The sequence below is a fragment of the Myxocyprinus asiaticus genome, chromosome 5, assembly GCF_019703515.2.
Source record: "Myxocyprinus asiaticus isolate MX2 ecotype Aquarium Trade chromosome 5, UBuf_Myxa_2, whole genome shotgun sequence".
NCBI lineage: Eukaryota > Metazoa > Chordata > Actinopteri > Cypriniformes > Catostomidae > Myxocyprinus > Myxocyprinus asiaticus.
The window spans coordinates 3,107,034-3,238,681 of record NC_059348.1 but is presented as its reverse complement, the minus strand read 5'-3'; the positions used below and the strand labels follow the sequence as shown (position 1 = coordinate 3,238,681).

Genomic DNA, 131,648 nt, shown 5'->3' with positions numbered 1-131,648 from the left:
ATCGGTATCAGTATCAGAATGTATACAGTATATATTTACAGTGTGTGTATATATATATATATGGCGGCCAAATGTTTGGAATAATGTACAGATTTTGCTCTTATGTAAAATTGGTACTTTTATTCACCAAAGTGGCATTCAACTGATCACAATGCATAGTCAGGACATTAATAATGTGAAATTTTTCTTGAACTACTTCAAAGAGTTATCATCAAAAAATCCTCCAAGTGCAGCAATGACAGCTTTGCAGATCCTTGGCATTCTAGCTATCAGTTTGTCCTGGTACTCAGGTGACATTTCACCCCACGATTCCTGTAGCACTTGCCGTAGATGTGGCTGTCTTGTCGGGCACTCCTCACGCATCTTAGAGTCTAACTGATCCCACAAAAGCTCAATGTGGTTAAGATCCATAACACTCTTTTCCAAATATCTGTTGTCCAGTGTCTGTGTTTCTTTGCCCACTCTAACCTTTTATTTTTGTTTTTCTGTTTCAACAGTGGCTTTTTCTTTGTAATTCTTCCCATAAGGCCTGCACCCCTGAGTCTTCTCTTTACTGTTGTACATGCAGGGTTGGGAGAGTTATTTTTGAAATGTATTCCACTAAAGATTACAGAATACATGCTGTAAAATTTAATTTGTAACGTATTCCGTTAGATTACTCAAAGTCAGTAACATATTCTAAATACTTTGGATTACTTCTTCAGTACTGGTAGATTTTTTTCACTTGTTTTGACTATAAAAATTCTGCCAGTACAGTAAGACAAAATACACATGTTAAAAATATATTCTCTGAAAAACCTAAATATCTTATGCAGTGTTGTTTCTAAAACAAGATAAATCAAACTGATCCTGTTTTAAGGATTTTTAGATAAATTTACAGGAAAAAAATAAAAAAAATTATATCTACAATAAGATTTTGTGCATTAATATCAAAGATCTTACTAGAAAAAAAAAAAAGAAATTATGATCCAACGTGAATTTTCTTGATAAAAAAAAATATGATAGTGCCTGGTAACATGTGCATGTAAAATGGCTAGAAATAGCATTTTAACTTAGTATAAAGCTGACAATTTACACAAGGTTTATTTCTATTTCTTCTGCTCCAAACTTACTTCAAATGTACTTCTCTGTCTGCTCGTATACATCATAAGAAAGTGTTTCACTGCTGTTCAAATGCACTTTGGATTGCATCATTTATATGTATAAATGTTTTCCATCTGAAAGGACAAAATATTAAATGAAACAAATGACAATAAAATGCAAAGTAATCTCTTCAGTAATAAAAATACTTTTTGAATGTAACTGTATTCTAATTACCAATGATTTAAATTGTAACTGTAGTGGAATACAGTTACTTCTATTTTGTATTTTAAATATGTAATCCCATTAAATGTATTCCATTACTCCCCAACCCTGTGTACATGAACCTGGTGTTGAGCGGGTAGAATTCAATGAAGCTGTCAGCTAAGGACATGTGAGGTGTCTGTTTCTCAAACTAGAGACTCTGATGTACTTATCCTCTTGTTTAGTTGTTGTGACGAGGAGGAGGGTGCCCCAAATGGGCTAATCAGCCGAGGAGAGGGATAAGTGCATTGGAACGTGGAAGTTGGGGAAAGAGAGAGCCACATGCAGCTGCCATGTGTGTGTTTGTGTTGTGTGTCTTTTTGTCTCATTAAATATTACTTTGACTGTTCAGCCAGTTCCTGCCTCCTCCTTTCCCATTGTAACCATGTTACATTGGTGCCGAAACCCAGGAAGGAGGAGGGATGCGCTGACATGGAGTCCTCGCCACTGCCATCCACCCAAAGGAGCAGCCGCAGCCATCCACCGGGGGATGGAGGAGTTGCTCCCAGCCGCCTGGACGCGGAGGAACGTCCGCCATCCACGAGTGGAGGAGAGGCTTGCTGCCAGCCGCCTGGAGCGGTGGAGCCACTGCCAGGGGCGGAGGAGTTCCCTACCGGCCGCCAAAACGCGGAGGGGTGTTCCATCCGCCAGGGGTCGGAGATCTGGCTCCGGTCCGCCCGGGGAGGAGCAGCTGTCATCCGCCAGAGGGTGGAGGAGTGGTCGAGGACCAGGCAACGGCATGTCTGGGAACCAGCAATTACGTTTTTTTCTCTCTCTCCTCTCTCTCTCTCTCACTGTCAATCCGCCTTGCCCTTTCCCTCTCCTCTTTTTTGTTTTGTTTTGTGTTTCCCTCCCCTCGTCCCCCTCCCCAGCCCTAGAGAGGTGGGGAAAAGCCTGCCGGCTGGCGGGGCCAGGGAGAAGTGTGACGAGGAGGAGGGCAGGGCCGGGCTGTGACTATGCATGCTCTTCCCCCAATTGGGCTAGTCAGCCGAGGAGAGGGATAAGTGCAGCGGAACGTGGCAGTTCGGGAGAGAGAGAGAGCCACATGCAGCTGCCATGTGTCTGTTTGTGTTGTGTATCTTTTTGTTTCATTAAATATTACTTTGTTCAGCCGGTTCCCGCCTCCTCTTTTCCCATTGTAACCTTGTTACAGTTGTATATCTGGTCTTCCCATCTCTTTCTGTCCTTGTTAGAGCCAGTTGTCCTTTGTCTTTGAAGACTGTAGTGTACACCTTTGTAAGACATCTTCAGTTTTCTGGCAATATCAAGCACTGTATAGCCTTCATTCCTCAAAACAATGATTGACTGAGAAGTTTCTAGAGAAAGCTGTTTCTTTTTGCCATTTTTTTCTGATTAACATTTTTTTAATTGATTCATATATAAATGAATCCCAAATCCCCAGCCATCTACAAGACACCTCCTCGAAAGCTGCCACCCTCCCCATCTCCACGCACCACTCCCGCAATGATTACACTCCAGCCGACTTCCATCCCCTTAAAACAATCTGTCTGCCTGTCATAACACTGGTCAGGACCCAATGTTTTATGTGTTTATCCCCTATATTGATGACCGCACCATCACCTAAAACACAGAGTCCGGGGAAAAACGAAACCTGAACCTTCAACCAAAATTCTTGAATCTTAACACACCACCAAAAAACATGGGTTGTGTCTCCATCTTCTGATTGGCATCACCAGCAGGTGGGTGTGTCGTTAAGACCAAGCATATACAATCTAGAGGGGGTCCAATAGAATCTATGTAAAATCTTGAATTGCATAAGATAACTGCATCTCTAGATACAGACTTAACGTTTTTTAGAATCCTAGTCCACACTCCCTCCTCCAATATCAAGTTTATATCTTTCTCCCATAATCTCTTGATAGAAGTTAAAGCTCCATCCCCCAGACTCTGAATTAGCAGGGAGTAAAACACTGATGCCTCATGACCTTTTCCAAAAGCAGTAATCACCACTCCCAGAGTGTCTGCCGCTTTAGGGGGGTGTATGCTACTCCCCAAAATAGTACAGAGCAGATGGCGCAGCTGTAAATACCTAAAGAACTAAGATCTGGGAATCCCAAAATGTTGAACCAAATTTTCAAAGGATCTCAACATTCTACTCTCATATAGGTCACCAAGGTCACCTTCCTCACAGTCTACTCTGACCAGCAGAAAGGGGACTTATTAATACATAATTTTGGGTTCAGCCATATGCTCGAGGCAAGATTGAAATAAATGTCAGAATTAAACACTATGGACACTTTTGTCCATACCGAGTGCAAATGCGAGATAACGGGGTGTAACTTAACTTCTCTGATTAGTTTGATAGAAAGGCTTTGCAATGGCGAAATAGGGGCAAGAACTTCCTGTTCAATACAAAGCCAGGGAGGGGCTCTCTCAGGTGGAAGTGACCAATGAGCCAAATGTCTGAGACCGAATGCATAATAATAAAACAAAATCTTGGGTAGGCCTAGCCCACCTTTGTCAATCAGCCTATGTAACTTATTGAAATGTAATCTGGGACGCTTACCATTCCAAATGAAGGACTTCGCTATGCTATCAAATTGCTTGAAATAAGAGGGGGGACATCTACCGGGAGAGATTGTAGCAGGTAGTTGAATTTTGGGATACAATTAATTTTAATAACATTAACCTTCCCAGTCATCGATAAATGTAATGAAGCCCACCTGCCCACATCACTCGAAAAACTTTTTGTTAAGTGGTCAAAATTAACTCTAACTAAATCACACAAATTTGCTGGGAATAAAATGGCCAAATACGTAATGCCCTGTTTGGGCCACTGGAAGATGCCTGGCTGAAAAGCTCCTGCCCGTACTGGGCAGTACGCTGTCAGAGACAAATCTTCGGATTTAGACCAACTGACTCTGTTTCTTGAGAATTTAGAAAAGGAATTAAAAATTCTGTGGAGGCAAGGCATAGATCTATTAGGGTCGGAGACGAATAATAAAATATCATCAGTGTAAAGCAAAAGCTTAATCGCCATACCTCCCGCCACCACCCCTGGAAATCATCTTCCTTTCTTATTGCGGCTGCTAATGGTTCCAGGGCAAGAAAGAACAATAATGTGGAAAGAGGGCAACCCTGCCAGGTGCCCCTTTCCAGAGTAAAATAATCTTAAATTAATCCATTTGTTTGTACCACCGCTACTGGGTGTCTATAAAGTAACTTAATCCATCCAATATAAATTTTCCCAAACCTGTATGTTTCAAAAATCTTAAAAAGATAATCCCATTCTACCATATCAAACGCCTTTTCGACATCAAGTGATATGGCATCGACCAGAGTCTGATCATTTGCCACTGACCACATGATATGAAACGTTTAATGTTATCAGAAGATATGCAGCCCCGAATAAACCCCACCTGATCTATATGTATAAGAGATGACATAACTTTACTTAATCAGTTAGCCTGAATTTTTGACAATATTTTAACGTCTAGCTGGATCAGGGAAATTGGATGGTAACTCTTACACTCACTTGGATCTTTGTCCTTTTTAAGAATCAGACTGATCCGGGTTTGTGTCATTGTTGGCAGAAACATTCCATTCTTTAATGATTCTGTGTAAACTTCTAACTAAAATGGAGCCAGTTCTGTAGCATAAGATCAAAAAAATTCAGCAGCAAAGCCGTCTGGCCCCGGAGACTTGCCTGTAAGCAAGGCCTTAATTACCTCACCAAGCTCCTCCAAGGTTATCTCAGAATCAAGAGAATTTTTTTGTTCAGTCGTCAGTTTAGGGAGTTCTAATGGTTCCACAAAGTTTCTAATATCTTCAGTAGACGAAGACGTGGAACTATAGAGATCAAGATAGAATTCTTTAAAAGCATTATTAATATCAATGGCCAAGGTAAATATTTTACCACCAGCAGATTTCACTGAGGGAATGGTAGAAAAAGACTCTCTCTGCTTTATATATCTAGCCAAAAGCTTCCCTGCTTTGTCCCCCATCTCAAAGTATGACTGTCTTGCCCTGAATAGCCAAAACTCCACCTTCCGTGACAAAATAGTATTATATCTGTATTTCAATTGGGTCAATTCTCTGAGGCCATTAGATGACATTTGGTGCTTCAGCTCTGCTTCGGCACTTTTAATATTTCCTTCCAACTCCACGAGTTCTCATGCTTTGGATTTTTTGGTGAATGAGGCATACTGTATGATCCAACCCCTAAGAACCGCCTTAAGTGCCTCCCAAGCCACGTCCACAGAGGATACTGAGGACCAGTTGGTCTCCATATAAACCAGGATTTTGCAAAAGGGATACATTAATACATTAAAGCGGCAACTATATGATTTCTTTTTCTCCGTATGGCAACATCTCTTAACTCACCAGGGCGTGATCTGAGACTAAGATGTTTCCAATTGAGCAATCAACAACAGATGAAATGAGGGACTTAAATATAAAAAAAACAAAATCTATTCTAGAATAAATCTTATGGACTGATGAAAAAAATTTATAGTCCCTCCCAGATGGGTTTAAAAGTCTCCAAATATCTGTAAGACCAAGATTTTACACATCCTGTGGAGCGTCAGTGTTGCTCTAGGAGGCTACACACTTTTGCTTCACTATGATCAAGGATTGAGTCCGTCAATAGATTAAAGTCTCCTCCCAATATTATATCATGAGGGGTGCCAGCAGCTTGTAACATCCCTTCAAGATCTATAAAAAAGCCCTGATCATCAGCGTTAGATGCATAAATATTAGCCAAAATCAACATTTGCCCCTGAATTTCTGCTAAAACAATAATGACTCTTCCTAATTTATCTTTAATCTGTTTGAGACATTTGAATTGTAGATGCTTATTTATCAATATAATGACTCCCCTGCTCTTACTTGAGCCAGCACTAAAGAAAACATGTCCACCCCATGTCTTCACAAATTTTTCAGCTTTTTGCGGAGAAAGATTCGTTTCTTGAAGAAACACGATATCATATTTTTTATGTATAAGAAAAGAAATAACCTTCCTTATTTTTATGGGGTGCCTCAACCCATTCACATTCCACGTGGAGAGAGACAATCCACTCATATTAACATTTGACATTTTGACATGTTAGAAAAAATAGATCAAAAATAAAGTTATAAAGACCACATTCCCCATTAGTGCAACAATCAAACCCCAAACTTCCCCCCGAACCAAACAAACAGAACAAAGAAAAACAGAGAATCTATGGGGTATTGTCAAGAGGAAAATGAGAAACAAGAGACCAAAAAATGCAGATGAGCTGAAGGCCACTGTCAAAGAAACCTGGGCTTCCATACCACCTCAGCAGTGCCACAAACTGATCACCTCCATGCCACGCCGAATTGAGGCAGTAATTAAAGCAAAAGGAGCCCCTACCAAGTATTGAGTACATATACAGTAAATGAACATACTTTCCAGAAGGCCAACAATTCACTAAAAATGTTTTTTTATTGGTCTTATGATGTATTCTAATTTTTTGAGATAGTGAATTGGTGGGTTTTTGTTAAATGTGAGCCAAAATCATCACAATTAAAAGAACCAAAGACTTAAACTACTTCAGTCTGTGTGCATTGAATTTATTTAATACACAAGTTTCACAATTTGAGTTGAATTACTGAAATAAATTAACTTTTCCACGACATTCTAATTTATTGAGATGCACCTGTATACACTTTAATGTGACTTATAAGTCATGGCCTGTGGCTAGTGTTATAACTCTGGGAGTGTAATGTCATGTATTGCGGAGTGATGGGATATCGTTCCCCATAGTGCTTACAGCAATGTCGAGTGAAATGAATCGAAAGGGACGTCTCCGGTTACACATGTAACCTCGGTTCCCTGAGATGAAGGGAATGAGACATTGTGAAATATGTCCGCTCTACTACTTCAGAGTTTCATAATGCTGCTTGTCTCTTAGTCAGAAAATTCTGAAGAAATGGTGACTGAGCGCCCGCTTATATATGCCAAATGCACGACCAAAGGAGCGGGGCTCAGACACCATTGCCAATCACAGGATTGGCATGATTGAATAAGGGTTTCAACAAGGTCATCTAAGAAGGACTCCCCATAGTGCTTACAGCAATGTCTCGTTCCCTTCATCTCAGGGAACCGAGGTTACATGTGTAACTGGAGACGTTAGCTCATACAAGCTCCTCAATACTTACCACTCATTTTATGAAACTCAGGATGATGGTCTTTCTCTTCTCTTGGCACTGATGTTTGTTCGTATTTTCGGACTTCAGCTCCACTCACACTCTCCACCCAGCACTTAAGAGCAATTATTTGCATGTCTTTTATTGAGCCAACATTTAATTCTCAACTTTCTCAATTTTCCAAAATCTAATTTTTTACAGTGTACTTATCTATGTGTACAAAGCTTTTTTTGGTCTTCCACCACAACATATTAGTGACCTTCTTTGCCCATACTCAGATCTTGCAATCAGTTTATTTTGTCTGTCCCCCATTGTTGTTGTATGTCTAAGGCTGATTGGGCCTTTTCTGTCATAGCCCCAAACTTTGGAAAATTGGATTGTACATCACTTTGGATCAACTTCTGTTGTTTTAAAATGTGCTTTATACATAAATGTGACTTCCCAATATTGTTTTCTTTTCTTTTTAAGAATGAACTAGTAAATACATTTTGACAGGAAAAGAAGTATTTATAGTCAAATTTCTGCTTTTGCAAAATCTGCGATTAATCGCTATTAACTATGAAAAATTGTGCTATTAAACGCAATTAAAACAGCTCATATGATATTTCGTTTGACATTCAAAGGTTGATGTTTTCTGAAAGTTAATCTCCTTTCACTGACCATTTGTTAAAAAAATAGTTTTAGGCCCTATTTTGAACCCTATTCATGGAAAGCTACACATACTCTGAAAGTACAGGAATTTATATGCAGATTTACTTGAATACAACTAGAAATGCCTAACTATGCAATACGTTAACACCAACAAAAATTATCCATGTAATCCTAAGGAAAATAGATTAAATAAACTTTTGTTTCACCGATTTAAATGGATTGCATGCAGTGAAATGAAGTTGTTACAAGATGTTTCGAAACAATTGTGTTGCATTACCTTATTCTAATGAATTAAATTGGTCAAGCAGCAAAAATAATTTAAGTGTCACCAGCAGTGGAGTCGCCAAGGGTGGGCCTTAATTTGACTTAATCAAATTAGACCCAAATTAGACACTACTACATCACTGCTGTTGAGTAAAGCTGAAAGGGTTGCAGAGTTAGCAACAGTTTGGCAACCATCTTTACAATAAAAAGGAACAAAAAGGGACCTCAACAATTTACAACTGTAATTTTGCTCACTTTCAATTAATATATTTAAATAAAACTAAATGTAACTAACTATAACTACCATGCGTTTATGAGAGAAATTTCAATTTGCTACCAACTTTTGAAGATGTTGTTGCTATGATCGTTGCAGACAGTGCCAGTACATTTCACAAGAAGTTTGCACCTTTCTGTACACGGCTTTTGAGCAGATTTTACTGTTAAATTTGTGGGATTGCGACCAGTAGCCTAGTTAAAAGTTTGGTTACACAAATTCTTTACAATTGTTCAAATTGTGAACTTGATATCTGTTCAGTGTAATTTTAAAGGTGCTTTTAGCGATTTTAGCATTCTGAAGCTTTCATGTGACTGAGCCGTTGAATTAGCCATGCCGACTCATTCCCAAACCCTGCCCTCCAAAGATAATATTGAGACCAAAACCGAGCAAAAGAGCAGCATTGTGTGTTCATGTGGCACAATAATGCCCTCAACTGACAAACATTATGAATCATAGCCTCAATGATCCGCTTCAAATACAGCACTATGAGAATGCGCTAAATGATTGACAGGTGAAAAGCGTCAATGTCCATGATCCGCAGACACATTTTTGTTTACTGTTTACATAGTCTACAGCTGTCACAGAGACCGTTGAGATATCTCAGGAGAGTTATTTCATTAATATCTTTAAGGGAGTAGGAACATTTTTTTGCATACTTTTCCATGAAAAAATCGCATACATCACCTTGAATGTTTTATGTTTTACATTTTAAAAATGTTCAAATAGCATTTATGTTTTTGTACTTTGTTATATATTTTTTGCTTGTGAGTTGTGTTAAAAATTGGCCACTGCATCGATGAGCCATTGTGTTATGGTGTGGTGTGTTGCGGTTAAAAATATCTTTTTGGAGGGTGTATGGTAAGTGAATAAAAAGGAACATTTAAAATGCCACTTCGTGTCAAAAAGGTTGCAGGGCCTGCTACGGTACATCATTTAATGATTGTTTTATTGGCTTTGCAATGCAAGCATCATAAAGTATCATGTAAACACATTGATATAGTATACGTATGTTTTTATAACATACAACACAACACTCAGTTGCACACAGTATGTAACAGGCCAGGGGTCCCTGCTCCCACCCTCCAAGGGTGCTTGGCCTGAAAAATGTTGTAGACCCCTACCCTAAAGGGTTGCTTTGCGTCACAATCTGTCAGCACCGGCCGAGAGCGGAGGGTCGAGACGCGTAAAAACTCAAACGTTCATGTTAATGATGCTGTCACTAAATCTACATTCCGTCGCGTCATCGGCCGCTTTCAAAATGATTGGGAGTGACTGTGAACTCCCTTTCCCGCAACGCGCGCATACCGCGCATTCTTCAGAGCAGCTAGAGCTCCGCCCGCCGCCGCGCGCTCTATCAAAGTCCCCCGATTAACGGCAGATGCAGCAGAAGTAGCGGATAATGGAGAAGATCCGGCTAATTGCTCTCTACATTGTGCTCATGACAGCGGTGAGTGAAAAGAAAGTCTATATTGTTTGTAAAAGTTGTTTTTATCCTGATTGTATCCTTTCCGACATATGATAGTCTATACACTCTCTATATCTCTCTGAACTCTCTTGCAGTAATGTTTGTTCCAGAATACATGATTATTTTACATACGACGTGAGTTATGTTTGTAAGGAGAGTTTTCAGTTGTCTTCACGAGTGCTGTGTTTGTATACTGTAAGGCCGTGTGTCCACCAAACCGTTTTTTCCTGAGGCCAGCGATTTTTTTCAATTGTTTGCAATGGGAGCGCCGCATATTTAAAAAAAAGCCAGGAGCGTGACGAGGCGCTGAGCGTCTATTCCACGCTCAGTGCTGCGCCTCCAAAGCGCTCTAAAGCGCTCACAGCTGGGCGTTTTCAGAAGAGCGCCTGGCATTTTCAGCTGGCAAAAAAACGCTTTGGTGGACACACGGCGTAGTGTGTGAGAGAGTTAAAGGCTGTGTGCTAGGTAGGACGCGTCCTTTGAAGGCTGCAGTATACCGAGTGTCCTCCTTTAAAGAAGTATGGTTTAAACAGACGTCCTTCGTAGGACAAACGGAAACAGAACGTAACATGGTTGCTATGACAGCACGCCACTCTTTAACTAGTGGAGCGCTTTGAGTGAGAAGGGAACAAAGTCCCTTTGGAAGGGAGTGTATGATGTACATTTTAGGAGAGTTATGATGTAGAGAGAAAAGAAAATAGATTTTACAGGTGTACTTTTAGTCTATAATACTTCATTTTAATCATATATTACTATAATTATACATATTATATACTCAGCACCTGTCTACTGAGGTACTTCAACTAGGGAATTAACATTACTTGCGTTTGAACATCATATTTCGAGCAAATTGGAGTAATTTTATTTAGACAAATGATGTCCATTTCCGTTTAAGCAAAGAATTGTGGGTTGTGAGTGCCCATGAAGGATACACGTCATTCATCCTCCGAATTCCCGTGAAAGAAGGTCGCATTCGAAGGCTGCATTCGAAGTGTCCTACTCGCTTTTCTGAAACGAGACAGCCTCGATGACGTGTGCGGCCGACAAATGCGACCTGCGGAGGAAGCAGCCTTCGAAATGAGACACAGCCTAAGTGGGTGCGGGGGTTTTCAGAGCTCCTTCGTATGGGTGGGTGTGCTCTGGTCATTTTTAACACAGATGTGTCATACTAAGGAGAGGCTCATCATGAATTTCTCTTATAGTCTATGACCTAGACGAACAAATGCATATTTTACCATTAAACATATACAGCATACTGTGTATTTTACTAAAAGATTTTGTGTCAAATGTTTTCGAACAGTATGTTGGTAAGACCTAGTTCAAAACCCACTGCTTATTGTTACCCTCCAAAGTAAAATTTCACTAGCAGCATATTTTTGTTAGCTAAACCTTGTGGTTTAAAAAGTGTAACCCCACTTAAAAGTGAAGTCACTATAGAGAAATATACACACACTTATATAAATACATATACATGTTCAGGTACATTTAAATAAATTCTGAGAATAATTCCCTTTTATTATTATTTGTATACAACTAAATACACAGTAAAGCGAGTGTTTCAATGAATACTATTTTCCTTAATGTTTTTATAACTATGTTTATGGGTTCAAAATCCATATAAGTGTAAGCGTTTGCATGAGTGTATGTTTCTTTAAGAAACCCCGTGCAGACATTTAAGTTCGGGTTTATTTCACTTGTGCAAAACTTGTTTTTTGCCATCAGGTTTGTTTCCTTTTATTTTATTGAATGTTTATTGCATAAGACCTCACACTATTATGCAGGTTGTTATTAGAATTAGGGTTCCAATAACAACCCAAATTAAGTCAATGATGCAATAACGCTCCGATAATAGAACAAGTGAATTAACTGCTTAAACAAGCAAGTTATAACGTTTTGTTTCATTATAAAAGTGTTTACATTTTGTTTATGTGTTAGAGTGAACGTTTGTAAGTGGCAGACTTCGTTATTTGTCTGAGTATTTCTCTTCATCGGTGTTCGAGTGACATCGCTGCTTAAAAGCTTAATCACAAACATTTACTGCTCTTTAACGGACAGTTTGTGAGCTGTGATAACGGATGGCTGTGCAAATCAGCGCGCATCTGTAGTTAACTACTTATTTTCGCTCCACGAGAGACGAGGAAGTAAGACGAAGAGTGACGCGACGCTCCGCATAGCGGCTTCTCTGGCGAGGGAGAGAGAGATCTGAGCGGACTGGTTTGTGGGTGCTTTACGGACCGCGAACTGTCTTGCCTTGTTTTATATTGCTCAGTTGAGTTTTTTTTTTTTTATTTTTTATTTTTTTTAAGGCCACAACGCACAAAAGCAACGGCACAGGCCTGCATTGGGGGTGTGAGTGAGTGTGTGGGCCCACATTTAAATCAGAGTATACTGTTATATTATCATACTTGAAGTTGTGAAAAAGGGTTGCCTTGTATTAATTCATATTCACTAGTTAAGTAATATACTTTGAATTCAGTGTTAATTGCACTAGAAGTGTTAAGTTTATACTGTGAATACACAATTTTCATACAAATGAGAAGAGTTTGCACTTTATACTGAGTATCCGGTGAAAGTGTATATATACATTGACACACATGAGTTTATTCAGTGTATTTTGCACTTAAGAATTCAGTGCAAATGTATGCTTTGATGCACATTTTAAATATATATTCTCTACGTAACATTTAATAACCTATAGTGAAAATATCCTTATTGTTTATATACTAAATATGATATTGTTTGTTAAATTATATCATGTTAGATATATCAATTAAATATGATATAATTTTATATCTTCCCTATTCTCTTATTCTAAATAAATCCTTTGGATTATTGTATTTTTCTAGTTCTGTCTTTGCTATTTTTTTTAAATATTTCTGTGGAAATGTAATAGTGGTATCAGAGTAGGATGTTATATATTGTATAGTCGTGAGACACAAATTGAACCTGGTGCTCCTCCCTTAAAGAGCTTAGGCAATACACACCTAAGAGGAGGGGGTGCAACACAAGCAAACATAATAAAACCACACTGGTATATATTAAAGTATTGGGAAGGAGGGTAAACTGTTATTAATAGGGATGGGCATTTTCAAATAATTTTGTAGCCTAGTCGAGTAACCAACAAAAAAAAAAAAAAAAAAAAAAAAGTATGACACAAACTTAATATATACTTTCTTTTATTCACAAACATTATCACGTTTTTAAAAATAAGATACTTAAACTATGCTTTTCTATGGGGAAAAATGAAATGAACAATATGCATTAATAAAACATTTTTATCATTATATACACTTAGTTATTAATTCTAGAGGCCCTATGCAAAAAATTTTGTAGCCCCCACACCCATCCCCCTTTTAAGGAACACCTTTAACCAGTGGTGAATTCTCAGGGCCAGCAAAGCCTTCTCTGCTGGCCTAACATGCCAAATATATAAATAATGTTCATCCTTTCATTCTCAATCACCTTTTTGCCTATGTATTTTTAATCGCTTTACACTCTTAATTAATCTACAAACAAATAGAGAAAAATTAAAATTTTATCCAGTCAGAATTTATTCCTTGATGATTACAAAATTTGTTTCACAAATCGCATGCATGAAGCAGTGCGTGAGTTTGAGCTTCACCCCATTAGGCCTTCAGAATTTCCACAGAATCCCTCAACAGTGCAAATGAATGCACATCTAATGTCAGATTGTCAGATTCATCAGCCAATCAGATTAATTTATTTGTTCTTGGTGGGTGTGATATTTAGGTTATGTCCCGGTCGAGGCCTTCTAGCTGCCTTGAGTGACGCAATCACACTTTAAGTGATGTACGTAATTTGAAAGCGAAGAGCGTGAGATCTTGCTGACGAGTTGGCTATCATCACTGCTGGTATTGCCGTTGAGAAAGAGATCCTTATGGATTTAAAAACATGAGACGTTCTGCATGACTGTGTGATTGCTTAATTTATTAAACAGGAAAGGAGGACTGATTTTCACTCAAGAAAATTGGTAAGTGCTTTTTGCATTGTTATAGCAACATCAGGAGTTTTCTAAGTGTAAATTAGGCTGCTTGAGCATTCAGTGTCGGATCAAGTTTTGAAAAGTAGTCCTGCATTCCATTCAACTCGGAAAGTCGGATTTTACAACTTCCTACTAGGAAAAGTGTAAAGGAATGCATCTTTAAGTCAGAATTACAACTTGTAGGCTCGTGCAGAAATTCTCAACTCCGATTTCGCTGAGATGCAGGGGCGTGATGTCACACAAACATGTCAACACTCGGAGATATTTATCACTTACTCACAAGTAAGTGATAAACATTCACTTATTCAGTAATATAGATAAATGAGTTCATTTTCACATTACATGATATTAAAGCTTATTTAACAAATGCCTGCAGAAACAGGTGTATAAAACATGGTACATTATAATCTCTTGATTATCGTACACCTGTAGCACAAATGCTAGTGCTGCTGCATCGTTTATCAGTTTGGTTGCTAGGAGATATCTCTAATGATCTCTGCTAAGCTAACGGGAGCGTTGCAGTTTTGTTGCCTTAAACGTCATCTTCCGAATATCGGGGAATGGAATGCATTTATGGTTAGTAATATATGGGTTCGGATTAAGTTACATTATAGACACCTGGTAGCGGCGGTACAAACAAATGGATTAATTTCAGATTATTTTACTCTGGATAGGGGCACCGAGCAGAGTTGTCCTCTTCCCCCTTATTGTTCTGTCTGGCCCTGGAACCATTAGCAGCCGCGATAAGAAAGGAGGATGATTTTCCAGGGGTGGTGGCGGGAGGTGTGGCGCATACGTTTTTGCTTTACACAGATGATATTTTATTATTTGGCTCCGACCCTACTAGATCTATGCCTTGCCTCCACAGAATTATTAATTCCTTTTCTAAATTCTCAGGATACAAAGTCAATTGGTCTAAATCCGAAGCTTTGGCTCTGACAGCATACTGCCCAGTAACAACTTTCCAGCCGGGCACCTTCAAGTGGCCCAAACAGGGCATTAAGGATTTGGGCATTTTATTCCCAGCAAATTTGTCTGATTGATTTAGTTAATTTTTAGCCCTTAATAAAAAGTTTTTTTTATGTGGAGAGGTGGGCTTCATTACATTTATCTATGATTGGGAAGGTTAATGTTATAAAAATGAATTGTATTCCAAAATTCAACTACTTGCTACAATCTCTCCCTGTAGATGTCCCCCTCTCATTTCAAGCAATTTGATAGCATAGCGAAGTCCTTCATTTGGAATGGTAAACGTCCCAGATTACATTTCAGTACATTACATAGGCTGATTGACAAAGGTGGACTAACCAAGATTTTATTTTATTATTATGCATTCAGTCTCAGGCATTTGGCTCATTGGTCACTTCCACCAGAGAGAGCCCCTCCCTGGTTTTGTATTGAACAGGAAGTTCTTACCTCTAGTTCGCCATTGCAAAGCCTTTCTATCAAACTAACCGGAGAGATTAAGTTATCTCGCATTTGCACTCGGTATGGACAAAAGTGTCCAGAGTGTTTAATTCGGACATTTATTTAAATGGTGACTCAAGCATATGGCTGAACCCTAAATTATGTATTAATAAGTCCCCTTTCTGCTGGTCAGACAGGATTGTGAGGTGGGTTACTACACTCGGTGACCTATATGAGAGTGGAGTATTGAGATCTTTTGAAAATTTGGTTCAACATTTTGAGATTCCCAGATCTCAATTCTATAGGTATTTACAGCTGCGCCACCTGCTCTGTATTGTTTTTGGGAGTAGCATACACCCCCCTAAAGTGGCAGATACTCTGGGAGAGGTGATTACTGCTTTTGGAAAAGGTCATGAGGCATCAGTGTATTACTCCCTGCTAATTCAGAGTCTGGGTGACGGTCTCTTCAACTTCTCTTAAGAGTTTATGGGAGAAATATTTAAACTTGGTATTGGGAGAGGGAGTGTTGGCTAGGATTCTAAAAAACATCAAGTCTGCATCTAGAGATGCAAGGGTTCGCCTTATGCAATTCAAGATTTTACATAGATTCTATTGGACCCCCTAGATTGTATAGGCTTGGTCTTAAAGACACACCCACCTGCTGGCGATGCCAATCAGAAGATGGAGACACAACCCATATTTCAAGAGTTTTGGTTGAAGGGTCAGAGTTTCATATGTGATGTTTTAGGCACTCGAATTTCGTTTGGCACCAGACTCTGTATTCTGGGGGACAAACACATAAAAAATTGGGTCCTGACTAGTACTATGATTGGCAGGCAGGGATTATAAGGGATTTATTTTATTATTTTAAGGGAATGGAAGTCAGATGGGGCTCCTTCATTTCAGGAGTGGTTGCGAAGATGGGGAGGATGGCGGCTTTTGAGGAGATGTCGAGCAGAGGGCCTGGGGTTTGAGATTTGTATGATAGGAAGTGGGGCAGATATTTGGTGTTTTTGGAGGGCTCTCAGGGAGGGGCTGTGGAGAGAGAGGTTTAGTTTTAATTATATATGGTTATTATATTTTCTTTTTTTTGGGGGGGGGGGCGGTAATAGTGGGGGTTAAATGTTGACTCAGTGTATATGCGTTTCTTTGTTTGAGTCAAAAAAACATTTAATTGAAAAAAAAGGAACACCTTTTATAGAATTTTTATTGTAAACACAATAAAAATACATTTGAAACAAAAGCGATTGGCAACATATTTATTTGCACTACATATAAAAATATCTGTATGTATATTTTCATGTATACACAATGAATAAGCTTTTACTTTTACTATACATATTGAAACACACTGTTGATGAGAGAGGTCAACGGTGAATGGCCAGACTGGTTTAAGCTGACAGAAAGGCTATGGTAATTCAGATAACCACTCTGTACAATTGTAGTGAGCAGAATAGCATCTCAGAATGCACAACACGTCGAACCTTGAGGTGGATGGGCTACAACAGCAGAAGACCACGTTGGGTTCCAATTCTGTCAGCCAAGAACAGAAAGCTGAGGCTGCAGTATATATAAAGGTCCAAGCCAAGGTCAGGTAGACCAAGAAAGATTTCAGCCGTAACTGCCAGAAGAATTGTTCAGGATACAAAGAAAAACCCACAGGTAACCTCAGGAGAAATACAGGCTGCTCTGGAAAAAATGGTGTGGTTGTTTCAAGGAGCACAATACTTGTTGACCGCTCTCCAAACATAGCGCTTATGGTTGTGACCATAAAGCTCTATTTTGGTCTCGTCACTCCAAATTACATTGTGCCAGAAGCTGTGAGGCATGTCAAGGTGTTGTCGGGCATATTGTAACCGGCTTTTTTGTGGCATTGGCTTCTTTCTGGCAATTCGACCATGCATCTCATTTTTGTTCAAGTATCGTCGTATCGTGCTCCTTGAAACAACCACACTGTCTTTTTCCAGAGCAGCCTGTATTTCTCCTGAGGTTACCTGTGGGTTTTTCTTTGTATCCCGAACAATTCTTCTGGCTGTTGTGGCTGAAATCTTTCTTGGTCTACCTGACCTTGGCTTGGTATCAAGAGATTCCCGAATTTTCCACTTCTTAATAAGTGATTGAACAGTACTGACTGACATTTTCAAGGCTTTGGATATCTTTTTATATCCTTTTCCAACTTTATAAAGTTCCATTACCTTGTTACGCAGGTCTTTTGACAGTTCTTTTCTGCTCCCCATGGCTCAGTATCTAGCCTGCTCAGTGCATCCACGTGAGAGCTAACAAACTCATTGACTATTTATACAAAAAAAAAGCCACAGGTGTGGGAAATTAACCTTTAATTGCCATTTAAACCTGTGTGTGTCACCTTGTGTGTCTGTAATAAGGCCAAACATTCAAGGGTATGTAAACTTTTGATCAGGGCAATTTGGGTGATTTCTGTTACTATTATGATTTAAAAAGGAGCCAAACAAATATGTGATAATAAATGGTTTCATATGATCACTATCCTTTAATATATATATTTTTAATATATTTTTTTTTATTTTTTTTTAATTTATTTATTTTTTGTAGAAAATGCTATAAAGGTTGCTCAAAAAATTATGAAACCAAATTGGACACAATGATTACATTTCTAAGAATCTGACAAGTGTTTTAAACTCGATTTTTAAAAGATATTCGCTATGCTAGGACTTGTTAAATGTACATTTGTAGACGTTTGCTTTTGTGTTTGTGTAGGCACTGGATGCTGAAGCATCAGCAGGACCACAGCACAAAGTCAGACAGAAGAGAGAATGGATTATTCCACCACGCAAACTGAAGGAAAATGTCAATTATATGGATCTGGAATACATCGCCAAAGTAAGATTTTCATCACTCTTTCTTTGCTTCCTTAACTCTTTAAAACATTTTGTCTGCTGTGTTTCTAGACGGCCAGATGTCAGGCGAGTCTACTAATACCTCAACACAGTTACAGAGCAACAGTCGACCTTCTGAGAATCATGATTTGTTACATGCTAGTCAGTTGCAGGTGGTATTAGTGGGAGAAACATTTTCATTCTACAGAGCACTTGATTGGACAAAAATGCACATTTCTTGGTTGCAGGCCCATGATGTACGAGCCACAAATCTCCAATTTTGATTTCATGCAGTCTTAAAAGGGTCATGACATACATATTTTACATATGTTATTTTATTTTATTTTCTTAGGTCCACTTACAGGTGAATCTCAATAAATTAGAATGTCGTGGAAAAGTTCATTTATTTCAGTAATTCAACTCAAATTGTGAAACTCGTGTATTAAATAAATTCAATGCACACAGACTGAAGAAGTTTAAGTCTTTGGTTCTTTTAATTGTGATGATTTTGGCTCACATTTAACAAAAACCCACCAATTCACTATCTCAACAAATTAGAATATGGTGACATGCCAATCAGCTAATCAACTCAAAACACCTGCAAAGGTTTCCTGGGCCTTCAAAATGGTCTCTCAGTTTGGTTCACTAGGCTACACAATCATGGGGAAGACTGCTGATCTGACAGTTGTCCAGAAGACAATCATTGACACCCTTCACAAGGAGGGTAAGCCACAAACATTCATTGCCAAAGAAGCTGGCTGTATCCAAGCATGTTAACAGAAAGTTGAGTGGAAGGAAAAAGTGTGGAAGAAAAAGATGCACGACCAACCGAGAGAACCGCAGCCTTATGACTGTCAAGCAAAATTGATTCAAGAATTTGGGTGAACTTCACAAGGAATGGACTGAGGCTGGGGTCAAGGCATCAAGAGCCACCACACACAGACATGTCAAGGAATTTGGCTACAGTTGTCGTATTCCTCTTGTTAAGCCACTCCTGAACCACAGACAACATCAGAGGTGTCTTACCTGGGCTAAGGAGAAGAAGAACTGGACTGTTGCCCAGTGGTCCAAAGTCCTCTTTTCAGATGAGAGCAAGTTTTGTATTTCATTTGGAAACCAAGGTCCTAGAGTCTGGAGGAAGGGTGGAGAAGCTCATAGCCCAAGTTGCTTGAAGTCCAGTGTTAAGTTTCCACAGTCTGTGATGATTTGGGGTGCAATGTCATCTGCTGGTTTTGGTCCATTGTGTTTTTTGAAAACCAAAGTCACTGCACCCGTTTACCAAGAAATTTTGGAGCACTTCATGCTTCCTTCTGCTGACCAGCTTTTGAAAGATGCTGATTTCATTTTCCAGCAGGATTTGGCACCTGCCCACACTGCCAAAAGCACCAAAAGTTGGTTAAATGACCATGGTGTTGGTGTGCTTGACTGGCCAGCAAACTCACCAGACCTGAACCCCATAGAGAATCTATGGGGTATTGTCAAGAGGAAAATGAGAAACAAGAGACCAAAAAATGCAGATGAGCTGAAGGCCACTGTCAAAGAAACCTGGGCTTCCATACCACCTCAGCAGTGCCACAAACTGATCACCTCCATGCCACGCCGAATTGAGGCAGTAATTAAAGCAAAAGGAGCCCCTACCAAGTACTGAGTACATATACAGTAAATGAACATACTTTCCAGAAGGCCAACAATTCACTAAAAATGTTTTTTTTTTATTGGTCTTATGATGTATTCTAATTTGTTGAGATAGTGAATTGGTGGGTTTTTGTTAAATGTGAGCCAAAATCATCACAATTAAAAGAACCAAAGACTTAAACTACTTCAGTCTGTGTGTATTGAATTTATTTAATACACGAGTTTCACAATTTGAGTTGAATTACTGAAATAAATGAACTTTTCCACGACATTCTAATTTATTGAGATGCACCTGTATAATGTTAGAAAAGATTTTCTTGCACCAAACCAGTCATAATTTTGTAATATATGACCATTTTCCACGCTGTCTTTGGCCCTCTGTCTGAAACGCTTGGTTTTCAGTTATCTAGGCCTTGAAGACTTCAATGTTAATGCCCAATGGCTTTCATTGTTCAGCCCCGCCAATACAGCCGAAATGCTGAAATAATGTCTGTATATTTTTTATTTTATTTTTTATGTTGAATTTAGCTTCATCAATATCAAATATTACTATTTATGTGGTCAAATGTGTATTTATGCAATAAACGCATATTGTTCGTCTTCTGGTTGCATTTTACTTTTCCACATGTATCCAAACAGACAAACAATTTATCAAAGATAAGTTATTGCAAGTTTCGAACCTATGAACCTATGAGGCGAGCGTGCAGCCCCAAGGCTATCAGCTCACATGTGTACTTAAAGAACTATTATGAACTAACGTCTACTCCACACCACCCTCTGTATCTTTAAAAGTATATCACATGCTGTATAATAACAACAATATAAACACATTTAAATTTAATTAAGCTTATGAGCCGGAATTTAGTTGAAACACTCTATGTAGTCTACCTGTCATGAATCAGTAGAGACAGGACCCAAACGCAGAGTAAAAAGCAAAAAGATTTATTAATACAAAAATAAAGACAGAAACTCAAACTACCCTGAAGGGGAAAAAACAAGGTAAAGGATGGGTAGGAGGAAAAATGGAAAAACACGCAGAACCGACTGGACGGGGTCAGGAACAACTCGAACAAGAGGAACTGGCACTGGACAGCACACACGAGGAGACTAAAATAGGGAGAGAAATCAAACAGGTTAACAAGCAGGGCAGGTGTGACTAATGAACTAATAATAAGCAAACAAGGAGGTGGGGTATGACGCAAGACAGAGAGAGACACTAGGCAAAACAAAAACAAAACAAAGGCACGTGCTCTCACAAAAATGCAGACACTTGAATGGCACGGGCACATATTGCCAAGACAATAGGCAACATGTGCTCATGCCAACCGACAGATAAAACGAGAGAATGCACGGCAACACTAACAAAGCAATGCCATGCATTCTCACACTAAACAAATCCTGAGCGTACATCGTGAGGCAAACACCATGCGATGCACGCAACAGGTAAAAAAACAAGACAGGACACCTGTGCGAGAGTTCGGCCACACACAAACCCGACACCTCAGACTGAAGTGACCGAACCTCAGCACAATATGAAGACAGCTCGCGACCCGGGCACACAGCACAAAGCGTGCGCAACGCGTCCGCGGTCATGAGAGACAGATACAGATTATTGACGTGAATGCATCCCGCCAAGGTGACATAAGTGCAATGCACTCACACCAAGACAAGACATGGAACATGAGTGTCAGAATCATGACACCAAAACGGAAATCAAACCAGACAGGGAAGACAGGATCCAGACACTATGCTCCGGACATGAGACATGAGACCGACCAAAAAGCACACGGCAGGGAAACCACAACCGAAGCCGTGCACTCGCACAAAGACAGAAGACAAAACACAGACAGAACAGAACAATGATGTCATGACCCTCTCACACAAAAAGCCAGACTGACCGAGTGACAGGACTGTGACACTACTGACTAGCCGGGTCAATTATAACACGGTTAACGCTGTTAATTAAATGCATTGTTGTCGTTTTTTCAGTAGGGCTAAAAAATAAAATAATGAATGTTCACAAAGTATTTTCGTTTTGATTTTCAGGAAGATAACCAATATCTATGAAGCAAAGTTTTCCATTTATTGAAAATCTAAAAATGCAGATATCTGTAAAAAAAATAAAATAAATGGCATGGAACAGCAAGCAACCACACAGATCCAGCTGCCAGACTCTATTTGTTCCGGATAGGGAGAAGAGGTCTGGGATATTTTGAGTGATAGCAAATATTAACAATGTTTATTACATTTTCATTACGTTTATTAAATACTTAATACAACTACTAATATTCTGTTAATACTACAACAGATAACGAATATCGAAGAACGGAACATATAGTATTAAACTAAGCTTATTGAACTAAGGGAGTCAGCGTATGTGTTTTCACTTAAAGGTGCAATATGTAACAATTTTCATGTAATATTCGTCTTGTCAATGTGTGAACGCTTGTAACACAACTTAAAAAATGAGCCCTTCCCGGACTTCTTAGGTTGCCTATTAAAGCCTGTAGACTGATTTTCATGCAAAGGGAACGGGTCGCTTTTGCTGGGAAAATCCAAAGGATATGACTCCTGAGAGCCTTACCTCAGTAATCGCTTCTCTTTCGCTATTCAACAGCGACAACAAACTGCAACACATGGTAACGTTATCTTAGAGATGGAATCTAGCAAACGTCCGGCTCCCAGCACAACACCGACTCCTACACAAACTTTTATCTACTGAATCCCGTCTGGCTAAGCAGGAACATGATCGTGGTCGAGAGAAAACTAGAGTGAACATCGGCAGGGCATTTGATTCCTGGAGGGACCTTCGTTCAGTTTTGGGGATCAAAACCGACCCTGAATTGGCGTTCTTCTTATTGGACAGGTAAGCTTACATAACTGCAAAGCATGTGAAACATAGTGTCATAAGGTTTGAGCTGTGTAATTTTAGCTCACTTGATCTTGCCTGCAAGTAACTGTCATAAACAATGTTAATCTGTAATTATTCAGCAAGGTAAACTACAATAACACATGAAATGAATGCTAGACAATGTTCAAGATAATGCAAAAAGACTCATTCATTAGTGTAACTTAACTTGGTTATACAGAAAATATATACAATCTATTATTATCAAACAATAGCGCATCGATATATCAAAATGACAGTTGTGATGGAATCACATCAATACTGAATTGTCAACATATTTATAATGTACAGTCTATTTATGTCATCATCCACCAAACTTAGCTAACAGTTATTGATAAAGCTGGCTAGCTAGCTAACGCCGACATAGGCTATCGTATAAATGCAGTCAATGTATCATGTAAAGAAAAGAAAACTACAGTCTCGCATAGTCAGACCTATATCCACACTTTGTTTTAGCCCTGTTCCAGCACTGGAGACTCAAATATAATATACAGTCTCAATGTTTGTAGTAAAACAATCATAACTGTGTAATTTTAATTATGCTACCAGCTACATCTGTCAGCATGATGCCGGTGAATCACGTTGTCTCTTTGTACGTTACGTCATTGTTTTGGCCAATGCTCACGTCCCTATGGAGTGTGTGCACGAGCGCGAGCATGAGCAACAGGTGTCATTGATAACAAGTGTTTCTGAATCTTAAATACTGAACCTTTAAGAAAATTCTCTTAAAACATGAAATTTGACTTTAAATGAAAAAAAAAAAACCTTTTCATTTTCATAGTAACTGGGTCCTGATGCACTCTACAGACTCATACACTTTTTGCTGGGTCTCTAGCCTACAGTATCTCATTTCTATAAGCAATAATAAAGAATGAGAAAACATTAGTGTTATCGAGCTTTGGGTCAACATCTGCTAAACTTTATAGCAAAAATTAACAATGTTTTTATTTGGTTTTCATTAAATTTATTAAATACTCACTACTACTAATAAAAGTACTCCAACAGATAACAAATAAAAATGCACGTAGCCTAACCCTTTAAAGTCTTATTCATGTAATAGAAAATCTACTCTTTATATATATATATATATTGCCCATTTAATTTTTTCTTTCGTTTTTTATTTTATTGCCAGGAATACAACATACACTGGAGGCCAAAAATTTGGAATAATGTACAGATTTTGCTCTCATGGAAAGAAATTGGTACTTTCACCAAAGTGGCATTCAGCTGATCACAATGTATAGTCAGGACATTAATAACATGAAAATGTACTATTACAATTTGAAAAAAATGTTCAGAACTTCTTGAACTACTAGTTATCATCAAAAAATCCTCCAAGTGCAGCAGTGACAGCCTTGCAGATCCTCGGCATTCTAGCTGTCAGTTTGTCCAGATACTCTGGTGACATTTCACCCCACGCTTCCTGTAGCACTTGCCATAGATGTGGCTGTCTTGTCGGGCACTTCTCATGCACCTTACAGTCTAGCTGATCCCACAAAATCTCAATGGGGTTAAGGTCCATAACACTTTTTTCCAATTATCTGTTGTCCATTGTCTGTTTCTTTGCCCACTCTAACCTTTTCTTTTTGTTTTTCTGTTTCAAAAGTGGCTTTTTATTTGCAATTCTTCCCATAAGGCCTGCACTCCTGAGTCTTCTCTTTACTGTTGTACATGAAACTGGTGTTGAGTGGGTAGAATTCAGTGAAGCTGTCAGCTGAGGACATGTGAGGCATCTATTTCTCAAACTAGAGACTCTGATGTATTTATCTTCTTGTTTAGTTGTACATCTGGCCTTCCACATCTCTTTCTGTCCTTGTTAGAGCCAGTTGTCCTTTTTCTTTGAAGACTGTAGTGCACCTTTGTATGAAATCTTCAGTTTTTTGGCAATTTCAAGCACTGTACAGCTTACATTCTTCAAAACAATGATTGACTGACGAGTCTCTAGAGAAAGCTGTTTCTTTTTTGCCATTTTTGACCTAATATTGACCTTAAGACATGCCAGTCTATTGCACACTGTGGCAACTCAAAAACAAACACAAAGACAATGTTAAGCTTCATTTAATGAACGGAATAGCTTTCAACTGTGTTTGATGTAACGGCAAGTAATTTTCTTGTACCAAATTAGCAATTTAGCATGATTACTCAAGGATAAGGTGTTGGAGTGATGGCTATTGGAAATGGGGTCTGTCTAGATTTGATCAAATGTAACTTTTTTCAAATAGTGATGTTGCTGTTTTTTACATTAGTAATGTCCTGACTATACTTTGTGATCAGCTGAATGCCACTCTGGTGAATTAAAGAACCAACTTCCTTCCGAAACAGCAAAATCTGTACATTATTCCAAACCTTTGGCCGCCAGTGTAGGACACAATGATATACATATAAATTAATTAATGAACATTTGAGAATACTGTTTAAAAAAAGAAAATATGGGCTAGCCTATCGGCACATGAAAAGAAATCACAGGTTTTTACTATTGACAGTTTTTGGAAGTTATAATTGTTTAAATATGCTGCCTAATTATGCTCCTCATAAGGATAATTCTCTCTTATGAAATGTGAATGAATAAATGGAAACAAATGAGCATCTGAAGCGTGGGCATCCTTGTGAATGCTAAATGTTGCAGGAATGTGTTTAACATATGTCTCCATTGTGCAACGTCCAACCAGCAAATCAATGTCGTGGTGGTGTTCTTGCATTTGTTCTTCTTGTTCTTCTTCTGGCGGTAACACGCTTAAAAGGGTCATGACATTAGGAATAAAATTGTCCTTAATTTTTTGACATATAAGAGGTCATTGTACCATAAAAATACACTAAATTTCAGAACTGAAAATATCCTCCTTAATAGAAAAAGGGCATTTATTTAAACCAGGCTGTTGAAACGGCCCGTTTGGAATTTGTGGAACATGTGACGTCACAAGGACCAAATACATCTGCATAAGACTGCCTCTTCAGCAAGACATCATTGCCTATTTTTCATCATTGCACCCTTGGCCCTGCCCATAGGTGCTCAATCACAGGTGAAGAGGAGAGACATGGGCCTGTCATGGGAGACTCATCTCCAGCAAAGGGGACTTACACAGGACACCTTCATGTGCCTATCTGGATTTAAAAGATTTTCTACATAAACATGCACTAGATGAATGGCTTTGACCATTATCATGCATCTTGCACCTCTTTTAAAAGATGCGATGTCAAGTTATAACTCTAAAAAGGAGACCCCCATTCTGTTTCATCATGCTGTTGTGCTGTTTTGAAGGCATCCTGGACCATTTTTGCACCAATCTGTGCTATTTTTAATTGGTGGTCTTTTGCAAACATGCACTAGATGGTTGTCTTTGATCGTTTCGAGGTGTTTCCGGCAATGTTCGCTGCCTTTTAAGAGCAGTAAAAGCGCAGAGTTTAAAGACGCATATCATTCTGCTGCTGCCCCTGACTTGAGTGAACAGTTTGATACATTCAGATAAAATTTGTTGGGTGTATGTTGTGTTAACCCTGAAATGTAGTTTTATAAATTATAATGTGAAGCTTGTTAATTTTTTTCTGATTGAGTTTCAAATATGGCTGAAATTGAGGGGCTGCACGAAGTTAGCCAATCAGAACAGTGGGTGTATACATTGAAGTCTTAGAGGGCCAGATAGCTTAAAACCAAGCTTTTAGACAGAGGGCCAGAGACAGGGTGGAAAATGATCATATATTATTTAATTATGACTGTTATTGTGCATAAAAAAACTTTACTGACATTATAAATGGACCTCAGGGAAGATAATACAATTATTTTAAAAAAAGGTTGTGAAAAAGATCTTTGTGGCACTCAACTCTGGCCTATTAATATTTTAATGTTATAGCACCCATTAGTGGTTTAGAGCTGCTAATGATTTTATGCATGCGGTGACTGTGGCGGTACTAGGCCTATTTTGGTATAGTACCATCTGTTGAAGAAAAGATGGACAGACAGACAAAACCCATGTCAGGACAACTGAAAAGGTAACATGGTGTCGACGCCAGACCTTTTATATCACTTATTTTTCTCTACTTTTTTTTTTCAACAACTGCAGTACCTTATTTTGTTGTGGATGTTCCAATGTGAATACTTGATTTGCACTTTTCAGAGAGCTCAATAAAATGTTCATATTATATTTTGGTTGCATCTGTAAGTTAATAGGAATTTAACTGATTGTGTAAAATAGCACAAACTGTAATATCATTTAATATCGATCGCAGGGCCCTGAACTGAATCAAAATCTCATGGCGGCCGACTTTTTATTCAGCATACATCAGATATAAGATCGAATCGTGATATTGTGGTTTACACCCCTTCTATTGAGAGCATTATGAGCACCGGTGCCTGGTGGAACACTGTAGTTTGACAATGCACAATATGACCTGTTTTATCCTGATTTTAAAGCAGCATATTGCATCTGACATTGTGTGACTTGAAGAGGACGGGGTTAATGTTATTTCCTCATCCCCAATAATAGGATACAGAGCAATATTTGTTCATTATCCTACTAATGCTTTGTCTAATGCTGCTGACTTTGACTGATCTTCGATATCAATCTGGTCTTACTGTGAATCAAGACAATCTTCCCTCTTGAAAGAAGAATAACACGAAACTCATCTAGAATGTAAAACACCGTTATTTTACTTGATAAGCTTGATAATATTGTGCAAAGAGTTTAGTTAGATAACATTGTGCAAACAGTATATGGTCATTCTGCAACTATCACTTAAGTCAAATCACATAAGTTATGACTGCTTACATAAACATCTGGACTTGTGTATAACGGAACATCTCCTTATACGCATCTACAAACAAAATAGAATGACAGTGACAACTAGCCAGCACACTCTCTTCCACTTTCATTCATGGTCTGGGCTTTTGTAGATCATTGATTAGATGGACCGATCAGATGTCTGCTTTTTTTTTTTTTTTACTTAGCGCAAAGGGCAAAATGGCATGTTAACTTATTTAAATGAATGTCAAGTGCTAAAACTACATAGAATTAAAGTCCTTACCAGGAATATACAGTAACGTCTGACGTTGTGTTTGCTTGGGGACTTGCTATTGGCTGTTGTCTTTTCATAATGTGCAGGTTTTGGTGACTCTTTGGGCATTTGAATGTAACTGGGGGTTATAGTTATATATATATATTCTGTTTAATGTTAATTATTTAGTTTTATGTTATGACGGGTTTATTTTTTAGTTCCCTATCTGTCACTCACTCGACGTTGTGTCAATGTAGTGACACTAGGGGTCACTCTTGGGAGCCCCAAACACCTTTTGAAAAAAGGCCAATGAGAATTGGCGAGTGGAATTTGCATGCCACTCCCCCAGACATATGGGTATAAAAGGAGCTGGTATGCAACCACTCATTCAGATTTTCTCTTCGGAGCCGAGCGGTTCTATTCATTGAAGCTGAATTCATCCGCGTGCAGTTCATTCACCTCATCTGCTGGATTCTACGGCACATTTCAGCAGCTTCTCCCCCTCTGCACCCGTGGAGTGCAGAGAACGCCCCTGGGCGCTTCGGCAGAACAACAAAAAGAGTATATTCTAAAAGAGTATATTTTCTTTCTTAAAGAGCGGCACACATGGAACGTCTTTTTAAAGATGCCTTTTCCGTTTGTGTGATATTCCTGGTTGTGGTCGTTATCTCTCCGCTTCTGACGGCCACGATTGCTGTCTTATGTGTCTGGGCGCTGCCCACGCGGAGACATCGTTCGTGGATAGGTCTTGTCCTCATTGCGAGAACATGACCATGGCAACGTTGTGGTCACGGCTTGCATTCGTAAGAAGGCAAGCCACCCCAGCGGCTCCCTGCCTCGGTCCTTCTACCTACGGGTATGAGGCCATGCTGGTTAGCACTGGGGGCGATTTGGGGACATCAATGGGGGATACCCACTTCCCACTGACCTCCCATTCCCCAGCACGTTCGCTTGCCCTGGTCGGGCGAGACCGCCTGCTTGTCTCAGGGCAAGTTCGACCTCTTGTTCGGAGCCCGGGAAGAAGACGAGTTATCGAGAAGCATCGGAGAGCGGGTTTGTCCAGTCGGATGCAGAGGCTTTGACTGGGCTTCCTCCTTTGGGAATGGTCGCCCAGTCCCAGACCAACGTGGAAATGACAGACATGCTTTCCCGGGCGGCCGTGAGTGTCGCGCTAGAGTGGAACCCTCCACTCTCCCCTGAACCCTCGTGGCTCGACGCCCACGCCCACACCCCGCCCCATTCCTTTCTTCCCGGAAGTGCATGAGGAGCTGACAAGATCGTGGGAGGCACCTTTTACAGCCCAGTCCCGGTCTTTTTAGCTCCCCCGCTCTCACTACCCTCGATGGTGGAGCAGCCAGGGGGTATTCGGTGATCCCCCAGGTGGATAAGATGCTCGTGGTGCACTTGTGTCCACAGAGCACCGCCACCTGGCGCAAGCACCCGAAGCTCCTGTCCAGGGCCTGTAGGTTTATGTCATCCCTGACGGCTAAGGCCTATGTTGCCGCTGTACATGCCACTACCGCCCTGCACGCCATGGCTCTCCTGCAAGTACACCAAGCCAAGGTGCTAAAAGAACTGCACGAGGGTAGTTCTGACCCGGAATTGATGCAGGAACAGCGCTCGGCGACCGACCTCACTCTCCGGGTGACAGAGGTCACAGCGCGGTCTCTCGGGCAGGCGATGTCCACCCTGGTGGTCCAGGAGCGCCACCTTTGGCTCAGCTTGGTTGAGATGCGAGAGGCTGACAAGGCACGGTTCCTTGACGCCCACATCTCCCAGATTGTCCTGTTTGGCGACACCGTCGGGGAATTTGCCCAGCCGTTCTCAGCAGATGGAGGCCATACAACACATCTTGCCCTGGCGCAGCTCAAGACCCCGCACCCCTTCTGCTCATCGCCAAGGGCGTTCTCCTGCAGCAACAACACCGGCTCCGCCGCAGCCCACCCCCGTGGCCCGGCCCCGGCGTGGAGCCCAACGCAGGAAGCAGACACCACCTGTCTCACGGCCGGCTGCTAAGCACCCGAGAAAGGCTTTGAAGTGCCCCTGAGATGCAGGGGCGAGGAGACCTGCTTCTCTGGAGCTGGTGAGCAGACCACTCCATCCCCTGGTGGAGGGCCGGGAGGAGAATCTTTTGTTTCATTTTCATTTAATTTCGCCGCATGTCCAAGAGGCTGCGGTACCCAAAAATTCAACAAAAGAGCGGTTTTCTTGTTCCCTGGGTCACATGTCTGGTGCACACGGCCGTTGTCACGACCACTGTCCACCATCCCATCTTTGCAGGTATGGCGCTCCAGCGGCAGACCCCCCGCCCCTGTGCGCCTAGCTGTGGCACAAACACGCACACACGGGATTGGTTCCGGTGGACTACGGGGACGAGACTCCTCCTCCCCCCTCCTCGGCCAATCTTATGGTGGGCGGCAGGAGCCAGGTAAGTGCTTCGATGTCCCTGGACTCAGCAAGGCCACGGGGCTCGAATCCCCTCGACGTGGCACCTCGAGCTCCACCCTGCCGTGAGGCCCCATCCGCCGGTACGTCCGACGTGATCATTCCCTTGGTCCCCCTCGCCCGGAGTTTGGGCACGTGGCTCACGCTTTCCAACCCATCGCGATGGCTGACCCGGACCGTCCGACTCGGCTACATGATTCAGTTTGCCAGGCGCCCGACCTCCAGCTGAGATGAAGAAAGGGTTCTACAGCTCTTACTTCATCGTACCATAGAAAGGTGCTGGTTTGAGACCAATCTTGGACCTGCGATTACTGAACCAGGCTTTGCACAGACTCCCGTTCAAGATGCTGACGCAAAAACGCATTCTAGCGAGCGTCCGGCATCAAGATTGGTTCACGGCGGTAGACCTGAAGGACGCATACTTCCACGTCTCGGTCTTACCTTGACACAGACCCTTCCTGCGGTTTGCCTTCGAAGGCCAGGTGTACCAGTACAAGGTCCTCCCCTTCGGCCTGTTCTTGTCCCCTCACATCTTCATTAAGGTCGCAGAGGCAGCCCTTGACCCGCTAAGGGAAGTGTGCATCTGCATCCTCAACCATCTCGATGACTGGCTAATCCTAGCTCACTCTCGAGAGTTGCTGTGCGCACACAAGGACCTCGTGCTCCGGTACCTCAGCCGACTGGGGCTTCGGGTCAACTGGGAAAAGAGCAAGCTCTCCCCGGTTCAGAGCATTTCTTTTCTCGGTTTGGAGTTGGACTCAGTCTCGATGACAGCACACCTCACGAATGAGCGCACGCAGTTGGTGCTGAACTGTCTTAAGGCGTTCAGACAGAGGACAGTGGTTCCACTGAAACTTTTTCAGAGGCTCCTGGGGCATATGGCATCCTCAGCAGCGGCCACACCGCTCGGGTTGATGCATATGAGACCACTGCAGCACTAGCTTCAGACTCGAGTCCCGAGATGGGCATGGCGCCGCGGGCCATCATGCCAATCTGTCGCCGCCTCTTCAGTCCTTGGACCGACCTTCCATTTCTATGGGCAGGGGTTCCCCTAGAGCAGGTCTCCAGGTGTGTCGTGGTTACAACAGATGCCTCCAAGACAGTGTAGGTTCTACTGGTTGTTTAGATCAGTGTTACTGGGAAACCCTAAAAGTTAGTTATTAATTAATATTTAAATTAAATAATAGAATCTAACTCATTAAAGCCTCATACGGGGCACCAGTAAATGTAGTGCTCTACGTTCAGGAGCGGGTTTGGTTATTAGCAATAATTAATAATTATCAAAGATAATTATCAATTATTAAAATCAATAGAACATTGATTTGAATCAATGTTAGCTCTTTTAATCCTTCACATCAACAATCAAAGATAACCATCAAATTCAACAGAATATTAATTATCATCAAAGATAGTCATTAATTATTAAAATCAATGGAACATTGATTAGAATTAACACTAGCTTACTGATCCTTCAAATTCAACAATCATCAAAGATAATTATCAATTAACAAAATCAATAGAATATTAATAAGGATTAATATCGCCGGGGCACCACCCTGGAATCAGGGACTAATAACCAGACAGTATAACAGTCTCAATATTAGATTGTTCTCTTAAAAAAATTTACATTCAAAAGGAAACAATGAAGGCTTGAATCCGAGCACTGACATCCCCTGCCAGCATATTTGACACAGGTGTATGCAAAACAAACCAAAACACTTCTCTTTGAAATATAACAAAGTTTATTTATGCAGTAATATAAATTAATAATCAATACAATGCAGTCAATAAACTTCTGACTTACAACTACAAACTAAACAGTGACATGATTAGATATGGTAACCAAAATAAGCCTATAACACATGAAAGGAAGGTAGGTGTGTGTGTGTGTGTGTGTGTGTGTGTGTGTGTGTGTGTGTGTGTGTGTGTGTGTAAGGTATGATGAGCACAAAATGGCAGACGTTACTCTCATGGAGAGTACGTCACGCGAGATTTCTGGCCAGAGAATATGGCCGCGAATGTGGGCGGAGAGAAGCCGGTTAATGGCGTCTGCCCGTTTACAGCATGTCTCCGCTTTTACGATAACTTAGGGAAAAAGCTGAGCTTTATCACAAAGTTATCTACTAGCCAAAAGTGTGTGCAAGAATGTTTGTGAGGGGTCGTGTGTGTGTGTGTGTGTGTGTGTGTGTGGTTAGTACGAGAGAGAGAGAGAGAGAGAGAATAAAGTGGCAGCACCAAAGCCGGTTTTGCGATCGTGGGAGAGAAAGCAGCTGTTAGTTTATCACTTAGAGACGTGGTGGATGGCTCATAAACCGTCCCGTGGTCTTTGGTTCTTTAATGGATAAACTCAGTGTGCCGGTCTCACCTGCGATTGCAGAAATACACAAAAGTCCAATGTGGTTTGATTTCAACACAGCAGATCTCATTCGTGATAACCGTACATTACAGTAATACCTTGAGTATTATTAGCAGCAATGAGCAGACTCGGCACTCCGTAAACTGTACAAGCAATAACCTTGATACACAATAATAACACACTATAATATTCTATCTCTGCCCAGACGTAAACCTCTTACTTGAATCGTATGAGGATGCAGGTAGAATGTGTGTTCATCCGTCTTTTAACTCCGACTCGGTTCCTCGAGGCTCGGGTGATGACGGGAGGCCGTTTCCTCGCTTTGTCGGTGGGCGGTACGGCTGCTGATTCTCGGCGGGCTGGCGGAGAAACAGCGACGTCAACTTGATTGAAGAGGGAAGAGAAATCTTTTTCTCTTCACTTCTGCAGGCAAACGGATGAAGATGCGGATTGCTCGGCGGTCTCTTTCGGATCCGTTAGAGTGTTCGGTGGAACACAGAGTAATCTCAACTCGTCCAGTGAGATGGAGATTGTATGGCCACAGTTTCAAGTCGGATGTTACTTCCTTGTGCCACGAGGCTACACCTGAGAGTAGCGATAAGCTGCGTCTACACACGGCGAGATAAGTTGCTGGAAGCAATGCCCGGAAGGATCATTGTTATTTCTACTCCCGATGACGTCATGGTTGAGGTGCGTTCTGTCGTGTGCCTCATCCAATAGGAGTTGAGAGTTCGATCCTTTAGTGAGCAAGGCTTCATGGGATTTGAAATCTGTTTTGGACTCCCTTTGTTTGATTTTGGCGTGGTTTTTATCAGTCAGATTTATGACTGTGTGTGGGCCTCAGTCAAGTTTTACGACTGTGTTAGACCTGCCTTTGTCTTCTATCTGAATACATGAGGCCCAACAACAGGCTGGGGTGCCGTATGCAACGGACACACAGCCGCCGGCTCCTGGACTGGCCCGTGGCTGCGTTGGCACATCAACTGCCTAGAGTTGTTGGCAGTACTGCTCGCCCTGCGGAGGTTCTGGCTGTTGATCCAGGGCAAGCACATGTTGGTCCGGATGGACAACACAGCGATGGTAGCGTACATCAACTGTCAAGGCGATCTATGCTCCCGGTGCATGTCACAACTCGCCCGCTGTCTCCTCCTCTGGAGTCAGCAGCGCCTCAAGTCGCTACTAGCCACTCACATCCCGGGTGACCTCAACACCACAGCGGATGCGCTGTCACATCAGGTTACCCTCAGGGGAGAGTGGAGACTCCACCCTCAGGTGGTCCAGCTGATTTGGAGTCGATTCGGTCGAGCACAGGTAGACCTGTTTGCTTCCCGGGAATGGCCCGCTTTGGTACGCCCTGACCGAGGCACCTCTCGGTATAGATGCGCTGCCACACAGCTGGTCCCCTGGACTACACAAATACGCGTTTCCCCCAGTGAGCCTACTTGCACAGATCCTGTGCAAGGTCAGGGAGGACGAGGAGCAGGTCATCCTAGTAGCACTCTACTGGCCCACCCAGACGTGGTTGTTGGATCTCATGCTCCTCACGACAGCCCTCCCCCCCTGGTGAATTCCCCTGAGGAAGGACCTTCTTTCTCAGGGACGGGGCACCATCTGGCACCCGCGACCAGACCTCTGGAATCTCCACGTCTGGCCCTTGGACGGGATGTGGAAGACCTGAGTGGCCTACCACTCAGGCTAGGGCGCCCTCTACGAGGTGCTTGCATGCCTTGAAGTGGCGTCTGTTCGCTAAGTGGTGTTCTTCCCGACGCGAAGACCCCCAGAGATGCGCAGTCGGATCGGTGCTTTTCGACCGCTATTTCGGCTCATCACGACGCAGTATATGGTAAGTACTTTGGGAAGCATGACTTGATCATCAGGTTCCTGAGAGGCGCTAGGAGGTTGAATCCCTCCAGACCACGCCTCATCCCCTCGTGGGACCCCGAAGGACTACAGGGAGCTCCCTTTGAGCCCTTGGAGTCAGCTGAGCTTAAGGCACTCTCTTTGAAGACTGCCCTCCTGACTGCGCTCACTTCCATCAAAAGGGTAGGGGACCTGCAGGTGTTTTCTGTTAGCGAATCATGCCTAGAGTTCGGTCCGGGTTACTCTCATGTGATCCTGAGACCCCGACCGGGCTATGTGCCCAAGGTTCCCACGACCCCTTTTAGGGATCAGGTGGTGAACCTGCAAGCGCTGCCCCAGGAGGAGGCAGACCCAGCCTTGGCGTTGCTGTGTCCGGTGCGAGCTTTACGCATCTATTTGGATCACACGTGGAGCCTTAGAAGCTCCAAGCAGCTCTTTGTCTGCTTTGGTGGACAGCGGAAAGTAAGCGCTGTCTCCAAACAGAGGATCACCCACTGGGTCATTGACGCCATCGCGATGGTATATCAGGCTCAGGACATGCCACCCCCTGCGGTGTTATGAGCCCACTCTACCAGGAGTGTTGCGGCCTCCTGGGCACTGGCCAGTGGGGCCTCTTTGGCAGACATCTGCAGAGCAGCGGGCTGGGCAGCACCCAACAGCTTTGCGAGGTTCTACAATCTCCAGGTTGAGCCAGTCTTGTCCCGTGTATTGGCAGGCACGAGCAGGTAAGTTCCGAGACAGCTGGCCGGGTGTACCGCTTGCGCATAGCGCCTTTCCCCTCCCTTGAGGTAAAGACATGCGCTCTTGACTCCCAGTCGTGTTCACAGACTGTGATCCCTGGATGACTTTCCTCCTTAGCCCTCTGGCAGTTGAGTTTGTGGAGAAACTCACTGCTGGCCCAGTACGTGCACTAATGAGCCCCTGTACTGAGGTAGGTGCTCCACATGTGCTGGTTCCCGAAGGCAACCCCATGTGATATCTTCCACAAAATTGTTTCCCTGTCGGCAAACTGCGTCTTCCTTGGGCAGAGGCCCCTCTGCCCCTGGTCGCTATGCTCTATAGAAACTCCTCCCCCTTCGGGTAGGACCTACCATGGGAACTCTCCACATGACATACTTTCGACAAGACTCGGTAAGACCATGTGACGTATTCCACTCAAAATCCCCCCCCCCCCGCCCCCTTTTGGGTGGGGTGTGGTCTCCGCAGTGTCTTCCCCTTGGGAGGGACACCCCCCGATGCAGACACTTATGGCTCCCAGTCGGTTAACAAATTCCACTCTTTTTGGGGAGAAAAGAGATTGAAAGAGGCCTCGGCTGGGCTAGCCTGTCCCTATCGTTGGGCAGTCGACTTGTTCCTGATGGACCGTTCGATGCTCATAAGAGCATTGGGGGAGGTTATGTGATGACCTGGTGTGCTGGCTACGAGGCACACAGCGGTCTGCCCGTCACACACCACCAGTTCACGTAACACAGTTCAGATAGTTGTGGCATTTTGTATAGGGACCCCTAGTGTCACTACATCGACACAACGTCGAGTGAGTGAAAGATAGGGAACGTCCTGGTTACTTTCTTAACCTCCGTTCCCTGATGGAGGGAACGAGACGTTGTGTCCCTCTTGCCACAACGCTGAACTACCCGCTGAAATGGCCGGGACCTGGTCTCGGCTCCTCAGCACAAAACCTGAATGAGTTGCATACCAGCTCCTTTTATACCCGTATGTCCGGGGGAGTGGCATGCAAATTCCACTCGCCAATTCTCATTGGCCTTTTTTCAAAGAAGCAGAGGTGTTTGGAGCTCCCAAGAGTGACCCCTAGTGTCACTACATCGACTCAATGTCTCATTCCCTCCATCAGGGAACGGAGGTTACGAAAGTAACCAGGACGTTACCCTGGGTGAGATAAGTGTTCCTTTGATTTAGGTGTGATCCTGTTTGATTAAGCTGAAGGCTGATACTTTTATTGCTAGTGCATTTCACCAGTGTGATCATGACTCACTAGGGCTAGTAATTTCTATCCAGTCAACTTCCACTGTATTTATTCAAAATGTGTGCACTAGAAGTGCGCATATTTTCATGTCAGCCAAATTCAGTTGAGGTGTGGGTTAAGAGTGGGGGTCGTGGCCCCACCCCCTCCCAGTTTCTGCACTCCTGATTAAGAGCCATTCAATATGTAGTAAGTGATCATTAGAGGATAAACCTAAAATAAGTGTTCCCTTGAAGTGGAGCCAATTGTGGAGTCAGATGTTCTTTTGTGTTTCAGATCCGATCAGATGAGGAGACCAGGACCACGATACGATATTCTTTGACTGGACCAGGGGCCGATCGGGACCCAGTCAACTTGTTTACTGTTGGACGTGAGGATGGCTTGGTCAAAATCCATGGAGTGTTAGACAGAGAGAAAACACCCACTTACCACGTGAGCACACCCTCTTTCATTTGTTCTGCCCGATTATAAACATTTATTACATGCGTGCCAGTCATGGCCTCACTAATCAGTGAAAGTATAAAGCAATAAAGATAGCGGCTCCCAGCTACATTTGACATGAGTGCAACACCCGGGCTATATTTAGAATGGAATACTTACTGAATGCTTTGCAGTATGCACAGTATGCTCCCTACTGTTTGTTTTTTTATTTTATTTTATTTTTTATAGTAGGTGAAACAGCAGGGATTATTCCAAAATAAACAATACATTGTTGTCATGTGAGTGGCATCCAGTTACTATATTACAAATAAAAATAGGCAGTTTGACTTTTTTTTTTTTATTAAATTAGAGATTGAATAAACCGTGGCAGTAATTACTTCTGGTTCTGCCATCACACTGGAAATGGAAGGTCAGCGTGAGCAAATTGCACTGTGGAATACAGTGTTCTGTGCAGTGTGCTCTGTTGTCTACTGCACATTTTTGCCATTTTAATAGGTCATCTGGGTAGTGTATGCATACAGAAAATGTGCATACTGTGCACAAAAACACACTTTACATTGTGCATTAAACAGCATAGGTGCTCTGTCAACGCACCTGACCAGGCAACCAACCTTTATTAATACAACATAATGCAACAAAGTGCACCCATGCTCTCAGCCAATTTACAAATGAGTTTATGCAAGAAAACACTTTTTTCACTAGAGTAAAGTGACGGAGCCTCTCCTCGCACAATGCACATATCCGTAAAATGTAAATTTGTTGTCACAGGATGTATTCATTATCGATTATATTGATTAGTTGTTGCAGCACTAAATTAAGTACATGCATAATATAAAAAATTACATCTTATTGTATTTCATCAAGACTGTCCTGTATTCCAGCTTCGAGGGGTGGCCAAGTTTCTGAATGGCAGTTACGCTGAGAAAGACATTGACTTAAGGATAGTGGTGCTGGATGAGAATGATTGTCCTCCTGTATTTAACATTCAGCTGAGTGGAGCCATTCATGAGCTCAGTGCACAAGGTACTAAGATCATTCATCATAATGTGCATTGAATTCAACATGAGAAGATTTAACTGAAGCTTTTTCCTACATATCAGATTAGTTTGAACATTTTCATGAAAATGAAATAATAATTTAAGCACATAAATGTCATGAAGCAAATAAAGACTAAAATAATCACAATATAATCAAGCAAGGCAATATACTGTACCAAACAAAGTTGAATTTCTGAAAACAATGGAATGTCACCCTACAAATGCTAGAATTAAGTGCTAAACAACAAACATCTCAGACCAATTCCAAAGTTCAATTAGCTTTATAAAGCATAAATGGCTACATACAGTGGCCCCAAAAAGTAATTGGTTACTTATACCTAAAAATATCTAAATGCCATTGCTGTCACAGAGCGAGAGTGAGACAGAGACCCAAGAGCAGAGGAACAGTTAAAAGGATTTATTAACAATAAATAGCAACTTAAACTGTGCTGGTACCGGCTGCAGTAGCAGGTGGAGAAGCTCGTGGATGCATGCGCGCCATGGCCGCGCAGTGGGCAGATCCATGAGGACTCCATGAATAGTGTATTTGTAGGCGAGTGTGTACGTCGTGGTATTCAGGAGCAGAATCGTGAGGAATCCTCCGCTGAAGCATAGTGAGGTGCAGAGAACCAGCGCACAGCAGACTGGAAGGCAATCACTCTCTCAACATGCAGGCAGGGATGGGCAACCAAACCGATACATGAGACAGGACCAACTAGGCAGAGAGAGTGAGGTAAGTTACTTCACACCAAACAATCTAGCAAAGATACTGACAACACAAAGAGATTAAGTAGGGAGTGAATCAGCGGAGAACCAGGTGCTGTTGGCACGCTAATTAGTGGCATGATCAGCGTTCCCCTGGGAACAGTCAGTGTTCCCTTGGAAACACTGATCATGCATGCTGGCAGCGCCAGCGTACATGAGGAAGAGAAATAACAAAACATGCAGAACAATCCAACAAACTTACCGGAGCCAGAGTTAGACCAGCATCGGGAGGTTGGTGGAGTCGTTGAACGACATGGATGAGCTCAGTGAGCTGCGACGGCATCATCTCCAGAGCCAGGTTAGATGCGGAGATTTGATCCTGCTGACGTCCCAGTAAAGCTCCCTGCTGAGACAGTGTGGAGCGAAGAGTAGATTCCACTGCTGGGTACATACTTGGCTAGATTGTTCTGTCACAGAGCGAGAGTGAGACAGAGAGAGACCCAAGAGCAGAGGAACAGTTCAAAGATTTATTAACAATAAGTAGCAACTTAAACTGTGCTGGTGAAGAATGGAGAGCACCGGCTGCAGTAGCAGGGGGCAGAAGCTTGTGGATGCATGCGTGCCATGGCCGCGCAGTGGGTAGATCCGTGAGGACTCCGTGAATATTGTGTTCTTAGGCGAGTGTGTGCATCGTGGTAGTCAGGAGTAGATTCGTGAGGAATCCTCAGTTGAAGCGTAGTGAGGTGAGAGAACCAGCGCACAGCAGACTGGAAGGCAATCACTCTGCCGACATGTGGGCAGAGACGGGCAACCAAACAGATACACAAGACAGGACCAACTAGGCAGAGAGAGTGAAGTAAGTTAATTCACATCAAACAACAATCTAGCAAAGATACTGACAACATGAAGAGATTAAGTAGGGAGTGAATCAGTGGAAAACCAGGTGCTGCTAGCATGCTAATTAGTGGCATGATCAGTGTTCCCATGGAAACACTGATCATGCATGCCGGCAGCGCCTGTGGGAGAGAAATAACAAAACAAACAGAACAAATCAACAAACTCACCTGTGAGCCGTGACAATTGCATTAGATAGAATATAAGTGGCAAGTGAAAAAAAAAAATTGCAATGACTTTTAAACAACTAGTGTCAATGTGATTTTTAATGGATGTAAGTCAGTTTCCCTCAAGTTCAAACAGGTGTCCAAACAGAGTAACCACAGGTGGAGTTCTTCATTTTTGTAGTTTCTTCATTTTCAATACTATATCATTTGAAATCTAACAAACTTATTATCAAACGTTTTGCTTGACAAGTGGTACTTTGATATTTTATTATCTAATGCAATTTATAAATCTTTAAGTGTCCAGTAATTTATGGGCCACTGTATTTAGGAGTCTACAAACCTTATAACAAAGGTTGCCGCTATTGATTAAACCTAATATTATGTCGATATCAGGGTCACGTTACAATAATATTGTGATTCTTTGTGTAGTGTATTGTGATTCAAAACTGTTATATTTATTTACTGTAATATTTTGCAATCTTCTACTCACTTGCTTATAATTAAAACAAGTTATAGACTTATATTCTTAGCTATATTCTAGAGTTAACATTTTGGTCAAATAGAACTAACTGAATGTCTAATAATTGAATGTACCTAATGTTGCAGTATGTTTAGTTTTCTCACACACATGCTCTGAATAGTGTCCAAAAATATTCATGTGAAAAATGTAACTGAATATATTGATTTTTGGTGTTCAATACAGTATCATGTGTAAAAATATTGTTATAATTTGAAATATTGATTTTTTTGTCCCCCACCTCTACTCTGCATGTTTTTCAGACACGTTTGTAATCACCATTACAGCAACAGATGCAGATGAGCCAGGAACACTGCATTCCAAAATTGCCTACAGTATCGTTGAACAGAGTCATGCTAACATGTTCTACATTAATAGAGAGACTGGTGGGATATATGTCAAGTACAACTCACTCGACAGAGAGGTTTGAAAACACTAACATAAGGTCACTGAATTTGATGGAATATTTTTTGGAAAAAAATGATGCAAATTCAAATAGTGCACATTTTGGAAAATGAAGCAGGGCATTTGGTTATTTCATGCAGGCAAATGATTTGCATACGTTCACAGAAATCTGCTGAAATGGAGTAGTATGTGACAAGCATAGCCTATTTCTCTGGCCTTCTGCTCCTTTACTGGATTTTTTTTTATATAGCCTTGCATGCACTGCTTTTTCCTCAAGGAATTACAAAACTAGTTTTAATTAAATTAAAACCAGACATTATATGTCAAAAACATATTTTAAAATCTATAAATATAGCTTGGTAGGGTAATTTAAATTTTTCATTGACTTGGTTTTATATGTGTATAATTATCAGAATTGTTAATAATAATGCTTGGTTAAAATAGTTAAAAATAATCAAAAGTTTGATTGTATATAGTGCCTTTCCTAAGGTTTCAGTTTTGAAAATTTCAAAGCATTGTTCTTCCTAAAAGTTACCAGAAAATGCTGAGATATATTATAAGTTGATAATAAATTGGTATCATTGTGTAAACCAACTGTATAACAAATGAGTAGTCAGAACAGGCAAATATTTGTCAGGACTCTGCATGGAAGGTAGTTTGTTTCACTTTCACATGAGAAAGATGTTTGTGTTTTTCTGATGACAGAAACAAGACACATACACGCTGACCATTAAAGGGACGGATATGCACGGAGCTCCAAACGGAAAGACAGGAATGGGGAAAGTTGTCATCAGTATACTTGACGTCAATGACAACATTCCTACTTTGGAGAAAAACTCTGTAAGATATTTTTTGTGTTTTGTACTAAAGTGAATTTATTAGTGGCTTACCAATATGGATTTTTTAATGGCCAATGCCAATATCTAGAGAGCAGGGTGGGCTATACAATGCTGACATACTGTAATACTGTACTGTACATGACATTTCACATTATAAGATGTCAGTAAATTACATGTACATTAAATTGTAAAAAATTAGGGCTATCAATCGAAAACATTTTTTAATCAAATTTATGATGAGATGCTGATTAATGAAGTATAACAATATTTGCTGAGAAAGTCCCCCAAATAAAGATAATTCATTATATAATAATCCAAATAATTATAAATATACTAATATATATATATATATATATATATATATATATATATATATATATATATATATATATATATACTGTATATATAATAATTCAAAGACATTACATTATTGTAGTAGATGAGTGATTAGACAATACAGAAAGTTGCTTAAGAAGTAAATATATTGTTTGGTTTATTTCCTTATCTTTGACCATCATTCTGTTACTGGCCTACAATCCACAGCAATCCAGTTTGTAATTGATTTAATAAATCTGTCTGCATGTTCTTGCATTTGTCTGCGCTGTTTTTGTTGTCTATGTACACGTGTCAGATGGACGCTTTTGGAGCATCTGTGGTTGCGCCACTTTTTACTGGTTTGCAGGTTCATTGACAAAAAAGGATTTTTGAGGTGATTATAATGAGAAGTCTTTTAAAGATCTACAGTTGTTAAAACAGATGTATTAAGTTTGTAGAAATGTAATCATGGGGTCCTATTTTAAGAGCACTAGCGCTAAGCGCAGCGCTATGCTTTAAGTCATATGTGCAAAGTCAATGGGCTTGGCCATGAAATTTTGGTATTTTCATGCAAGCATGCCCTAAGTCTAGGCACAAGTGAGTTAGGATAAATTGCGCATGTAAAGTGCTAATGGGCTGGGTCTAGTTAAATTTATTTCTGAGGTTCTTCTCCAGTTATTGCACTGTCTCTGTCCCATTATATTGTCCATTCCCTCTCAAGCACCAGCGATATAAACAAAGATTTGTGGAAAAAACATTTGTAGCATTTTCTAAAAATATTTTTATTAATGACTTAAAAAATGTCACGTGTTGTAACCATCAGGTAAAAGGTATAAAAGTACTTCCCTTGCAGCTTGAATACGTGAGAATGAATGCAACGTTTTAAGTTCCCTATCTGTCACTCACTTGACTTTGTGTCGATGTAGTGACACTAGGGGTCACTCTTGGGAGCCAGAAACACCTCTGGTCTTTGATAAAAGGCCAATGAAAATTGGCGAGTGGTATTTGCATGCCACTCCCCCGGACACACGGTTATAAAAGGAGCTGGTATGCAACCACTCATTCAGATTTTCTCTTCGGAGCCGAACGGTCATGCTCATTGAGCTGAATTCTCACGACTTTTCATTCACCTCTGCTGGATCTGACGGCACATTTCAGCGGCTTCTCCCTCCTCTGCACTGGTGCACTGCAGAGAACGCCCCTGGGTGCTTCGGCAGAAAAAAGAGAGTATATATTCCTGAAAGAGTATATTTCTCTAAAAGACGCGTCTTTTTAAAGATGCCTTTCCGATTGCGTGTTATTCCTGTTTGCGGTCGTTACCTCTCAACTTCAGATGGTCACGATCGCTGTCTTTCGTGTCTGGGCGCGACCCACACAGAGGCAGCGTTCGTGGATGGTTCATGTTCTCACTGCGAGAACATGACCATGGCAACGTTGCGGTTGCAGCTTGCGGACCGCCTCAGTCCTTCCACCTACGGGTTCGAGGCCAGCACGGCTAGCACTGGGGGCGATTTGGGGTCTCCAATGGGATCACCTCCGCCGGATATCCCCCCGCAGACCTCCCATTCCCCAGCAAGCTCGTCTGCCCCGATCGGGTTTCCGGATGAGTCCGCCGGCTTGTCTCACGGCGAGTTCGACCTCTTGTTCAGAGTCCGCGAAGCTGATGAGCTCTCGAGCGCAGCATCGGAAAATGGGCTTGTCCAGTCAGACGCAGAAGCCTCAGCTGGGCTCCCCCCTTCGATTGCCCAGTCACAGGCTGATGCAGAGATGATGGAGATGCTTTCCCGGGTGGCCGCGATTGTCGGGCTAGAGTGGAACCCTCCGCTCTCCCCTGAACCCTCACGGCTCAATGATTGGTTCCTGGGCTCGCGGCACAGCTCAAAGCAGCTATGCCCCGCTCCAGTGCCTTTCTTCTCGGAAGTGCATGAGGAGCTGACAAAATCATGGGAGGCACCTTTTACTGCCCGGTCCCGATGGCTGGTCCGGACCGTCCGACTTGGCTACGCGATTCAGTTTGCTAGGCGTCTGCCCAGGTTCAGCAGTATCCACTTCACCTTGGTGAAGGACGAAAACTTGTTCATACCTGTTGGGTAGAGCATGTGAAGTATTTTCCACTTAAATATCCCCCCCCTCTTTGGGTGAGGTGTGGTCTCCGTGGTGTCCTCCCCTTGGGAGGGACAGCCCCCCGACTAGACCTGGCGGCCCAGTCGGATAATCCCCCTTGTTTTTTAGGGAGTGGAAAAAAAGAAGGGGAAAAGAGGCCACGACTGGGTTAGCCTGTCTCTATCTTTTGGGTAGTCGACTTGTCCCCAAAGGGCCGTTCGACACTCATAACTATGTTGGGGGAGGTTACATGTCGGCCTGGTGCACTGGCTACGAGGCACACAGTCGTCTGCCCGTCACACACTGCCAGTTCACGTAACACAGTTCAGCCAGTTGCAGCGTTTTGTATAGGGACCCCTAGTGTCACTACATCGACACAACGTTGAGTGAGTGACAGATAGGGAACGTCCTGGTTACATGCGTAACCTCCGTTCCCTGATGGAGGGAACGAGACGCTGTGTCCCTCCTGCCACAACGCTGAACTACCTGCTGAAATGGCCGGACCTTGTCTCGGCTCCTCAGCATAAAACCTGAATGAGCGGTTGCCAGCTCCTTTTATACCCGTATGTCCGGGGGAGTGGCATGCAAATACCACTCGCCAATTTTCATTGGCCTTTTATCAAAGACCAGAGATGTTTCGGGCTCCAAAGAGTGACCCCTAGTGTCACTACATCGACACAACATCTCGTTCCCTCCATCAGGGAACGGAGGTTACGCAAGTAACCAGGACGTTTTCAAACATATTTTTTCAAGGTCATTTTTTTTTTTACAAATATCATGAACGTAAGAATATCAAATAATTTTTCTCAGGGTTACTCCATATGACTTGAACAAAATGTGCTTTTGGATGTTTAATGATATGACAAAATAATGTTGTTGTTTTTTTTGTTGTTTTTTTTTTGGTTTTGTTTTTTACTGCACACACAGTCATGAGGGTCTAAAGGGGTTATCTCTGTTATATATATATATATATATATATATATATATATATATATATATAATTATTTTATTTTTGTAACATGACAACAAAATGGCTACCTACTGTACATGTTGGTTACACCACATGACTTGGATTTGGTGGAGTAATATTTTCAATTATTAATCATAATCATTTCACTGCTACGTTTTAAAAGAAACAATAATAAAACATTATTCTACACTTCTTATGCAAGCATTTCCTTTTAATTAGACTTTTTAATGAGATTACACCACACAACATTTTTGACTTTAAGCCCCAGAAAAAAAAATATCAAAATGACTTTGAACCCATTAATTATTAATACATGTTCATCATAGAAGAATAACATTCAAGTAATTGTTTTATGTTTATGTTTTTTTGTGCCTTTTTATTTATTTTTGCCTCCGCCTCTTTAAACCTGTTGCACAACTTGCACATTTCCTCAGAGTGGCCCATTTGACTGTTCATTTCCAGGTTAAATTTCTCTCTGAGAAAAACAATTGTCTTTGATTGACATCCAAAGTTCCTTTAAATTTTGATTGACTCTCGTTTTGTTATTTTATAAACAGATCTTACAGAGCATAATCGTCTTCTCAAGATGAATCTCTTAAGAGCTAACAAGAGTTTTCAGTTGATTGATCAGTTACTTGCCAAAATTAAACATAGTTAACAAAATTTTAGTCCGAACGCGCCCAGGGCTTAAAATGAGTTTGACACAGCTCCTCCACTACCCAAATGATCAGTGTGTGCATTCAAAAGGCTTGACTTCAGATTTGTTCATACAGACAATATTCGAGCCGATCTTGAAAGCTTCTGTAAGAACAGGAACATTTTGAGAGTCACTGTTAGTAAACCTGTTACTAAATATGGTTGTCATGTCATTTTTACAATATTTGTTTAGTGCTTTTCACAACACACATAATTTCAAAGCAGCTTTACAGAAAATCATGCATTAACAGAAAATTAAACTGTAATATCTATGAAGTCTTAGAGTCATTCTTGTGTAGTTTGATTAAATATGATTATATAGTGTGTATAAAAATAAATAATTGTATTTAGCACCCCAGTGAACAAGCTGAAGGTGACTGTGGCAAGGAACAAAAAAAATCCATAAGATGATTGTTAATGGATAAAAATCACCTTGGGAGAAACCAGGCTCACTGTGGGGGCCAGTTCCTCTCTGGCTAAACAGTATATTTTAAAAATTGTTTAAAATTAGTAAAACTTTGTAAGTGTTAAGGGCCAGTGATTAAACAAAATTTTTGTATGCACTATAAGATTAATGTATAATGTCTTTGAAGTTCATCCTGGATTAACTGCAGAAGTTCACATAGATGCATTGTCCTTTGTTAGTTGGCTGATGAAGGCTTTTGTTGGCAATTAATTGATAGTCTGTGTATTTCATTTTAAGAATGTAGTCCATCATTAGACCAAGGTGATGCAGGCAGAGATCAGTGAGGTGCATTGCAGTTCAACCGGCAGGTCATTTCGGTGAGGTCTATACTAAGTCCAAGGTTCAGGCAGTGGCATATGAAGTATCCCATGCCTTATGGTTGGAGTTGGCATCAGTTCATCCTCCTGAAGTCCATCGTTATAGATTGAAGTGATGTCTAGCTGGCACCAGCTGCATTTAGTTGTCATCACTCAGAGACAAGTAGCAATGGAGTCCTACACTGAATAGTGGTGGATCTAGCCGGCTCTGGTAACCTCGGATATGAATCCAGAGGTTGAGACAGGGAAACAAATAGAAATATAGCTGCAAGCAGCGATACGGGGTTCAAGCCAATTATCGGCACCATGAGCAGCAAAAGAAGCTTTGTGATATGTTTTTGGTTAGAGTCCGATGAACAGTGTATGAGGAGTTAGAAAAAGTAAACTTTCAATCATAAAAAACCCATTTATTTTAAAAATAAGAAAAATAGCTACTTCTTAGAATTTTTGTCCAGTATGTGGCGCTGTTCTGAAACTGCTCAGGTAGTATCTGGGCATGATGGTTATCATGCAGGAAAGCATTCAAAAGTTATAAGCCAAAATAGCTATTTTTCTACTTCCTGACCAGTAGAGGCAGTATGCCAAAACACTGCAGGTAACCTCAGGGACTAATGGTGATGACACGTACCAAGTTTTGTCCCAATCCCTCAAAGTGCTGCGGAGATACAGCCTCAAGTTCAATTTTGCGCGTTCTTCGGCGAATTCGTTGAAGCGCCATTCAAAAACGTCATAGAATTAAAAAATATTCTATGAATAACTTTTTGTCGTGAGTGCCTCTAGATGATACAGGCCAATTTTCATGCAAATTGGACAAACAGTCTAGGAGGAGTTTGAAAAAGTAGGTTTTCAAAACATTTAAAAATTGCGGACAGGGAGTTTGCTCGATCATGACATAATTGGTGTCATTGTTCTCTGCATGAACCACGGAATCTATCAAGATCAGTCTCATGACAGTAGGCAAAAGGAGTCAATAGCTATTAGCATTTTTAGAAATAGCATTATAATTTTTGACCACAAGGTGGCGCCGTCCCGAAACTTCTGGAGTCCCTTCAGAGCATGGTGCTAAAGACACATACAGAGTTTCGTAATGATACACCAAGCCGTTCGCAAAATACAGCATTTTATGGCTAAATTCAAAATGGCCGACGTCCAAAATGGCCGATACAGGACGTTTTCATATCGTTGGACTCGCAATACCCCACTGAATCTAATGAGAATTTGATGATTTTATGACAAACTGTTCAGAAGTTATAAGTAAAAATGTGCTTTTTTTCCATATCTCATGACCACTAGGTGGCACTGTTCCGAAATTGAGCAGGTACCCTCCAGTCATGGTGCCTATGACAAATAATAAGTTTGGTGTGAATACGCTAAAGCGTTACGGAGATATACCCTCATGTCCATTTTAGCGTGCTTTTCGTCGAATTCATTGAAGCGCCATTCGAAAACGGTATGGTTTATAAAATTCTGACAATGTATTTTTGTCGTTATTGCCTCTAGATGATGCAGGCCAATTTTCGTGCAAATCGGACAAACGGCCAAGGACGAGTTTGAAAAAGTATGTTTTTCAGAAAATTCAAAATGGCGGAAATATTTTCATGACAAAATGACGTCATATGGTGCAATCGAATTGTCTTGAGCCAAGGAATCAGAGGAAAAAAGAATTTTGTTTCTAGGACTCACGGTTCAAAAGTTTGGGCAATTGGTGGTGCTAGAGGGTTTGAGGTAGAGACGTCAAATTTGCTGTGGTAACAGATCAGATTGTCCTCTATCTGTGTGCCAAATTTCATAACTTTCCCGCAAGTGGTTCTATGAGCTGCCATAGACTTGAGTGGATATACAGCATGAACATATCCAGATATTAGTTAGTAATACAATTCATATATTTATTGAGTAAACAGTATATTTTAGGTAGGCAATGTTAAAATCTAAATGATATTAATTTAACTAAGAATAATGATTAAGCGTCTTTGATGTCCATCCCAAATTGACTTAGTTTGCATAGATGCAGTGGCCCCAGCTGTTTGGCTGGTAAAGGCTTTAGTTGACAATAATTTATTGTCTATGTATTCCATTTTAAGAAGTGATGTAAGCAGTGGTCAGTGAACCGTTACTCGCTGTTCGATTGGATTGTGATTGATAGGAGCTTATTTTATGTCCATCCTAAGACACAGATGATGCAGTGGTCGTGAAGTATACCTTGGAGTCTGGCTGGAAGCTAGCTGTGGTTAATTTTTGGTGAAGTCCACCCTAAAACCAAATTGCAGGCAACGGCCTGTGAAGTATCCCTTGTTGTCCGGCTGTAGTTGGCAGCAGTTCATCCTCTGTGAAGTCCATTGTAGACTGAAGCCATTGTGTGATTGCAGCCTATGACATGATGACTGATTTGGAAATTATATATCTGTAGTTGTTGAGAATACTACTACTGTGGCCATTTTAGCTGTTAAAAGACAAAGCATTATACTTTGTATTCATTATTTATATTGCACTTTATAAGCATCAGAAGGACTGGAAGAGTTATTTATATTAATTGTTTTAGAATTTAGAGTTAACCAAGTTCATTTTATTAACTGTACCATATCCTGTCATTACAGTATGAGTGCAGTGTTGAGGAAAACACTAAGAATGTGGAAGTGGTGAGAATTCAAGCGATTGATGCTGATCTCATCCATACTGACAACTGGCTGGCTGTCTTTAGCATTATTTCAGGAAATGAGGGCGGTTATTTCTTCATAACCACAGATGTCAACACCAATGAAGGCATCCTCATGCTCATTAAGGTATACTGATCAGGCTCTCATTGTCAATGAAAGGTTTATGTAATACATACATTGTTTTTAATTAAACAGGAAATTTTTGCTTCTATACCCTGAATCTCCTCACATTTGAAATTAGAACTTTGCTGTGGGTTTTCTGTCTATTCCAGTTGAGTTTTTGACTGCCCCATCCTGCGCTACACACAGCCAGGAACAGCAAAATTTTTGAGCAGCATTGTACTTCAAATTCTTAGCAGGATGTGTGCTCGCTACACTGGCCTTTTATTTAACTCCCACTTTTCCTGCTATTCTCGTGGATCTGTGTTTGCTTTCACAGGAAGTGGACTATGAAGAACTGAAGCAAATCAACCTGATGGTATCTGTCTCAAACAAGGCTGAATATCACTCATCAGTGATCATAACAGAACGCACATTCTATCCCATCAGAGTGAGCGTGATCAATCAACCCGAGGGCCCACGCTTCAAACCTGCAATCAAAGTCATCACCATCTCTGAAGACAAGACCTCTATCGACATCACCAAAGTCATCAACAACTACGTTGCCATTGACAGTGACACACTGCAGATTGCTACTAATGTGATGTGAGAATAAAGTAGTCAGGCATGTTATGAGAATGCCTTCATGAAGGAAACGTATGTTTAGATGCATTAGTAACAATGTTCATGTATTGTAGGTATGCAAAGGGACAAGACATTGACAACTGGCTGCGTGTAGATGCACACACGGCGGATATAAGACTCAATAAAATCCCAGATTATGAGTCCAAGTTTGTCATCAATGGTACATATTCCGCTCAGATTATCTGCATCACCAAAGGTCAGTGCCAGTGGCTTCCTTTGAGAGAGTAGTACATTTTTAAATGTAATTTGTTTAAAATTCAACACGTCTTAAAAATTCACAGCTCAGTGACCTTGCAAACAGTACAATGTGCTCTGTTAAACATTTCCTCATCAACACGACACAACAGTTTGTTTTTAAAGCTCTAAACTGGCTCTTTGTCTTTATATTTTATTCAGACATTGGATTTTTCCAGATTAATTCATAATTCCGGATTTTCTGTGGCCGAAATGAATCATGTAAATAAATTACAAAAAATACAAGGGGGGTGGGGTCCATATCAGTGTTGTCAAGTTTATTTATTAAAAGTGGTTTATTAATATGGGCAGTCAGAGGTTGCGTTTGTTGGGCTCATTTCCAGAATATAGTCCCATTTTTGGGCTTGCTGGTGCATGGCACCCAGACCACAATAAAGAGTGACTAACCACTAATTGTAGCTGTCAAATATCCCTACCTATACTGTTCGTGTCGCACTTTTCATCTGAAACTAGTGCCCGACCGATATATCGGTATCGCCGTATATGTTTACCGATATGTGCCGATATGAAAACATTTTTCAGAACATATAATGCAGAAAACAATACTTTAGAATGGGTGTCATAGCTAGTTTGTCCAGCAGAGCGCACTCCGACTCCACTGTTTACAGAGCTGACTCTGAACTGATGGTTGCTCTGCAGACAGGGCGGAGTTAAGCTGTGTTTCTTCACGGTAAGTTGCTAACTAGTTTGTGAAATACATACTGGAAAGTTAATAAAAAATGACCCCATCATTTTCCCTTTTCAATATAACTAATATAATGTTAACCCTGTCCCTGACAACCATGTCACTCATGTTTATCACATTTGTTTGCTGTTAGCCAGCTATAGTTTGTCAGTGCAGATTGAAAGGTAAACATCAGAGCATCTTTTTGCAGCTCAGCAGACAACGGTGCGGTGGTGGATTGTGTCTGTTGAGTGTTGATTTCACGCTATGTTATTACCTAGTTGGTGAGACACAATGCTGGAAAGTAAATAAACAACGTCCGTCTTTTACTCTCTGTGACAGCGGGCTTATAGCTAACTAGCTAATCACGTAGCTACTTTCATAGCTTGTCAGCTGAGTGGAAGCTAATGAGTAAACATGTATTCACCAAACTGTTTTGTTCAGGATTCACAGTTTGGTACCCCCTTCAACCGAACAATTCCAGTCGTTGCATTTACAAAATGTAATATTTAAAAGTCTAGTTTAAGTTTCCCCTGAACTTGTATAGCAGAATACGGTGTAACACCACCGCTGCTGTTTATCTCTTGACTCGGCAGTATTAATATAGTCAACATTTGACTGATACTAAACACTACTGATGTTTATTTAGCTATTTATTTTATTTTTATTTATTCTTTATTTTAATGGTCAGCATTTGACTGATACTAAACAGTACTGATGTTTATTTAGTTATTCAGAAGATTGATTATTAAAGCAGTATAAAGTTGATTGATCACTTTATTAACTGCAGAAGAACATGTACTGTGCATGAATATTTGATCTTCAAAAACCACATGTGAAATACAATAATAGGAAAGAGGTCGTTTTCTGTTTTTACTAGGTAATTTTTCATATTATAACTATCTTGAACTCCAACTACCATGTCTTAATACACAACTCTCTGGAATACTTGATAAAAAATAGTAGCTTGATTTGAAAATTATTTATACTAAAATTGACATGCTTGATTGATTGGTTGACAGACTTTCTAAGGTGTGCAATTATTTTCCAGTAAACGCACGGCTATGAAGTAGTTCCAAGCCTTGACCGCATAACGGTACCATATTTTTTCGCCAATTATTTGTTTTTTTAAAGAGTCCTACAGGCTGCCACAGCAAAATAAATAAAATATACGCATTAGCTAAGTAAATCGGATAAGAATAACAAGCAATGTCTATGAAATCCTAAATTTATTTCAGTTTCTGTTGAAATGCGCCCTTGCGCTCCCTCGCTCTTTCACTCTCGTCTCACCCACACTGAATGCATATACACACACAGACACACACACACACACACACACACACATGTTGGTGCGGCTGTCCTTATGAGGACTCTCCATAGACATAATTATTTTTATACTGTACAAACTATAGATTCTATCCCCTAACCCTCTCAAAAAACTTTCTGCATTTTACATTTTCAAAAAAACCATAGTTTTTTTTTTTTTTTTTAAAGTGATTTGAATTATGGGGATGCTAGAAATGTCCTCATAAACCACATTTATAGCATAATACCCTTGTAATTACCAGTTTATAACTTAAATGTCCTCATAAACCACCTAAACCCTCCCAAACACACACACACAAAGACTTGAGTCGTGACCAACAAACAGAGCCTTGATGTAAAAGCATCCCTGCGACTTGATCAATACAACAGTTTCTATATTATCCGAAATAACTTTTAACATCTGTGAAAAGTACCCTCGCGCTACCCCGCCCTTTCGCTCTAGTCTCACCCACAGTCATACACACACATACTGACACTATGCTCACACATGCTCTTGAGCCGGACACATGCCTTGATGTCAATGGACCCCTGAGACTTAATAAAAGTTGTGTAGCAATGGGAAAGCTATATACAAGAATTTCTGCTGAGAACTATGCTTAAATGTACATTTTGAAGCGAGCCGCACATACAGAGGTAATAATCCCACACGCAATATCTCTCTGCGCAAGCCTTAAACCTCCGTTATTAGTTCTAAAATGAAGTTTTTGAATTAGCAACGAAGCCTTGGGCTGTGTCAAAGCAAGATGCTGAATCCATGGCAGAAGAAAAAGGTCCCACTCACAAGAGTGTTTTTGGGACGAAAAAAGAAAATGCCTTGAGAGAAAACCCTGAAAGATGTTTTAAGGTATGATGACCATAGTATAAGTGGAATAATTGAATCCAGCCCGTTGAATTATTGAAAAATAACACTCCGTGGCCGCATTACCACCTCAGGGTGTGCATTATTTCTATAATTCAATGGTCTGTCAACAATTATTCCTTACTTATAAAACAGTACCATATTTGTCATATTTTCTGTTGGAAGCTAATTATTACTGTAGGCTTCCTCCCACTCTCACATTCATTCTCATCATCTGTAATTTTCTGTATTTGTGATCAGGCTGTCTTATTATAGGTCTATTTGACAAAAGCCATCTTTCTTTTTATATGTTATGCTCGTGATGGAGTGGTAATGGAGCAGTGGAAATGCTGATGTCCTGACTTTAAGAAAAAAAAAATGCTCCTCCGGGGCAGGCAAATTTGACCTTTTCGCTTCTATTCCGCAACGCTCCTGTAACGTGAGTCACGTTCACTGATCGGGATGATTGGGACCACATTCGGCTATGATGTGTGTCGTACAGTCTGACATAATGTCACACAGTGTGCCATGGCGATATCAATGCGTTCATATCATACAGACTGACAAGCAACAATCCTGAAGGACTGTAAAAATCCTACAGTGTATAGCGGGCTTAAGGGAAGACATTTTTGTTTGTTTATTTCAGAGCGAGAACCAGTGTGAAACATGGCGAGAGTCACGGAAAGCATTTGAATTTGGTACAGAATTCACTGGTGCAAACCTCTATGAAAACACTCAGTGAGTAAACCCTCAAAAAACTTTATGTAAACTTGCTGCAAATTTGCCACAGATCATTTTCACATGCAAATGAGCTTTGCAGCAAAGTTGCGTCAAATTGTCAAAATGTTTGCTTCAGGTTCACCACTACCGGTGAAGAGCTGCAAATTCTGGCAAACATTTGCAGCAAATTTGCATAAAGTTTGCAGCAAATTTGCAATGAACTGTCGACTTTTGTAAGGGCAGTAAGGAATAATTGATGACGGACCACTGAATTATTAAAGAGCACCTATTATGGTTTTTAAATGTGCCTAATTTTGTTTTAAAGGTCTCATACAATAGATTTACATGCATCCAAGGTCAAAAAACACTTTTAATTTACTCGTAATTTATATTGCAGCTTTACCTTTTTTCCCAGTGTCAAAAACGACTCGTTCAATGATCCGTTCTAAAGGATTCATTCTAAACTCCTCCTTTCAGAGAGCCTACTCTGCTCTGATTGGTCAGATATCCCAGTCTGTTGTGATTGGTCTACCGCTTAGTGTAGTGTTTGAGGGCGGGTCAAAGCTGTTCACGAGCAGCCAATGAAGACCAGAGGTGGGTTTTTTGTTACCATATTACGTAGGTTACTACAGGAAGTAAGTCTGGAATTACTAACGACTCGTTTCAGGTGTTCAGAATCGGTTCTTGCTTTTGGGAGTCAATAACTCCATTTGTCGTGCACTTTGATTTTTGAAACTTTGCAGACTTTTTTACATTCACAAACAGCTATATAACACACTACATGAAAGGTAATATTTGAAAAACCATAATAGGTGCTCTTTAAAAAATAATTGTAGATGACGTGTCCCAGCTCATGAGTATGTGTGTGCATACAAGTATGTGTGTGTGTCCATTTATGAGAGCGAGAGAGGGGGAGCACGAGGGTGCTTTTCACAGATATTAAAAGTTATTTTGGATAATATAGAAACTGTCGTAATCAAGGCAATAATAAAAATATGAAATATTATTGGTAATTGCACATAGTTTAGGAATCTAATAATATCACTTTTATTATTAGTTTCTGTCTTTACATTTTCACTTTATAGGCCCCAGACCCCCACCCTTCACCAGTACTATACCAAATGAGGTGTGGGTGCCAACAACTGTCAAACTTGATGGCCCCTCTCAAATGTTATTCAGGAGCCTGTTTAAAAAAAAAAGAAGAAAAAAAAAAGAAAATCAAAATCATTTGAATTTCAAAAGTATAGTTTTATGTGCTGCAAAAGTTTAAAATGCCATTCAAAGTTGTGACAACAGATTGTGTGTAATACAGTATATCAACTCTGTTACAGATTACCCAGCTAAAACTGCTACAGGCACCATAGCCATTCAGGTGGAGGACTTTAATGACCACTGTCCCATCCTAAGCAGTGCGTCTCAAACTCTGTGCTACAAAGAGCATGTGCTGTATATCACTGCTGTGGACAGAGATCATTTCCCCAATGCCGCACCCTTTGAATTCAAAGTGAACACTAAGAGCACACTGCAGTCATGGAGCGTCGAGCACCTCAACGGTAATAAACAACCAGAAAACAGAAAACTCTACAATAGCTTATTGTCTTTTTAAAAGTGCAATGTGTCATTTTTTGGATGTTAAAATACTTCCTTCCTTGTTTAAAGTGCACTAAAATTAAGCCCAAGTATTAAACGTCTAATCTGCATGGATATGAATGATACCTCAAATCATAGCCATAACTAGAAAATAAAATATCAAAGAAAGAGTGGGCTCTCTTGATAGCAACTATCAAGATCAAATTAGCAACTGCATAGCAACACCCTGCCAACCCCTCACAATGATGAAACATTTATTGTATTGCACAGGCAAACACCACTCAAATGTTCTTCAGAAAATGTAAAAATCCAATACAAGTTAAGCTCAATCGACAGCATTTGTTAAATAATGTTGATTACCACAAAACATAATTTGGACTCGTCTCATCCTTTTCTTTATAAAAAAACAAAGGTCGAGGTCACAGCGAGGCACTTATAATGGAAGTGAATGGGGCCAATTTTTGGAGGGTTTAAAAGCAGAAATGTGAAGCTTATAATTTTATAAAAGCACTTACATTAATTGTTCTGTCAAAAGTCATGTAATATTTGAGCTGTGAAGTTGTTTAAATAGTCATTTTTACAGTCGTTTTAGGGTTTTTTGACATTACATCCTCATGGCAACGAAGTTGTAAAACTGGCTAAAACTTTACACAGAAAAGGTTAATAAGTGATTTTATCACACTAAAATCATGTTAACACACATATTGTTTACGTCTTGAGGCTATACTTTTGAAACAGTGACTATTTTAATGTTTACGGAATGGCCCTCATGCACTTCCATTGTAAGTGCCTCACTATAACCCAGATTTTTACTTTTTTTTTTTTAAGAAAACGAGCAAAGGGGCAAGTAAACTTTTTTTTTGGTGGTAATCAATATTATGCCACAAATGTTGTCGATGGAGCTTAACTTGTATTGAACCCAGAATATTACCTTAAGGAGAACAGTTCTTACCTCTGAACCAATGAATGTCTGTTTTCACCTCAGCTATTGCTGTTTTTTTACAAAGTCAACAGAAGACATCAGTTATTTAATTTATGTTGTAAGTGTTTTGTGCCTCTGTGCCTGTAGCACAGCTTATGACTTATCTCAGCTTTGTAGGTCCATTCAATGCAAGTGAGAGGTGGCCAGAATTTGAAGCTACAAAAAGCACATAAATGCAGCATAAAAGTAATCCATAAGACTCCAGTGGTTAAATCCATGTCTTCAGAAGCGACATGATTGGTGTGGCTGAGAAACAGATCAATACTTAAGTCCTTTTTTTACTCTAAATCTCCACACCCATATCTGAAAGTGAAAGTGGAGATTTAGAGTAAAAAGGGACTTACATTTTGCACAATTACATTATACATTCAATAAATAAAATGGCAGAATACTTACAGATTGCTGCTTGTGCTATTACACTTAATCCCTAAGCACATTCATTTGTTCCTGTTGTTTGTCATCTGAATTGATATTTTCTTCTCAGACACTACAGCGATCTTGCGCTCTCACGAGATGCTGTGGCCGGGCCAGTACCGTGTGTTTGTGGAGGTGCGGGACCAGCAGGGGAAGTTCTGCGCTGGTCAGGTACTTCAGGTAGATGTCTGCACATGTGACGTGACTAAAGTTTGTCTAAGAGAGCGGGAGACTAGATTTGGAGCATCTGGTGTACTTCTAATGCTGCTGGGACTGTTGCTCCTCCTGTGTGAGTCCCATCACATCCAACCACTGCAATTCAAACATGTTATACATACAGTCAGCAACACATCAGGGCGTGGCTTAGCGTGGGGGAAAACAAATCCTGGCTACCATAGTTTGCAATTTGTTTACTAAAAGAAGTGAAATATCCAATAGATTTGGCTATTTTTTTTTTTAAAGAAAAACACTCCAAAAAGGTTTGTGGTTCTCTTCAAATAAAGCAAAAAATCCAGACCTGATTTTTTTTTTTTTCACCAGTCAACTCAATAAAAATTATTAAAATAAAAATGACAGGATGATAAACACATGTGAAATTTCACATGTAAACATAAGCATATCTGCAGAAGACTGCATATTTGATTACAAATAAAATAAAGTCTGTAAATACACTCTGATGGGATTGTTTTTCCCACACTAGTTTTTGATGTATTGCTGACCGAGATCAAGGATTTTAGCTGTTTTTTTTCTGGTAAAATATGATGAATTATGTAGAAGTATTTTAAAATAACACCAGAGAACTTTAAAAAAAGATGTTCTTCATACATAAAGGTAAAACTTCCCATTACATATTTTTATACATTGTAATTTCAGGGAAACGTGTTCATGTGTGCTATTAATATTAAATATAAATACCTTATTAAAAGTAATATTCAAACAAATATTTTTACTTTATCAGCTACTATGTAGCTTACAAGTGAAGCCCAGCACACGACATGAGACACGTTCTGTTTTTGCTGCTCTGTGTGATGAGAGTGATCAATAACCCAGCTCCATGATCAGGGTGCAATTCTGTTGATTTGTTATCAACAAAATAGAAAGATCAACTACACTGTCTTATTTGGAGGATATATTCATTTTATAGCTGTAAGTACAATTGTTTACAATTGTGAACAGCTTTTATAAGGTTACTGATATGACTGGAGGCTTCATCAAAATTACTAAGTGCACCTTTAAATGTTGTCGGCGCACAATAATTGTGACACCAAGAGAGGATACACATTGTAATTTGATTTCCTTTTTTTTTCAAATTTTGAAATAATCTTGAGAAGTGCATGCTGTGGATTAAAGCTGCACTAAGTTTTTACTAATTAAAAACGTTTATACATGAATAGCATTTTTTTAAAAAATAAAAACAATAAAAGCTGTTTAAATTTACATGGAGTGGGTCGCCCCCTCATGGGGGCTGCCATGTTGACAGCACATGACACTGTGTTATGCAATTGACCTAGTTACTACCACCAATAATGACAATAATAACATGTTTACTCTATATAGCGCTTTCAGCCAATGTTAAAACATAAAAAGTTCACGTAAACAAAACAAGCAAACCAATTTACTTACTACCCAAGTCAACAGTATTGTCCAGAGTGATGGTATGGTATTGATAAAGAGGAATGTGATCTAGCAGACAGTATGAACAGAATGAGTGGAAAGATAAAATGTCCAAAGAAGAGGTCTCTGCTGGAGTCATGAAACAAACCATTACTACCTGCAGCTTTCACGGGTAAATGGCGCAACATAAATTCAAATGGCAAGCGGGAGCACAAGGCGGTTTTCAGCCAGGGGAGAGAGCTTGCGATCCGCAGCTGCACAGTCACAGTCTAACGCAACAACGCATGAAAATTAGTTTGGATTGGATACAAGAATGTCCGTTATAGGGATGTGTGTGTGTTATGAGATGGATAAAAACAGAATAAAAGTAACAAAACAGAAGATAAACAAACATATTCGGTGTAAAGCAGTAGCATTTGGTAAACAAACTTCCAGTGTCCAGAACGATGGGTGTCAGTATAGAGTCCAAAATCACAAGTACTTCTGGAACCGATGGGATGAGTAAAAGCCAGCTAAAATCTTACTCTAGTGCGCCTTTAATCTGTGTCAGCCCTCATTCCAAAATGAATAATCTTATGTATAAAATCAGTTAGGACAACTGTATTTGTTCCAAGGTATGGTAATAAGTTAAAGGTGCTGTAAGCGATTTTAGCGTTCTGAAGCTTTTACGTGACTGAGCTGTTGAATTAGCCATGCCCCCTCATTCAAAAACCCCACCCTCCAAAGAACATTTTGAGACCAAAACCAAGTAAAAGAGCAGCATTGTTTGTTCCTGTGGCTGTCAAATTCAACAGTGGCACAATAGCGCCCTCAACTGACAAACATTATGAATCATAGCCTCAGTGATCAGCATCAAATAAGACACTATATGAGAACAAGCAAAATGACTGACAGTTTTCAATGTCTGCGGTTCGTGGACACATTTTTGTTTGCTGTTTACATAGTCTACAGCTGTCACAGAGACCAGTGAGATATCTCAGGACACTTATTTCATTAATATCTTTAAGGGAGTAGGAATTGATCACATGTACCATGTAAACACGACTTTGTTTCCAGGCGGACTGATATAAAAATAACCCTGTGCCCTTACTCACGGAAGTTGTGTAAAGCCTGGCAGTCAGATTAGCACTTAATAGATCAAAAAAGTGCTCTTCAGTTCTGAGTGCAATATGCATCAGATGGTCAGTGAATAACTGCTACATAATGATAGGCTATTTCAATTGACCCTTCGCTAAACCCCACCTTAAAAGCGTTTCTGACCAATCCTATCTTAGCAACTGTTGCTGCGTGCCATTTCTCTGACAAGCACTAGTGGAATAATGTGTGTTTGAGCAGTTAAGTGAAATTTTACAGAAATGTTCCACAAAATGTAAAAAACGTTGTTGCTGGGTCACTTGTTATAGTGACAAAAAGTTTTCAATACATTTTCTGCATAATTTAACAATTTCTTTAACAAAAAACATCAGTTAAATGTGCTTTACAATGTCACTCTTCATTCCAGCCCATGTAAGAATATTGTCAATTCTGTTATTGAGAATATTTTGCCAAAGACCACGCCATTTACGGCAATCTCCCACTCGTTCCCATGGGAAGTTCTGCAAAGTTCTGCAAGCAACGGTAGCCAAGGGGGGCGGAGCTTAGTAAAGGGTCAGCTACAAAATTCATCCATTTGGAATGCTCCAGTAAAACATCCAGGATTTGGAAAACTTTTAAGTAAAAATTTAAAGTTATTCATATAACTAACGTTCCCATATGGAGGGAAACGAAGTACAGCACATTGACCATGGGATTTCATGCTCTCGCACTTGTACTGAAGACACCTCATTTCTGAAAGGCCACTGACGCTAGGCAACACTGGGTAGCCTCGCCAACCTGGCCGGTACCTTCGCCTGCGTCATTCCGGTTTTTCAAATAGGCTCTTCAATGTTGCCAAAGTTGAGTGTGGTTGTTTCCTTCTGGGAACAGTCATTATATGCATAACTTTATGTTCCCATTCAGTCGGTTCACACAGTACAACACATTGACTATGGGACCTATACTGTAAACTCTGAATGGGTATAAATAAAACAACTTGGTTAGCCTACCGGGGTGAATGTCGCCTTTGTATACTGTAAAGGCAAGCCACTGTATGTCAGCTCTCAGTTACCAGTCGAGAAGACGAAACATGCCACTACAATCCCATGACGCATTGCGAATGATGTAATCGAATTAACGATAGAAAATAAACAAAAAAATAAACTATTCATTTAAAGTTGTTAATTATAAGTAAAGAAACAATACATATCACGTTTATTGTAAAATATTCAGATATAAACAAACAAGTAGTTTGCGATTAGCTACAAAGAACTTTTGGCCACGATTTTCTGAACTTTCTCTTCAGGATTCACGGGTAGTGTAGTTCTTCACCAGAAATTCTGCTAATTAAATATGATTTTTAAAACATGAAGTTGAAATAACTGACTGATGGCTTCAAGAGAAAGCCTTTGATTAAACAACCTCAGAGTTCACTGCAGGTCTTTTTAAGGTTTATAAGTTATTGTTAAAAATGAATTTGCCCATAGAGAAAATTAATGGGATTTTTTACTTCCAGAAATAGACTGTTGTGCTCTATTGTGTATGGCTTAACCGCAATCACTGCTGATCTCCACAAGCGTATTGTGTACTTTCAGTGAGGCAAGGAGCTGAAGAATGATTGGAATGACGCAGGGGACTTGTTTGCCAGATGGGTTCAGGACGAGAGTGCGATATCCCATAGTCAGTGTATTGTACCGAGTGAACCGACTGAATGGGAACATGTGAATATAGCTGAAGATGTTGGTTAGCTGTTGACTGCTGTTGTTGAATTGGTCTATTTTTCTGAATAATGTTCTGTTGACTATATGACAAATGTTTACAGATGTTTATTGATGTTTCTATCTGATGTCTCCTGATGTCCGTTTTGTTGCAGTGGTGCCTCTCCTGCTCATATTCTGTCTTTGTGGTGGCATGGCGACTGCAGCAGATTTCAAGAGCATTCCTTTTGATGCTAAAGAGCATCTCATTGTATATAACACTGAAGGACAGGGAGAGGACAAGGTATGTGATGCTACAAGATAGATGTTTTTACTGTAAAATCTGGGCTCATATTCACAAAGATTTTTATCTTACCACTAGTAGTTCTCCAAAGAGTTCCTAGCTAAGAGTTTTTGCTTAAAACATGTTCACAAAACTGCAAAGAGCAAGTTTTACCAAATAAACATTAAGGTAAGAGTAAGCTGGAGTTGACCTTGTTGCTTTGGATGTCGTCACATTCTATGAGCACGCTTTGATAGACAGGGAAGCGCTATTTGTCAGCAAATTCATTATAGACAGACAGCGGGAAGTGTATATTATTATATTTATTTATTCATTTGTAACTGGCTTTTAGAAAACTACATGCATAAAATCGGTATGGATACTACAGAACCCACACCAAAGAAAAGAAAGGGAAGAAGCATGGATGTTGCTTTTTGCTCAATTTATATATGGAAACACATAATTTAAGGACATTTGGAGATTGCATCACCAAAAGGGGATGGGGCATGGAAATTGGGAACAAATGTTTCCACATCAATGTGGCATTTCCTTTGATTTAGCAAATTATGGAAAAATGTGGGAAACGGTGGTACTTTCTTCAGGGCTGTATTCACCAAAAAAATATTAGGGCTAAAAGTAGCTCAAAACAGAAATTTAGGAGAAACTCTTAAAAATTATGGGCATGTCGCTCCAAATTTTAGGACTAGTAAAATTCTGATGTAAGCATTTTAACACTAAAATAGCTCCTAAACCCACAACAATTTAGAAGTCGACATGAGGACTCCTAAATCCCTAAGATTAAATTGCAAACTATTAGAAGTATGGCTGCTGTCGCCAAGTCACTTTGTTAGAATATTTATGACATAGGCCTTTTTTACACTTCCACGTTTCTCGCTTCCGGGGGTGGCCCTCGCAGGGTAAACTTTCTTCCGGTATCAACAATGTTCCATTGAAACTTGAGCAAGATCTGCTGAAATCAAAGTTTTCATACAAATTAAATAGCATGTAAATGTTTCAACTGACTTTATGCATTGTTGGCGGATTTACAGAGCTCTAAATCTAATTAAGATCTTAATTATGAGACAAGAACATTCTGACATCTTTGAGGAAGGCATAACGTGACTGAATCCAGCATATTCACTGAGATATTCGAGCTGACACTAGTCCTGCTACACCAGTAATAGAAATCTTAAGGGTGTTTTCATTATTGTTAACTTAGTTATGGATGCAGTTACCTCTCGCACAAACCGAAACAGCCCAATTATATGTAGATAAACGTTTTTAGCGATATACAGGAATAAGAGATCCTAGCCTACTATTTGGGTGCCATTAAGTGTCAAGTTCATTTAGCCAGTGTAAGATAAATCAATATCCATTTTGTATACATAGTCTACCTCAAATGATGGTGAAAAATATTATTTTGCTGTGTATGATTACAATTACCCAGACCGAATTAACCAATTAGTTGTAGCTGATGTTTGTCACTTAAAGTCTGCGATCTCTGCTCTTGACTGAGATGAGAGTACCACCATTTCTCACACTCTTCGATATTTTGCAAAATCAAAGTAAATGACACATTGATGTGGAAAAATGCTTGTCAGCATGCTTCTTTTTTTTGCTTTAACGGTGATGCTAGCTCCAAATTTCCCTTTAATTTGTGTCTTTTTAAGTAAGTTAAAGGTGCACTCAGTAATCTTTTCCTCATTAACTACTAAAGACATGAACTGTAATTTTGCAATATATGTAGAAAATCATGGCCACTCACATTAAAATGAAGACTCAGTCATATCAGTAACCTTTTAAAAGCTGTTTTATTCTACATGGAGAGGGTCCGCACATGGGGGCTGCCATGTTAGAATCACATGACCAGCCGAATACTACTCACTTAATCTGAGTAACTGTCCTGTTATTTGACACTTTCACTCACTGATTAAAGTAAAAATGTCTGATTGTGAAATCTTCAATGGCATCTGAAACTGAAAACTGTTAATTTTAAATGATGCTGCATCCAAGTCGCTAGGTGTCAGTGTATGTCCAAGACGACACACAGAAAAGTTACTGAGTGCCCCTTTAAGCAAGAAGCAACAACCTTCCTTTGTCTTTTCTTTGGTGTGGGTTCTGTATTAACAGCTTTTTTATGCTTGTAGCAAAGAGAGAGAGGTCCGTAGATTAAAATAAAACCGATGCGCTACTGTAGGTTTAAATGGCTTTTTTATGGCAAATACGCACACACAGTTGTGACGACTGTACTGAGCACGTCAAAGCCAAAACAAAGCCAAATCCCAGACATTTAAGCAATTTGGAAGCACTTTCAGAAAGTCCAAAAAAGAGGACATTTAATTAGGCACCCTTATACCTTGTACAGGGTGCCTACATATAATTAGGCACCCTTATACCTTGTGGGCCAGGGTACAGTAGTACCCTGGCCCACATGTGGTACTGTATACTAGCGCCTAGTTTTTCAAAGTTGTTTGCAGGAAGATTGTTCCAATCATCTTAGAGAACTTGCCACATTTATTTTACTGTATGTATTTAGGCTGTCTTAATTGCTTCTGTCTCTTAATGGAATCCCAGACTAACTCGTTGTTAAGATCCTGGCTCTGTGAGGGTCATACCATCTGTTGCAGGACTCCTAGTTCTACTTCTATTCTATTTGCAAAAGGAATTTTTGGAAACATAAAATTGATATTTCCTATCGACACACCAAGCAGAAGATATAAAAACAACCATCATAAGACAAATGTTTTTGTGAAACATCTAATGTGCCTAAGATATTTGCACAGTATTTGATATTAAAAAGAATATGAATAGATGAAGCAGAATCTCACTCAAATCAATAGTTCCTTGTTTTCCACATGCAAGGTGATGTTAGATTAGTCATAAGAAATTGGTGGCAGTATTTATTTAGTAAATCTGGGCTATAGTCTTTTCTTTCTCAGATAAAGACTCCATCAGACAAATGGAATTTGGAGTCTATCAAGGAATTACAATAAAAAGATTAATGGAAATTCCCACCCTTCAGACCAACTCCAACAAATCACATTTATAATCACCAACCATAAAATAAGCAATTCATTCTCTTTTTAAGTGTTCTGAGAGGTACTTTGCTTTGTGAAAAACACAACTCTGCTTGTGGGTTGCAACAGTTAAAGGATAGAAAATAACTTGCCACTGAACATATCTAATTGAAATGCCAGTGAGTGACCAGAAGGCCACAAGATAAGCACAACACAAATAACAAATGAGATCACTAGAGGAAATTTTTAAGTGAGTTTTGAACTGGTAGTAATTGGTGGCAGTATTTATTCAGTAAATCTGGGCTATAGTCTTTTCTTTCTCAGATAAATACTCAAATCAGACAGAAATATAATAAAAAAGATTAAAGGAATTTTCCATCCTCCAGACCAACACCACCAATACAGCACATTTAATCACCACCCATAAAATTAACAATGCATTGTCCTTTTAAGTTTTCTGAAAGGTACTTTGCACTATTGATTGCTTACAGGATGTCAGTTTTGATCTTGGTAACAAATTTTGTTTGGAGTTTTGCCTTGACTTTGTGCTTGATATATTTCCATAAGAAATTAGACCAGAAATGATTACTCAAGAAGTTTGCAATGCAGTCTACAAACCAAAGGCACATGCAGCTTCAGATGCTGGACCAATTATCACATGTACCCAGGCCCAAAATTACTGTAACTTGTGGTGGAAATTTTTGAATGAATGTTTTGGTATGAATAAAGATTCTTACATAAATGGTTTTTCTTTCTCCAGTTTATTCAAAGAGCTCTGTGGAGTGTCTCTGTGATCCAACATACACAATATTTATACTCAAGCATTTTGCTTAAACAAGGTAGCCTATTTTATTGGTTCAAATACATTCTCATTCCTTGTATAGTATGAGATAGCCTTTTCCCTTAAACTATACTCTTAAGACATTAAGATCATTCTTTTACTCTTCCTGTTGTTCTCTCTCCTTCCTGCCTCACTTAGACACAAACACACACACACACACACACACACACACACACACACACATAGACGACATCTACTTCCTCTCATTCTTCTTGAACCTTCTGTACTTTATAATGCTACAATAAAAAGTCAACTTAAGCAGAACAAGTGTGTTACATTTATAAGCAATTATTAATGCATAGTTTAGGTTAGGCTTCCGCATAAGTAATCGTTAATGTCAAAAATGCTCCACACCTTTCGCCACAACTGGGTGAACTGAGATCATTTACCAACCTTAAATATTTCTGACTGGCCATGCCAATGTGTTTACTGTTGTTTTGATTTAAAAAAAAAAAAAAAAAAAAAATGTTTTCATCATTATTGCAATGGGAATATTGTTGTTTAATTTATTATTGGCTGGCAGCATTGGGATAATTATTGTTTGTTTTAATTCACATATTTGTGCCAAAGAGTGTTTGCAGCTCTAGGTGTATCATTCAAGAGCTAGTCTCCATATCGTAGTGAAACTGCATCTGTCATAAAAATGCTAACACACATTGTGATTTTGTTCCTTATATTTATGTGTTGCTGCCTTAAAACAAGGAATATTCCACATACGTGTCGTAACATATTCATTTGTTAGTTTGTTTTTCAGTTTGAATGTGTTTGACTTGAATCGCTCATTCCACTTACATGAGCAAGGGTCAGACTATCATTCTTAGTTCAATTTAAACCATGTATTATGCTGCAGTTCCTTATAAAGGTACTGGCATCTATCAGGCAGTGTAAGCAGAAATAACCCATTGTCCTCCTGCAATGAACAGTGTTGTACTCTGCCCACAGGAGATGGCCCTGTTAAAGATGTATAAAGAGCCAGATCACCTCAAGCACAGTAAAGTGGACACTGTGACTGGAGCTCAGAAATGGACTGATGGAGTAGATGGTGCTGCAGGAGCACTGGACTCCCATCGGTCCTCTTTCTACTGGTATGACCTGCATGGTAAAACATACCATCATGCGCATCAGCAGAATGGGAAGTACATATATACACAAGGAAAAGATGAACACATGAAGGGGAGCTTTGAAGGGCACAACGCCTATGAGGGGCTCACACTATCTGATGATTTCTTAGCCAGCTACTATTCTCAAGTAAGTATCAGTTTCATACAGCTGAAGAACTTTTAAAGGTACACTCAATGAGTTTTGGCTAATTAAAAATAGTTTACACACAGACATGAATAGCATTTTTTAGAAATATGATTAAAATTATGTACATATTAGATTGCAGTCATGTCAGGAACCCAATAAAAGCTGTTAAAATTTAACACTGAGCAGGTCGTCCCCTCAAACTCCGTTTGCGAGCAGCAGCAAGCCACCTTCCCCTGGACATCTGATGAGTTATGCCATGAAGCGCACACATACGCAGTTGTCGTTCACTCTGCTGTGCATAATGGCACCAAAATAACAAAAAAACTAAAAGTATGATGAGTCGCATTGTGGTCTCCATGCGTGTTTTTTTTTTGTTTGTTTGTTTTTTGTCACAGTTACTATGAAATGAGAATACATTTTCATCTACATAAAAGCATGTTAGACCAACAATATTCCCCCAAATGTTGTCCCTACTACCCTAACAGAGTTTTCTGAACAAACAATTTTATATTAAACAATGTTGCTGATTTGTGAGTTCCCAGCATGCATTGCAACATAAATTATGCGGTTAGTGTTATAGGCTTAATTTTTGCTGTTTGCTGATGTTAGTTATGCTGTTATTGTTGCCACTCTTTGTCAAATGTTGTGTGGTGACATTAGGAGCTTATCTTTTAACTTAGTTCACCCAAAAATAAAAACATTTACTCACCCTCCTGCCAAGATTTTTTGAAGAATATCTCAGCTCTGTAGGTCCATACAACGCAAGAGAATGAGTGCCAACATTTTAAAGTTCCAAAATCAACAAGGGCAACATAAAAGTGCTCCAGACGACTCGGGTGGTTAAATCCATATATTCTGAAGCAATACGATAGGTGTGGGTGAGAAACAGATCAATATTTGTCCTTTTTCCTTCACTTTCACTTTCTCCTTTTGTTCTTGGTGATTCACATTCTTCGTGCATATACTACTGGGCAGGGAGGAAAATGTATAAAAAATGACTAAATAATCTCACCCACACCTACCATATCGTGTCTGAACACATGGATTTAACCACTGGAGTCATATGGATTACTTTTATGCTCCCTTTATGTGGATTTTTGAGCTTCTAAATTTTGGCACCCATTCACTTGCATTGTATGGATCAACAGAGCTGAGATATTCTTCTAAAAGTCTTCATTTGCGTTCTGCTGAAGAAAGAAAGTCAAACACATCTGGGATGCCAGGAGGGGAGTAAACTCATGAGGGAATTTTAATTTTTTGGGTGATCCATCCCTTTAATGAGGTTTGTTGATTATCACCATTATTAAGGTTTTTGTGTTAAGGGTTGAGGTCTATTGTGTGTCTGTGTCAATCAATTGTACATACTGCCTTGCAAGACATACCTCTCTCTTCAGAGGCAAAGAATGTAGTTAACTTCATGTAAAAGTCATTCAAATGGTGACAAAATGAAAGCTCTCGTATTTGCGAATTGATAGTTGGCTGAACAAGAAATTAGTAGTTCTCTCAGCAAATATTTTTGCATATAGCGAACAAACATATTTACATTGAATAAAAAAAGCAATGCTTCTGAGGATAATTTTTAAGACAGTTTTTGAGAGAACTCAAACATTTTACTACATAATGCTTTTTTATATTTGCTTAACAACTCTTTTTAGAGAATGAGCGCTTTAGCCAACTGACAGTATAAAAGTATCTAACATGTTATTTTCCATTATAAGTTACAATGTAACATAATTAGTAACTTTTATTTGGAGTAACACAGTAATGTAATGTGTTGCTTTTAAAACTTATGCTCCCTAACACTGTAAATATACCCTTCTAAATGTATTTTTGGATCATTGGTTACAAGAGTTTATGAATTGGTAAATGTTTTGTGATTTGTGTTACTTCAGAAGGCAAGTTATGTGTCTAAGAAGCACGATTTGGAAGACTGTCTGCGAGTGTATGACTACGAGGGTGAGGAGGAATCTTGCATGGGCTCGTTTGAAGACATCTGTAGTCTCATGCATGAGGGAGACAACCTTGCCTTTCTGAATGACCTTGACCTGAAGTTCAAGACTCTGGCTGAGATCTGCTCTGGCTCCATAATGGAGACTGAAATTAGCTCAAGCCTCCAGGTGACCTCCAAACCTGTGCTTCCCACCACACACATTGATGTCAGCAAACAAGGGGCAGTTAGTAAAGTACACTCTCAGGAAACAGTCTCGTCCTCCATCATTCATGCTTCAGGAGCAAAGCAGGCAAGTGGAGTGTCTTCTTCAGGAGTCTACATCCAGGAAAAGGTGGTGGTTCCCAACACGAACCTGCTAGTCCAGCAGCCTGCACTATACTACACCACTACCGCCCCGGTTTATGTGCTGGATTCCCACCCTGCCCTGGTGGTAAATGCCACACCAGTCCTGGGCATAGAAGAGAGCATGCTGCTAGAGGGGCAGAATTCTAATGCTGCCCAGTGTAGTGCTACCAAACATGAAATGAAGCAGTACCAGAGTGTAGTCTTTGTTGAGAGGCAGCAGACAACAGGAAGTGTGCAGGCACAGGGTGGTGTCTTGGGAGCGCTGCAGATTGAGTCTGAAAATATGCAGTCCACAGAAGCTCATGGCATTGGACGGACACTCTATCCCACCAGCAGAGTGATGTCAGCAGGGCTCCAAGACAGGAAGTAGAGGAAGTGTGTTGATCTTTTGATATTGTGGATATGGAGTCTGTAAACAGCCTCATGAAGTCACAGTCTGTTTGAACTCACACAGTTCCAAGCAGGACTGATATGTCTATCCACTCCAGCGAGTTTATCCTGTTTTCCTCTGTGCCTGCCCACTCTAGATTTTTCTCAATAATGTAAAAAAAAAGAAAAGTATTTAATAACAAGCAGAATTTTTGTCAGTAAGTCAGATAAATTAAATCTCAAAAAGCAGATGACCGCTTCTTTCACAGCTAAAGCTGAAGTGTTGTTTCTGCACTACAAGTGAATTGCAACAATAATAATTGTCTCAGATAGATTTCCTGAACATTAATTTTCTAGAACGTTCACACTCTATTCCGTTCCTAACGTTCCTCTACCTTCAACCTCCACCTGATCTGTTGAAAGCATCACATTCAACTACGTTCACACAGCAGCTGAAAGTGGCCCAAATCTGATTTTTTCACTGACATGTGAGACAGATCTGTTAATTGGATGACAATGTAAACAGACTAAAGCACTTGAATCAGACATTTTTATATCCGATCTGGGCCACTTTCATATGTGGAAATAAATCAGATACATATCCTATTTTATTCCAATGTGTCTTCAGTGTGAACAGCCAGGTCAGATTTAATGTGATTTTTACATCAATCTAACTAACATTTGTCATTTGTGCATTTGATTTCCATTATATATAGGGGTGTTATGGTTTAAAACTTATAATTGCGAGTCATATCTTTTCGAGTTAATGCTTTCATTTATTTTTTGAGGAAATAAAATAAAATTGAAGGCTCAACAGTTGGGTTCAGTGATTCGTTTGGCCTACATATAGTCAAATATGAGCATGAAAAGATGCAGAGATAGATTTATGTAAGTGCTCTACTCATGTCACTCAGTTTCTGTATTTCTCAAACTGCATCAAAACGTGAATGCAAGCAAGTCAGTGGAAATCTGAAATAATTATAGACAACAACTCTTCAACTCTTCATACCAACAACAACTCTTCTTTTTTCTTGCTGTCCTACTACTACGAAACACACTATGGTGTGTTTCGCTCTTAAGTAATATCACACTCTGATAATTAAATTGCACCATACGAAAGCAAATTACTTTATTTAAAAATATTTATCCATCAAGACGGCCTTTTGCCATCACTTGCTGAAATATTATTAAATAGCCATTAAGTGTCCTATCCGCTTAAAGTTGCACTTAATAATTTTTTTCTCATTAAAGAAGTTTTCCTCCTAAATAAATTAATTGTAATTGTAAAACATATGTATACAACCAAGACCACTCACAAGAGATGGAGACTCCAGTCATATCAGTAACCTTGTCTAACAAAGACAATAGTTATTAATCTTACAGTTCTTACAAAAAATCGTTGTTTAAACACTGACCCTTAACACTTACTTAGTTTAATAATTTTAAACCATGACTTGCACTATACATAAGTAATATTGGCATTATATTCATGATGTTAGCCAGAGGGGAACTGGCCCCACAGTGAGCCTGGTGTCTCCCAAGGTTATTTTCCTCCATTAACCAACATCTTATGGAGTTTTGTGTTCCTTGCCACAGTCGCTTTCGGCTTGCTCACTGGGTTTCTAAATACAATTATTATTTAATTACTTATTTTTAAACACAGTTCACAATCGTATTTTATCAAACTGCACAGTTTCATTTTCTGTTAATGCATGATTTTCTGTAAAGCTGCTTTGAAACGATGTGTTTTGAAAGGCGCTATACAAATAAAAATGACTTGACTTATAAAAGCTGTTTTATTTTACATGGAGAGGGTCCACTCATGGGGGCTGCCATGTTAGGAGCACATGACCAGCCACATACTACTTGCTTAATCTCCTTAATCACCTTGTTATTGGATACATTAACTCGTGGGTTAAATTAATCATAGCTAACTGCGAATTTCTACAATCTGTATTGAAAACTACTCTGTTTGAATTATGCTGCACCCAGGCCCCTAGGTGTCAGTGTAAGTCCAAGATCACATTTTTTTTTTTTTTTTTTTTTAAGTTAAAAAACAAAACAAAAGAGTGCACCTACATTTTAAATACTTTAGATTATATAGATTATTCATATGATAATATTGAACATGCAGAGTTTGATGCACATGCTCAAGGAGTGTTATACACATGTGGGTCAGTCAACAAGTGTTGGCTGTTCAGACCAGTATCTGATATGGGCTACTTTTAAAATGTCATGTGAACAACCTTTTGATTTTAGCAGAAAATCTGATTTGGGTCACATTCAGGTGCGGTGTGAATGTAGCAGAAAAGACTGAAGACACACCTCTTCCATGACCACTTTACTAAACCATTCCCAGGAATCTATCAAGGCATTTTCTCATATATTACCATTAAAAGTAAGAAAAAAAGAAAAAAAAGAGTACACTTCTGTTCTGCACTTTCACTCAAGCTGTGTACTTACTATGGTATAGAATTTAAATTCAGTGCAGTGATAATATTGTTGCTCCTTATTGATCAGTCACTTGTTTTTCCTCATTTGTTAGTTGCCTTGTATAAAAGCATCTGCTTAATGAACATGATTGTCTGATGTTCTGGCACCATAAAAATAAAGGCTGTAATGATCATCCTTCAATATTCTCCTGCACAGATGACATCTGAATGTTTGTGACGATTTGTTGTGATACTAGACAATTGTTACAAACTTTTATATATAGCTTGAAATCATCCAAATTGAACCCCTTTTCTAAATCAATTTCTACAACAGCATAGTGTTTTATGTTGTTCAAAGCTGCTGGATTTGTCATTTCCACCAGCCACTCAAAATATCATGTCTGTCATTGTGTTGATGAACTTATTTAATGAGACTGTTTATCCTTCAGCTCATGTTTAAACTGTTCATTTGTTTAAATACAGTACCATTTAAGATGACATGCATTAATGGGGGATTAAATTTAGGCAGATGCTATGTGCACCCTGGTGCAATAATGGTATACACTATTTATACCCCAGTGCATATAGTGCAGATATTATTTGCACCCCAACCCTGGTGCAGATAATGGTAGATACTAATTGCACCCTGGTGCAAATAGTGTAAAATACTTTTTGCACCCATAACTAAATAGTATTAAAGGAAATATTAAGAGAGGCTGCTGCTAGAGGGGCAGAAGTCTAATGCTGCCCAGTGTAGTGCTACCAAACGTGAAATGAAGCAATACCAGAGTGTAGTCATCGTTGAGAGCAGCAGACAACTGGAAGTGTGCAGGCACAGGGTGGTGTGTTGGGAGCGCTGCAGATCAAGTGTGAAAAAATGCAGTCCACAGAAGCTCATGGCATTGGACAGGCACTCTATCCCACCAGCAGAGTGACACCAGCAGGGCTCCAAGACAGGAAGTCAGTAGAGGAAGTATGTTGATCTTTGAATATGGTGCTTCATCCGAGTCTGTAAACAGCCCCATGAAGTCACAGTCTGTTCGAACTCGCACAGTTCCAAGCAGGACTGGTATGTCCACCCACCCACAGAATTGTACTCTGCCTGCCCATGCTAGAATTTTCTCAATAATGTAAAAAAAAAAAAAAAAAAAAAAAAATATTTATTTTTGTCAGTAAGTCCAATAAATTTAATCTCAAAAAGCAGATGACCACTTCTCCAGATACTGTCTGCACTCATTTAAATACTAACATACAGTATAGGCATCACAGCAGTGTGTTTGTGTTTATTTAGAGTCCCACAGACACACTATATTAACCTCTAACCCTAACCTTACATTAGAACAAATAACATTGATTTTTACTACAGTAACCATGGTTTCACCATGGTATTTTTTGTACATTTACAGTAACAACAAAATTAACCATGGTTACTATATTACCTCCATATTATTGTACTAACACCATGGTTAATTGCATTAAAACTATGGTTTCTGCACAAGGGATGCCGAGCCGCGGGAATGACAGACCCCGCCTCCGGATCAAACCCTTCTCTGCACTCCTCGACATTCACCTAGGCCAAATCACTGTGATGAAATCAACATTTATATTCATTTTTATCTATTATTTTAAGTAGTATTAAAGGAAATATTAAGAGTCGAAATAGAAAATCGGATGGGAAAAAGAGTGGGACAAAACGCAGATTCGAACCTTTGATGCTAGGACAACAGTTCACATTCGCACACCGTCTTTACACCCCAAGCCATTGCAATGACTACTATTTTTTAGTTTGTCGTATATTTCTGTGGTTTCATCAGACTATTGGGGTGAAAATAGTTGCACTGTGTGGCTCATGCAGTTTACATCAGAGTGCAAATGGACACTCTGTTAAAGGCAATAATGACAATGAGTCCAAAATGAGAATGAACAGCACATTGGCCATGGAAACACAACAAAGTTTCAGAAGTGACAATCGCATATAAACACGAAAATGAATCCCTTAAATTATGGTTCCATGTGTTTACAGAATACAGGACTGACTCCTACAATAGAGTGCAACAGTGCCCTGCCCACTTATTCAGCGTCTGGGTTCTGGAAGAATTTTTCCCATTCATTTCTTCCATAGACTTAAAACAAAAAATTCATTAAAGAGTTGTAAAGCATGAACCAAACTGACCAGCTCAGAGGTAAGTCGCAACATTACAGGCTTTATTTTAAGGCAAAAAAGTATTTAAAAATCCAAAAAGTCAAAGGTACAAGTCTGTGTACTTACCGTCTTTCACGAGTGCACAAACTACAATCCCATGAAGTCTTGCGAATGACATGATAGAATATAATAAAACTATGGAAATGTATAAAACTATTAATTTTTAGTTGTTGATTCTAAGTATAGAAACAAAATAGTTTATGTATATTGTGAAATATTCCTATATACACAAATATATAAGTGTATGGAGACCGACTCATTTGCGTCATTCAGAATGCGTCATTGAAGTGGGCGGTCGCTTCCGGTCTTATTTTCTTGTTCTCTAGTGGATCTTTCACTGCTGTATCACGAAAGTACCACAACTTTTTGGCTTCTGTACTTGCTACTGTGGTTGTTCACCAGGAATTCCGCTATTAAACGCGATTTTTAAACAATGAAGTTGAAATAATGCAGATGAATGGCTTCAACAGAAGCATTTACTACAGATGAACAACCTCGGGTCTTTCTTTAAATGTTTATAAGTTATTGTTAAAAATCAATTATTATTATATGGAAAAAAATTAATAGGATTTTTACTTCCGATGTTGTGTCTAAGTCTGTTTCCCCGTCAGATTATGTTTCCCCCTAGCCCCGCCCCCGTCCTAACGGCGAAGGAAGTGCGCGTTCTCAAAAAGCTCGCCCCGAGATGCTGTGCTCGTACCACTGAGGGACTACGGCGAGCGCTAAGGCTCAAAACTAGAGTTTTGAACGAGTTTTATCTGTAGAATGTTGTATTCTAGATGTGAAAGGCAAATTCATGACTGTCTAGTTATATTTTGAAAATGGGGTAACAGAACCTACGTTTGTTGCATTTTTTATGTCTTCATGAACACAACCACCTGCTGTTATTTCTATCAATAAATAATATATTTGTGAGAGTTTTCATTTTGAATGTTGTAGACTTTTGGAATAAATGTGTGCTCACTTACATAACTGTGATTTTATAGGCTAAATATGCCACTGTTCACACAAGGCACAATACCTGGACATATAGATCATATTCAATCACGCAATTGCCTGATTTGGCCACAAGAGAGCTCCGTTGTCCACTTTTGTTCAGATGTTTAGAGTAAACTAAATCTGATGGTTTTCTGCCCCAACAAGTACACTTTCACCACAATTTACAAAAAAAAAAGGTCAAAACAATTTGTAGATAAAAAAATAACATCATACAAGTTTTTAGGTTTTATCTTTGTCTTAAAACCACCATCATTATAGCAGGGGGAATGCATCCTGACAGCTGAGAACATTACTGTCAGATACTGTTCCCCTGTGTTCAATAAGAAAGAAATCTCATACAAGCATTACATGGAATACTTTAATACCATTAAAAAAAAAAAAAAAAAAAAAAAATTCTGCATACTTACCTTTTAGAATATACAATACAGTTCACTTTAGTTGAAACCAGCATGGTAGCAGCTTGCCTTGCTGTCTAAATGTTTTTCACAAAAGCTATAGATGGTGATAATTTGTTATATATTATATGTTATATATTATATGTTATATTATATAACATATAATATAACATATATTATATGTTATACAAATTTCATTAAATACAAAACTAAATGGATAAATGGAGCCAAATCAGGCAATTACATTTCTAAAAAAAAAAAAAAAAAAAGCAGGGCTAAGGGGAAAAAAGGAGAAATACGATCAATAAGTCCAGGTATTGTGCCTTGTGAGACGGTCGCATATTTAGCCTATAAAATCACAGTTATGTAAGTGAGCACACATTTATTCCAAAAGTCTACAATTTTCAAAATGAAAACTCTCACAATTATTTATTGATAGAAATAACAGTAGATGGTTGTTCATAAAGACATAAAAAACGCAACAAACATAGGTTCTGTTACCCCATTTTCAAAATATAACTAGACAGTCATGAAATTGCCTTTCACTTCTAGAATACAAGATTCTACAGATAAAACGCGTTCAAAACTCTAGTTTTGAGCCTTAGCGCTCTCCGTAGTACCTCCGTGGAACGAGCACAGCATCTCGGGGGTGAGCTTTTTGAGAACGCGCGCTTCCTTCGCCATTAGGACGGGGGCGGGGCTAGGGGGAAACATAATCTGACGGGGAAACAGAGGCTGTGTCTCGTTTTAAAGGCTGCGTCCTCTGGAGGTAGCATTTGTTGGCCGCATACGTCATCGAGGCTGTCTGGTTTCATAAAAGCGAGTAGGACACTTCGAATGCAGCCTTCGAATGTGACCTTCTTTCACGGGAATTCGGAGGATGCATGAGGTGTATCCTTCGTGGGCACTAATAACCCACAATTCTTTGCTTAAACGGAAATGTCTAAAAAAAAAAAATAACGCCAATTTGCCCGTAAATATGATATTCAAACGCAAAAAATGTTAATTCCCAAGTTGAAGTACCTCAATAGATGGGTGCAGAGTATATAATATGTATAATTATATTAATATATAATTAAAATAAAGTATTAGACTAAAAGTACACCAGTAAAATGTATTTTCTTTTCTGTCTACATCATTATAACTCTCCTAAATTTTACCTCATACATTCCCTTCCAAAGGGAATTTGTTCCCTTATCACTCAAAGCACTGGCGCTTGTTAAAGAGTGGCGTGCTGTCATAGCAACCATGTTACTTGTCACAATACCGGAACCTGACTGTTGCGCTCTATCTTGATGACTGACAAGTAGCAACGCTGCAGGTGCCACCAGTTTAACACGTTTTGTGTTCGCTGTTTTTAAGCAAAGAGGTTATACATCAGAGACATATTATCATCCGGCAATGTTTAGTTGGCTGCCGTCGAAGGATCGCTGTGTTTTGTTTATGAGCGTCTAAGCAGCTGTTATTAAACAGCGCGTGCGCTCTGTACTGTAACTTATACATGTTTTACCAAAGTCATTCTAGCAAGTCAGTCCACTGTCGGCCATCTTTGGAACGCTCTCGGAAGGCTATTTCTAGTCATGCTAGTGCAGCTCCTATCTACTTGAATGGGGGAACACCGAAATCGCAAAAACGGTTGGTCAAGATGATGATCAAAGAACATATTTCAAATCAGCAATTAAATATGATAATATCGGAATCATTAATTCTGCTTCTTTATCTCTCATTACACTTAAACATGCAATTTCCCCAGCTTTTATATGCGCATTAGTGATGTTTAGTTTGTGAATGAGTCATTGTTTTTGAACAAAGATTTTAAAGGCCTCGATATATATCCTACAAAATTGAAGAACAAATAGGTGTGATGTCATTTAGAACAATGTTTGGGTGAAAAGAAGGTGTTTTTGCATTCGTTTTGGTGGTTTGTAACAGCTCGCTTGGGTGAACTTTAAGGAAAATTTCGTATTGGCTGCTAAACACCTTACTGCCATTGGTCTATGTCATCAGTATGTGACCTGGAGCTCCACCTACCTTGAGGCCTATATGGTTTTTAAGTCTGATGTCACGCGTGATGTAATAGCCATTTCTGGGTCCAAACATTCCTTCAGATCCCAACAGCAATGGCGGAACCTGTGAACCTTTTCACGATCACTTCCTCCATTAGTGAGCCACCATTGAGGGTTAAAAATGGTATAAATTCTTTCAACTCCAATGGAGTGTAGCGGTTCTCCCAAGTGGTATAATCAAGGGTAGAGTCCAGCATCCATGAAAAAGAGGATTTACGAAGTTGAGGTGAGTTAGAAGTTAGCTAGCTAGAATGTGTCCCGCACCGATGTGGAATGTGTGTGGAAGAGGGCGAAGACACCGAAAACGGACGAAATTGCAGCCAAGAGGGTGTCTGAGATGACACCATCCACAACACCACAACATTGATGCTGATGTTGTTGCGTGGTTTGAATTATTTGCTTAACGTTATATGGTTTAAAGCCATTGAATAATGTGAAGATGAATCGTTTGAATTTATCAAACGGTGCTAACTAGGGCTGCAACTCTACGATTATTTTGATAATCGACTAATCTAACGATTATTAGAACGATTATTCGACTATTCGGGCAATTATTGCAATGATTAATCATTAGCTGTAAACCGACTATTCAGCTTGTGCTCGACTTATAAGTTTGTATTAAACGTGCTTGCTAACAATAAAGAGGACAAAATCATCTTTTAAAAATACCTCTAAATGACATTCACTGAATTAAAGGGAAAAAATACTTTTTTTTTTTTTTTTTTTTTTTTAATTCAGTAAAAATCTCACTACAAAAAAATCCTATTGTTATCAAGTGTATTTGTCTTTTTTCCATTTAAAATTGTCTAAAAATCCTTAAAACAAGATACATTTACTTGAGAAGTAACATATAAGATATTTAGACTTGCTTTAAGAGAATGTATCTTAAATATAAGTGTATTTTGTATATAAGTGTATTTTTTCACTTGGTTACACTTCTGCGAGTGCAGTAAAAACAAAATACACTTATATTCAAGATATATTCTCTAAAAGCAAGTCTAAACATCTTATATGTTGCTTCTCAGGTGAATGCATCTTTTTTTAAAGGATATTTAGATATTTTAAAATATTTGTATTTTTAATATTATATTCAACATTCTCAGATAAAAACAAAAACAAATAAAAAATGTATTTTTTTTTATTTTTTTTTGCAGTGTATAATGGGGTGAAGACTACCCTCTCTCACCTTTTTGTTCACTTCAACCCATCTTTAACTCACAAAAAAACAAACTCTCTCTTATTAATAAAGCTGCGTTTAGCCAATTTTCTTTACGATAAAAAAAAATGCACAGTGACATATATTATGATTCAATAAGTTGCCATCGTGTTATAATCTAGCTGCATTAAGTGCGCATACTTGAGAGATGAGCGTCCCCGCAACACATTGTACCTCAGCCGGGTACAGTTTCAATCTCTCCCCCTTAGATCGGGACACTTCGCGCAACTCATAGAAGAGGTGCTGACCAAATGCCAGTTTCCTTACTATTTTAACTTTAATAAAGCTATAAGGCATTAAATAGAACTGCATTAAAGATGTAACGCCAGGGTGTTTCCTTTAAAGACGCTCGACAAGCAAATTTTGCTTAAGCTGAGCGTCAGTTCCGGCTCTGCTTATTCCACAACAAGAGTGCTTCTGTATTTACTTATTTTGTATTTTTGCAATATAATTCCCTCATACTTTGCGATCTACATCACCTGAAGCTGTTTGGAAAGTTTAGAGTGCGTCTGGACTCTGAGATGTGTTTTCTTCCTCTCCTCAGTCAGGCGCGAGCTGCAGTGCTGCTCTTGTGTGCAATCATTAGTTTCATATGTATCAAATATATCACAATTACACTACATTAAATCAGTGACAATTCAGCTAGGTTAAAGTCATGCCACACTCAATAATTTTGTACAATGTCAAAAGTTTCATCATTTCTCATAATTTGAACAAGGGGTGTCAAACTGGTGAAATGTGTAGTTAAAAACAAACATTACATAGTTTAGGCCCATGACAAATGTGGTTTGACACATGATGTAATCTACACAGATATGTATGTAAATACAGACATCTGACTGTCCGTTTTAATTTAAAGGTATTTTGTATACACTATGTGGCCAAAAGTATGTGGACACCTCACTGAAACCTCACTGACTTACAAGGAAATCATATTTTTAAATATCTGACACTATGTCCTTAACTTTAAATCTAGACTTTCCCTATAAAGACGTTTGATGGGCTGGTGACTGCATTGTTGAGGTGAAGTGTCCATTGTCAGCCAGAACCAAGACTATCCTGCAGGCAGCAGAGAGTAGGGACTTTTCTTCTGGAGTTGGATGAAGTGGCTGGTTCTCTGACACTAAAACAAACTCATAACTACTGGCATCAGATCCAGGGCAACCTACACCTGACAAGAGCTAATAGTTGTCACCACTTGTATGGACTCCTCTTGACCTTGTCATCCTACCAGTGCTCAAAGACCCAACATGGGCTGTTAACATTAACTACGTTTCCATTCCAAGGGTTTTTTTGCGACAAAAAGTGTAGCACATCAAAAAGTTTACAGATATAGCTGATGGAAATGCAAATTGTCACTAAAATAAATCTGGGAGGTGAAAGGTACATAATAAGTGATATACACACGTTTCTGTATGGAAACGGCTTAAGGGCAGATTTCTTTCATTCATTTTATAAAGATTGTTTCCTACAAAAACATTCTGTCACAGTTATAAGTTAATATCTGCACTTGTAATTACCCTGCATTCATGATTTGTATTAATGTCCTTTGAATTAATTGCGTTTTGGCACTTCACACAATAACATGTCTTATGAAAAAATAAATAAATCTGGAAATAAAAAAAGAGTAACACGTTTTTTATCTGGTGTTACTTTTTAAATAAAAGTTTGCATATATCAGTCAGAAGATTGGAAGATGACCACAAGAGGGCAAAACACACCTCTCTCTACCTTTACAGGCATGAATCAGTGTTATTCAACAATTTTCAACACTCATTAACAATCTGTTAATTCATTAAATTTAGCTGAGAATGGGTGTTTGTAAGACACATTCTTTCAGTGTCTTGTTGATGTTTCTTCTGAGCTCGTATGGGATGTGGTCCAAAATGCAAAACAATTTCAGCCTCTGAATGGAATGCTCCACGTGTATCCTAGCACTGGAGATTAGACTGTTATTGTTCACTTCCCCCTGTGTGAACTGTCCATAGACAAGGAAAGACGGGATGTTCAGCAAAACTCCCTCTGGCAAAATGTCCCGCATTGTGAAGCCCTTGTCAGCCATAACCATATCACCTGGTTATAGATGTTGGAGAAGTGCACAGTCAGCTGTTATTGCCTTGTCTGAGGCACTCCCACCGTACAGGTCACTGGCGAAGGTAAATCTTCCCCTTGTTCCTTGTGATTCGCGATGGCCCAGCAGCTTTGCCATTGGGGAAATGCCAACTGCACACCCATGAGCTTCAGTTTGGGGTGAAGTTTTTACAGCAGTAAAAAAATAAATATATATATATTACACGATTACAGTGAAGCAGTCATTGGCAATGAAGATCTTAAATCTCAGGCTCCCTCCAACAGTGCTCAAACAATATGTATAGAAAAGAGAAACATGCAAGTTAAAGTAAAAATAAGAATGTAAGACATAAAATAGTGCAGAAATTTAAATATAGTAATAAAATAGAATATAATACAGTGGTAAGATTATATTGCCGCAGGTGTACAGTAATGATAAACTGTAATGTAGACAGGTTGTGCACTAATGTCAGGGTTGGGAGGGTTACTTTTGAAATGTATTCCACTACAGATTACAGAATACATGCTGTAAAATGTAATTTGTAATGTATTCCATTAGATTACTCAAGGTCAGTAACGTATTCTAAATACTTTGGATTACTTCTTCAGCACTGGTAGATTTTTTCACTTGTTTTGACTATAAAAACTCTGCCAGTACAGTAAGACAAAAATACATTCTCTGAAAAACCTAAATATCTTATGCAGTGTTGTTTCTAAAACAAGCTAAATCTAATTGATCTTGTTTTAAGGATTTTTAGATATATTTACAAGAAAAACAATACAAAAATGATTATCAAGAATATGATTTTTGCACTAATATGAAAAGTCTTACTAGAAAAAAAGAAATTATGATCCAATGTGAATTTTCTTGATAAAAAAATATGACCGTGCCTGGTAACGTGCATGTAAAATGGCTAGAAATAGCATTTTAACTTAGCGTAAAGCTGACAATTTACACAAGGTTTATTTCTATTTTTTCTACTCCAAACTTACTTCAAACTTACTTCTCTGTCTGCTCATATGAATGTAACACATCATAAGAAAGTGTTTCACCGATGTTCAAATTTATATTTATAAATGTTTTCCATCTGAAAGAACTAAATATGAAATGAAACAAATGACAATAAAATGCAAAGTAATCTCTTCAGTAATCAAAATACTTTTTGAATGTAACTGTATTCTAATTACCAATGATTTAAATTGTAACTGTAGTGGAATACAGTTACTTATAGTTTGTATTTTAAATACGTATTCCCGTTACATGTATTCCGTTACTCCCCAACCCTGATTAATGTATATGCATAATGAGAACTGGTAAGAACAGGGTGTAGACAGTAGTATCAGCTGTGCTCTTGCTTGGTTAAAACAAAAACTATAAAACCCATAGCTTATATCAGGGGTTTCCGCAAAGGGCCGGTTTGGCTAACATTAGCACCCACTGGTGCCAAACTTTGTTTTTCTTAATTTGTTTAAGAATTGTAACTTACCTTATCAACTGCAGCCATTTCCTCTTCTCTTTCTCATCGCAAGGAAAGCGGTAGAATGACAATTTAATAGTTTTTTTGGTCTCAGATCTGTTCAAACAACAAGGGACACAGCACTGTGGCTTGTTAAAAATACGAGAGCCTCAGCCAACAACAGTAGAGGCTTGGACCTGGAAACAGTATTATCGGAAGGTTGGTACATCACGTCTTAACAAGCGGATGGCTAATTTTGTTTACATTGTGCAGTGAGTCAAAATCAGTCAACATGAACACATTGATGTGCAGAGATATTAGCAAGCTGGTGCAAATGTACGATTGTTCACTTAGAGACATTTTCCAAGACCAAGTCATGTGGGTTTTTTTTTTTTTTTTTTAGTCTACTAAAGGAATCAAATCTTCTCAAGTGCCCATTCACTGATGTGCCATCTGCAGCAAAAGCCATTCACACATCTGTCTAAAGATATGTCTCTATCATCCTTTTATCTTTGTTCTGCACATTAACACTTTTATACACTCATCTTTGCAATGGTATCAAGGTCATCATAAATTACAATAACAGAGTGTAACCGGCACATATTATGGTCTTGTGTAGTGTGTTAGCGCATTAGCATCATGAATTCATAATGTAAACAAGACAAATGTAGCATTTTATACTGCACATATATTACTTTAAATTATCGAGTGGTTAAAACAGCTTCTTTTACTGACCTCATGTGAATTCTACTCAGAATAACATAAAGTAATTGGTAACACATTTTTAATCTTTTATATGTAGCGCTCTCATATTTAAATGTACTTCTAAATGCCTCCCACATAGGTGTGGCAGGTGTCTGAATGTTCAGAGACAGTATACCGTTGCTCCGCTGTTTAGAACTTCTTTTTACCCCTGAACGAAGAAGAACTTTTACAGAAGTATATCAAGGCCTTAAGTGAACGAATTGTTCTCTTTCACCTCCATCCACTAGGCTCGTTCAAGATGAGCAAAATTGCGCAGCACTTATCACCAGTGATCATCGCGAGGTGCATGCCGGTTAGAATGTGTCCAATCTGGTCTGACACTCTGATGTTATGCTGAGTATTCCAAAAAACTCTTGTGACGTCGAGGCGGCTGTGGCAGGCGGCGCAGTCGTGCTTATGCTGAGTTTACACTACACGATTTTAGCCCTGATTTTCCACTCACCGACAGTTAATGGAGATCACCGACAAAACTCTGAAATCAGAGGGACATCGGTGCTCGCTACCTTGAGCGACGATCGCTATGTGTGAATTTTCAAAGATGCGATCTGAGAGATGCACCGATGCGTCGCAGATGCCCAAGAGATATTTAGCAGGTTAAATATCTAGACCTGTCTGTGATTCCAAGTCCTGCAGTGTGAAATGTGTTTTTATGTGTCATCCGCAGCATCTCCCTGAACCCAGTCTTATCATGCATCTATTTGTATGGTGAGCACAATAATATCGTTTCTATCAGAATAAATTTGCATACACATAAGCTTTTCAATTATTTGAAACAAAAACCAAGCACAAACATGTCCTTGTTGAGCTACAACACCAGCAGGCAGCTAGCTACCTGCGAACATTGCAAAATTATTTATTTACCTCCAACTCTCTCTGCAGAACAGACAGTCCTTGCTGCCCGAGTCTCACCAACCATTCTCTCCTCCATATTCTTTTCTTTTTTGGTTTTTCGCTGCAAATCAGCGCACAAACAACTTGGATCGCAAGACCACCATTTTTAAGAACTCCAGTCTCGCACAAGAACTTCTGTCTCACGCGTCATCTTATGTCATTTCCTGTATCACTTCTCACGTTAAGTGGATGAATCTACACGTTCTTTGTGTTTATTCTGCCTATTGGCTGGAGTTTGTTCTATATATTTTCTTCCGTTATGTAATTCTGTCTCACAAAGTCTGTATAGAAACACTCAATTTGAGCAATCTGATGGCAAAGTTGTCACGGGGACTCTCGTAGGCATACATGGACTGTTTGAGTTTAGAAGGATGGACACCAGTTGGCGCTGTCGTGCATGGGGTTAATTCGCATGTTTTTCTTTTTTCTGTTTGTTTGGTTCTGGGGGAAGTTCGGGGTTTGATTATTGCACTGATGTTGGAATGTGGTCTTTATAATTTTGTTTATGACACACAATCTATTTTTTCAAATGTTAATATGAGTGCATTTTCTCTCTCCATGTGGAATGTGAATGGGTTGGGGCACCCCATAAAAAGAAGGAAGGTTATTTCTTTTCTTAAACGAAAGAAATATGACATATGACAATATGAAATATTCTTCAAGAAACGCATCTTTCCCCGCAGGAAGCTGACCAATTTGGGAAGAAATGGGGTGGGCATGTTTTCTGGAACCATTAGCAGCCGCGATAAGTAAGGAGGATGATTTTCAAGGGGAGATGGCGGGAGGTATGGCGCATAAGCTTCTGCTTCATGCAGAGGATATTTTATTATTCGTCTCCAACCCTAGATCTATGCCTTGCCTCCACAGAATTATTAATTCCTTTTCTAAGTTCTCAGGATACAGAGTTAGTCGGTCTAAATCCAAAGCTTTGTCTCTGACAGCATATTGGCCAGTAACGGCTTTCCAGCCGGGCGCCTTCCAGTGGCCCAAACAGGGCATTAAGTATTTGGGTATTTTATTCCCAGCAAATTTGTCTGATTTAGTTAGTTAATTTTGACCCTTTAATAAAAAGGTTTTCAAGCGATGTGGGCAGGTGGGCTTCATTACATTTATTGATGATTGAGAAGTTTAATGTTATTAAAATGAATTGTATTACAAAATTCAACTACCCACTACAGTCTCTCCCTGTAGATGTCCCCCTCTCTTACTTCAAGCAATTTGATAACATAGCGAAGTCCTTCATTTGGAATGGTAAACATCCCAGATTACATTTCAGTAAGCTGCATAGACTGGATTGACAGAGGTGGGCTAGGCCTACCCAAGATTTTGTTTTATTATTGTGCGTTCAGTCTCAGAAATTTGGCTCATGGGTCACTTCTGCCTGAAAGAGCCCCTCCCTGGTTTTGTATTGAACAGGGAGTTCTTGCCCCTATTTTGCCATTGCAAAGCCTTTCTATCAAACTAACCAGGGAAGTTAAATTACACCCCGTTATCTCACATTCGCACTCGGTATGAACAAAAGTGTCCAGAGTGTTTAATTCGGACATTTATCTAAATGTTGCCTCGAGCTTATGGCTGAACACCAAATTATGTATTAATAAATCCCCTTTCTGCTGGTCAGAGTGGATTGTGAGGGGGGTTACTACACTCGGTGACCTATGTGAAAGTAGTGTGTTGAGATCCTTTGAAAATTTGGTTCAACATTTTTGGATCTCCAGATCTCAGTTTTTTAGGTATTTACAGCTACGGCACTTGCTCTGTACTATTTTTGGGAGTAGCATACACCCCCCTAAAGCGGCAGATACTCTGGGAATGGTGATTTCTGATTTTGGAAAAGGTCATGAGGCATCAGTGTATTACTCCCTGCTAATTCAGAGTCTGGGGGACGGAGCTTCAACTTCTTTCAAGAGATTATGGGAGAAAGATTTAAACTTGGAATTGGAGGAGGGAGAGTCGACTAGGATTCTAAAAAAACATCAAGTCTGCACCTAGAGACGTGGGTGCGCCTTATGCAATTCAAGATTTTACATCGGTTCTATTGGACCCCCTCTAGATTGTATAGGCTTGGTCTTAAAGACACACCCACCTGCTGGCGATGTTAATCAGAGGATGGAGACATAACCATGTCTTTTGGGGGTGTGTTAAGATCCAGGAGTTTTATTTGAAGGTTCAGAGTTTGGTGTGTGATGTACTGGGCACTCAGGTATCATTTTGCACCAGACTCTGTATTTTGGGTGATGGGGTGGTCATTGATGTTAAGAATAGACACATAAAGAGTTGGGTCTTAACCAGTGTCCTGATCGCCAGACAGATACTTTTAAGGGGATGGAGGTCGGCTGGAGCACCCTTATTTCAGGAGTGGTGCTTGGAGATGGGAAGGGTCATTTAGAAGACTGGGGAAGTTTAACTTGTTCGTGGAGAAATGGGGCGGATATCTGTCATTTATGGATGTGTGATTATTATTTTTATTTTTTGTGTGTGTGTGTCTGTATCATGTATGACCACTGGGATGTTGTTGGGGGCCAGGGTGGGATTGGGGATTTGGAGGGGGAGGGGTAATAGTGGGGGTTAATGTTGATTCTGTGTATATATGTTTTGTTTTTCTATGTTCAAATATGTGAATCAATAAAAATTGTTAATCTGAAAAAAAAAAAAAAAAAAATCAACAACCGTGATGTTATGTTTTCTTCTAAAACATTGAATGTTCTTAAATGTAAAATATCTCTAATATCATGTCTTATGTGTATAAATTATATGTGAATATTCCCAACACTCTAACAGTTCGATCACTGTATGGGATATAGTACTCTTATAATATTTCTGAAATATCTTAGATATGTGTCTTTATTAAACTAAAAATGGATGGAGGACTTCCGGTTCACGCCATAATGCGATTGGCAGCATAATTTCTTAGCTCTGGTAATTTGCACTTCTAATTCGCCCCAGGACAAGATACACACAACTTTTAAAAGACAACAGAGATATGGAAGGGGCGATTATAGAAAAAAGGGGAAGACAAAGAAGGATCACTACAAAAGACGACGAAAACAGCTCGAATGTGCTCGAAAGAGCTACCGCGAGTTGTGACCAAGCACATGGAGAAGAGCAAATTAGCCTGGAAAAACTTCTCAGCAAGATAAAGGATTTTCCCCAGGACAGCTACAAACAACTTCAGGACATAAAAGAAGAACTGAACAAATCCAATAAAAGAATTGAGGAGGCTGAAAGTAGAATAGATAAAGCGGAGACCCGGAGCAAATTGAAAATAGACTAAATGATCGAGTGTCGAGCCAGGAGGTCAAACTTTAGGATTTACGGCGTCCCGGAAGGCTCCGAGGATAACTTTTCGGACATGATCTCTTTTCTTGAGGATTTCCTCTTAACGGTTTATCTTCAGATTGAAAGGGCACACAGAGCGCTAGTGCCCAGGCCACCAAACACAGCCAAACCACATTCAATAATTGCCAAGTTCCTGAACTACCGGACAAAAGAGCTGATAATCAAAATGGCATGGGAGAGAAAAGTGATTGAATGGAAAGGTAACAGGATCTCTTTCGACCATGATTACTCACCTGATGTTCTTTGGAAACGGAGGAAATACCAGGAAGCCAAAAGGATACTGAAAGAACATGACATAAAATTCCAGACACGATTCCCGGCCAAACTAAAGGTGTTCTACAGTGAAGGCACAGCAATCTACAATTCTGCGGAGGAGGCAGCGACCGATATGAAAAAAAGAGGTCTTCCGATGACAGTAAACAATTCACCTCCCTCACTGATTGAGTGGATTCGGCGTCTGACCTGGAGAAAGACCGGCAAAAAATGCGGGACTTCTGCCTCTACCCATCCTACAAAGAAAAACTCCTTGCAATTAAATGTCCTCAAACAGAAGATGAGTGAGAGGGAAGCTATATCTCTTAAATGTGCCCAAAATTAATGAAGGTACCTGATGTCCCTCATTAATTATCTTCATTGACTTTTCTCCATACTTTATTTTAAAGTTCTACTTCCCGAAACTGACAAACAAAAAAGATGCATTTCAAGTGCAAACTGAGCCAAAGGGAAAAACTGATAATTTCCAGAGACAATAGAAACTTAAGTTCATGGGCCCTCAGTACATTGCAAGTACAAGAGGCTAATCCCGTATAGCATTTTTACCATCAATAAAAGGGTCAAGGGTCAATATAATTCGACCCCTAACTTGGAAGTCATGGTGTTTTCTTTACTTTGTTTTGTTTCTTTTTACTTGAAATTTCTTGTTGTTCAGTTTTACCTGTTGAGTTCATGTTCACTATTAAACCAGAAGGGGGCGTTACACCACAACTATTATAAGAGCTTTAGGCGTTGGAGACAAAAATATATATTTATAAAAAAAAAAATATATATATATATATATATATATATATATATATATATATATATATATATATATATAGGGAAAATAAATAGATAAAAGAAAATGAATAAACATAAAAGTAGTATCGTTTAATGTAAATGGTTTGCTTAATCCTGTAAAGAGAAGTAAGATCCTTACCAAACTTAAAAAAGAAAAAAAACGAGATTGCAATGTTACAGGTGACACACCTTAATGAAATAGAACATAACCAATTGAATCGGATGGGGTTTAAATATGTTTTTTCAGCTTCATTTGGATCTGGACATAAAAGGGGGGTTGCAATTTTAATCTCTAACAAAATTACCTACGAACACCTCTCTGAATTTAAAGATCGAGAAGGGAGATATATAATGATAGGAGGTAGAATTGAGGGCACCCTAATAACTATTCTTAATGTCTATGCCCCACCAGGCAGTAATTGCTCTTTTTTTAAGACCGTGATAGATCTGATAGCATCTGAATCACAGGGAATTTTGATATGTGGGGGTGACTTTAATGTCTCATTAAATCCCAAATTAGATTCTTCTAATCTTACTGCCCAAACAGCGAACACAGTGAGTAAACAAATAAATATAATGTTGAAGGAGTTAGGTTTGATTGATGTATGGAGAGATTTTCATCCTGAACAAAGAGAATACACATATTATTCAAATCCACATTAATCATGCTCTAGAATTGATTATCTTTTAGCATTTGGAAGAGACAAATATAGAACTGATAACTGTGATATAGGTTTAATTGATATATCTGACCATGCATTGATACCACTTTCACTAAATTTAGGGAGTAAACTGAAAAAAACTCTCTGGAAATTAAACTCTGGCATTCTGAATAACAGAGAGATTAAACAACATATTATAACAGAAATAGAACAATATTTAGAGCAGAATGATAATGGACAAGTGTCCCCTATCATATTATGGGATGCTTGTAAAGCGGTCCTCAGGGGAAAAATTACAGCTATTACTTCTAATTTGAAGAAATGTATACAAGAAAAACTTAACACACTTACAAATAACTTAAATCAAATGAACAATAAGATAAATCCTAATAAAAATGTATTTCAGGAAATTAAAAAATAGATAATTTATATACTAAGGAAATAGAGAAAAAACGCCCTGTTACTTGCGTAACCTCCGTTCCCTGATGGAGGGAATGAGACATTGTGTCGATGTAGTGACACTAGGGGTCACTCTTGGGAGCCCGAAACAACTCTGGTCTTTGATAAAAGGCCAATGAAAATTGGCGAGTGGTATTTGCATACCACTCCCCCAGACATACGGGTATAAAAGGAGTGGGTATGCAACCACTCATTCAGGTTTTGTGCTGAGGAGCCGAGACAAGGTCCCAGCCATTTCAGCGGGTAGTTCAGCGTTGTGGCAAGAGAGACACAATGTCTCGTTCCCTCCATCAGGGAATGGAGGTTACGCAAGTAACCAGGATGTTCCCTATCTGTCACTCACTCGACGTTGTGTCGATGTAGTGACACTAGGGGTCCCTATACGAAACGCCGCAACAGGCTGAACAGTGTTTTACGTGAACTGGCGGTGTGTGACGGGCAGACCACTGTGTGCCTCGTAGCCAGCGCACCAGGCAGACACGTAACCTCCCCCAACGCTGTTATGAGTGTCGAACGGCCCTTTGGGGACAAGTCGACTGCCCAAAAGATAGAGACAGACTAGCCCAGTCGTGGCCTCTTATTCTCTTTTTTTTTCCTCTCCCCCCCAAAAAAAGGAATTAACCAGCTGGGGCCACCAGGTCTAGTCGGGGGGGTGTCACTCCCAAGGGGAAGACACCATGGAGACCACAACCCGCCCAGAGAGAGGGGGGGTATTTTGAGTGGAAATACATTACATGGTCTTGCCAAGCTTTGTCGGAAGTATGTCATGTGGAGAAGTCCCATGATAGGTCCTACCCTACGGGGGAGGAGTTTCTATGAGCATGGTGACTGGGGCAGAGGGGCCTCTGCCCAAGAAAGATGCAGTTTACCAACAGGAAAATGAATTAGCGGAAGATATACGTCACATGGGGTTACCTACGGGGAACCACCACATGCGGAGCACCTATCCCAGTACAGGGCTTAGTTAGCACGTGTACTGAGCCGGCAGCGAGTTTCTCCATAAACTCGTCTGCCACAGGGCTCGGAGGAAATAATCCAGGGAAAACAGTTTGTGAACACTACTGGGATGTCAACAGCGCACGTCTTCAGCTCAGGGGAGGTGAAAGGCGCTATGTGCAAGCAATACACCCGGCCAGCTGTCCAGGAATTTCCTGCTTGTGCGTGCCACTACACGGGACGAAACCGGTCCCACCCGGAGATTGTAAAACCTCAGCCCGCCCAGCCCGTCCAGCCCACTGCTCTGTAAATGTCTGTTAGAGAGGCGCCACTGGTCAAGGCCCGGGAGGCCGCTACACCCCTGGTAGAATGGGCTCGTAGGCCTGCCGGTGGCGGCACGTCTTGGGCGTGATATGCCATTGTTATGGCATCAATGAGCCAGTGGGCGATCCTCTGCTTGGAGACAGCGCTTCCTTTCCGCTGTCCACCAAAGCAGACAAAGAGCTGCTCAGAGACTCTAAAGCTCTGCGTGTGATCCAATTAGATGCGTAAAGCGCGCACCGGACACAGCAACGTCAGGGCTGGGTCTGCCTCTTCCTGGGGCAGCGCTTGCTGGTTCACCACCTGGTCCCTAAAGGGGTCATGGGATCCTTGGGCACATAGTCCGGTCAGGGTCTCAGGATCACGTGATAGTAGCCCGGACCGAACTCCAGGCATGTTTCGCTGACAGAGAACGCTTGCAGTTCTCCTATCCTCTTGATGGAAGTGGGCGCGGTCAGGAGGGCAGTCTTCAAAGAGAGTGCCTTAAGCTCAGCTGACTGCAAGGGCTCAGAGGGGGCTCTCTGTAGACCCTGAAGAATTACAGAGAGGTCCCAAGAGGGAACGAGGCACGGTCTGAAGGGATTCAACCTCCTGGCGCCTCTCAGGAACCTGATGATCAGGTCGTGCTTCCCTAAGGACTTACCGTCCACTGTGTCGTGGTGTGCCGCTATAGCGGCTACAAACACCTTCAAGGTGGAGGGGGACAGCCGCCCTTCCAACCTCTCCTGCAGGAAGGAAAGCACCGATCTGACTGCACATCTCTGGGGGTCTTCGCGTTGGGAAGAACACCACTTAGCGAACAGACGCCACTTAAAGGCATACAGGCGCCTCGTAGAGGGGGCCCTAGACTGAGTGATCGTGTGTACCACCGCGGGTGGTAGGCTGCTTAAATCTTCTGCGTCCCATCCAGGGGCCAGACATGGAGATTCCAGAGGTCTGGTCGTGGGTGCCAGATGGTGCCCCGTCCCTGAGAAAGAAGGTCCTTCCTCAGGGGAATTCGCCGGGGTTGGGGGGGGGGTTGGCTGTCGCGAGGTGCGTGAGGTCTGAGAACCATGTCTGGGTGGGCCAGTAGGGTGCTACCAGGATGAACTGCTCCTCATCCTCCCTGACCTTGCACAGGGTCTGTGCAAGTAGGCTCAGTGGGGGAAACGCATATTTGCGGAGTCCAGGGGGCCAGCTGTGTGCCAGCGCATCTATACCGAGAGGTGCCTCGGTCAGGGCGTACCAGAGCGGGCAGTGGGAGGATTCTTGGGAGGCGAACAGGTCTACCTGTACCTGTCCAAATCGACTCCAAATCAGCTGGACCACCTGAGGGTGGAGTCTCCACTCTCCCCTGAGGGTAACCTGCCATGACAGCGTGTCCACTGCAGTGTTGAGGTCGCCTGGAATGTGAGTGACTCACAGCGACTTGAGGTGCTGCTGACTCCAGAGGAGGAGACGGCGGGCGAGTTGTGACATACAACGGGAGCGCAGACCACCTTGACGGTTGACATATGCTACCATTGCCGTGTTGTCTGTCCAAACTAACACATGCTTGCCCTGGATCAATGGCCGAAACCTCCGCAGGGCGAGCAGAATTGCCAGCAACTCGAGGCAGTTGATGTGCCAATGTAGCCACGGGCCCATCCATGAGCCGGCGGCTGTGTGCCCATTCCATATAGCGCCCCAGCCCGTTTTGGAGGCGTCTGTCGTAACCAAGACACGCCTGGTGACCTGCTCTAGGAGAACGCCTGCCCGTAGAAATGTGAGGTCTGTCCAAGGGCTGAAGAGGTGGTGACAGATCGGCGTGATGGCCACGCGATGTGTCCCGTGGCGCCATGCCCATCTCGGGACTCGAGTCTGAAGCCAGTGCTGAAGCGGTCTCATATGCATCAACCCGAGTGGAGTGGCCACCACTGAGGATGCCACATGCCCCAGGAGCCTCTGAAACAGTTTCAGTGGAACAGCTGTCTTCTGTCTGAATGCCTTCTGACAGGTCAGCACCGACTGTGCGCACTCGTTCGTGAGGCACGGAGCCGGTGCAGTCACCGCATGGTGACGCCCTTGGTGACGAGCAGGCACGGTGCAGGATCTTGAGCCGTGCCGGGGCAGGATGTGCCGGATAGCCTCCATCTGTTGCTTCACCACCGAGAACTGCTGGGCAAAGTCCTCGACGGTGTCACCGAATAGGCCAACCTGGGAAATGGGGGCAGCAAGGAACCGTGCCTTGTCGGTCTCTCCCATCTCGACCAGGTTGAGCCAAAGGTGGTGCTCCTGGACCACCAAGGTGGACATCGCCCATCCGAGAGACCGCGCCGTGACCTTCGTTGCCCGGAGAGTGAGGTCGGTCGCTGAGCACAGCTCCTGCATCAATCCCGGGGCGGAACTACCCTCGTGAAGTTCCTTTAGCGACTTGGCTTGGTGGACTTGCAGGAGAGCCATGGCGTGCAGGGCAGAGGCGGCTTGTCCAGCGGCACTGTAGGCCTTGGCCGTCAGGGACGACGTAAACCTGCAGGCCTTGGACGGGAGCTTTGTGCGCCCACGCAAGGTGGTGTTGCTCTGCGGGTATAGGTGCACCGCGAGCGCCTTATCCACCAGGGGAATCGCCGAATAGCCCCTGGCCGCCCCACCATTGAGGGTAGTGAGGGCGGGGGAGCTGAAAGATCGGGACCGGGCAGTAAAAGGTGCATCCCACAACCTTGTCAGCTCCTCGTGCACTTCAGGGAAGAAAAGAACTGGGACGGGGCGTGGCTGTGAGTGGCGCCGCGAGCCCAGGAACCGATCATCGAGCCGCAAGGGTTCAGGGGAACAGCTGCCCGGGAAAGCATGTCCGTCATTTCCGCGTCAACCTGTGACTGGGCGACCGTACCCAAGGGGGGGAGCCCAGCTGAGGCTTCCACGTCCGACTGGATGAGCCCACTCTCCGATGCTGCGCTCGAGAGCTCATCAGCTTCACGGACTCCGAACAAGTGGTCGAACTCGCCGTGAGACGAGCTGGCGGACTCATCCGGAAGCCCGATCGGGGCAGACGAGCGTGCTGGGGAATGGGAGGTCCTTTTCTTACGAAAGCAAGCCGCGACCGCAACATTGCCATGGTCATGTTCTCGCAATGAGTACATGATCCATCCACAAATGCTGTCTCCGTGTGGGACCATCAGAAGTTGAGAGATAACGACCACAACCAGGAATAACACACAAACGGAAAGGCGTCTTTAAAAAGACGTTCCGTGTGTGCCGCTCTTTTAGAGAAATATACTCGTTTAGAGAAATATATTCTCTTATTTCTGCCGAAGCGTCCAGGGGCGTTCTCTGCAGTGCACCAGTGCAGAGGAGGGAGAAGCCACTGAAATGCACCGTCAGATCCAGCAGAGGTGAATGAACAGTCAGCTCAGTGAATATCGACCGTTCGGCTCTGAAGAGCAAATCTGAATGAGTGGTTGCATACCAGCTCCTTTTATACCCGTATGTATGGGGGAGTGGTATGCAAATACCACTCGCCAATTTTCATTGGCCTTTTATCAAAGACCAGATGTGTTTCGGGCTCCCAAGAGTGACCCCTAGTGTCACTACATCAACTCAACATCAAGTGAGTGACAGATAGGGAACTAATGTTTTTAAAGCAGAAATACACTGAACAAAATTATAAATGCAACGCTTTTGTTTTTGCCCCCATTTTTCATGAGCTGAACTCAAAGATCTAATACTTTTTCTATGTACACAAAAGGCTTATTTCTCTCAAATATTGTTCACAAATCTGTCTAAATCTGTGTTAGTGAGCACATCTCCTTTGATTGTTGATTATTGCACACCTGTGCAATAATCATGCTGTCTAATCAGCATCTTGATATGCCGCACCTGTGAGGTGGATGGAGCATCTCAGCAAAGGAGAAGTGCTCACTAACACAGATTTAGACAGATTTGTGAACAATATTTGAGAGAAATAGGCCTTTTGTGTACATAGAAAAAGTCTTAGATCTTTGAGTTCAGCTCATAAAAAATGGGGGCAAAAACAAAAGTGTTGCGTTTATAATTTTGTTCAGTGTATTACGAATCTGGAGTGAAAGCAATGAAATTACTGGCTAGAAAGTTACGCAATACAAGATCCAATGTCAAAACTAATATTTCATAAATCAGAAGATATTCAGAGAGTGTTCGAAAATTACTATAAGGGATTGTATTCCCAATCACAGATGGTAGATCCTTTGAAAATTGATTCTTTCCTCACAACTTTAAAACTTCCCTATATTAGTGATAACCTGAATGCTAAGCTTTCAGAAGATATAACTGAGGAAGAAATAAATAAAGCAATATCCAGACTCAAAACAAATAAACCCCAGGTCCAGACGGATTTACTTCCAAATGATATAGGAAATTTAGGCAACAAATTACCCCAATTTTATAATCGGCTTTTAATTATGTTTTACAAGGAGTCTGTGATTCCAAAGGAGGGAAAAAGTAAACAGGATTGTGCAGCATATAGACCAATTTCCATTTTGAATGTGGATTATAAGTTATTTGCTTCTAACTAATTAATTCAGACCAAACAGGCTTTATTCAAGGTAGACAAACACAAGACAATATTAGACGGAATCTCCATATTATCAACCATATCCAGGAATGTAATTTATAGGCTGTTCCTTTAAGCCTTGATGCCGAAAAGGCCTTTGATTCAGTTAATTGGTGTTTTCTTAAGAGTGTACTTTTAAAGATTAAATTCCACGAAAAGTTTATTCAAGTAATATAAAACATATATTCTAGACCTTCTGCAAGAATGAAAATAAATGGTGATTTGTCAAAGACATTTACACTAGAAAGGGGTACAAGACAAGGGTGCCCTCTTTCCCCTCTGCTCTTCGCATTATTTATTGAACCCCTGGGACAGTGAATTAGGCAAAATTCAAAAATGAAAGGAATTAATATAAAGGAAGATGAGCACAAAATAGCACTATTTGCTGATGATGTGTTAATGTACTTAAATTATCCATCGGGGTCATTTATTGAGCTCATGAAAACACTAAAAATCTTTGGATCCTTTTCAGGATTTAAATTGAACATTCTAAAAACACAAGTATTGACTTTTAATTACAACCCCCCAAAAGAAATAAGAAAGGAGTATAGTTTTAACTGGGATCTTAAATATATTAAATACTTAGGAATATATATCCCTAAGGATATAAAAGACTTAGAAATGCTTAATTATGGTCCCATAAAAAAAAAATTTAAAAAAATTAAAACAGACATAGCAAGATGGAATCTTTTACCTTTTTTTAATACGGGATCTAGAATAGACTCAATTAAGCAAAATATACTTCCTAGGCTTCTGTATTTGTTTCAGTCTCTACCCATTGCCTTGCCTAAAAAACAGTTTACAGACTGGGACAAATTGCTCTCCAGATTCATATGGCAGGGTAGGAAACCAAGGATAAAATTTAAAACCTTGCAGTTGAGTAAAGAAAAAGCTCTACCGTGGCTACAAAAATACTATTGTGCTGCACAAATGAGATTTATAGTTTGTTGGTGCAACCCAGAATATCAGGCAAGATGGAAAGACATAGAGACTCATTGGTTCGGAGAGACACCTTTACAATAATTTATTGCAGATGAAAAAATAATAATAAAAAAAAGAAAATCAATGGATTAAGGTAACTAAAAATTTGGTATGAGATTATTAAGGAATATAAAATAAAGGATTCAGTGAAAATACTGAAATGGTGCTCATATGATTCAAAATTTAAACCAAATAAGTTAGATATGCGCTTCAAAACGTGGACTGAGAAAGGGCTCACAGCCTATTGCACTATTATGAATAGAGGACAATTATTAAGATTTTCAATCTCTTAAAGAAAGATTTAGTCTAGAGTCAAAGGATTTTTACAGATACCTCCAACTGCGTCAACATTTTTATCAAACATTAAAAAAGATACTGATGAAGATACTAACAATAAAGCTATCATTAAAATAATCACCTCAGCATATAAGGCTCAACCATTGGAGAAGATTATTTCTAAATTATACAAAGCATTAATAGATTTACATGGAGACACATCCCTATACATTAAGGAGAGATGGGAAAAAGAAAGCAGCATCACAATAACAAATGAGGAATGGGAAAACATATACAAAATTCAATGGGCAACCTCCCGCTCCTCATACTGGAGGGAATTTTGCTGGAGAAATACTATCTGTTTTTTCTTCACTCCAAAGCAGAAAAGTATATTTTTAGGTAACTCAATATGTTGGAGGCAGTGTGGTTCTCAAGATGCCATATATTCTGTCCAAACATCAAATGTTTTTGGGAAGATATACACTCTGTTTTAGAAAAGATTCTAGAAACCTCAATTGATTTTAGTTTTAAGGTTCTCTATCTAGGCAATTTTTCTTTGGTCTCCTGGGAAAGTAAGAACAAATATATGTTTAGGATTCTTCTTGCATCAAGCAAAAAAGCAATAACCAGATGTTGGTATAAACCTAAGCCTCCACAAATTCAGGATTGGATTGAAGTTTTAAAAAATATTTTTACCATGGAGAAAATTACGTTTTATGTGAACTCTCAGAGAGACGTATTTGTTGATTATTGGTCTTAATGGATTGAATATATAACCCCTTTTGTATATGATTGTATTTTGTGTGAGCATCTGTGATTGTTGTGACACACTCCCCCTTTCTTTGTACATAGTTTTTTTGTATTGAAGCTGTAAATGACTTAAAGAGATACATGGTATTGTTTTTTCTTGTAATTTTTATGAGGAATTTGTCACTTCAGAAGACTGATACTCTTGTCTTCGAGATTAATGTATACTGCTTTTAAAGGAGTTATCGCTAGAAAAAAGGTGTTTCTATGTTGGAGAGGCTGTGGAAGTGACAAATGTCACAAACAAAAGTTGAAAAATGTTATCCTTTTTGCAATAAAAAGTTAAATAAAAAATAAATAAAATAAAAATGGATGGAAAGACATCTTATTGGTGAAATTAAATAACAGGTACACTGAGTGTCTTTTTTTTATCATATTTTAATTTTAAAGCAAAATAATTGTAATTATATTCACTTTATCAGCAACAGCACATGAACGTGAATCCCGTGATGTCTGGCTTTGATCTCGAAGGCATCTGATCCAGTACGAGACTTGACAGCACGTATTTCACTTCGAGATGGGCGATACCACTTATTTTCTTTTCGATCCGATACCAATAGTTTCAAGTCCAATATTGTCGATACCAATACCAGTACCAATACTTCTATTAAACAGATTTTTTTGCAATTTCTTGAGACAAAGAAATTTTGTAAGTATTTTTTAATTACTTATTAACAACAATTACGCACAGTTATAAGAAGGAATAAATGTCACGTTTAGATATGTTGTTATTTTAGCATGAATTTACTCCAGAAGAAGTGGTGTAGTAGTGTCTGAAGAGGTGGGCATACTGTGAATTTATGAAAGATCCCCCAAATCTTAAAAAAAACAAAAAAAAAACAAAACAAAAAAAAACACACGCACTCTGTGACGAGGAGGAGGGCGTGGCCGGGCCGTAAGGGTGCACGGCCAGTGCAGAGTCACCAAATCAGCAGGAGAAAGAGATAAAGGGGAGCCGGATACGCCAGTGAGAGAGAGAGAGACACACACAGAGTTATGTTTGTGTGTGTGTCTTTTATGTTATGTTTAAGTTCATTTGTATCGTTAAAACTTTATGTCGACTGCTCAGCCGGATCCCAGCATCCTCCTTTCCTGACCGAACAGAGGTCTTTTACACACCCAATCTCTAAAATGTATTTACATTTATATACAGTACATATTGTGGCGAGTATCCCATGCGGTTCAGCATCGCCCTGGAATTGGAGCTCATTCGCCAATCAACTGCGGAATCCGGACGCTGATCGGCGTCACCTGCGAACAATCAGCTGGAGGGGATTTAAACGGCGGAGGAAGAGGAAGATGGTGAGCATTAACTCCGAGGCATGTCACTAATCCTCTTCTCTCTCTCTCAATTCCAGACTCCAGCAACAAGTGAGCGCCGATCACCGCAAGCATCCCGTGGAAGCTTCACTAAACACAGGACACCCCAGCACGCTCACCACGCCCTTGCACCAAAGACACCACGCACCATTAAGTTCCTTTTCCATCTATTGTCACAATAAAACACCCCCTTTGTGGGACTGTGCACTTAAGAATAATTGTCTGTGCCTCGTTCATCCTGCCACAATATGTAAAAAGTGTTAAAAAAAACTGTTGTAATTATAGTCCCACATAGACTTACAAAATGTATATCAAGGTAAGTTTTTTGCTGGCAGGGTGTACCGAAGAACTAAGAACCATGGTATGGGAACTTGATGTTAAATATGTATTTAAATTAATAGGTGTTATTAATGTTCCTTTCTAAGGCTACTATGAAAATTGTTAATACTTTATTATTACTTGAACTAATAAACTAATTCGTAATACACAATAAACTGTTAAGCATTGTAGCTAATATGAGTGTAGTAAGTTCACATTAACACGTTATCTTGTATTACCATATATAGCCTACATAAAAATTAATGGTTATTTTATTTGTGTACTATGTGCTTTTCTGTGTATAGTGAAATTGTTTTCCTACTTAGAAATATAAATTGAAATGATTTGATATCACGAGAAAAAGGCACCACCGACAGTAGTAAAAGGCAAAAAAAAAAAAAAAAAAAAGAGCATCAAAAACTAGCAGGGGTGCAATAACATGCTGAATTTTCACAAAGTTTAATTGTATAAGTTACATTTATATGTGTACATATATTTAAGTTTAGCAGGGAAATACATTTACAGTGCAAATTATGTTTACTCCAGGGATGCTTGTGCATCAGACGCTGGAAATGTCTGATCCCCTTACTGAAACGGAAAATATGATTAGTTAGCAAATATCCAGTTGCGTCTGAAATGAACGTTCTGATTGGTGGATCAGCTTAGACGGACTGTCTGGCCCTGTCCTAATACCCCCACTTGCGGTTTTGGTCTTGCCTACTTACCCACTTGTCTTACGTATTTCCGGTGTTTGGCCACTAGCGTGCAAGTAGCCGTGAAGACTGCGAGTGTGTGGATGACTTTTGATTGCACCTTGGGACACTGGTAGACATTAAGATGATGGTGCTGGTTGTGACAGCTGTTTTTGTATTTTGACTCAGCTGAAGACTGATTGTTTTTGGTAAGGGTGCCTGTTATAGCCTACTTAAAATAATAAATAACTGAACATTTTACACATCTTTTCATTTATTAACACACTGGTACATACTGGTTGTTCGAAGTGTATTGTGCTGTAGAAAATATTTAAGTACATTTTGTATAATGTTTTTATTGTGTGAAAATAATTGTAAAAGTTAATTATTTTTACTCATTTTGATTTTCAATACTTTGCACATTAAAAACTGTTTAACTGTAAAATTACATTGTCCATAATTGCTGTAAAATATGAAATATAAGCAATTTCTTTCTACTTTGTTTCTCAATACACTGCATAAAACTTAATTAAAAAATAAAAACTTTATTCTATAAACCTGTGTGATTCATTAATAGCTACCAATATAAACCATTTAAATTATATGCTTTGACTTGTCATTTATATAAGATGACCAAAGACTGCTTTACACAACTTATCAGTATGTGGTTTCATACAACAAATAAAACGTATTACAACATATATTTTAAATACATAAAGATGAGAAAGAAATGGTGGTAACAGTTAATAATTTTAAAACAACATTTACTAGATTGCACATTGTATGCCACATGGGCTGATAAATTATCAAAATCACCAGCAGTATTAGGCAAGAACAAACAAAATAATGTGACTACTGGGTGAGAAGGAAAACAAAGAGGTATATAAACAGGGTTGGGAGGGTTACATTTGAAATGTATTCTGCTACAGATTACAGAATACATGCTGTAAAATGTAATTTGTAACATATTCCTTTAGATTACTCAAGGTCAGTAACATATTCTAAATACTTTGGATTACTTCTTCAGCACTGGTAGATTTTTTTCCACTTGTTTTGACTATAAAACTCACTAACTGTTTTGCCAGTACAGTAAGACAAAATACACATGTTAAAAATACATTCTCTGAAAAACCTAAATATGTTGTGCAGTGTTGTTTCTAAAACAAGATAAATCAAATAGATTTTTAGATATTTTTTATTTAGCCCTAATATCAAAGGTCTTACTAGAAAAAAATTAATTATGATCTAACGTGAATTTTCTTTATAAAAAAAAAAAAATATGATCGTGCCTGGTAACGTGCATGTAAAATGGCTAGAAATAGCATTTTATCTTAGCGTAAAGCTGACAATTTACACAAGGTTTATTTCTATTTCTTCTGCTCCAAACTTACTTCAAAGTTACTTCTCTGTCTGCACGTATGAATGTAACACATCATAAGAAAGTGTTTCACCGCTGTTCAAATGCACTTTGGATTGCATCATTTATATGTATAAATGTTTTCCATCTGAAAGGACTAAATATTAAACAAAACAAATGACAATAAAATGCAAAGTAATCTCTTCATTAATCAAAATACATTTTGAATGTAACTGTAATCTAATTACCAATGATTTAAATTGTAACTGTAGTGGAATACAGTTACTTATATTTTGTATTTTATATACGTAATCCCGTTACATGTATTCCGTTACTCCCCAAACCTGTATATAAATATACACATAAATAATATTTTGTAATTATGATGCTGCTATTAAGTCATCCCAAACAAGTTACATAATGTCATAATTACACATTAAAAGGAAATTAATGCCACAGAGTTGTGAAAAAAATAATTTGAGGAAAGACGTTCCAAATAGAAACCAGTTTTGATAAGTATTGATTGAGCCAATTGATTTTAAATGTACTGTTAAAGGAATCAAAATCAATGAAATTCAGACCACCATTATTATAGGAGTTTAATATGACTGATTTTCAAGGACAAAAATCCATGTGTGTGTAAAAGTTACCGTCCAATTTCCCTGATCCAGCTAGATGTAAAAATTTTGTCCAGAATTTTGGCTAATCGTTTAAGTAAGGTTATGACATCTCTTATACATATAGATCAGGTGGGGTTTATTCGGAGCCGCAGCTCTTCTGATAGCATCAGGTGTTTCATTAATATCATGTGGTCAGTAGCGAATGATCAGTCTCCGGTCGCTGCCATTTCACTTGACGCCGAAAAGGCGTTTGATATGGTAGAATGGGATTATCTTTTTAAGATTTTAGAAATGTATGGGATCGGGAGTACATTCATTAGTTGGATTAAGTTACTTTATAGACACCCTGTAGCAGCGGTACAAACAAATGGACTAATTTCAGATTATTTTACTCTGGATAGGGGCACTCGGCAGGGTTGCCCTCTTTCCCCATTATTGTTCTGTCTTGCGCTGGAACCATTAGCAGCTGCGATAAGAAAGGAGGATGATTTTCCAGGGGTGGAGGCGGGAGGTATGGCGCATAAGCTTCTGCTTTACGCAGATGATATTTTATTATTCGTCTCTGACCCCACTAGACCTATGCCTGCCCTCCACAGAATTATTAATTCCTTTTAATAATTATTAAGTTCTTAGGATACAAAGTCAATTGGTCTAAATCTGAAGCTTTGGCTCTGACAGCATACTGCCCAGTAACGGCTTTCCAGCCGGGCGCCTTTCAGTGGCTCAAATAGGGCATTAAGTATTTGGGTATATTATTCCCAGCAAATTTGTCTGATTTAGTTAGTGTTAATTTTGACCCTTTAATTAAAAAGTTTTCGAGCATGTGGACAGATGGGCTTCATTACATTTATTGATGATTGGGAAGATTAATGTTATTAAAATGAACTGCATTCCAAAATTCAACTACTTGCTACAGTCTCTCCCTGTTGATGTCCCCCTCTCTTATTTTAAGCAATTTGATAGAATTGCGAAGTCCTTCATTTGGAATGGTAAACGTCCCAGAATACATTCCAACAAATTACATAGGCTGACTGACAAAGGTGGGTTAGGCTTACCCAAGATTTTGCTTTATTATTATGCATTCGGTCTCAGGCATTTGGCTCATTGGTCACTTCCACCTGAGAGAGCCCCTCCCTGGTTTTCTATTGAACAGGAAGTCCTTGCCCCTATTTCACCATTGCAAAGTCTTTCTATTAAACTAACCGGAGAAGTTAAGTCACACCCCATTATTTCACATTTGCACATGATTTGGACAAGAGTATTTAATTCGGACATTTATTTAAATGTTGCCTCAAGCATATATCTGAACCCAAAATTATGTATCAATAAGTCCCCTTTCTGTTGGTCAGAGTGGATTGTGAGAGGGGTTGTTACACTCGGCGACCTGTATGAGAGTGGAGTGTTGAGATCTTTTGAGAATCTGGGTCATCGTTTTGGGATTCCCAGATCTCAGTTTTAGAGGTATTTACAGCTGCGCCACATGCTCTGTACTATTTTTGGGAGTAGCACACCCACCCCCCCAAAGTGGCAGATGCTTTGGGAGAGGTGATTACTGCTTTTGGAAAAGGTCATGGGGCATCAGTGTATTACTCCCTGCTGGTTCGGAGTCTGGGGGATGGAGCTTTAGCTTCTATCAGGAGATTATGGGAAAAAGATTTGAATTTGGTATTGGAGGAAGAAGTGTGGACTAGGATTCTAAAAAAATGTCAAGTCTGCATCTAGAGATGCAAGGGTTCGCCTTATGCAATTTAAGATTCTACATAGATTTTACTGGACCCCCTCTAGATTATATAGGCTTGGTCTTAAAGATACACCCAACTGCTGGCTTTGTCAGTCAGAAGTTGGAGACACAACTCATGCTTTTTGGGGGTGTGTTAAGATTCAAGATTTTTGGATGAAGGTGCAGAGCTATTTGTTTGACGTTTTGGGCACTCAGGTTTTGCTTTGCCCCAGACTTTGTATTTTGGGCGACGGAGCTGTCATAAATTTGGGGGACAATTTTATAAAAAATTGGGTTTTAACAAGTGTTATGATTGGCAGACAAGTCATTTTAAGGGGTTGGAAGTCCGACAGAGCGCCATCATTTCTAGAGTGGCATACAGAGTTGGGGAGGGTGGCAGCGTTTGAAGAAGGGGTATCTAGAGGATTGGGTAATCTGGACTTGTTTATGGGAAAGTGGGGCAAATATTTGGCATTTTTGGAGGGCTCTCGGGGAGGTACTGTGGAGAGAGAGATGTAGAGGTTATGTGTGTGAAATATTTTTTATTAATTATTTTCTTTTTTAATATTTGTTTTTGTGTGTCTATAATTATGTGAGACCACTGAGATGTTGTTTTGGGTAGGGTTGAGGATAGAGGGGGTTAAGTATTGACTCTGTTTGTATATGTTCTTGCTTGTATGTGTTAATATAGGAATCAATAAAAAAATGTTAATAGAAAAAAAAAATACGACTGATTTTCTCATTTGTTTTTCCATAAGAAGTTTGATAAAATCTCATTGGTTAATTTACACGTGGGCTTATCTACACAGAGAGACTGAGCTGCGTAAGCCAGGCGAGACAAACCTTTAGCCTTAGTGAGCAGTGTTCTGCCTTTTAAGGTCAGATCTCTTTGTAACCAGCAATTACATTTTTCTTTTGTGTTTTTGTGATAATATGATTGAAGTTTGCTGAACACCTATAGTCATCTTTAGTTATTTGTACACCGAGATATGTCACACTATTTTTGACAGCAATAGCCTCAATTGAAGCAACAGAGCAAATTTTTAATTGATAGCAATTCACATTTATTGACATTTTAATTTAATCCTGAGGCATCAGAAAAGGACAGAAGAATACGTTAAGCCACTGGAATTTGTGACGAATTTTCCAAGAACAAAGCTGTATCGTCAGCTAGATAATAATTATCTTTGTATTGCCAATTGTGATATCCTTTAAATTACTACTGTTGATATGTAAGCTAAGGAACTGTGTTGCAATTAAGAATAGATAAGGGGAACTGGACATCATTGTCTAACTCCTCGATTCAAATCAAATCACTTTTATTGTCACACAGCCATATACACAAGTGCAATGGTGTGTGAACTTCTTGGGTGCAGTTCCGATCAACATAGCAGCCGTGACAGTGATGAGACATATACCAATTTACAATAACATCAGATTAACACAACACAATTTAAACTCTAATATACACATAATTACACACAACACAATATACAAATAATAACATACACTGTACAGTATACAATATACACAATATAGATACACATTATTCAATAACATTTAAAAAAAAAAAAGTATATATAGTATATATAGAATGTACAGTAGGTTGTATTGTACTGTACTGACATCCAGGCTGTCGGTTGATAGTAAGTTGTTAAGAGAGAATATAATATAACAATAATATAATTTATGACAGTCTGGTGTGAGATATAAGAGTAAGAGTAATAAAGTGCAGTGCTGATGTATTTTGATCGTGGGAGATCAAGAGTTCAAAAGTCTGATTGCTTGGGGGAAGAAGCTATCATGAAGTCGGCTGGTGCGGGTCCTGATGCTGTGATACCATTTGCCTGATGGTAGCAGTGAGAACAGCCCATGGCTCGGGTGGCTGGAGTCTCTGATGATCCTCTGAGCTTTTTTCACACACCGCCTGGTATATATGTCCTGGAGGGAGGGAAGCTCACCTCCGATGATGTGTAACGTCTGTGTAAGATCAGTGATGGCTAATTACACTTTGTTTGAAAAAAACCCTTTTAGCCTTTTGACATTTGCATATAAATTACTGACCTGGCCTCCGCGTTTACATTTATATGGGTGCTAAATTGCAGATGGTCTTTATCACTATCAAAAGGATGCTAAAACAGGTCACCTCTGGAGTGTCTCCATCAAGCTTCAAACACATTCCACAGAAAGGGGGGTGACCCCCGTGCCAGGCACCAGAGCAGTTGTCTGTCTCCAGTAATTCCAATACACGTCACACACACACCTAAAGACATTTTCTCTATTTAGGCCATAGTAAGCAGTTATAAATGTATCTGCTATATGCATGTGTTGTATGTATATTCCCCTATTATATTAACTTAATTAAAACCCTATACTTGTATTATTTAGACGTTAAACGCCTATATTCAAGTGTATGAGTGTATCTCTGCTTTAATATCGTCTGGAGGTTACCTTCTTGGTATCAAAATGATCTTCTCTTTATTTCTCACACAATAATGTACACCATGTGATCGTGAAATGCATCGAACAATTCTTACTATGTTTTGAATTAAAAGCTGCACTAGCGGTCCAGATCAGCAATAAAATGCGAATGGGCCATAAACGGAGACAAAGGATGTCTCTCCCGCTCAAAATGCATGCCTCTGATTGGCCACTCCACCCACAAAATGGGTGCGGCAATGAACTAGTAAAACTCCAGAACGCAGACTAATCATCGCTCAAAACTCTTCTTCTTGAGACCAACACACTCCAAAACTCTCCTCTTGAGTTTAACCTGCTGGCAGTGTTTACCTTCAAGTAACTTTGTGGATTTGCTGTGGACTTCTTCAACTCACTCCTAAAGAAATCGTCGAGAACCTCGTCTACCACATCAAGACACTTATTCAGCAACAAACCAATGCAAGTAACCATTTACAACTGATTAGATGCGCGTTTAAGTTTGAACCCCTTTTAAGGTGAATTGTGCCTCTGATGATTCTCATTTAGGTTGTGGTTAACTGATGTGAAATACTGCCATTCTTTGCTCTTCTCTCTCCTTTCCTTACTTTCCTTCATTCTATATATGTATGTTTTGCTTAGTTTGTTTGTATGTTAGTTATAGTTTCATTTATTAAATCCCTTATATTCACAATTGATTGTCTCTGTGTTCCGCTCACAATTCAAAGTCACTGAATGTTGCTCCTTGCTACATGCTAAACTACTGCTAGCACTGTATAAGTAGGAAGGCTATTGTTCCTTGGCCAGGAAAGTAATCTTCCTAGAATTGATAAATAATTATATTGTCTGCTCGGTGGATGGACAGATCAAGTAATTGTAATATCGACTCTGCTACAGTTAATTCTAAGATCTAATCTAAATATTTATTATTAATTATAACCAGTTATAATTAATTATAAATAATTCCCTTTTTAAGCTAATTTGCTACAGATGTGTCTGGCAGTTCGCACCACCCTTTGCAGTGCTTTGCGGTTGTGGGCAGTGCCATACCAGGCGGAGATGCAGACAGTCAGGATGCTCTCTTCAGTGCAGGTGTAGAACCGTGTGAGAATGTGGCGGTTCATTCCAAACTTCCTCAGCCATCTCAGGAAGAAGAGGCGCTGATGAGCCTTCTTCACAACGACTTCAGTGTGGATGGACCATGTGAGTTCCTCAGTGATGTGGACACCCAGAAACTTGAAGCTGCTGACTCTCTCCACTGGTGCTCCATTGATGGTGATGGGACTGTGTTCTCTGTCTTTTCTTCTGAAGTCCACCACAAGCTCCTTTGTCTTACTGACGTTGAGGGAGAGGTTGTGCTCCAGACACCAGTGTGTCAGAGTGTGCACCTCCTCTCTGTAGGCTGTTTCATCATTGTCAGTGATCAGACCTACCACCGTCATGTCATCAGCAAACTTAATGATGGCATTGGAGCTATGTGTTGCCACACAGTCATGTGTGTACAGGGAATACAGGAGTGGGCTGAGAACACAGCCCTGTGGGTCTGCAGTGTTGAGGGTCAGTGATGAGGAGATGTTACTGCCGTCAAGCTTGGAGGGCACTATGGTGTTGAATGCTGAGCTGTAGTCTACAAACAGCATTCTCACATAAGTGTTCTTTTTTCCAGGTGGGAGAGAGCAGTGTGTATTGTAGATGCAATGGCATCATCAGTGGAGCGGTTGTTGCGGTAAGCCAACTGCAATGGGTCTAGAGAGAGAGGCAGCACAGAGCAGATGTAATCTCTGATTAGTCTCCAAAGCATCTGCTGATGATGGGGGTCAGAGCAACAGGACGCCAGTCATTTAAGCAAGTGATTTTTGATTGCTTTGGAACAGGCACAATGGTGGATGTTTTAAAGCATGTGGGGACTACAGACAAAGAGAGGGAAAGGTTGAAAATGTCCGTAAAAACACCAGCCAGCTGGTTCGCGCATGCTCTGATGACATGGCCTGGAATGCCGTCTGGACCCGCGGCTTTGCGGATATTCACCCATCGGAAGGATCGGGTTACATCCGCTACAGAGACGGAGAGTGAACTAACCTCTGTAGCTTCGGCCGCGAGAGCTCTCTCCGCGAGGGCGGTGTTATTTCCCTCAAAACGAGCATAAAAAGTATTTAGCTCATCCGGGAGAGAGGCAGTGGTGTTCATGGCAGAGTTTTTATTCCCTTTGAAGTCCATGATGATGTTAATTCCCTGCCACATGCTTCTAGAGTTGGTGGTGTTAAACTGTCCTTCAGTCTTGTCCCTGTAACTAGCTTGTTTATGCTCCTCCGCGTTCCCGGAATTAAAAACGGAGGTCCGCACATTAAGTGCCGCGCGATCATCGCTATTAATCCATGGCTTCTGGTTCGGATAGATCCGTATTGTTCTGGTCAGAACGACGTCCTCTACGCACTTTCTGATGAAACACATTATGCTATCAGCGTAAAGCTCGATGTCATCATCAGAGGCGGACCGGAACATCTCCCAGTCCATGTGATCAAAACAGTCTTGTAGCATAGAGTCTGATTGGTCCGTCCAGCACTGGATCGTTCTGAGGGTGGGTGCTTCCTGTTTCAGTTTCTGCCTGTAAGCGGGCAGAAGCAGAGTGGAAGAGTGGTCCGATTTGCCAAATGGTGGGCAGGGGAGGGATTTGTAGCCATCCCGGAAGGGAGAGTAGCAATGGTCCAAAACCTGGTCCCCTCGTGTTTTGAAACTAATGTGTTGGTGGTATTTTGGTGCGACTGATTTGAAACTGGCTTTATTAAAATCCCCAGTCACAATGAACGCGGCCTCAGGGTGCGCAGTTTCCTGCTTGCTTATAATCCTGTACAGTTCCTTGAGTGCCCGGTCTGTGTTGGCTTGTGGCAGGATGTACACAGCAGTGATAACGACCGCTGTGAATTCCCTTGGTAGCCAGAATGGTCGACACAGAAGCATGAGAAATTCCAGATCAGGAGAGCAGAAAGACTTGATAGAATGTACGTTCCTCTGATCACACCAGGATTTGTTGATCATAAAACATACACCACCACCTCTGCTTTTACCTGAGAGGTCTTTCGCTCTGTCCGCTCAGTGCACGGAGAACCCCACAGGTTCAATGGCTGAATCTGGAATCTCAGCAGATATCCAAGTTTCCGTAAGGCAGATAATGCAGCAGTCCCTTGTCTCTCGTTGGAAAGAGATCCGTGCTTTCAGCTCACAGAGCTTGTTATCCAGAGACTGAACATTTGCCAGTAGAATACTGGGTAGCAGGGGTCGATTTGCATGGCGTCTTACTCCGATGAGAACACCGGCTCTGTTTCCTCTTTTCCTCCTGCGTTTCCGCAGCCGGGCAGCACAGACAAAGGGCTCCTTTGACAATAAGGCAGACAACATCCAAGACAAAAAACATAAGAATTGTAAACAAAACAAACAAAACACTACCATGTTGTGTCGGAGCTCGCAACACCATCTTGAGTCCAGATAGTTAAATCAAATAGTTGAGTTAAATCTTGTACCATTACTTAGTTTGACTGAGCTATTTCCATTTATATACAACATTTTAACCATCCTGAAAAAGGAGTGACAAAAGCCAATTTTTTGAAGAGCCTGAAAAAAAAATTATGTTCCAATGTGTCAAAAGCTTTGTAGTAATCTAAAAAGAAAATGAAGCTATCACTGTTAATTAAATCTGAATAGACTAACATGTCTAGTACTAACCTATTGGAAATGTGTCTTTTCTGCATAATCCCTGACTGTGTTTCATCAATGATAAAGTTCATAACATATTTTAATCTTTTCGCCAAGACTAAACCTATTATTTTATAATCATTGTTCAATAATGTGATTGGATGCCACTTATCTATTGAGTTATTAACCCTTGGCATAAAGTGGCTTGAAGTAATGTTTTCTCTATGCTTTCCTCATAAACCTTTAATAAGAATGGTGCTAAATTATTACCAAACAACTTATACAATTCTGAACTGAGTCCATCTGTTCCAGGAGATTTATTGGCTTTTAATGAATTAATGGCTTCCTCTTCCTCATCTCTTTCAACGTGATAGAGGCATCACAAAAGTGTTGATCTAAGTCACTCAACTGGTTTATGTTATGTAGAGATTTGAAGAAATCATTCATGTGTTGTTGGGAAAATCTAGAAGTATACAGATCACTATAAAATTTGGCACAAAAATGTGCAATATTCTTTGGGTCATCACTAATATTACCATTAATCATGAGTTTTTGAATTTGGTTGTTTTTAGCTTGCTGTCTTTCCAGTATGAAAATATAGGCAGAGTTTTGTTCACCCTCTTCAATCCATTTTCTGCGTGCCCCATCAGCTTTATGCTTATTTATGTTGTCTAACTTGTGTTGCAAGTCAGCCAATTCTGCTTTTCACAATCCAGGAGATCATCTACATTTTTAAATAAAAGATTGAGGATTTTGCATATAACGGTATTTTCATAAATTTTTTCTTTTTTGCCAAATCACTACTAAATTTTCTAAGATATTTGCCAATTTCATATGTAGTAATTTCCCAGTTACTGCAGAAACTGTTTTCCTCTATTGCTTTATTGCAATATTTGTAAATTATCTTATTGATTTAATCTTTTACTTAACTATAAGAAATAACTGAGTTAAGTTTCCAGTAAGAAAAGAACACATGCACATTAGCAGAAGCTAGAAGATGGGTGCGAATAAAGATGCACTTATGGTTCACAGAATGGTGATGGCAAAATGTCAGTTAAGGTATTGCATAATTCCTTAGAAATGAGCCACAGTTCAATTCAGACTGGGAGGAGAGAGAGTTATTGCTCCACGAAAACATCTTTTGAGAGGGATGCAACTCCCTCCAACTATCAACTAAGGAGAATCTTTGCATGAACATTTTCAAATATAGACTAGATTTGTCAGAGATTTTTGGAGGCCATCTGTCTCTGCTGCTATCCAAAGCCACATTAAAATCTCCTCCCAGAATTCAAAAGGAATTGGGGTATTTAGTCAATAATTTTAACATATGTTCCTTTAATCAGTTGATAAAGGCTTCATTTTCTTTCTGCTGGTTATGGCCATAAACACAAAAAAGAATACATGTCAAATTCGAAATTTCAAGAACAAGGCAGACCATCTAAATCACTTTCAGTGAGTAATATCTTCCCTTTTAAAGGGATTTTTTTAAATGCATACACCAGCTGAATGTGTCATACCATGAGACATCCATAAGTCCATCCCCCATTGTGATCTCCAGAAATTAAGATCCTCTACAGATGAGTGACATTCTTGCAGGAAACAAAAATCAGTGCTGAATTGTTTAAGACATGAAAAAATAGCTTTCCCTTTTGTAAGATTTCTTAGCTCTCTAGCATTTTGTCACGTTTATGTGTTTTGTTTATGTTTTGTTTATGTTTTGTGTTCATCTTTTATTTTGAAAGCTTAATTCCTGTTTCTTTGTCATGTGATCTGTTCCCTCATGTGATCCTCTCTTGTTCCAGGTGTTTTTTTCTCATTGGTTTGTGTTCATGAGTCTTGTTATCTTGTTATCAGTTCTGTTATGTCATTGGTTCATGGTTCATTGTCTTATTATTAGTTCAGTCTTGTGATTGGTTGTCTTGTTTACTTATTACACATGTCTGTGTATTTAAGCCATCATGTTTGCCATTGTCTCTTGTCGAGTATTGTTGGTGTAATGTTGTTTCAAGTCAAGTCAATGTTTTGTTATGTTTCACGTTTGGATGCCACTCTAAACTGCACTTGGGTTCTTCACATAATTGTCTGCCTATCATTGCCAGCTTTGTTACACATTTAGAGAAACAATAGATAGAGACATGAAGTAAACGAACAAAAAGAATAAAGTGAAAATAGACCTATATAAAAAGAACCAAATAGCTCATTGTACAGAGCTTTTATCAGTCAAGAAATGAGCACAGGGATGAGAACTATCTCTAGAAATAAATATATATTGAAATGCAGTATTGTTGTGTTGTGTTATTGTTATCGTAAAATCACAAGATTGTGATTTTGACTACTGAGGAGAAGAATAAAAGCTGGAAGAAAGACAGTCGCACATTTTTCTGACAAATACTTTATTTCCTTTTTACAAGTGTAGTATTCCACATTTTTGGCGATGAGGATGGCCATTTCTGTGCCTTTACCTGCACCATTCATGCCTTGCCCAGGCGAACTGACTATTTCTTTCCCTACTTGTTTGAAAATGTTTGAGAACTACATGCTAGTTATCAATGCTACCGGGGATAATTGGCCCGAGGAAAGAAAGCACACAGTTTTTCTTCATGCACTTGGTACAGAGGGACAAAGACTGTTTTATACTTTACCAGATACAGGTACTAACTACACTTCTGCCATAGAGGGACTGAAAAAGCACTTTGTTCCCAAAATTTATGTGATTGCAGAACGTCACAAATTTCGGCAGAGAGCACAGAGGACTGATGAGACGATTACGCAGTTTCTGGCTTCGCTACGCGAGTTAGCTGCAGTGTGTGAATTCGGTGACATGGAGGAGCAAATGCTTCACAATCAACTCATAGAACGTGTTGCCAATATGCGAATACGGGACAGACTCTTGCTGGAATCTGATCTGACCCTGGCTAAAGCTACTACACTGGCTTTGCAAATCAAGGATGGATTACGGAACGCTAATGTCCTCTCCGATGCTACTATTGCTGCTGCTGCGTCAGTGAGAGCAATACACAAACAGCCAAGGAAGAATCGCCAGTGGGAATAGAGAAAGCCAGGTTCGACAACTACACCTGCCACAGTTCAATTGTTGCTCCTGCTATCGATGCGGATCTAATAACCACCTTGCTAATAAGCCTTCATGCCCAGCGGCTAAAGTTACATGCAACTCATGCAGAAAAGTGGGAAATTTTTCCAAAGTTTGTTGTTCTGGTCAAAAGTAGGTATGTGAGGTTGTAATATCTGAACTGACTGTGCTTTACATGATGGATGCTGCTATGCAGGATAAAATCCTCTGTACTGTACAAATTAACGCAAAGGGACATTCTCATGATGCTGATCTTATAGTAGATACAGGTTCATCTATTTCTATTATTCCAGAGAGCACATACCAGAACCTCTTTCCTACAAGTTACCTTGCTGAGCCTACAGTGAACCTACTCACATACACAAGAGAGAACATACCCGTTAAAGGGTGTATGCAGGCTACAGTAACTCATGATGGACATTCTTCTACAGGCTCATTTGTTGTGGCTAAGCCAGTCACGGCTCTGCTAGGACTAGATTTCATTGCTGCACTGTATATGCGTATTGAGGGTAACAAAGTCATTACTGTTACAAGCCCTAATGACCTTCCTACTGTGCAGAGGCAGTACCAAACACAATACCACAGGCTGTCCCAGAGATTCAGGTATAGGAGATCGGATGTGCAAAAGGATTTGCGCACAAAATACAACTCAAACCAGATGCTGTGCCAGTACGGCAGAAGCTGAGAAGGCTTCCCTTCTCTGTGAGGCAGGCTGTGACTGATAATCTCAAAGACTTATAGGAAAAGGGAGTCATAGAACGTATTGATGCATCTCCATGGGTCTCCCCCATAGTTGTGACCCAGAGAAAGGAGGGAGGACAACTTTGCATGTGCGTTGACCTCAGGGAGCCAAACAAGTCAATTGTCAGTGACTGTCATTCTTTACCGCACATGGAAGAGCTGTTCACTGAACTGCGAGGAGCTACAGTTTTTTCTACTATTGACCTAGCTTCTACATATCATCAGATGCTTCTACATCCAGATAGCCATGACCTAACTACTTTTATCACTCACGATGGTCTTTTCCGTTTCTGCCGTGTTCCATTTGGGCTCGCTTCGGCCAAGATCGGATCAGTGCACTGGCCAACGCACCTGCTCCACATGACACATCCTCCCTGTGATCCTTCCTGGGCCTTGCATCATGGTACAGTATGTTTGTTCCCGACTTCTTTACTGTTGTTGAACCGCTATGTGCCACACTCAGGGAATCTACAGATTTGAAGTTTAAATGGACTGCGGAGGCTGAGTCCAGTTTTACTGAGATTAAGAGACTGATAGCTGAGAGCCCTGCTTTAGCACTATATGACCCTGAGTTGCCTATGTACGTGACTACTGATGCTTCTGACTATGGACTGGGGGTGTGCTTACCCAACTTCACCCAGACAACACTGAGAGGATCATAGATTTTGCATCCAGGACACTTTCTCCGGCTGAAAGAAAGTATTCTACTGTTGAACGTGAAGCACTTGCATGCATTTGGGCAGTAGAAAAGTGGAGAACCTATCTGTGGGGACATCACTTTGTGCTGCGAACAGACCACCAAGCGCTCACAACTCTACTCACATCCAAAGGTACTGGTCGTGCAGGACTGCGAATCGCGAGATGGTCAGCATGACGTCTATGTTTTACATATGATGTTGCTTACCGTCCTGGGAAACAAAAATGTGACAGCCGATTGCTTGTCTAGGCTTCCACTGCCTACCACAGGGGATGCTGAAAAGGAACCAGACATGGTAGCTATTGTTTTTATGGATTCCTTACATGCCATGTCTTTGCCAGCGTTTACTGCCGCCTGTGAGACATGTCTGGAATTAACACAACTAAGACTTCAGATACAGAAAGGTTGGCCAAGATACAGAAAGGATGTTGCAACTGACTGTGCTCCGTATTTCAATGTGTGAGATGAACTGGCTATAGATAACTCACTTGTCATGAAAGGCACTGATCGTTTGGTCATTCCCACTTCACTGCATTCTAGAGTGGTGGACTTAGCACATGAGGGGCACCAGGGAATAGTGCGTACTAAGCAGAGACTGCGTGAGCTATATTGGTGGCCTCAAATGGACACATATGTACAAACTATGATAGCTTCATGTGTGTCATGTCAATACAATGACAAAACTGCAAAGACTGCGCCTGCACCACTTATGCCAGTGGAACTGCCAGATGGACCATGGGAAAAAGTGGCCATTGACATAACAGGTCCTTTTGAGTGTGCTACTTTGGACTGCTGTTATGCCATTACCCTTACAGATTACTATAGTAAGTGGCCAGAAGTGGTATTTGCCTCCACTGTCACTTCAGAGGTGATTATTCACTTTTTAGCTTCACTTTTCAGTCATGAAGGAAACCCTTCATACCTGGTCTCTGATAATGGGTGTCAGTTTACCTCTCAGGCATTCGCCAATTTTCTGAGAGAGAGAGAGAGAGATAAAGCACCTGCGCTCCAGTGTCTACTATCCGAGAGCAAACGGAGCCATCGAGAGACTGCCAAAAGAATGCACAGATCATGGAAACAAGCAGTAACAGAGTTCTTATAGAACTATCGCGCTACGCCACATGTGACAACAGGAGCTACTCCATTTGAGCTGCTAAGGAACAAGAAGATGCACACAAAGTTGAATGTCTTTCCTGTCAAACACAAAACTAAATCACACAAACAAGTGAAAGAGACTGTGAGATACAAACAACAGAAAAGCAAGGAGCACACAGACAGAAAGACTGGGGCAAAAGTGCCCATGTTTCAAGTGAATGACTGTACGTGTCCGGAGACCTGAGCATGTCAACAAAGGATCATCCATATTTACAGAACCTCTGACAGTCGTTGGGAAAGTGGGACTGAGTACGTATCTGCTTAGCGAAAGTCGGAAGAGGAATGCGTCAAAACTGACATGCTTTCCAAAGGAGGCTTTCGCCTGCACTAGTAAGGACAATGAGAGTGTGTTTGATGGGTTTACAGTACCTGAAAATATGCTTCATAATGCACAGGAACCAGGTCCAAGATGGAATCTGAAAAACCAGAATCCACCACGGTGGTTGACAGGTTTTGTAAGATAAAAAGAAAGAAACAGGGTTTACGGACAGAGAGTACTGTCCTAACTGAAAGAAAAACGTACTGATACTGTTGAGTGAGAAAATAATATCATACTGTTCTGAGGACTGAGTTAAAGAAACTAAAAACAGAATTTCATGCAAAGTGAATACTCAAATGTATTATATTAAACTGGACGGTGATTCCTCTGGGCTTGCTGTCGTTCAACTGTTTGTGACCCAGGAACAACATCTGGAAGTTTGTCTTTAGCATCTGGCAGAAGTTGCTGGCAAACATGGATGATCTTTCCTTGATCATCTTCCCTCTCACTTTCAGGGACCCCATAAAATCTTAATTTCCATCGACGTGAATAAGCCTCCAGGTGAAAAAGCTGTTTCTCCTGTTCATGTGTGTTAAGCTCAGCCCTCTTGGCTAGTGATTCTGCCACGCCGATTTTGACTTTCAAGTCTTTAACTTTGGCACTGATAAAGTCAATAACATCTTTCACTCCAGAAATCTGCCTGGTATTTTCGTTGATCGATTCTTTCATACTAGCGATCACGCGTGAATTTTCCCCTACCATCTTTTCCAAGGCATCCGAACGATTGTTAATCAGCCTCGAATGCTCCTCCAGTTGTGTGAGGATGGTAGTTGTGTCAAAACTCTCGAACTTGTGTTGTTTGACATCAGGGGACTTATCTGTGGAGTCAGTATCTTGACTCAAATAGTCATGCATGTTCTCCATCAGGGGGTCGTGACGTGCTTGACGCATCTCATTAGCAGTTTTGTTACAGTTAGCAGAGGCTTGAAATCCACTCCTATTCTTTCTTTTTTCGGATTTTCCCATTTTGACAGTAAGTGCAGCAATCAAGTAAATGTAAACTGTACAAACTATGAATTAAAAAGTCTTTCTAACTACATTACAAGCCAAAACAAAAAGTTGAGTATGTGGAGCTCATCAAAACGTGACTGATCAGAGCACCATCTTGGACCCACCTCAGACGCTCTCCTGATTATAACAAATAGCTTATGTTGAAAAGCTTCCCTTGACGTCATCATGGCAAAAATACACCGATCGCTCAGGTAGGTGGGTGTGACCCCTGATCATGATGAACTCTGGGTTACATTTAGCTGTAAGTTTGTTTTACAAGAAGCATGTGGTAGGAAATTAATATCATCACAGACTACAAAGGGAATAAAACCTCCACTGTGAACACTGCTGCCTCTCTCCCAGATGAGCTTAATACTTTTATGCTCCTTTCGAGGGAAATAACACCACTCTCACGGAGAGAGCTCTCGCGGCCGAAGTGACAGAGGTTAGTTCACTCTCCATCTCTGTAGCAGACGTAACCCGATCCTTCCGACAGGTGAATATCTGTAAAGTCCAGACAGCATTCCAGGCTGTGTCATCAGAGCGTGCGCGAACCAACTGGCTGGTGTTTTTACGGACATTTTCAACCTTTCTCTCTCCTTATCTGTAGTCCCCACATGCTTTAAAATGTCCACCATTGTGCCTAAATGACTTGCGTCCTGTTGCTCTGTTGCCCCATTTGAGAGGCTTATTAGAGATTACATCTGCTCTGTGCTGCCTGCCTCACTGGACCCATTGCAGTTTGCTTACAGCAACAACCGCTCCACTGATGATGCCATTGCATCTACACTACACACTGCTCTATCCCACCTGGAAAAATGGAACACTTATGTGAGAATGCTGTTTGTAGACTACAGCTCAGTATTCAACACCATAGTGCCCTCCAAGCTTTATGTGAAACTCCGGGCTCTGAGCTTAAACAGCTCGCTGTGCAGCTGGATCCTGGACTTCCTGTCAAGCAGATGCCAGTTTGTTAGAATGGGCAGCAACATCTCCTCATCACTGACCCTCAACACTGGAGCCCCGCAGGGCTGTGTTCTCAGCCCACTCTTGTATTCCTTGTACACACATGACTGTGTGGCAACACACAGCTCCAATGCCATCATTAAGTTTGCTGATGATATGACGGTGGTAGGTCTGATCACTGACAATGATGAAACAGCCTACAGAGAGGAGGTGCACACTCTGATACGCTGATGTCAGGAGCACAACCTCTCCCTCAACGTCAGCATGACCAAGGAGCTTGTGGTGGACTTCAGGAGAAAAGACAGAGAACACAGCCCCATCACCATCAATGGAGCACCGGTGGAGAGAGTCAGCAGCTTCAAGTTCCTCGGTGTCCACATCACAGAGGAACTCACATGGTCCGTCCACACTGAGGCCACTGTGAAGAAGGCTCATTAGCGCCTCTTCTTCCTGAGATGGCTGAGGAAGTTTGGAATGAACCACCACATCCTCACACGGTTTTACACCAGCACTGTATAGAGCATCCTGACTGGCTGCATCACTGCCTGGTACGACAATAGCACCGCCCACAACCGCAAAGCCCTGCAAAGGGTGGTGTGAAGTGCCAGACACATCATCGGAGGTGAGTTTCCCTCCCTCCAGGACATATATACCAGGCGGTGTGTGAAAAATGCTCGGAGGATCATCAGAGATTCCAGCCACCCAAGCCATGGGCTGCTCTTACTGCTACCATCAGGCAAGTGGTATCACAGCATCAGGACCTGCACCAGCTGACTCCATGACAGCTTCTTCCCCCAAGCAATCAGACTTTTGATTTCTCATGATCAATACACATCAGCACTGCACTTTATTAATCTTATTATCTCACACCAGACTGTCATAAATTATGTTCTCTCTTAACAACACACTGGCAGCTGACTATCAACCAACAGCCTGAATGTCAATACAGCACAATACAACCTACTGTATAATTATATACACTTTATATACATTTCTATTGTATGTGTATTCTATATTATGTGTATGTGTCTTCTATATTGTGTGTATTGTATACTGTACATTGTATATTATTATTGTGTTGTGTAATTATGTGTATATTAGATATATAAATTGTGTTGTGTAAATCTGATGTTTATTGTAAATTGGTATATGTCTCATCACTGTGATGACTGCTATGTTGCTTGAAACTGCACCCAAGACTTTCACCCACTGTTGCACTTGTGCATATGGTTGTGTGACAATAAAAGTGATTTGATTTAGATTTTTGATTTGAGCCTGAAAGACGGTATTCGCACCAGTGTAGATTTAGTGTGGGTTAAGTGCACTGAGCAATCAATATATATATATATTCAATTCAATGGTGCTGCGGCATCGCGTTTTTTCAAAAGACTACTCGTTGTTCTGGCAGCCATACGTATCATCTCTTATTTCAGATGGGCAAACGCAAAATTCTAAGAAAGATAGGTGGGCATGCGCCGTATGCCTGTGTATGCCCTTGTCTACACTACTGTCCAGAAGCTGTTTCTCTGATTGGCTATCATTATCTCTACAAGGCACTGATCCCTCTTGTTTGAAAGAGCCTTGTGGCAGTGCAAGCGCTTATCTGCTTGTGTCTTTCAGCATTTATGCATGTTAAGATGAGCGGAAGAAGAAATAGTTCCCATCCTGAAAGTATTTGTTAATATAGCCTAATCCTTTTTATTTCACTTTGAAGCTTATGATTATTGTTCATGTTCATGGTAACCATATAATAATAACTTGTTTATAAAGTTTTATATTGTTAGAATTGATATTTTGTGTCAGGATCAATATTTTTGATACAACATCAGTATCGGAAGTATCGCTACTTTAGGATTGATCCGCCCATCCCTACTGCACTCTGGATTACTTGGAGAAAAGGGAAAATAATAGGTATGTTTGACTTCATGCTTGAAGCAGTGTATGTCGGTTAGAAATTTTATCCGACTTGAACCGGTGCCACTGTGTCTTTAACAAGACATTAAAGTACCACGAATTGCTCCAGAGGAGCTGCACAAGCTCTGATGATGACACAGTTATTCACGATTGGACAGACTCACAACGTGACAACGGTTACATGTGTTTCATGGGCTGGGTTCGCAATTGCATACTTCACATACTACTCTTACTACTTCTGCTATGTCAGTCTATGGCATAAATAAGAATAGTATGGTAGTATGCTATTACCATGGTGTTTATTATGACACCTCCAGTTCGGCAAAAACTCTCACAGCTCCATTTTTTTATAACAGTATATTGGGTGCTTTGTTCAGGAGCGGGTTTGTTTATTAGCAATAATGAATAATTATCAAAGATAATTATTAATTATTAAAATTAAAAATGAGCTCTGCGTACTTTGCTAGTTTTAATACCTTTTATGACATAAACTGGTGAGATTCGATACACTCTGTTCCATAACTGTTCTAGGAGGACAATATGACAAAGAATCAAAAATCCTCGAGCTCTGGAGACATTAAAAGACACTTACGTGCTCAAGCTGACACCCCTGGGCAGGCCGCAGACCAGGGAGTCGATTTGGAAATGCGGCGAAAGAGGTTGAACATGTCAGCAATGCTGACTTGGAGGATCTTGCTGTGATATGTCGATCGATCACTGCCGTGGAGGCGAAATTTACTTATGTGGTCACAAGAGTGGGGGATGTCGAGAAACGGATCGATTATCTGGAGTCATCGGAAAGGGTATTATCTGCTAATCCATTAGCGACCAAGGTGGATTTGGAGCGTGTCTGGGAGAAGTTGGAGGACATGGAAAACCGTAGCCAGCAGAATAACGTCTGTATTATGGGAATCCCTGAGGGAGCAGAGGGACAGAATATGGTGGAATTCCTGGACGGGCTCTTTTCTTTTATATCTGCTTGGCATAACAGGGCATAAGCTGGAAATCGAGCAAGCTCATGTCGTGGCAGTTTCTTCAAAACAGCAATCGAAGCGTAGTTGAGTCAAAAACTTCTAGGAGGCACAAAGTTTCTGATTTCAAAACTAGACTTTATAATAAAAATAACAAAGCTGAGATGGTTCATGAAGCATCTGAAGTTATATTTTAGAACATGCCTTTTTATATAGTTTCTGTTCTCTTTGAGGATGGCCTCTTCGTCCAATAAAATTAACTCATGATATCATCCAATAATATCATCCAATAAAATTTTATGCCTCGATTATTTACGTCATCACTCCTTCTAACAGGACATCCTGGCTTAATTTACTTCAGTGGTGGCAAAAGCATAACTATTTTATTTTATATGCATAAAACACACTGTAATCACTTCATATGGTTACATATTTTACATGAACTAACAATCATTACTTTCTGCATTAATTTGATTAGTATATTAAGTGATTTCCCTTTTTTCAGTTTATTGGTCACACACAACACATCCCTGTGAGATGGAGAAGTGTGTGTGTGCTGCCACTGGTGGTGTTCTTTTTTTATCCTTGAGACTTCCTCTTGACGCATGCATCTTGATTCACCCCAATACTTCCTATTTCTCTTGACGCATGCATCCCAATTCATTCCAATACTTCCAATTCCACATATTGTCTGCATCAAATCATGCATTGTCGGACTCTGTTCTATTAAAAGCATTCACAGAAAGGGCTTTTACAAGGAGACACAGAGAGTGACTATAATTCTCCCTATAGAAGCCAAGCAGAATTTTTCCATTGATTTGCTCTTTGATTATTAAACTGAGTAAATTATAATTAAATCAATAAATGAATGATTAAATATGTAACATATTGAATAACATTCATAATGCAGTTTATTATAGTACGCTGATTACACATTGTCATTTTTAGATCATTGCATATTGCATACATGTTAATTCAATTATCAAAATGGACTAACTGAATGATTAAATGAAAATATATCATATATTCCTCCCGTTGGGACTTATATAGTCCCACTAACTTAGCCTAATTCAAGAGTGCTACTTCACAATCCAGTACCTTCACTCATCACTTTCTTTTGACCAACTGTAAGTAAGACAGTCTTTCTTATCAATTACCTGATCATGGAACAGCACTCCTGTGGAGCATCAGGACCAAACATTTCCCCTCACTCTTAATAAGAGAGGAGTAAAAGATCCTGTCTCCCTCAACCCTACACTGAAGAGATAGAATATTGTGTAATAAGCATGAGCATGTAAATGGTTCAGCACTTGCCCGTGGTTTCACGGTTATGTAGAAAATAACAGAGAACGTAATTCATAATCATAACATTTTGATTAGAGTAGCATGTAGATCAAAATCAGTAAATATATCAAAGACATCAAAAATAAAAAAGTTATTTTCTTTCAAAGATCCCATTTACAAAAGATCTTCAACCCAGTTACTTTGCATAACATAGAGGGGGAGAGGTTAGGCTAGCACTTACATCCCAGGGCATGGCTCATCATTAATCTCCCCATATACACTACTGTTCAAAAGTTTAGGGTCACTTACTCATTCTTTTTTTTTTTTTTTTTTTAACATTTTAGAATAATAGTAAAGTCATCACAACTATGGAATAATAGAAATGGAAATATGGGAATTATGTTGTGACTAAAAAAAATCCAAAATAAATCAAAACTATGTTATATTTTAGCATCTTCAAAGTGGCCACCCTTTGTCTAGATTTTGCAGAAATGTACTCTTGGCATTTTCTAAACCAACTTCTTGAGGTATCACCCTGGGATGCTTTTTAAACAGTATTGAAGGAGTTCCCATCTATATGCTGGGCACTTAGTGGCTGCTTTTCTTAATTATTCGGTCCAAGTCATCCATTTCAAAAACTTTGTTTTTTAAATAAAATTTTAGTTTTGTAATTAAATAAATTAATATGTTGGCACAATTATATTTTTGTCTACAAAACTCATTTCAAACATTTAAGCATACACCTTCAGATCAAAAGGTTTTTAAGATCATGAGAAACTTTTCAGGCAAGTGACCCCAAACTTTTGAATGGTAGTGTATATTCATTGGAGGAATCAATTTCCTCCCATTTTGGTCTTTCTGTCCATCCAGGAGAGTTGTCATTGTATTGCATTGGACCATTCACATTGATCACTGTCATCTGCTTCGTTGTTTCTCGGATCAAGAATGATTTGATCAATGATAACACACAACAGAATATTATTCCTCCCACAAGGATTGTTATCCCAATCATTATACCAATTTTATCCAACCATGCACCCCATTTCTTAAACAATTCTATTTAAATTGTTATAAACAAACAAGACAAGCAATCTTAATCTTTAGTCACCACCATGTTTTTTTCAATTTTTCATTACTATTAAAATGTACATGAGTTCAATAAAAGCATGAGTAAAAGTAATAAATCATCTTTCAATCTTAGTTATTCATCATACAAGCATTCCCAGGTTTGTTTAATACTCCTTTTGTAAGTCAGGCACTCCTTGGTCTGCAACGGTTCTCAAAACTTTACCCCCAAAACCAATCTATAAATAATCTTCTACAAAGGGTACGATTCCCTGATGTCACAGTGACAGAATGCTTGGTATTTAACACTGTGATAAGCTGTTTTAGTAAAACGGTTATTAAAATGCAGTGGAACTCACAATTTTCAGGCAGGTTTCCTCTAGACCTCCCTTTTGATGCTTCCGGCCTAAGAGCATCCATCCACTTCCTTAAACCCATATCACACCTTCCTTCTGAGCCAAATTTCCAGGGTGTTGATGCCCTGCCTTAGGTTGGACATCAACTCCCCCCCCCTTGCCATTGGAAAGTCTTACCCATCATTGGGTCATCACCTCTTGCCACTGGTCACAATACCGCTCAGTCCTATTTGCCAATCCTTAATAATTTGGTACCAGTAAACAAATATTTTCTTATGTTTCAGGAAGTATCACCTGAGAACCGTCACAGCCAATTGAACCATCTACAACTGCTTAAATATGGAGACAGTACAAAACATGGTTAAATTCACAAAGCATTATTCAAAATTCTACAAATCTATTAAAAATTTCCAAATTAAAAGAATAAATGCTAAAATTGAACTCATTTACAGATCATTAATTTCCCTTCAGGTTGTATTTCTGCTACTTTAGCAAACGTCACAAAAGACCATGCATCACGGTGTCGACTAACATCAGAACAAAACAAAATAAAGGGTATCCTCTTTCAAGCTTCTAGGAAGCTTAATTTAAAACATCACCTTAATTCAATTATACTCTCCAGATTGTTTTGAACCTACATTAAGTGTGTCAGATCAACTTTCAACTGAATCTCTTGTCTTTAGAATAAACACTTAACTTCAAATTGCCCTCTGAATATATAAAATCTTTAATCATGATGAGGAAAGCTGTTTGAACCTCTACTTCATATCACTGTATCTAACATTATTGTCAAGTCACATCATTTTCCATATAAAGAAAATAAAATCAAAAGAAAATAAAACAATTTAGAGATGTGCCTTTAGCACACTTCAAAATCTGCTCTTGTGATTCTGTTTCAAGCAGACACTTAGAGTAGGGCAGGGGAGGAATTCAAAGGGGGACATTCCACTCCCTCATGCTGTTTCTATCAAACTTTCCCATCTTAAGCCATCTTCAAGAAAACCTCTTCCAGAACTTTCAACCTACTTCTGTCATCCCCTACTTTCTTTTGTCCATTCAAAAAACATACATAAAAAACTGTAGAACCTTCAAATCTTTTTATTTATTTATATATATATATATAATCAACATTTAAACCCCACGACCCCCATCCCCCCCCCCCCCCAAAAAAAAAACAATATACATTGTGGTCAATATACATACATACATATACAAACATAAATACATACACATATATATACTGTATACACATACATACATACATACACACACATAATAATCATACAAACTATAATACACTACTCTCTCCACACCCCATCCGAGAGCCCTCCAAAAACTCCAAATACCTGCCCCATTTCTGAACAAACTTATCCAAGCCACCCCATCTTCCAGATGACACCTCCTCATAAGCTGCCACCCTCCCCACCTCCGTGTGCCACTCCGGATATGGGGGCACACCAGCTGACCTCCAACCCCTCAAAATAACCTGCCTGGTGATCATCACACATGTCAGAACCCAGTTCCCTATATGGCCATCCCCCACATCGATGACCGCCCCATCGCCCAGAACACAAAGTCTGGGGCAAAATGAAACCTGAGAGCCCACCACATCGCACACAAAATTCTGAACCTTCGACCAGAATTTTTGGATCTCGACACACCACCAAAAAACATGGGCCATGTCTCCATCCTCCGATTGGCATCACCAGCAGGTGGGTGTGTCTTTAAGACCGAGCCTATACAGTCTAGAGGGAGTCCAATAAAATCTATGCAAAATTTTGAATTGTATAAGACGCCCTTGCACCCTTGCATCACTAGATGCAGACTTAACGTTTTTAAGAATCTTAGCCCACACTCCTTCCTCCAATGCCTAGAAATCTTTCTCCCATACTCTCTTGAGGGAAGTTAAGGCTCCGTCCCCCATACTCTGAATTAACAGGGAGTAGTACACTGATGCCTCATGACCTTTTCCAAAAGCCGCAATCACCTCTCCCAAAGCATCTGCCTCCTTAGGGGGATGTGTGCTACTCCCAAAAATAGTGCAAAGCAGGTGGCGCAGTTGTAAGTACCTATAAAACTGAGGTCTGGGGATCCCAAAATGTTGGACCAAGTTTTCAAATGATCTCAACCCAACACCTTCATATAGGTCACCGAGTGTAGCAACCCCCCTCACAATCCATTCCGGCCAGCAGAAAGGAGACTTGCCAATACATAGTCTTGGGTTCTGCCATATGCTCGAGGCAGCATTTAAATAAGTGTCCAATTTAAACAATCTGGACACTTTAGTCCATACCGAGTGTAAATGCAAAATAACGGGGTGTAACTTAACTTTTCCGATTAGTTTGATAGAGATGCTTTGTAATGGCGAAACAGGGGCAAGAACTGCCTGTTCAATAACAAACCAGGGAGGGCTCTCTCAGGTGGAAGTGACCAATGAGCCAAATGTCTGAGACCTAACGCATAGTAATAAAACAAAATCTTGGGTGGGCCTAGCCCTCCTTTGTCTATCGGCCTATGTAACTTATTAAAATGCAATCTGGGACGTTTACCATTCCAAATGAAGGACTTCGCTATGCTATCAAATTCCTTGAAATAAGAGAGGGGGACATCTACAGGGAGAGATTGTAGCAGGTAGTTAAATTTTGGAATACAATTCATTTTAATAACATTAACCTTCCCAATCATCGATAAATGTAATGAAGCCCACCTGCCCACATCACTCGAAAACCTTTTTATTAAAGAGTCAAAATTAACACTAAATCAGACAAATTTGCTGGGAATAAAATCCCCAAATACTTAATGCCCTGTATGGGCCACTGGAAGGCACCCAGCTGAAAAGCCGTTACTGGGCAGTACGCTGTCAAAGCCAAAGCTTCGGATTTAGCCCAATTGACTTTGTATCCTAAGAACTTGGAAAAGGAATTAATAATTCTGTGGAGGCAAGGCAAAGATCTAGTAGGTTCAGAGACAAATAATAAAATATCATCTGCGTAAAGCAGAAGCTTATGTGGCACACCTCCCGCCACCATGCCTGGAAAATCATCCTCTTTTCTTATTGCCGCTGCTAATGGTTCCAGGGCAAGACAGAACAATAATGGGGAAAGAGGGCAACCCTGCCACGTGCCCCTTTTCAAAGTAAAATAATCTGAGATTAATCCATTTGTTTGTACCGCTGCTACAGGGTGTCTATAAAGTAACTTAATCCAACCAATAAATGTAGTCCCGAACCCATACATTTCCAAAATCTTAAAAAGATAATCCCATTCTACCATATCAAACGCCTTTTTGGCATCAAGTGAGATGGCAGCGATTGGAGATTGATCATTTGCTACTGACCACATGATATTGATGAGACGCCTGATGTTATTAGAAGAGCTGCGGCCTCGAATAAACCCCACCTGATCAAGAGATGTCATAACTTAATCGATTAGCCAAAATTTTTGACAATATTTTTACATCTAGCTGGATCAGGGAAATTAGACGGTAACTTTTACACTCGCTTGGATCTTTGTCCTTTTTAAGAATCAGACTGATCCGGGCTTGTGTCATGGTTGGAGGAAGCTTTCCATTCTTTAATGTTTCAGTATAAACTTCTAACAAAAGTGGAGCCAGTTCTCTAGCATAGGATCTAAAAAATTCTGCGGCAAAACCATCTGGCCCGGGAGACTTGCTAGTAGGTAAAGCCTTAATTACCTCGTCAAGCTCCTCCAAGGTTATCTCAGAATCAAGAGAGTTTTTTTGCTCAGTCGTCAGTTTAGGGAGTTCTAATGGTTCCACAAAGTTTCTAATATCTTCATCAGTAGACGAAGATGTGGAACTATAAAGATCAATATAGAACTCTTTAAAGGCATTATTAATATCAAAGGCTGAGGTAAATATTTCACCACCAGCAGATTTCACTGAGGGAATAGTAGAAAAAGACTCTCTGCTTTATATATCTAGCCAAAAGCTTCCCTGCTTTGTCACCCGACTCAAAGTATGACTGTCTTGCCCTGAATAACCAAAACTCCACTTTCCGCGACAAAATAGTATTATATCTATGTTTCAATCAGGTCAATCCTCTGAGGCCATCAGCTGACATACGGTGCTTCAGCTCTGCCTCTGCACTTTTAATATTTCCTTCCAACTGGACGAGTTCTCGTGCTTTGGACTTTTTAATGAATGAGGCATACTGTATGATCCGGCCCCTAAGAACTGCTTTAAGTGCCTCCCAAGCCATGCCCACATAGGATACTGAGGGCCAGTTGGTCTCCATGTAAACATTGATTTCAGTCTTTAACATCTGTTGGAAATCAGGATTTTGCCGAAGGGATACATTAAGGTGCCAACTATATGATTTCTTTTTCTATATATGTGGCAACACCTCTAAACTCACTAGGACATGATCTGAGACTAAAATGTTTCCAATTGAGCAATCGACAAAAGATGAAATTGGAGATTTGTATATCAAAAAAAATCTATTCTAGAATAAATCTTATGGACTGATGAAAAAAATGTATAGTCCCTACCAGATGGGTTCAAAAGTCTCCAAATATCTGTAAGACCAAGATTTTTACACATCCTGTGAAGCGTCAGTGTTGCTCTAGGGGGCTTACACACTTTTGCTTCACTATGATCAAGGACTGAGTCCATCAAAAGATTAAAGTCTCCTCCCAATATTATATCATGAGGGGTGCCAGCAGTTTGCAACATCCCTTCAAAATCTATAAACAAGCCCTGATCATCAGCGTTAGGTGCGTAAATATTAGCCAAAATCAACCTTTGCCCCTGAATTTCAGCCAAAACAACAATTACTCTTCCCAATTTATCTCTAATCTGTTTGAGACGTTTGAATTGTAAATGTTTATTAATTAATATAATGACTCCCTTGCTCTTACTTGTGCCAGCACTAAAGAAAGCATGTCCACCCCATATCTTCCCAAATTTTTCAGCTTCCTGCGGGGAGAGATGTGTTTCTTGAAGAAACACAATATCATATTTCTTACTTTTAAGAAAATAAATAACCTTCCTTCTTTTTATGGGGTGCCCCAACCCATTCACATTCCATGTGGAGAAAGATAGTACACTTATATTAACAACTGACAAATTGATATAATAAAAAAAAAATTGTGTGCCAAAAACAAAATTATGAAGACCACATTCCCCATTAGTGAAACAATCAACCCCCGAATATCCCCCCGAACAAAACAAACAGAAAAAAGAAAAACATGCACATTAACCCCGCGCACAACAGCTCCAACTTGCGTCAATCCCTCTAAACTCAGAAGGTCCATGAACACCCACGAGTCCCCACGACAACTTTGCCATCGGATTGCTCAATTTAATTACATAACAGAAAATACTTTGTGAAATAAACCCAGTCAATAGGAAGAATGAACACAAAGAACATGTAGATTCATTCACAGAACTGTCTCAAAGGTGTGATCTTCCACAAAACAAATTTCAGCTGATATAAAACCATTCAGATTCCTCGGACAGACAAATGAATGTTCAGTGAGCCGGCTGTTATGAGTTCAACGGATGACGTAATCATTCCAATGTCTCGTAAAAAAAAAAAAAGAAACTCAACAAAACAAACTACAGCCAGCAGGAGGAATAAGCACGAAGAACGAACAGATTAATCCACAGCTGTTCCAAAGGAATGTTATTCAACAGAACAAGCTCCAGCCGCTAGGCGGAACCAATACAAAAAGAAATAAAACCGGCATCCCGGTTCCCCCGGATGATCGAGTCAATTCACTCAGAGGCTGCATAAAAGTATATACCATGACTTATACCATCCGTCAGCTTTATAAAAGACATCCTTTGTGTGAGCATGTAGATATTTTGCGGTCATCCATAATGTCCACTCTCAATCTGTCCGGGAACTTCAATGCAAAAGTTTCTTTAAGGAAAGTGTTATTCACAAAACATGCCAACACAAAAAACCTAAAATGTCGCCCAGCTTCCTCAAAAGTAAGTACAGCGAGTCTGGCCCACTCACATGAGAAACATCCAATGGTTTACTCAGTCATTGATTCTATAAAAGACATTGCCAGATTTGGGCAAGTGAATACTTTGCGACCGTTTTTCATTTCTATTCTCAGTTTGGCCGGAAACATCAAAGCGAACGAGATCTTCTTCTGATGTAAAAGTTTCTTGCATTCCTTGAACCGATCGCGTTTCTCTCTTGTCGAACTCGCAAAGCCCTGGAACAAGAAAATATTATGGTTCTTCCAAGAAAGCTTCCCTTTGCTCCTCGCCTGGTGCAACACAAGATCTTTATCGGATGATCTCAGAAATCTGGCCAGAATCGATCTGGGCCTGTCTCCCTCAGCAGATCTCCGAGCCGGCACTCTGTGAGCTCGCTCGATTTCCAGCTTGTGGCCTGTTATGTCGAGCAGACTCGGGAAAAACTCGTCTAGGAATTTCACCATATCTCTGCCCTCCTCATGCTCAGGAATTCCAACAATTCGAATGTTATTCCTGCGGTTTCTATTCTCAAGATCTTCAATCTTGTCAAGGAGATGTTCCAAATCAACTTTGGTCGCGGGCGGATTAGCGGTTAATTCCCTCTCTGAAGATTCCAGAAAATCGATTCTTTTTTCAACATCAGTCACTCTTGTAGCTAACTCAGAGAATTTTGTTTCCATCACTGTAATCGATCGACGTATTACAGCAAGATCCTCCAAGTCAGCAAGAATCTTCATCAACATCACCGACTTGTTGGACAATTGACGCTGGATTCCTTCTCCCGCTGCGCCATCCAAATCGAGTCCCCGGTCTGTAGGCCTGTTGGGGCTTTCATTCTGAACACGTAAGTGTCTTTTAATGTCTCCAGAGCCCGAGGATTTTGACTTCTTTACCATGTTTTGCAACAAAGGGCAAATATGTAACTGGGTGTATCAAATTTCACCAGATTATAACATGAGAATAATCGAAAATTTAGCAAAGTGCGCAGAGCTCGTCGCTCACACGTCCACTCCTTGCATGGCGTCACATGACCCCCAGAACCTTCAAATCTTTAATAAAACACAAACTTTGCCTTTCGTTTCCCGACATTTATTACATTCAATAAAACTTACTTTAGCCTTCTGTTCAAGCAGAGCTTTAAATTTACAACACCTATCTTATCCCCTCTTTTTTTAAGTCGAATAACTCTCTTATTATTACTTTCTCCCTTTCCTTACTCTTTCTCAGGAGAAGGAACTTCCATTCTATCAAATGAAACAACATAATTCACCTTTTTAAACTAACAGAAAAGTAAGTAAAAGGTTAAACAGAATAAAGTAGTAAAGAGGCACAATGGAAATTCAAACAAATATCTTTTCTTGTGTTTTGAAATAATTGATCAGTAAAATACACTACATCCTTTTAATTTTTCATGTCTCTTATTTTTATATCCTAATGTTTCAGCAACTTTTAACAACAAGATTTTTTTCTCAGTTATTATTCTCTTATGCTGATCAGCATTTCCTGACAAATTATTCAGTTAAATAGCAGAGCCAAATGTCACAGTGCAGAAACTGTATGCTTCTAAAGTGATACTTTCATAGATTAATCTCAAAATAGTAGTACTAGAAAAAGACACCCAATCCTTCTTTGTAGCACCCACTAACCTTTATTTAAAGTGAGGGTACTTTCTGGAAAATTTGGGGGATTAACCAATCCAACAGGCAACTCTAACTTTGCCATCAATTTGTAATATTTTCTCTTCAAATCAATAAATCAGCAGTTAGATGCTGGATTTAAATTTAGACCCTCAGAACAATTTAGACATGGGTATTGAACCCCTGGATGGCAGTCTGGAAAATCATAAATCCAAATGGTGGTATAAGACTGAAATCAACTTATCTAGAGAAATTTGAATCCACATTAGATATGGCAAATCAGTAATGATTACCAGCAGTAATGAGAGTGGGAGGACCAATCAGATAAAAGCCCACCTCATTTTCAGTCTTCTTTTTCTCCATACTTCTTCCTGCAGTATTAGCAGCTTAAATAAATCATCTGGCCCAGCCATCTGCAATGGTGAGAGACTGATTCCAGAATGAGTAAGTGAAACAACATCGACACAATGATGACAAAAGAATGGGTAAAACAAAAATTAATATCAAAGACACACACAGAATAGACGCACGAATATGAAGTTATTAACATTCATAGTTGAGGAACTTACGATGTTCAATTTAATCTTAACATTTCTCCATGGGTTTCACTTACTACCAATGACCATTATCAATACTATTTTTAACAATCAAACACATCCAAGATATTTCTTAAATCTTCAAATCAGAACTTCTAGCATGAATTTTATGCACTTCCAAAAGAAGAAAACTTCTATTTTATTAGATATCAGAGCATCTGAGCAAAACAGTTTACAATGTTTGCTTAGTTCTGCCTCCTATTGGAGGTTGGGCCTTTATTTTCCATTTTATCTGGCATGATTGGTCACAGATCAAATCCAAGGAAAAAGCATCACAATATGGGCAAGGCTGCCACACATAAAAAATCAGGAGAACAGATATTAAGAGCACGACTTCAGCGAACTGAAAAAGCAGAGAACATGAAATGATCCAGATCATTCTTAAATGTCTTTTCCTTTAATTTTAGTCTCAAAGGCAGATCTCAGTGTTCACATGATCAACCAATGCCTACACTGTGTATATAAAATAAAAAAATAAAATAAATATAAATATCTAATCTAAACTAAAAGAATCTGCTATCTATCTCTCCTAAATTCAGAGAGCTCCTGTCTGAATGGAGACACCAAGACAGTGGAGTTTTCCCATTCAAAGTCTGCAGACTATCATTTGCAAACCATCATCACAGAGTACAGGGTGTAACTCCTCCCACTCACTCTCCTTACAGAGCACGGGGTGTAACCCCTCCCACTCACTCTCCTTACAGAGCACGGGGTGTTTTAGGTCTCTTTTTATTCAGGAAACTAACAGCGTCTCACTCAATCTCTCCATCAGACAGTCCCTAACAAAATAATAAACTCTGCTTTTCTTATTTTTGTT

At 39.9% G+C, this 131,648-nt stretch overlaps 1 protein-coding gene and 1 long non-coding RNA gene across 2 annotated transcripts; one reads left to right on the top strand and one right to left on the bottom strand.

Annotated features, from left to right (window-relative positions):
- Window positions 1-9,955: 9,955 nt before the first annotated feature.
- On the top strand, window positions 9,956-71,701 carry dsg2l (desmoglein 2 like). Its single transcript, XM_051697475.1, has 14 exons — window positions 9,956-10,112; window positions 18,277-18,399; window positions 36,846-37,001; window positions 37,892-38,033; window positions 40,594-40,754; window positions 41,441-41,575; window positions 49,036-49,221; window positions 49,535-49,800; window positions 49,893-50,035; window positions 54,974-55,195; window positions 56,699-56,917; window positions 61,190-61,317; window positions 66,097-66,402; window positions 68,295-71,701. Exons 1-14 carry the CDS (start codon window positions 10,065-10,067, stop codon window positions 69,066-69,068), a joined length of 3,009 nt encoding a protein of 1,002 aa, XP_051553435.1. The 5' UTR covers window positions 9,956-10,064; the 3' UTR covers window positions 69,069-71,701.
- Window positions 38,047-56,726, bottom strand: LOC127440924 (uncharacterized). Its single transcript, XR_007897234.1, has 3 exons — window positions 56,611-56,726; window positions 39,015-39,590; window positions 38,047-38,762 (listed from the first exon to the last, which is right to left on the bottom strand). It is a non-coding gene; the product is annotated as an uncharacterized LOC127440924 (long non-coding RNA).
- Window positions 71,702-131,648: the final 59,947 nt, after the last annotated feature.

What these genes read in the sequence shown, in the direction of transcription:
- dsg2l (XM_051697475.1), top strand. Translation starts at nt 10,065, where the DNA reads ATGGAGAAGATCCGGCTAATTGCTCTCTACATTGTGCTCATGACAGCG. An exon ending in CAGATTGCTACTAATGTGAT is followed by an intron (nt 49,801 to 49,892) that starts GTGAGAATAAAG and finishes CATGTATTGTAG; the next exon opens with GTATGCAAAGGGACAAGACA. An exon ending in AAGGACAGGGAGAGGACAAG is followed by an intron (nt 61,318 to 66,096) that starts GTATGTGATGCT and finishes CTCTGCCCACAG; the next exon opens with GAGATGGCCCTGTTAAAGAT.